The 144,179-nt window shown below is 37.3% G+C and overlaps 7 protein-coding genes, 10 long non-coding RNA genes and 4 pseudogenes across 32 annotated transcripts; 7 read left to right on the forward strand and 14 right to left on the reverse strand.

The window, feature by feature from the left end:
* Positions 1-16,444: 16,444 nt before the first annotated feature.
* Positions 16,445-17,227, reverse strand: LOC147489374 (uncharacterized). The gene has a single exon (XM_086574626.1). It carries the CDS (start codon positions 17,225-17,227, stop codon positions 16,445-16,447), a length of 783 nt encoding a protein of 260 aa, XP_086430752.1.
* Positions 17,228-28,235: 11,008 nt separating this feature from the next.
* LOC147489375 (uncharacterized) lies at positions 28,236-29,714 on the reverse strand. The gene is made up of 3 exons (XR_015202144.1): positions 29,479-29,714; positions 28,677-28,786; positions 28,236-28,605 (listed from the first exon to the last, which is right to left on the reverse strand). It is a non-coding gene; the product is annotated as an uncharacterized LOC147489375 (long non-coding RNA).
* A 597-nt stretch (positions 29,715-30,311) lies between these two features.
* On the forward strand, positions 30,312-33,443 carry LOC147489376 (uncharacterized). The gene is made up of 3 exons (XR_015202553.1): positions 30,312-30,591; positions 30,712-30,882; positions 33,205-33,443. It is a non-coding gene; the product is annotated as an uncharacterized LOC147489376 (long non-coding RNA).
* Positions 33,444-35,676: 2,233 nt separating this feature from the next.
* On the reverse strand, positions 35,677-37,276 carry LOC147489377 (uncharacterized). The gene has a single exon (XM_086572984.1). It carries the CDS (start codon positions 37,195-37,197, stop codon positions 35,809-35,811), a length of 1,389 nt encoding a protein of 462 aa, XP_086429110.1. The 5' UTR covers positions 37,198-37,276; the 3' UTR covers positions 35,677-35,808.
* Positions 37,277-39,023: 1,747 nt separating this feature from the next.
* On the forward strand, positions 39,024-40,364 carry LOC147489378 (casparian strip membrane protein 2 pseudogene; annotated as a pseudogene). Its single transcript, XR_015202856.1, has 3 exons — positions 39,024-39,280; positions 39,423-39,546; positions 39,700-40,364. The product of XR_015202856.1 is annotated as a casparian strip membrane protein 2 pseudogene (transcript).
* On the reverse strand, positions 40,086-47,022 carry LOC147489379 (SWR1 complex subunit 2-like). 3 transcript variants are annotated; one of them, XM_086570707.1, is made up of 13 exons: positions 46,883-47,022; positions 46,746-46,815; positions 45,818-45,886; positions 45,638-45,681; positions 45,304-45,565; positions 44,763-44,838; positions 44,547-44,666; positions 44,291-44,359; positions 44,166-44,208; positions 43,480-43,545; positions 42,126-42,333; positions 40,724-40,790; positions 40,086-40,510 (listed from the first exon to the last, which is right to left on the reverse strand). In XM_086570707.1, exons 1-11 carry the CDS (start codon positions 46,969-46,971, stop codon positions 42,141-42,143), a joined length of 1,101 nt encoding a protein of 366 aa, XP_086426833.1. In that variant the 5' UTR covers positions 46,972-47,022; the 3' UTR covers positions 40,086-40,510; positions 40,724-40,790; positions 42,126-42,140. The 3 variants fall into 3 exon arrangements, with proteins under 3 accessions (XP_086426833.1, XP_086426831.1, XP_086426832.1); XM_086570705.1 differs by having other exon boundaries at positions 45,818-45,890; XM_086570706.1 differs by having other exon boundaries at positions 40,724-40,818; positions 45,818-45,890.
* Positions 47,023-47,191: 169 nt separating this feature from the next.
* Positions 47,192-67,672, forward strand: WTF9 (Ubiquitin carboxyl-terminal hydrolase family protein). 7 transcript variants are annotated; one of them, XM_086570704.1, is made up of 4 exons: positions 47,192-48,377; positions 50,199-50,261; positions 50,379-50,457; positions 67,553-67,672. In XM_086570704.1, exons 1-3 carry the CDS (start codon positions 47,192-47,194, stop codon positions 50,420-50,422), a joined length of 1,293 nt encoding a protein of 430 aa, XP_086426830.1. In that variant the 3' UTR covers positions 50,423-50,457; positions 67,553-67,672. The 7 variants fall into 7 exon arrangements, 4 of the variants coding, with proteins under 4 accessions (XP_086426830.1, XP_086426827.1, XP_086426829.1 ...); XM_086570701.1 differs by lacking the exon at positions 67,553-67,672 and adding an exon at positions 54,516-55,147; XM_086570703.1 differs by lacking the exon at positions 67,553-67,672 and adding an exon at positions 50,570-50,660.
* A 3,153-nt stretch (positions 67,673-70,825) lies between these two features.
* Positions 70,826-76,155, reverse strand: LOC147489381 (putative receptor-like protein kinase At1g30570; annotated as a pseudogene).
* Positions 76,156-78,743: 2,588 nt separating this feature from the next.
* LOC147489382 (small ribosomal subunit protein eS19z-like) lies at positions 78,744-79,894 on the forward strand (annotated as a pseudogene).
* Positions 79,895-88,449: 8,555 nt separating this feature from the next.
* LOC147489383 (uncharacterized) lies at positions 88,450-89,198 on the reverse strand. The gene is made up of 3 exons (XR_015203159.1): positions 89,135-89,198; positions 88,924-89,042; positions 88,450-88,755 (listed from the first exon to the last, which is right to left on the reverse strand). It is a non-coding gene; the product is annotated as an uncharacterized LOC147489383 (long non-coding RNA).
* An 82-nt stretch (positions 89,199-89,280) lies between these two features.
* Positions 89,281-90,217, reverse strand: LOC147489384 (uncharacterized). Its single transcript, XR_015203160.1, has 3 exons — positions 90,138-90,217; positions 89,751-90,056; positions 89,281-89,414 (listed from the first exon to the last, which is right to left on the reverse strand). It is a non-coding gene; the product is annotated as an uncharacterized LOC147489384 (long non-coding RNA).
* Positions 90,218-90,946: 729 nt separating this feature from the next.
* Positions 90,947-91,874, reverse strand: LOC147489385 (uncharacterized). The gene is made up of 2 exons (XR_015203161.1): positions 91,305-91,874; positions 90,947-91,217 (listed from the first exon to the last, which is right to left on the reverse strand). It is a non-coding gene; the product is annotated as an uncharacterized LOC147489385 (long non-coding RNA).
* Positions 91,875-92,013: 139 nt separating this feature from the next.
* Positions 92,014-93,229, forward strand: LOC147489386 (uncharacterized). Its single transcript, XR_015201842.1, has 2 exons — positions 92,014-92,439; positions 92,711-93,229. It is a non-coding gene; the product is annotated as an uncharacterized LOC147489386 (long non-coding RNA).
* A 424-nt stretch (positions 93,230-93,653) lies between these two features.
* LOC147489387 (uncharacterized) lies at positions 93,654-95,432 on the reverse strand. The gene is made up of 3 exons (XR_015201844.1): positions 95,298-95,432; positions 95,058-95,195; positions 93,654-94,407 (listed from the first exon to the last, which is right to left on the reverse strand). It is a non-coding gene; the product is annotated as an uncharacterized LOC147489387 (long non-coding RNA).
* A 75-nt stretch (positions 95,433-95,507) lies between these two features.
* LOC147489388 (uncharacterized) lies at positions 95,508-96,445 on the reverse strand. The gene is made up of 2 exons (XR_015201843.1): positions 96,300-96,445; positions 95,508-96,028 (listed from the first exon to the last, which is right to left on the reverse strand). It is a non-coding gene; the product is annotated as an uncharacterized LOC147489388 (long non-coding RNA).
* Positions 96,446-97,008: 563 nt separating this feature from the next.
* Positions 97,009-99,393, forward strand: LOC147489389 (putative purple acid phosphatase 20). Of its 6 annotated transcripts, none has more exons than XM_086571780.1 (6): positions 97,009-97,290; positions 97,370-97,578; positions 97,660-97,723; positions 97,861-98,223; positions 98,889-98,977; positions 99,055-99,393. In XM_086571780.1, the coding sequence occupies exons 4-6, from the start codon at positions 98,140-98,142 to the stop codon at positions 99,152-99,154; spliced, it is 273 nt and encodes a 90-aa protein (XP_086427906.1). In that variant the 5' UTR covers positions 97,009-97,290; positions 97,370-97,578; positions 97,660-97,723; positions 97,861-98,139; the 3' UTR covers positions 99,155-99,393. The 6 variants fall into 6 exon arrangements, with proteins under 6 accessions (XP_086427906.1, XP_086427907.1, XP_086427902.1 ...); XM_086571781.1 differs by having other exon boundaries at positions 97,046-97,290; positions 97,853-98,223; XM_086571776.1 differs by having other exon boundaries at positions 97,099-97,290; positions 97,879-98,223.
* A 404-nt stretch (positions 99,394-99,797) lies between these two features.
* LOC147489390 (uncharacterized) lies at positions 99,798-101,547 on the reverse strand. Of its 2 annotated transcripts, none has more exons than XR_015201569.1 (3): positions 101,438-101,547; positions 100,373-100,518; positions 99,798-100,288 (listed from the first exon to the last, which is right to left on the reverse strand). It is a non-coding gene; the product is annotated as an uncharacterized LOC147489390 (long non-coding RNA). The 2 variants fall into 2 exon arrangements; XR_015201570.1 differs by lacking the exon at positions 101,438-101,547 and adding an exon at positions 100,625-100,652.
* Positions 101,548-121,732: 20,185 nt separating this feature from the next.
* On the forward strand, positions 121,733-128,970 carry LOC147489391 (putative N-acetyltransferase HLS1 pseudogene; annotated as a pseudogene).
* A 2,249-nt stretch (positions 128,971-131,219) lies between these two features.
* LOC147489392 (uncharacterized) lies at positions 131,220-131,912 on the reverse strand. Its single transcript, XR_015202385.1, has 3 exons — positions 131,779-131,912; positions 131,636-131,668; positions 131,220-131,527 (listed from the first exon to the last, which is right to left on the reverse strand). It is a non-coding gene; the product is annotated as an uncharacterized LOC147489392 (long non-coding RNA).
* A 381-nt stretch (positions 131,913-132,293) lies between these two features.
* Positions 132,294-134,348, reverse strand: LOC147489393 (uncharacterized). The gene is made up of 2 exons (XM_086574627.1): positions 134,175-134,348; positions 132,294-133,061 (listed from the first exon to the last, which is right to left on the reverse strand). Exons 1-2 carry the CDS (start codon positions 134,346-134,348, stop codon positions 132,294-132,296), a joined length of 942 nt encoding a protein of 313 aa, XP_086430753.1.
* A 912-nt stretch (positions 134,349-135,260) lies between these two features.
* LOC147489394 (uncharacterized) lies at positions 135,261-135,812 on the reverse strand. The gene has a single exon (XM_086574628.1). It carries the CDS (start codon positions 135,810-135,812, stop codon positions 135,261-135,263), a length of 552 nt encoding a protein of 183 aa, XP_086430754.1.
* Positions 135,813-144,179: the final 8,367 nt, after the last annotated feature.

Genomic DNA, 144,179 nt, shown 5'->3' on the forward strand with positions numbered 1-144,179 from the left:
GGATACATGGCATTGGCTTTAAACCATTCTGTAAATTTGGTTTTTGAAGCTTTCTCGCGTTTGATGACTTCTTCTGGTAAATCATTGTCACTGTAGTAGACAATTTGTTCTCCTTCAAGATGAAATGGCAACCTCTCTATGCTTGGGTCTCTATATTGAATTTCAAAATTTAATAATCTCCAACATGCTTCAGAAGCAGAAAGATAACGACAATCAAGAAAACGTCCAACTTCGTCCACATCTCGAATGATTTGCTTCCCGCGGTGTCTACATCCATTTGCGACATTCTCAACAATAAAAGCATGGCTCTATCTTTGCCCTTGTTAATATATTTGAAAAGATACTTTATCGACCTTGCCTTATTACAATGCTCAACATTTATGTGTGCTTGAAATTTAACACACAAATCGACATTATGTGGTATTACCCACCTATTGTCCAGTTCCTCGATCTTATCAAACACTTTAACCGTTATTTTCGACCATTCTTTCTTCTCATATAAGCGGTGAAGTCATTGTGATCAATTGTAGTATGATCTGTTAAAAGCCTTCGGATAGTGTTTAGAACATTTATTTTCCAACATACATGGCGAGCTTGGATTTTTATCTCCATTGTGGTCCGTATATCATAAAAGCGTGTAACTTAATGATACTTAACTTTATCTTCCGGGTCGAAGCTTCTTTTGATATTAACTTATTTATCCGAAAGCAGGGAGTTTTGGGCTTGGAACTATTATCCAAGAAAAGCAATATATGAGCATGAGGTAATCCTCTCTTACGAAACTCTATTGTGTATATTGCTGCAAAAACAAAGAAAAAGACAATAAAAGAATTTAAGGTAAGCTTTTCATATAAGAAAAGATCATTAAATCAACAGGGCATTAACGCCAAATTATGCAAAAAGTTTTTTTTTTGGAAACTATAGGAAAGTATGGATTTTAGCGTAGCATCTATTTTGAGTATGATCTTGCAAAGTAAGTCCTAGGCAAAATGGACAACTCTCGATCACGGAAATCCGGCTTTGTAAATAGTTAACATGTGGCTGTAATCGGCCAAGGTGCAATAGAAACCTGGATTCTATAGGTCATCTACCTTATCAATAATGTCTAAACAGTTAACACAAAAAGTTTTTAGATGCAATAGCAACCTATCGTCGAGATGAGCATTGGCATCCCAAACCAATTGGATGCTTCCTAAACTCCCCCGCCATAGGCTTTTGCTAGTATTCCTACACACACATTCATCAGATACTTTCTCATCTATTTCTTGAGTAGTTCGAAACTCCTTTTACCCTGAAAGCAAAATGAACAATATCGATACTTTTTAATTGCTCTTAGGCCAACCAGATCTGTCCAACCCGTTTTTGTTGTATTTGCCTAAATGAATATGCAGCTCATGGAGCATGTCCTCGAGATTTATATCTTGTTTGTTTTAACTATTGCAGGCCTATCTATCTTGAAGGTGATACTTTCTTGGCCTTGGAGGAAGCCAATGCAGCTGAAAATTCATACACGGTAGCGCGATTGATCCATCTATTAGACGATCTAAATCATTCAAGGTTATAGTCAATTTTTGGCGATGGAGATAAGTTCAGTTCAAGTGCATTTGTTGCTTAAGACATCTATCCAACAATATAGTTTGTATAATGGATAATCTGATTTTGGGAATTGATTATAATATGAAGTGATAAACTTGTAGGGTGAATCCACCCACATACTTTGCATCTTGCAAATACAATTTGTCTATTTGACAGCTGGCTTTTACCATTCTTTAATAAAAAAACTTAAAAAAGGGACTAAGATGGGTATTGCTCTATGAAATATGTTGATCACAGGAATTGTTCCTTGAGCTAAAATGCATGTAAAGATATGGTTTATTGTTTACATTAACATTTTTTATGTGGAAATAATAAGACCTATAAATGAAATTGGGGAAAAAGGCTGAAAGCCAAAAATAAGGATACTATTTACTTGAGTAGTTAACTTTTAAAATATAATATATTTTCTGGTTTTGGTACTCCTCGTTGCAATTATAAGTGATAATGGTACTCATTTTAACACCAGAGCATTTGAATCTTTAATGAAAAAGTACTCTTTTTTACTCATAAGCTTGCTACCCCATATCATCCTCAAACTAGTGGCCAAGTTGAATTATCTAATAGGGAGATTAAGCGGATTTTAGAAAAGCATGCGACGACCGTAAGGATTGGTCTCAAGCGTCTTAATGATTCTCTTTGGGCTTATAGAAGCTGCTTATAAAACTCCTATTGGTATGTCTCTTATAGGCTTGTGTTTGGAAAGGCATGTCATTTGCCTATAGAATTGGAACATCGTGCTTTTTGGGCCATTAAAACGTTTAACGATATCGCGTAAAAGTAAGGCAGTTCCAACGTAAACTTGAGTTGAATGAGTTAGGCGAGTTAAGGAATGAGGCATATGAGAATGCCAAGATTTACAAAGAGCGGACTAAGATTTTTCATGATAAATCTATTCTTGAAAAGTCTTTTGAACCTAATAAAAGTATTGCTATATAATTTCGTTTCGCGTCTTTTTCACAGTAAGATTCACGTTCTAGGTGGATTGGTCCTTTCATTGTTAAAACTGTTTTTTCCTCATGGTCTTTGTTGAGATAGAAGATCCTACGGATGGTGCGTGTGTTTAAGGTAAATGGTCGCGTTTGAAACCATACCTTGGACGGTTTGGCGGGCAGGATGTGGAAGAGGTAAGCTGCTTTTGATCCCTATTTATCATGGTGATTGAGTATCCGGCTTGTTGATAAGCCCACATGCAATCCGTTATTGTGAAGCATTCGTGCGCTAGAGACGTTAATCGTAGCGCTTGTGGGAGGCAACCCATGTTTTAGTATTTCGAAAATTGCGTAAAAGCTTTTTGGCAACTTCGATCGTTTAGCAACTTAAAACCTCTAAAACTTCATTCATTCTACACTCACAACCCACGCTACACCTAACTTCCATCTCTCACCTTTCACTCCCACATTTCCGTTGTTCTTCACCATTTTAGCACCTCGGCAACTCTGGCGCCCTTGCCCCCAAAGTGGGGCACTGCCGCCCTAAGCTGCATCGGAAGAATTCAACTCGGACGGCACTTGTGCCCAAAAACACCGCAACTTTCTGAAGAAAAAATCGAAAGACCCGCCGCCTTCGACTCCGTGTGGACGAAAATTTCGGTTTTCGAGGGATTGGTCGTGAACCCCATTGAACTAGCTTAAGACAACCAAAAAAAGAGTTGATTGAAGCGGGATGGAGCAATGAATATGGCCATAATAGTTGGGAATTTATTTTCCATTTTATTGTTCGCATTTGCTTATTCTATATGCATGTTTTTATTTGTGGATGGTTGCGACACTGCCCAACAGATTGTGTGAAGCATTCGATGCGCTAGAGACGTTAACTGTAGGCTTGTGGAGGCAACCCATGTTTTATTTTTGAGTCATGTGTACCTTTCGCATATCTCATGCATTCCATTTTAGCACCTTTTCTCCTGTTTTTGGAGGCGTGTAACTCTATGGAATGAGATATGTGCCACATGTTAGTCGTCATAGTAAATTGGTTCCTTTTCTATTTTATCGATATTATATCTTTAGTGAGGTACTAATTTCTCTGGTGACTCGAGTTTTATTTTTTCGTTCATGGAGCTATTGGTAACTTCTTTCCTTATTCTTTTACTTGTCCATGTTATTAATTTTGGAATTAAGCATATCTGTCAACATTGAGGACAATGTCTAAACTAAGTTTGGGGGGTGGGAACAAAATGTTACGTTTGAAAAAATAAAACTTATGTATACTATGTACTTAGGGGGTAGTGGTATTGTTTCCTTTTCTATGATGATTATAGTCTAGAAATCTCAGTTAGCATTAGAATTAAGAGTAGTTATTAAGAAACTTAGGTTAAGATATAGGTAATAGTCTCGCATCTTTTCATAAATGTCTTGCATGAGCGTTATATTTGTACTTGGCAGTACTTTTCTGAGACCTAGGTTAGAGTGCTTAATTTTACATATCCGGTGAGAATCTAGCCTAAAAGCCTCATATGAGTTGATATCTGAGTGATGACACAAGGGAGAAGTTAATTCCGAGTAGAGAAAACACACGTCCACTTGCTTGATCACCATACCATATCCTAAAAGAGAATTTAGGCCATCTTTGGATCGATATAGCCAAAAATTCAAACCTAAAGAATATTTTTTCCGCTAGTCAAACCACTGAGCCTTTTATTAGCCTTTTCATAAACCGCAAATTCCTTACCCTATATAAAAAAAAATTAATAATAAATAAATAAAAATAGCCTACCCATTTGATAAGTTTGAGAAATAGGATGAAATGAAGAAAAGAAATGAGAAAGACCTGTGGAAAATCAAGAATTTGTTAGTTGCTTCAAAAGAAAAATAAAGAAAAGAAAGTTTCCATCCAAAGAAAAGAAAAATGAATAGAAATAAAATAAAAAGTTAGAACTCCAAAAATAGAATCAAAGGAGTCAAAAAGCCAAAACAAAAGGGCTAAGGATGGAAACAAAGTGTAGAAGCAAAGTAAGAACAAGACTTTTCTAGTTCACGAATTTGAAGACCTTATTTTCTCGGACTTGTCTATTTTGTTTATCCATTCCATTTATTCTTAAACTATCACCTAAGCCATACATAACACCTAATAAAGACCTTTAGCTCAATTAGGAATAGGTTGGTGTGATAGTAAAGTGGCGGATGTGTTTGATCGACCTCGGCTCCTTTGGATGTCATTGAGATTAAGAGGAAAAGTGTGCCTTGCACGCACACTGGAGTGAGCTTAAACACGAGTGGACAAATAAAGTATTTTTGTCTTGACATATTTGTGAGGACCTACTTAGGGGCGCTATTCCAAAGTTTAAAACGGACACCTTGCTTTGCATTTCATAGTTTTGTTCATTGCATGTATGTTTATTTTTAGATGATTTGATTATTATGCATGTATTAACTTAGGTTTTAAAATGAGTATTCTTTATTCTTTACTAGTGAGATGCATAAATACCGAGATTAAATTAAGGAAACATTATGTTATTTCTTAGTCATTATAGTATAGAACTATAGATGAAGTTTGTGAGTATCTTCTCACGAAAAACTCTCCACGAGACTAAACTTCGTCCACTAGGGTAAACCTAGGGGTTTAAAAGGCTTGTTGCACATGCTAAGTGTAATCGTGATTCCCTCTGAAAATGAGTTAGGATTTTTAATTTTTGTTATTAGTTTAGATTTAGTTTTTGCTTGAGGACTAGCAAAATGTAAGTTTGGGGTATTTGATAAGTTTATAAATATTACATTATTCAGCTCAATTTTATATTAGTTAGTTAAGTTTAATTTATTAGTTTGATTTAGTTAGTGTATTTTTGGTGGTTCTACAGAATTGGACTTAACATGATTAAAAGTGTTGAAACTATCGAGATTCGAAGATATTAGTGTGTGTATGTTGATCTAGTTCAGTGGAGCTGCAGAATATATAAAGTCAGTTTGAAGGAGGTAGCTATAAAAGCCTATGTGCTAAAGACCGGTAATTAGCCATGAAGTTCGAGTGGGCATGTGACCAACAAAAGGCCCAAGAATTGCAAACCAATCCGTATTCAAGACTAAAGCCCACACAACCAACTAATGGCCATCTTGGTTCATGTCCACCCGAGCACCGAATCGGACCTTAGTTTCCACCTTCATCTCTCCTAACGAAACATAAAATTTCCCTCCATTGAAGCTTTACAAATTCAAACCAATAAATTAAAAGCCCACATCGCTACCACCGAATCAAGATCTTTAGTTTCCTTCTCCATTCATTCTTGCGAAGAGGAAAGAAAAACGAAAAACAGAACCTTTCCAAATAAAAAAACCAAAAACTGCCGATCCCATACCGGAACCAAAGGAGTTTCCTTTTCAAGAGGATTCTCGCGAATAAGGAGAGAGGGAGAAGGAGAGAAAACACAGCAGTGAAGGAAGGCTCTCTTGGCTGGAAAAACACAAAACAAAAGCAAGAAGCAGAGTTACTGCAGTCATTTGGAACTCTCCAAAATGGAGAGAGAGAAGGAGAAGACCTCACGTGGGCTGAACCAGGAGATATCTTGCAAGGCCGTGACTTTGAGCTATGAGCACAACTGTTGGAATAGGCGAGCAAGAGGAGAGGACTTCACAGCAGGCTATGGTTTTGTTAAGGGAGTTTTATTTCTTCTGTTTTATGGTTCCAGTTATTATGTGTAGCTAAACTATAAGCTAGAGATTAGATGAAGCCCTAGACTTGCGTAGGTTTATACTGTTTAGTTGATTCATTGTTCTCGGAACGTAAAGATTCAGTGATCGTTTTCGTATCGATATTAGTGGTATACTTTCATTAATTATATCTTGCATGACTTGACTAGTTAATCGTTAGATACATATTCCGTTCTTATCAAAGCATCGTTTTTACCGTTTCACGTAAACTTTGAGAAGTCGTCTTTGTAAGAAGACGATTTTTGCTAGGAGTTTATATTCCCGTTTGTTGAAATTCGATCAAACCAATATATAGATTTATATAAGAGCTCAACGTTCACATCTTCGAGAAAGCTAGGGTTTCCTTTCCCTCGTGCTACTCGTAATTAAAAGAGAACTTTGAATTAATTGAATTAGGATACTTACAACAGTCTAGGGTGGATTCGAATGCCTTAGTAGTCTCTCCATTGATAATTTAATATAAGTTCTATAGTTTTCATAATTAAGTTAAATAAGACTAGTTATTAGTTAATCAAAACTTCATAAACCAATATAGTTCAGATTAGGTTAAGTTGTATTTTAATATTCAATTGTTCCTAAACAGCAATCCCTGTGGGATAGACTTCGTTCTTGCGCACCTATTACGATAGACCTATAGATTAAACTGCATGAAGTATTAGTATAAGTAAAGTGGGGTTTAATTAGCCTGTTTATTTAGGCCGGTTAATTCTCTATCAGGCTCCTTTACTAAGGAAACTACCCTCATTCATTATATCAAGAACCTCCTTATGATGATGTGAAAGCCCCTTGAAAAAGGCATGAACAAGCGTGTCTTTCACAAGGTTATGATGTGGACACTCTATAAGAAAATTAGTGTACTGGTTCCAGGCCTCTGAAAAGGATTCATGAGGGTTTTGGTGGATGAAATGAATCTTTTGAATCATTTCATCTATCTTCAGTGGTGGCTAACACTGTTCCATGAACAATTGAACAAGTTTGGTCCATGAGTCTACGGAATTAGGCGTTTGGGCAGTTAACCATGACGCCACCTTATCAGCTAGGGTGAAAGAAAACACCCTTAGTTTAATTTGTTCAGAACCTACGTTAGGATGATGGAATGTAGTGAGAACTTGTTCTATCCTATGCATATGTTGATAAGGCTTTTCGTGGTCTAAACCATGAAAAATGGGTAACAAATTAAAAATATTCGGGGGAATTCGAAAATCCCCCACTGGGTCTGCAAGAACAATGCATTACTTCGGGCCATCATTTAAGGCTTTATAAAAATCAAAGAGAGGAGTTTCTGCTTCTTCAGTCATTGATACAGGTGTAGTGTGTGATATTCTAGATTGGCGTGTGTGTTGACGTTTATGATAGATAACGTTAGATGGTTTTCTCTTACCAGACCTTAATCTCATGCAAGGCTAAGTATAATATGAAAGAACAATAACAGCAGTCAAACAACAACCTGACATACTAGAATTAAACTCCTTTGACAGAAGAGACGAGGAGTGAAAGAAGAAGAACCTGAGTGCCTCCTTGCTACGCTTATGAATAACGTCTTTATTACGAACCTCAGTGTCCTATGGAAGCTTGGAACACTGAATCAACAATTATTTCAAATGAAATAATGATCTGTAACTAACCTGTGTATATCAGGCTTTCTTCAGAGGGGCGCGGGTGCGTTTAAATATAAAAGCAACAAGGGCGCGTGCGCGCTCTGTGATTTTTTTAAAAACAGAACTTCGCGCGATTTCTTAATGGGCTGGGCCTTAATAATGGAAATAAAACACGAAATAAGCTTACTAGAAGGAAGGGAGCGGGCGCGCTCAGAAATAGTGTAAATAGGGCGCGGGCATGCTCCGAGTGTACAACTTCGAAAATTTCATGGATACTTCCAAGAGCAAAATCCTGTTTTCGGCTGAAAACAGAAAACGCAGTTAGAAACACAAACAATAGGGTGGGTGGGTGAATTGGGCTATTCGTAGAATTGAAAAAACTAAGAGAATTAAATTCTAAAGACAACTAAGATAGCAGCGGCGCCATTTGATAAAATATAAATTAAACTTTTACTCCTATCTTAACTAATTATGCTAAGAAGAAGTAAATGATAATTTTCAGTTATTTTATATCAACTTTCTACTCTCAATTATCATGCAATAAAACTAAAGTAAGAATTCGTTCCACTCCTAGTTGCTTAGAACATACTAATTCAATTCGTGATTAACAATTAAACAATACGAGAGTAATGATTCTAAATATAACTAATATGGTGAAAACTATGATTTAATATATTCTAAATTAAACTATGACAATTAAATAATAAGATGTGAATATGAAGAAGGAATTAGGGAGATTTGAAATCCACCTTGATTAATCCCTAACATGCTAGTATAGAGTTTGTTGCAACCCTAATCTTTATGTTTTCATACAAGGTTCAACATAAAGGTTAGGTCTTTTATCCCTAATTATTTATGCATGTCTCTAACCAACTAATAATTAGCATGAGAGGAAGTTGAAACCTATTCTCATGGTGAATGAACTACCCTCTAGTCTAGGTTTATTTTACTTATTGCTAAATGGAAAACCCTATATTTGAAGCTCTTTAATATAACTATTCTATACTAACACATCAAGTTTTCATCAAAGTTTCAATCAAACCCCTTTAATGAGGGTTTAGATATAGTTCATTAGACTATCATGGAATAAATCATAAGAAGAAGAAGACATAGTTAAAGTACTACTTGATTAAAAATAACTTGAATTGTATAAATGGTGACTAGACTAATAAAACATAAACTAGGTTAAACTAAAGAGAATAGGTAGGAGATCTAAATTACTCTAATTAATTGGGAGAGTGTAAGAGTTTTACCTTAGTCCTCTTTATATAGGAGAGGGCTAGGTTTACAATTTCGTGCATAGGCTTTGGAGCTATGTTTTGGGTCACTAAATCAAACCTAAAACATAATTACTTAAGTCCAAAAAGGGTTTCTCTGCTAGAAATTATTGCAACAGCCTTTTCGTTCACTTTTACTCCTTTTATTGGATCAATTCCTAGACCATTAGAAATCTCTTTCCGAGACGGTCGTTTTGACATATAATAGGCCCAATTCCGAGGTCTGAGTCCAAAGATACGACTTGCGGAAGTTCTATTGAGTTTTATGCTCTATTTCTGCTCGCGTTGACTTTGACTGGGCTTTAAAAAAGCTTTTTCTTCTTGAAACGTGGGCTTTAACCATAGAACTTCTTAGCAACCAACCTTTGCTCCTTTCTATTGCAAAAATGACGTATTTCTTCACATAATTGACTCCAAGACCTAAAATACACAAAAGTACGTAAACAGTACTAACTCTTATTTATTATAAACATAATTGGTCTATATGTAATATTATTAAGGGGTTAAAACTACAGTTTTGGCTCTTATCACTAAATGTGATTCATAGTTACTCTTTATATCAAGTTTGTCCATATTACAGTGTTGTGTCTATGTGTGGTCCTTTGACCAAGGTTGTGCCACATATATATCATCTATTGTTGTTTTCGTGGTATTCTTTTCTTTCTCAATGATTTAGTCAAACAACTTTTTCAAAATAATTTATGGAAATATCTCCAGAATCTCACAATAATGATAGTATTTCAATCCAGTCTAGATTCTAGAAAAGTCGGTGCTTAGGTATTATTATAGAAGTGTGTAGGTTAAATTCAAAATTTTCTTTTATGCTTAATAATCTTTCTAATTGAAGTCTGTCTTGATGCATGATCATTAGTCTTTCCAATTACTCAAAGTGTGACGTAAGCTCTAATCTCTATGAACTCCACTCACTTGAGTATAAAATCAATTTTACTTGCAGGTGGAAGAGCTGAGGATTGACATGAAATCTAAAATTGAGAAAAACCGCAAGTGGAAATACAATTTGGTTGGAAGTATCTGAGATGCAAGTGGAAATGTTCAAAATGGATACAAGTGCTCTTTGTTATTTTCTTAAGAAACTATTGATGGAATAAAAAAGCAAATGTATTCTCTTAATTTCATTTTCTAGCAAATATTGAGTATAGTTTTCTTAGCCTATAGATTTTCAATCGCAGTAACAAGGATTAGTATTAGCTAGTTGTCTGCATGGCATTGTAATTAGCAATTATAATTTTAATCCCATTTTTTTCTTAGAAATGGATGAAACTTATTGGCAGTAAGGTCATTGATTGGAGCTCATTTTCTATAATATATAGCAAGGTTGAGTAGGATAGCTCTGACTTCAAATCCCCAAGAGATTGTGAGGGACATAGATTCCAAGCTACTCCAACTGCTGTAGGAAATTTTGTGAAGGTCAGTTGTTGCTGTTAGAAGTAAAAGATTTCATATATGCTAGCTGTTTTTGACAATGCAATAGAGGATGCAGTTGACTTCATAGCAGTATCGTTGTGTTTTATGAAGGAACCATAGCAATAGGTTTTTGCCATGTAATGAGTATGATTTCCTTACTTTTCATTTGTGATAGGAAGTCTGAGACACTTGTCAATCATATATTTTCATTCAAATAAACATCTTCCCTTTAATATATTTCAGTAATTGAATAATTTTTTCCAAGTTATCATTCACAACATAGTAGTTGCATAATTGCATCATTGATTGGCACAACGCCCTAGCCAACATAGACAATAGAAGAACTACATGTTATTTAATCTGAGTGAAGATATTGCAACAACGTTTGATTCCATGTCCAATCGACAAGTGTTAAGGGTAGACTTAATGCACTTTAATTACGCTATTATTAATTAAACATTAGTTTTCATTACAAAAACTAATTTGTATGAAGCTAAGTACCCTGGCTATAGCGTAGTCTAGCATAAATTTTCTTGCTAAAGTGCTCCAAATTATACAAGTATATATATGCAGTAAATATAACGCCCCAATCATACACTTCAATCTTTAGAAACTTGAATCTTTAAGTTACAATCTATCGAAAACTACCTATTATTTTATCAAACTTGCATGTCTATTGCGATACTCAAACTATTGCGAGAATTTGTTAGGTTCATCAATAATCCTCGCAAGAGCAGACACCATCCTTGAAACTGTGAAACCTGTTGTTATCCCTCACAATTATTTTCCTTTTAGTCAGCTTTTAAATCACCTTAATAGTAGCATGGCAATTTACACACACCCTGAGGTTCTTCACCACCTTGATAACTAACTCTGCTCCACTCATAATTAGCTCCAAGTTCTATAAATCGTATGCCTTCTTTAATAATAATCTCCAAACTACTTTCACTCAAGGTACATGTATTTGATCTGCTTCTCAGTTTCTGATCAAAATATGTATCTGCAAGCATTCATAGAAACATAAAAAATCAATATAGAATTAAAGGGGAAATTGAAAACTATATGCAAATGCATCGAACTAACCTTAAAGAACAACTAACAAGAAATCAAAAACAGGATGCAAATGCATTGAACTAACCTCAATGAATAATTAACGGAAAATCAGAAACTGGATACAACTACTGTTACAACCCAGTCACTATTTGCGAGCACTATTCACTAACTCTCACTGTTGGAAGTGTTACCACTCACTTCCTCCTACCAGTCTCCTCCTCTCTTTGGACCCTCTTTTTTTTTTTTTTTTCTCTTTCTCTTCTCCTCCTTTCTCTTTTATCTCTCCCCTCTTCTTCATCTCAACCCTCCACCTGTCACCTATCTCCCGGCCCCCTTCTTTCCATGTGTAGGGTTTATTATCGCCCGACCATTACGCTGTTGTCCCGATCCGATGGATCGTGGCCTTATAATGTTATGCTGACCGGCCCATCTCACCATTGATATCCGGTCTTTTGCATCCGCCACTACAGATGCCCCCTCTCGAAGTCGCGATAGTTTCGATCGGGAGTCGAGTTCGCCACATTAAACTTTCCAACCATAGTCTTCCGTCTTCCTTTCACCGCTAGATTCACACGAGTTTCCGCGTTGAGTACAATTAAAAGCCCTCGTTTTCTTGTGCATCCACGTGTCCTTCATCTGGCTGGTTCCTTTTTGTGTCCCCCTCGATTTTAGCTCCCCTCAAATTACTCTTTTACCCCCTCCTCTTATAAAAAGCCCGCTCGATTTTTCCTCTCTCACTTAGCTTTTCTTTTGCCTTTCAGTTCCTCTCAACCTTTCCCTCTACCCTTCTTCTTGTTTTCCAGCACCGGTCGCTCGCACAGTCGTCTTCTCCGGTTTCTTCTGTAGAAATTCTTGCTCCGGTTGCTTTCCTTCTACCTCAGGTTGGTCTCCTCTTCTCTCTAGCCCCATTTAATTGCTATATTGTGCATTTCTCCTTTGTCCTTTGTGTTAGAATCTGTTCGTCTCCCCTTCTTTCTCCGCCTTGTCGTGGCTGTGTGTCTTCCACCCTGACCACGATGTCGGCTCCGAGATCTGCCACCTCTTCCTCTTCCCCGTCCCGTAGCCTTGCTTCCCCACCTCTCCCCGACCAGACCGAGGCCCCTTCAATCTCTGGGCAAGCTTTTGCCCTCCCTCCCCGCCGCACGCTTGGCAATAGACCTAACCTTGAGGCTGTTAAAGCGGCTTACGGGATACCCGCTGATGTCATCTTAGAACATGTGCCTCCCGCATCTGGTTCCCTACAGGTCAGGGTGCCTCGTAGCCACGGTAGGACAGATTGTTGCCGGCCTGTGTTTTCCCCTCACCCGTCTTGATGTCGAGGTGTGTAATCACTTTAACATCCCCCCTTGCCAAGGCATTGGCAATTTCTGGAGGGTCATGTATGCCGCGAACCACTACAACCATTCCGAAGTACCCAAGATAACGGTTCGCGACATGACCGCTCACTTCTTCATAAAAAAAAAGCACCAAGGATGTCAGTGTGGGCTATCACTCTTTTTGTGTCCGCCCTAGAAAACGACATTTTATTATTCGTGTCACTTCCTCAGACAAAGTGTGGCATCACTACCCTCTTTATATCTCAGGCAATTTCCTCTCCGCAGATTTTCCACCCGAACTGAATCTTAACCACTTGGCTTTTCTTCCCAGTGGTGAGTCTCCCTCTTTATCTACCCCCATTGATGTATATCTTTTGGTTTCTCATCTGACTTGACAGCTCTCTATTTCAGGTTGGCGCCCCGACTCAAAGTCGCGACCCTACGACCACATTTCTTCCACCACTTTCCAGAAGATTCGCGACCTGGGACCTGCTCAAGCCGTGATACTTGGGATTGACCTCGCGAACCGCTACTCCCCATCTTGTCGATCGAATTGAAATCCATAGGAAAATATTGCTCCCCATTTTTTCGTCCTCCTCCCCCCAAAGAAAGAAAGCCACGTGACACACCACCACCTCCTAAGAAAAAGCGCCATACCGCGAAACCCCCACTCCGCCCTAAGCCTGTTCGCGAAGACCACTCCTCCCTCCGCAGCCCTACCCATACCCGATCCCCGACCACTTGGGAAGATCAATACTCATCCTCTCATTCCCTTCCACCACTTCTCAAACTTCAGACATGGGCGCTAACAAACGTAAACTCTTCTTCGACGATGATTCGGATGAGGATGTCGTCCCCCATTGCCCCTCGCCGCTACTCATTCCTCCCTCCCCCCGCCTCCAAACGTCCCGCGACCCTCGGCCCCTGAAGGGTCCCCCACTAGGACCACATCCCAACCCCGCGCCTCCTCATGCGGAACGGCCGCCGGGAAGGAGATGGCACCACGGGATCGATAAGGGGCGGCTGGACCCATTCCTCTTTTTTGCCCCGCTTTCAAGCTTTCAAACCGCGATTCTAAATGTCAATGACTACGCCTTGGAAAATCCGGCGGTGGCTTCCTCCTGTTTTTTCGGTCTCATCTCCCCAACGATATGGCGTACGCTGAGGGGGGCTCCTTTGAGTCTCACCGGACTTCATTCTACACCGGCTGGGAGAAGGTAACCTTTTCTTTGCATTCAAGTATCTTTCTTCCATCTCTCTGAGTATTCTAATTTTTGCTCCTTCTTCCAGATGAGTTTGGATATCTCCTTCATGATCCGCGGCCTCTTTGGTGCAGGGCACGGATCGATGAGCTGGATAAGGAAGTCGCCCATCTAGAAAAGAAGAATGTGGCCGCGGACCTAGACAAGCTCAGGGCCCAAGACGAGCTTAAAACTACGGAGGCCGCCCACCTTGCTTATATGGACAAGGTTAATGACCGCTTGAGTAATCAGCGCGAGACCCTTCAAGAGAAGCACGCCCGCCTCTCGACTCTCTCGAAGCACCCGGGAGGATGATATCGCTCTCCTTACACAACATGAGGCCGATATGGACGAGCTCCGGGGCGACTTCGGGCCAAGCCGAGAAGAGGGTGGCCAAGAAGGTCAAGGAGGAGTTTGACCGCTCACCAAAGAAGGTCGTCTCCTTCACGAAGCCCCCGCCGCTGCTCTAATATCTGAGGTCATTTGTGCCAATCCGGACTCCACTCGAAGGGAAAGAGGCCGCTGCGTTGGTAGGAGGCGATAGGCGTGGCTCGCGGATGAAGTCCTAGAAGAAGCCGCCGAGTCCCGTGATCCCGCAAAAGTACCGTGGTCTTGAAAATAGCTTGTTTATGCCCGGCTAGGCTTCTTTTGATGTTACTTTGTCATACTCTTTATGCTATATTTTGTCATATTTTCACCCCCACCAGTTGGGATGTTCATATTATGTTTTGCCTGTTTGCCCGATTGTTTTATCGACACTCTTACTTCGTGATATGGATCCAAAGAATAAGCGGCCCCTATTAGTGTATTCACCCCCATTGGTTGGGAATATTTGATTTGCTTGCCCCACGCCCAACCCGGCCTCCGCCACTCTCTCTCTACCTCGGCGGGCACTCTGCGGGCGCGCGGAAGCCTCTTTGCTTCCGTTTGCCCCTATCTCACATAGGTCCAGGGCAACTCCTCTCGCCCCGGCCATATGAGACCTCATCTCCGTGTGGCAACTCTTTTTGCCCCACTAAAGTTTGGACCTCTCGTCCTTGGAGGGCTCAGCCCCTCCCTTCCCTTCACTCTAATGGGTAATGAAAACTCATGCAATAATACTTAACTCAAAAGTACTACGGTTTTATATATGTACAAATAGCTCATGCCGTTTTTCAGTTTCTCTCATTACATTTACTCGTGAAATTTTTTCAGCAACCTTACATTCCATGGCCTATCCCACGGTGCCTCCCCACGGTTTGTAACCTGTAGGTGCTTGTTCCCCCCACCTCGACCACCACGTAAGGCCCCTCCCATGTCGGACCCAACTTCCCCTCGCTTGCTTTCTTGGTGCTGGGGTCACCCGCCGAAGCACCTTGTCTCCCACCTTAAATCTCTTCACTCTCCGCCTTCTTGTTTCTTCGCGCCTTTGCGGTGGCGGTGATATTCTTCCAGTTTGATGCGCGTTGTGTCTCTCCTTTCTTCTGCTAGGTTCATGTCTCTAGCTAGAATGCCCCAGTTTGACCCATCCTTGACAGCCGAGGTCCTAGTGGTTGCCACCACCATTTCTGTCGGTATCACGACCTCTACTCCATACGCCAATGAAAAAGGGGTCTCCTTGGTCGAGGTTCGTGGGGTTGTCCGATAGGCCCAAAACACCCGATTTAGTTCGTCGGCCCAGGACCCCTTCTTGCCCTCCAGTTTCCTCTTGAGATTGTTAAGTATGGTTTTGTTAGAGGACTCCGCCTATCCATTTCCCTCGGGGTTGTATGGGGCCGAGAATCCCTGTTTGATGTGATACGCTTGCAAAAAACTCCTAACCTTTGATCCCGTGAACTGGGTTCCATTATCCACAATGATAGAATAGGGCAACCCGAAACGGCATATGATGTTTTCCCACAAGAACTTGATCACTTGCACCTCTTTTCACCGGCTGAATGGTGCGGCCGATCCACTTTGTAAAATAGTCCGCCGCGGCCAATAAGAATCTCCTTTTACCGAGGGCCATGGGCGTGGTCCCATTATGTCAAGGGCCCACATCGCTGAATGGCCATGGGCTAGACCACTTGCGGCGGCGGCTCTGGCTGGGGCCAATATCAACCGAGAAAACCTCGACACTTCTCACATTTTTGGCGAATTCCACGGCGTCTCTTTTCATGTGAGGCCGAAGTAACCTTGTGTTAACAACCCGCGGTATCTTTGTCCCGCCTGCCGAAAGTGGCTCCCACAATCCCTTTGTGCAACTTCATCGAGCACCTCTTGAGCGGTTTAGGCCCCAAGCATCTTAACAAAGGCCCATTGAAATTCCTCCGATATAATTCACCTCCCACCAACGTGTACCTTCGAGATGTCTGTTCCAACCTTCGTCTTTCTCTGGGACAAATCCCCTCCCCCCCCTGTCAAAAACTGCTTGATAGGCATCACCCATCCTTCGTCACCCTCCGCGGTATTCATTACTCCCAATGCTTCCTCGGTACTTGGCTTGTCCAACTTCCTCACTTCGAGGGTCCTTTCTTCGGACCCTGGCATGGCAGCGGCTACATAAGCCAGAGCATCTGCGTGGCGATTCTCCCCACGGTTCAAATGTACAAAGCGGATTTGCACGAACTTCGACGCCCAACTTCGCAGGACTACCAAATATCTTGCCATCCTAGGACATCTCGCCACGAACCCTCCATTTGCCTGGCACACTACCAAATTGGAGTCGGAGTATACAGTGAGTTCCTTCACCCCCAGGCCTTCTGCCATTCTCATGCCGGCGATTACCGCCTCATACTCCGCTTCGTTGTTGGATGCTGCGAACCCCAATTTCATTGTCAGCTCTAGCCTGTTGTTGTCTGGCGTGACTAATACTACACCAATTCCTCTGCCAGCATCTGTTGCTGACCCATCAGCAAACACTCTCCAACCGTTTCTTTCGTCCCATGGGTTCAAGCTATCCAGTTCCTCTTCCCTCTCCGGTTCCAAAACCATCTCCTCCCCCCATGTAGGGTCCTCTGCGGGGAACTCCGCCAAGAACTCCGCCACTGCCTGAGCCTTCTCCGCTGTCCTAACCTGATATTGGATCTCATACGAACTTAGCATCACGGCCCATTTCAACATTTTTCCTGACTTCTCTACTCTCAAAGCCTGCTTAAGAGGCAAGTTCGTGACCACGATCACTGCGTGGGCTTCAAAATAGGGCTTCAACTTCAGAGCAGAAAATATCAAGGCGAAGGCGTACTTCTCCACCCGATCAGATCGGTTTTACGTGATCCAACAACGTCTTACTCTAAAAGTACACTGGTTTTTCTATCTTATCCACTACTCGAACGAGGACCGAGCTGATTGCATAATCTGTGACCTCCAGGTACAAATACAACTTTTCTCCCTCTTCGGGTCGCGACAACAATGGTGTACCCTCTAAATACCTTTTAAGCCCCTAGAATGCCTGTTCACATTCTGCCGTCCATGTGAAATCTGTGGTGTTTCTCAATAGTCTGTACAGCGGCCTACATTTGTCGGATGATTTCAAGATGAACCTGTTAAGAGCCGCGACCCTTCTAGCCAACTGCTACACCTCCTTCACTATCTTTGGTGATGGCATCTCCACCAATGATCTTATCTGCTCTGGGTTGGCCTCTATTCCTCGCTGTGTCACAATATACCCCAGAAATTTCCCTGTGGTGACTCCAAATGTGCACTTCTCGGGATTGAGTTTCAAATTGTGCGTTTAGCAGATATCTGAAATGTCTCCTCCAACCCTTCCAAGTGCTCTGTTTCGACATACTCTTCTCCACCATATCATCGATGTATATCTCAATGCCTTTTCGGATTTTGCCCTCGAACATCTTCTCTCCTGCTACCGGAAGGTGGCTCCTGATTTTTAATCCAAATGGCATTCTAGTATAGCAGTATGTGCCCCCTTCCACTACGAAGGAGGTTTTTTCCTGATCCGATCCATACATTGCCACCTGATTGTACCCCATAGACGCATCCATAAATGACAACATGCTGAACCCCGCAGTCATGTCTACCAACTCATTTACTCGCGGCATCGGATAACTGTCCTTCGGACACAATAGATTTACGTCCGTGAAGTCCACACACATCCGGACCTTTCCATTTTTCTTCGGGACCGCGACCACGTTGGACAACCAGTCTGTGAATTCCACCTCTCTTATTATCCCCGCACCCTTTAGCCTAGCAACCTCTTCTCGGATTCCTTCTGCATATTTGGGTCTCATGCCTCTCATCTTCTGTCTCACTGGCTTCGCGTCCTCCCTCATGTGCAGGCGATGACATGCAAACTCCGGATCTAAACCAGTGACATCCTCTATCCCCCACGCAAAGACGTCTCTGTTCTTCACCAAGCATTGCACCAACTTATCCTTCCATTCTTCTGTAAGACTCGACCCTATCGATGTGAACTTCTCCTCTTCGCCCTCTCCCAAGTTTACTATTTCTATCTCGGCCAAAGTCTTTGGAACCACGGCGACCTCCTCCCCCTCCTCCACGGCCCCATTAATAGTTGCTATGTCGGCCCTCTTCCTAGAGCTCGTCGACTCCTCTTCAGTCGCGGGACATCCTTTTGATTGTATTACGGTGGATCGTTCTTGGATGCCACCTGATCTCTGCCGGACCTCATATGTTCCCGTTGAGGTAGGGAATCGGATAACTTGATAGTAAGTCGACGGCACCGCCCTCATCTCATGTATCCATCTCCTCCCCAGGATCGCGTTGTATTGGGAGTTGGAGTCGACCACCATGAACCTTGAGAACATTGTCACGGGCCCCGTTGTTACTGGCAGCAGAAGTTCCCCCATAGGCTCTGTAACACTTCCATTGAATCCATACAAACTTGTCCGCGGAGGTCTCAGTTGCCCCGGGTTGATCCCCATCTCCTTAAGAGCTCCTTTGAATAGCAAATCCACGGCGCTACCACAGTCTATCAGGACCCTTTTGACCACATAATTGCCCATCGCTACTGTAATAACCAACGCATCCTCGTGTGGCGTATCCACGCCTCGGAAGTTTGCCTTGGAGAATGTAATTTTCTCCTCCCCGCTCATTAACTCTGCTCTGTATCTCTGCCCTCTGTGGAACTCATTGACCTGCTGAATACTCGCCGTCCTCCTGACCTTATCCCGGTGGGCATTGTGACTCAACGCTTCCCCGCTGAAAATCACATTTATGGTTCCCAATATTCGTCCCGCGGCAGGCCCAGGCTCCCGGTCGGGAGTTTCCCCTACGAATTCCCTCAGCATCCCCTTCTCTATTAATCTCTGGACTAACCATTTCAAGGCATAACAATCATTGGTTTCGTGATTGCGCACCTGGTGATACTCACAGTATGGCTTGTTGGGCATTTCGGCCGGAATGGTTCATGACCCTTCATATCCTTGCACATTTTAATCGCGATTATCTCACTCAACGGTCTCGCCAACGGGACATGTTCCACCTCGCGGTATGGCTTCCGCTCCCTTTGCTCTCTCCGCGCTATCTCCCTTCCTCTTTCCGGCCTTGAGGACTGTCCGCGGTACCTCTCCCGCTTCGGTCACTTCCTCTCTCTTTCTGCGTTCACCCCTTTCTCACCACCGAGCATCGTCTTTGGCCCTCTTCAACTCTTTCTGCATGGTGTCTCCATATCTAATATACTTCTCTACCCGCGGATATAACTCGTGCAATGTTGCGATCTCGTTCTTCGCCACGGACTGATGGACCGCCATTCCAGGTCGCAGCCCCCTTTCGAATGCTATTACCGTTGTCCTCTCATCCAAATTCTCTACCTTTAGGGTCTCAGCCTTGAACCGACATAGATACTCTCTGATCGATTCCGCGGATCTCTGTCTAACGTTAAATAAGGCCGCGATGTCCACAACCCTCCTCTTCTGATGTATAAAGTGGTCAACAAACGCCTGCTCTAACTCTTGGAAATTGGTTATGCTCTTTGAAGGCAACCGATAGTACCAGTCGAAAGCGCCCCCCCCCCCCCCCCCCTTAAGACTGGCCGGGAACATCATGCACCGCAGACCATCATACCTCGCCTCTTGCCAGAGAGGCATCTGCTGTCTAAAGTGATGGATGTGATCTGCCGGGTCACCCGTTCCGTCATATCTCTCGAATCTCTGCTGATTGAAGCGTTTTGGTACCTCCGAAGTCCATATCGCATCTGCAAGCGGGTTGCGGTTCAGCCCCACCACCACTTGACTAGCCGCGCCCGTTTGGACCCTTATTTGTTGAAGATTCGCCACTCGGTCACTGTTAATCATTTGTTGGACTTGTTCAACCGTTAACCCGGTCACCGGATTGTCCACTAGGGTCGGTCCCTGTTCCTTTTCGTCCTCCACCTTTTCATTCTCCGCTTCCTCCTCTGTTTCTTCCCCGGTCTCCTCCTCCATCCTCTCCCTCTCTCATCTCAGCTCCTCATTTTCCTCCCTCAGCCTTCCAATCTCTTCCCGCATAAGCCGCGCTTCTTCTTCTGCTCTTCCCTCCTCTCGTCCTTCCCCTTCTTCTACCACGGCTTTCCTAAGATCTGCGGGACCCTTATCTTTCGGGGCCTACCCGCCACCTTCTTTGGTGCCATTTCTACTTCGTTTTCCCCACAGACGGCGCCAAATGTTACAACCCAGTCACTATTTGCGAGCACTATTCACTAACTCTCACTGTTGGAAGTGTTACTACTCACTTCCTCCTACCAGTCTCCTCCTCTCTTTGGACCCTTTTTTTTTTTTTTTTTTTCTCTTTCTCTTCTCCTCCTTTCTCTTTTATCTCTCCCCTCTTCTTCATCTCAACCCTCCACCTGTCCCCTATCTCGCGGTCCCCTTCTTTCCATGTGTAGGGTTTCCATACCGCGACCACACGCTGTCACCCCGATCCGATGGATCGCGGCCTTATGTGTTATGCTGACCCTAGCCCATCTCACCATTGATATCCCGGTGCTGCATCCTACCACTACAACTACATTAAACTAACCTAAAAAAATTATTAACGGGAAATTGAAAAACTAGAGCTAACTTCACAGAATAATTAATGGGAAATCGGAAACTAGATGCAAATGCTAAACCTCAAAGAATAATTAATAAGAAATCATAAACTATATGCAAATGCATGGAACTAACCTCAAAGAATAATTAAAGAAGAGTGGGAAACTAGATGCAACTACATTGAACTAATCTGAAATAATAATTAACAGGAAATAAAAAACTGAATTCAAATGCATTGAACTAACCTCAAAGAATAATTAATAGGAAATTGGACACTGGATGCAACTGCATTGAATTAGAATAATTAACATGAAATCGAAAATTGGGTGCAAGTGCATGGAACTAACTTCAAAGAATAATTAACGGGAAAATGGAAACCGGATGCAACAGTATGGAACTACCCTCAAAGAATAATTAACGGAAAATCAAAAACTGAATGCAAATGCACTAAACTAACTTCACAGAATAATTGATGGGAAAGAGAAAATTGGTTGCAAATCCATTGAACTAACCTTTAAAAAAATGGAAATTGGAAACTGGATACAACTGCATTGAACTAACGTCAAATAATAATTAATGGGAAATCGAAAACTGGATGCAAATACATTGATCTAACCTCAAAGAGTAATTAACGGGAAATCAGAAACTGGAAAAAGAATAATTAATGGGAAATTGGAAATTAACCTCAAAGAACAATTAACAGGAAATTTTTTTGGTACAAATGCATGGAACTAACCTCAAAGAATAATTAACAGGAAATCAGAAACTCAATAATTTTTAGATGATCCCACGAGCCATGTATATATATATTTTAAATGTCATGTTTGCAAGGACACTACAAAAGGATAAATAGAAGTTGGTATTACACACCACCTCGGATAATTAATTAGAAATTGGAAACTTGATGCAAATGCATTAAACTAACGTCAAAGAATACTTAACGGGAAATCGAAAACTGGATCCAACTGCAAGGAACTAACCTTAACTAATAACTAACGGGAAATAAGAAACTAGATGCATCGAACTAACCTCAAAGAATTATTAATGAGAAATCGGCAACTGGATGCAATTGCATTGAACTAACTTTAAAAGATAATTAACGAGAAATCGGAAACTAGATGCAACCGAAACATGATGCAAATGAATGGAACTAACCTCAGAGAATAATCAATAGAAAATTGAAAATTAATTGGATGCAAATGCATTGAACCAACCTCAAAGAATAATTAACGGGAAATAGAAAACAGGATGCAATGAATAGAACTAACATCAAAGAATAATTAACGGGAAATCAGAAACTGGATGCAAATGCATTGAGTTAATCTCAGAGAATAATTAACAGAAACTCGAAAACTGGATGCAAAATAAATTGAACTAACCTCAAAGAATATTAACAGGAAATATGAAACTGAGTACAAATGCATGGAACTAACCTCAAAAAATATTAAATGCAAATACATCGAACTAACTTTAAATAATATTTAATAGGAAATCGTTGGCTGCAAATGCATTGAAATAACCTCAAAGAATAATTAATAGGAAATTTAATCAAAACATAATTAATAGAAAATTATAAATTAGATGCAACTGCAAAGAATTAACCTCAAAGAATAATTAACGGGAAATTAGAAACTGGATAATCTATGATAATCCCACATAGTGAATCATGTATATATTTTTTATGTCATGTTTGTAAGGACACTACAGAAGGATCAATAGAAGCAGGGCCGGCTCAAGCTTAGATGTGGCCTTAGGCGAGCCATGTGAGGCTTTTTTTCATAGAAAATTGACCAAATAAACCAAATAATAAATTAATAGATTCATATTAAAAATGAAAACCCTCAATTTCACATACAAGAGTGAAAAGTATATTGATTTCAATCAAAATACAAAAATAATAGATACCAATTTGCGAACTTGAGATGATCATTGAACAAATAGTTAAGAACTTAATGAGTAAAATAATGAAACATAAAAGGGGGGCGGTGTGTGTGGGAGAGAGACCTTGAGAAAGAGAGAAAATCTGTTCATATGTGTTTAAAATGTCTTTAATTAAGTGGAGAATAACTGGGAAAGGCGTCATAGAATATGGAGATTCTAGCATATAACCTGGGATTTTCTATTCTCTTTTGTTATTTCCAATTTAGAAATCTAACTAAATGAGGACTCTACCACAAAAATTAAGATAAATACGCCACTTATAACCATTGGATTTGTCATGTAATTTCGATATGCAAATTTTGTAGTGGACTATAAGAATAAGTTTTCTTAAAACAAATTCACTCCCAAAATTTAGTGCATGGGGAGAACCCAAATTAACTCCTAGTATCCTTTTTTGAGTTCTTTTTCTTCAAAACATATAGTAATACCAAATATATATAAAGATAAATAAGGGAATTTTGAAGCCTTCTAAATTTCTAAATTTGAGGCCTTAGGCGGCCGCCTAAGCGGCCTAATGGATGAGTCGGCACTGAATAGAAGTTGGTATTACACACTACCTTAGATAATTAACAAAAAATTGGAAATAACACTGGATGCAAATTCATCGAACTAACCTCAAAGAATAATTAACAGGAAATCGGAAACTGATGCAAATGCATCAAACTAGCATCAAAGAATTATTAATGGAAAATCAGAAACTGAATACAAATGCATCATACTAACCTCAAAACATAGTTGTATGGTATGTAGTGAGAAAGTCTCAACAAATATAATTTTGCATTTAAAATGGTGTTTATCATATATTTTTTTGTATAATTGGGATTGTCTTGCTATTCAAGTGGCTTCATTATGATATTTGCCTCATTCGACATTCTCACAAAACTTTAATCAAACTTCTATTATTAAACAACAAAAAGAAGTCAAAGGGTTTTATCAGGGTGGGGTCCCCGTTCTACTATAAAAAAAAATCAATTATATGGTTTTGTGAAGGGTGTCGTTTTATGTAATTTAAGTAAATAATTTAAAAATATAAATAATTCCATTTTCACAAAATGTGAACTGAACATGTTATACCTATGAATTAAAGTGTAAATTAGGGGAAATGACTAGTTGTCAAAATATAATCAATTCAAAAGTGTCAACAGTTAAATTTTGAGTTCAATGACTTTTCCAATTTGAATTTGTGCATGAAAGAAAGACAGATTCTACTTTTAAATTTTAGGATTTGTCAGTGGTTTGTTCATAAAACAAATTAATTATGTTTGTTGAACTATTTTTTTCTTTTATTAATACTATATTATTATGCCTCAATGCCCTTTCTATGAATCATTACAGTATTCTATAGTTAAAACTTTTTTATACATAATAATTCAAAAAAATTAAAAAAAAATCAAATAAATTTTATGAAAACGGCCCCCGTTTACAAACGGACTAAAAACTAGTCTATTTAATAGTGGGACCCATTTTCATTTTGAAATTTTTGAAATATTTTTGGGTGATCTTGGACACACCCATAAAAACATTCCCCTTCCCCATAACTAAGTTAAGTTTTTGTCATACCCCAATAACAACCTCAATTCAATAATATCTCCCAAATTAATTTGGGGTATTTCCAATAAGAGCAAAATGATTAAAAAAAATAATAATAACAACACGGCTTTTAGGTATTCGTTCTTGTGAAAGAAGAAATCAATAACATTTTTTTCTTTTGAAAGAAGAAACAGATGGACACATTCTTACAAGTGAAGAACGTAGAGTATCTAGAATTTAGTATGGGGTGATGTGTATTAAATAAATGACTTGTTTTGTCTTAGGTACATCTAATAAAAAAAAGTAATTTAGGAATCTAAATGCGTCTAAAATAATTTTATTTATTTATTTTAAAATTAGGGTAAAGGAGTGTTTTTATGGGTGTGTCCAAGATCACCCATATTTTTTTTGTTAAAAGTGAGTCCCAAGTTAGTTTTTTTAATTATTAAAATTTTCTTTTGCCTAAAAAAAAGTGGCGATGGTTTGTTAAGAAAAAACCCCACGCCGACACTCCCACTGTCGCCCCAAATTGAAAAATAAAGTAAGAAAAAACCCACGACGAAACTTCCCTGTCACGCCGATCTGCAAACGAAATCGCAAATTTGCGAATACAGATGCAAATAGACAATTGATGCTACCATGTTTGAGTCCACTTAGAGATGGATTCTCACGAAATTCCGAATGGTGGTAACAAATTGACAGTTGATGCTACCACCTAGAGATTCTCTCTGGGGGATTGTCAATATATGTAACTTGTAAGTCTAAAAATTCACCTCTTTTCTCTCTCCGAAATCAACTGTTAGTTGGTCCTTGTTGTACCTGTCTTTCACTTCATTACTTTGTTTCAAGAAATTGTTAACTATAGTACTTTATTGGATTACTTAGCATATCCAAATCTATACTCCGCTAGCCTTTTAGCAGCCATAGCAAGACTACCGCTTAGCAATTCTTTATCATCCAAGATATGATGTTGCAAGGTAAACTCGTTGGCCAAGACCAAGCAAAAGGATTTCACGATAAACCCATCTAAATCCACTTCCTTGAGTCCACCTCTCCAAATTTATTCCCCTAAATAGATACAAGAAAGGTCTCAAAGTTTTCTATTTCCAAGTTGTTAAAGGCCTTTTCGAAGTGACACGCTCTCTCCAAATAATCCGCTATCAAGGTTTTCTTATTTCATGTCAAGCTATAATTGTCACCAAATTGCTCCTAAAGTGAGGTGTCCCCAGCCATACATCATCCCAAAATGAAATGGTCTCCTCGGTTCCGGGCAGAAAAATCACGCATTTCTTAAACTTGTCCCATACACGTACTTGCAATACTCTTCCCAAAAGGATTTCTCGGCACCTTCAATTCAACGACCATTTGTTTACCCTTTCTCCATGCTTATCTACCACTCTTCGCCATAGGTGTTCATTCTCCTCACCATATCTCATACTCTGTTTCGCTAGTAAAGCTTTGTTCATGAGCAAAAGGTCTTTGCAACCCAACCCTCCTTGTTCCTTGGGTAGACAAAGCTTATCCCATTTAACCATATGCATCTTAGTCTTTCCTTCCTCCCTTTCGTTCCCATATGAATCTTCTAGATAGCTTCACTAAGAGCTTAGCGACACCTTTAGGAATCAGAAACAAAGAATTACTTGAAAGATAGTAATTTGAGATACTAGTATAGCTAGGTAAAGTGGAGTTCAACAATGTACATTTTCCCCTAATATAAAGACACTTCGTAATCATGATAAATGGGAAAGGTGATAAAGGGTCACCTTGTCTCAATCCTCTAGAAGTCCATGAGAAGCCATGTGGAACTCCATTGATGAGAGTGGAAAATTGAACCCTAGAAATGCATACACGAACCCATCTTCTCCATAACAAAATCCAAGAAATTCCATGACACATGATCCTAAGCTTTCTTGATATCCACCTTAAGAACCATACCTCCACCACCCAATTTTTCTTTCGAATTGAATAAATTATTTCATTTGCAACCAATTCAGGAACAATCAACTATTTGTCTTTTTCTAACAAATGCATTTTGGAAATTCAAAATAATACCTCCATTATCGCTTTCAACCTTGTATAGTAGCAAGAACGTTAGTGATTATTTTGCACAAAGATCAAAGAAGACTAATAGGCATATAATCTTTCAACTCATCTGCTCCTTTTTTCTTCGAGATTAGGGTAATAAAGGTGGTAGTGAGGCTCTAATCTAGGTCATATATTATCTTCATCAGTTAATTGGTAATTTTATTATTCTCATATAAAGGATATATACTTACCAAGAAATGGGCCTCAGCCCCCTCAATCAAATCCGGTTATATATAAACTCCTCAGTCACGAAGGTATATGTAAAACCTCCCTATTATTTAGGCCTTGCCAAATAAACTCCTCGCTTTTGAAATTGTAAGCAATTTACGGTCTAATTTTTATCCCCTTAAATTTTTGGTTTCCTATTATACCCTTTTCAATAAATCAAGATCATTCAGAGACAAACTACCTTTTCCAATAAAGCAGCGAAGATTCTTCGTTACACTAAAAAAATAACATTGATTTCTTGTGATATAAAATGGGTTCATGGATAACCATATTTTATAGGTACAAATTTGAGTGGTATATATTCAAGGTGGGGGAGAAGTTGAATATGCTCACTACGTATTTGTGGAAATGCCCGAGGGAAATAAAATGAATGAAAGCAGTAGTGTTGCAAGAGGAAAATAAAAAAGCGCAAGCCGCAATTAAACTAGCAATTGGCACTGTACCAAATTTTTAAATTTGAACAAACATGACTTCTGATTTTTCCTGTGAAAATTTATATTTACATAGTTGGTTAACATGATTTATTTTTTTTTACATATGAAAACTGTCATTTGCATAGTAGTTATTGAAACTGAACATGTCTGTAAATTTGAGATAGCATATGAAAGTTTATATTTTCATAGTAGTTAACATATGCAATTTTATATTTACATATGCAAACATATATTGTCATACTAGTTAAACTATGTAAAATTATATTTACATATGAAAATTTATATTTTCATACTAGTTTAAACTATGCAAATTTGTATGTACATGTGAATATTTTGTTCTAGAAAATGGCTACTGAAAAGATGAGAAGATTAACAATTACACTTTCTTCCTATTTTATAATTTTTTTTCGACATTTGACTGCATTTATTTTCATACACGAAGATGAATAACGGATACCATTCATGCATTACCATTGTAATCAACTAAACTAATCATACAACATTAGCTAGATTGGTACTATGCAAACGTAAAAATGTATAGTAGTAGTACTATACAAACTTAAAATTACATAATACCACTATGAAAATTTTAATTTGCATAGTTTAACTCTCCAATCTTTGTGAAAGCTAGAACCAAAAGAAAAAGGTCAACTAGTAGATGTTTAAGCTAGCTTTGCTATCCAATTTAGCGATAGAGGATGAAATGGTGATCGGTTGTTTGGAGATTATGTGTTTGCGACGACAATAAATAGCTTCTTAATAACTACCATAATGAAGCATGTTATTATGACAAAAAGTGATTTTCAAGTAATCTTGGATTCACAAATATAGATAATTATATTGGTGCTTAACCTGATAGAGAAAGGGACTATGTACACATAATATTTCCAGAAAAGCTATAAACATTTCATCCATCATAATAAAATGTTTTGGCAAAGTAATTATACAAAAAAGTATAATCCAGCAAAGACTGAATATGCATAACATGAATACTAAACAACTCCAACACATTAACAGTAATAGTACATCATAATCGAACACTCCCAAGTTAGAATGGTTCCAATATTTTACCACAAATAAACACAACGTAATCAACTATAAATACGGAAAATCAGCTCTTCATTTCTTGCATTCTTCTTTTGGATCCCATTTTTCTTGTTGGCTTGATACAATCTCATATGTCAGGTCAACCCTCAATTGTCTCGCGTCTTCTACCGTTATATCTTGCATAACTTTTCCACATATTATAGCATTCACGAACATAATGATGAATAATCTACAATCTGAACTGAAAATGCTAAAAAAGAAGTTTCAAATAAGAGATAAGAGATTAAAAAGACATTTAAGTTCGGGAAGTGAAGTTCTTACGATGCTCCTTGTTGTGGGCATGCTCCAACTTTGATATCTTTCATCAAATCCACATCTGGCAACCTTAGCTCCTGACGCCTACATCTAATAGATCCCACCACCCTCTCTTGCTGCATTCAATTGAACAAAAAAATACCAAAACTATGTAAATGTATAAGAATGCAGAGTAACCACATACTACATCTTCAGAAATTTTGTAAATTTAGTCTGCAAATATAAGAATGCAGACTAACCACAGACTACACATTCAACTTCAAGACTAAAACTACTATGCAAATATAAAAATGCAGAGTAACCACAGACTACACATTCAACTTCAAGACTAAAACTACTACGCAAATATAAGAATGCAGAGTAACCACAGACTACATCTTCAGAGATTTTGTGAATTTAGTTTGCAAATATAAGAATGCAGACTAACCACAGACTACCCATTCAACTTCAAGACTAAAACTACTATGCAAATATAAGAATGCAGAGTAACCACAGACTACACATTCAACTTCAAGACTAAAACTACTACGCAAATATAAGAATGCAGAGTAACCACAGACTACATCTTCAGAGATTTTGTGAATTTAGTTTGCAAATATAAGAATGCAGACTAACCACAGACTACCCATTCAACTTCAGTAACTACTACACAAACATAAAAATGCATAATGAAATTGCAAAACTATGAAAACTAGAAAATACATAGTAAAATCACTAAACAAACGTAAATTTGTATTTACAATCATATGAAAATTTAATTTTTTCATACAAATTTATAGAAATATGATTAAAGGTTGAAGATTCTCACCGGATTTGGTTTGTTCGCCGAAGTTTTTGGAGCAGTCATCTTCTCAATTTCATCTCCATCTCTTCTAGAACTTGAAAGTTTGATTTTTTTTTTTTTTTTTTTTTTTTCGAGATTGTAGAGTTCTTCATTTTCTCTTTTGTTGCTTTCATAGTTTTTGTTGGTGATTCAACCATTTTTTTCTTTTGTTTTGCCATCTTAACTATGTGAATTTAGATTTGTAGGAGAAGAAATTTTAGATCTAAAAAGCTAAAAAGAGAAAGAAGAGAGAAAATAGAAGGATTCATCAGGTTCACATTAAGTAGGAGGGTATTTTTTGTCAGCTTATTATTTTAAAAAAAAACAGGGAGGTTTTGTGAGTGGTTAGGATTTGAGGGGGTTTTAATGTACCGGTTTTTTAAGCAAGGAGATTAAACGCAGTCTCTGATATACTTACATCATCGACAGACAAAATGCAGGGTCCAGATAAAGAACACGTCCTTGAAAATATAAAAAGTTAGGTATCTGTTGATAGAGATAAGGAGAAAGATGAAAATCTTATAAGATTGAGTTGTTATGCGGGAGACTTCTGGCTAGGTACTTAATATGCAAGTATGGACTTTCATGTCGATTTTGTGGGTTCAATTTGTTATTGTTATTGTTATTGTCATAGTCCTTTCTTTTCTCTGTTTTCCTTGTTCTTTTTTCTTGGAGTACGTAGGCGATGTTAACACTTTTATACATTATTTTTGTTATTGGGGTGATCAAGGTTATGTAAAGCAAAGTGGAATCACTAAAATTCATGTCGTGTGAAAAGATTCGAAGATGGTGCCCTATTTATTTGCAATCCTCAAATCTTTTGCATCTCGTCAAGTAACTCCTTATACATATGCTTCATAGTTATTTGTTGCATGACCAAGACCACTGACGAATGTACAATGTACTTCTCCATTACTGTCTCTATATATATAGCTCCCCACCCTGCAGTTCCTGGGTTGCATGTTGATCACGAGGCTTCATCCGTGTTAGCTTTAATGAATCCAGTAAGAGGGAGTGTCCAATTTAGTATTTACCCATCTACTTTTCTTGGCAGGGGATCATGCAGCAAATAAGTTATCTTTCCATGAAATGTTTTAGGTAAGATTTTAGATTTGTGTGCTGAAGCTGTTTCTTGCACACATTATCAAGCCATAAGGAACACATTATCAAGCCATAAGGAATGCCACTCACTTCTTATGTGGTGCTTTAATCTTCAAGGCATGTCTCGTGCAAGAACCAAGAGCTTGACTAATCCTGGGGCATATTAGTCTTCTTTGATAATGGATGCCCTGTATTCTACCATACAACTAAACCAAGAGATCAGCCATGCATTATTCCAAAGCTCAAGATGTGTTGTAGCTGAAAATTTCACAAGATGCAACGGAGAAGGTATTCTCTTAGAATTATGTAGTGTGTCTTCCAACAGCCTGCGTGCATATGCACGAGGTTGGTCAAATGGTCTCTATGCATAATATAATGATTGCCCCCCACTTTGATTGCATTGCTTAAAATTTTGATTTCTTTAGTCACTCCCTCAACCTGGAAAAATTGAAAATTAGGTACCCTTAAATATTTTCTTCCATTGAGTCTTTGCACTTTTTTTTTTTTTTCTTTTAGATCTATGGGTAGCAAGGTTACTCCGGTGACCTAGGGTTTTTTTTTTTTTTGCCATCTTCGGTAGCTGGGAAGCGTTTTGTTTTGATATTGCCCTAAAACCACATTGAAAAACCGGGCAAATAAATGCACTTATTTATTTATTTTTTTGCTCTCAGTTATTTGAGGAAGCGTTAAGCGATTACCCCAAATGGTATATTTGTGGAATTTGGAAAACGGAAAGAAAATATCAAACTTGCAAATATGGAGAAATTTTTTTTTCTAGAGGAAAAAGATGCGACTAGGGGTGGGCAATGGGCCGGGTTGGGCTAGCCCGGCCCTAAACATTTAAAACCCCTTCAGATATTAGGGCGGGTTGGGCGGGTCACAAGTCTAAATCTCAAGCCTCGACCCGAAGCCCTCTTTAAGGGCTTTAGGGTCGGGGCTTTAGGGGCCTATATATTTTTTTTTTTACTACATCATGGTTTTAAAACTCATTTATATTTGTATAATAATCTACAAACTCAAAGTCCAACCAATCTAGTAATAATCCTGTATAAGTCCAAAAATTTAAAATGCACATCCACAATCTAATGAACTGAAGTACATCGAGAGTTCGGAATTTGTTCTTCCTTGTACTCAAATCTTACTAAAATTACATTTAACATTGAAATACATAGACAAATAATTATATTATCATTTTAAAGGAAGAAGTAATAGATATAAAGAAGAAACATAATAGTTTTGGTTAAGGGTCATGGAAGTTGTTAAACTATTTGTAATATCATAAATTATTTCTATAATAGATTCAAACAAATATAATATTACCTTTCTTATAATTTAAAAGTTATTCAAGCTTTGTATATGGAAATGAAAATATTGGCTTTTGAACAAGTGATGGAGAAAAGTTTGAGATTATAAATGTCATTTTTTCGACAAAGGATGTTTTTGGTTTCTATGTTACAAATGTCCGCTTTGTATTTTGCTTTAATGGTGTGGAAGGAAACCTTTAGTTTTAGATTTGGATGATGAATAAAAATATAATTTATAAGAAATAAGTGAGAAAAAGAAATTGAGAATAATAAGTTATGGACTTTGACTTGATGATCAAAGGAATAAAGTCTTATTTTTATTAGGCTAGTGCTTTCATTGTTCTTCATGGTCGCTAAGTTGACAAGTTTTTGTTATATAAAACAAGTTATTGGAAGTACCCTTGGGTGTAAGTGATAAATTACAAAGGACAATATTATTTTAATTTAAAATATTTAACAAAGAGTTGGACAATTATGGTATATGTATTTATAGTGAAAGTATGAAACAGGGCCGGTTAGGGCTTGGTTAGGGCTTGGTTAGGGTCGGGCCTATGTTTTAGAATCTTAGCCCTAGCCCTGCCCTAGAAAGCATTAGGGCGGGCGGCCCTACCCTAAACTCTGTGAGGGCTTTAGTTGTGAGGGCTTTATAGGGCTTAGGGTCGGGTCGGTCAGGGCCGGGTTAGGGTCGTTAGGGCCAAATTCCCACCCCTAGATGCGACTAGATAATATATATTTTTTTCAAGTATATGATGGTGTCAAAAAATAATTCATATTTTTTTTAAAATTTCAATAGTAAAATTGAAATCATGGTTTTGGGGGAGGGGGCAAAATTTACTGATGGGTTTTATTGTCACATCAAAACATCGGCTTCAAAATTTTCACTTTGTCGGCTTCATTGATTCACACCACCTCTCGATACCATGTTAGAATGCACAAGAGGAAGCTAATTTAATATGGTACCCACTAAAAAAATTGTGCACGTATTAAGCTAGAAAATACGCCACACATGAGAAAGTGTGTTGAAATTGTTAATCCTACATTTGGAGTCTAAAGCCTAGCCAATTAATATATAAATTTTAGAGTCGCTCCACTTATTACCAATTGGTCTATGTTGGAAGTCCATCTTCTACATCTTTAACATGAGAATTCTTCATCAGTGACTAATTTAGAGGATTCGTTTGTGACTTCCACGTTTTAGACATCCAAAAAGGTAAAGGTCATCTTTAGCATGGGAGGTAGTTTTTTATTTACTATCATTTGGGTATTATATTCTCACAAAAAAAAATTATTCTTATATTGTCGACAGGCGAAATGCAGGATGATGGAGATTATTTTCTCGACCAAGATGATGCCATGTATTTTCTATTTTTTATTTTCTCTTTAAATATTGGGATTTGGATTAGTTAGAGAAGGGTATACCATTATCAACTTGTACATTACAACAAGCCACAAAAGCTTTTGGTGAGACATGTAGACATCTGTTTAGCCACATAAGCATTTCTTTTCGTAATGGGAACCTTACAATGTCATACATTTTAAGTCGTTCATGGCCCAAAGTGATAAAACAAACAAAGTTTGTGGTACTAAACAATAACTTTTTCAATGATTGATGATTGTTAGAGAAGAGAATGAATTGAAATTGGAGGTGTTTAGTTTTAAATATTTCAATAATGTGAGAAGTGCGTAATTTAAACCTACCTGATTTGGTAAAAAATTGGTGGTTCCTATGAATCATGATGTTACACAGATTTAACAACTCAGCATTTTGGTGCCTGAAACCCATTAAGGCATTAACAGATATTTTAATTTTTTTTTAGCGCCAAAAGAAGAAAAATAAATTGAGGATCTAAGTGAAAAACTGGACAAGTTCTGTGGTCATTTAGCTACTATTAGGCATTTTATGATCCATGAACAATTTCCTTTATTTTAATTATTGGTTTGTTTAATTCACAAATATAGCCGAATGACCCAAAAAAGATGAATCTAGGAAATATTCGATATATCCAACAATGCCAATCGACATTACAGGCCTTGCACCAATTACCTACGATACCTCAAGTCCCGTAAGGCTTTATCCATCTAGACAAAAACAAATGTGTGCGCCATTACACTTATGGTTGAAAACTAGGAACTAGATTGATGATTGTTCTGGCTAATTTGGAAACTACATGCCCTAGTACAATTTTTCATAAGTAGCCTTCATTACACTAGTTGCAATGATCTTACATGTTGTACGTAAGTAGTTATTACTAGGTGAATAAACGGTTATTCTATTAAAGAGAACTTCTCTAAAAGCAAATACTAAGATATCTAGAAACAATCAAACAACAGACGGGGCACATTTGGGAACATATATATATATATATATATATATATATATTTCTATGTTTCTGAGAAAAGGTTGAGATCCGGATTTACATTTAGACGAGATACTGGTGGAACTAATTGCTTCTTTAGCATAATGGAGAGGTCTTGGTCCATAATAGTGAAGTAGAGCGGAAACATGCATACTTAGATATTGTTGTCTTGTGGTTGATAAGTAGGGGGTGGGTATTTAATAGGTCGAGAATCCCTAGGTGCTGCTCAAAGTGGTTAATAAGTAAGGGGAGGGGCTTTAATAGGTCGAGAAGGCCTAGGCACTGCTCGAAGTGGTTGATAAGTACGGGGAGGGGTAGGTCTTCTCGGCGGCCTAGGTAGTATTATAATTTTAAGTGGTTGATAAGTGGAGGGAGGGGGTTTAATAGGTCGAGAAGGCCTAGGTATTGCTCGAAGTGGTCCATAAGTAGGGGTAGGAGGTCCATATGTTGGGGGATTTTGTGGAGGTTTTGGAAAAGGTGGACTTTGTGGTGGTTTGTAAAATGGTGAAGGTGACTTTTGAATTGGGGTTAGTGGACTCACAGGTGGTTTGGGCTTATATGTTGGAGATGGAGGCCTTTGAATAGGGGTTGGGCTTTGAGGGGGTCTGTATGTCGGTGACGGAGGTCTGTGTACTAGGGTTGGACTTCGTGGTGCTGAATAAGTTGGTGTAGGAGGTGGTTTGGGCTTGTAAGTTGGTGATGGTGAGCTTTGTGGGGATCTATAAGGAGGCGATTGAGGTCTTCCTACTTTTGGTGGACTTTTAGGTGGTAAAGAAGTTGGCGTAGTTGGCGGCTTGGGATTGTATATTGGTGTAGGAGGCATTTGCATAGATGGTGGGCTTCGTGGGGGTGAATAAGTTGGTGGTTTTTGTGGGGTTTTGTAAGTCGGTGATGGAGGTTTTGTTTAGGCGTTGGACTATGTGGAGGTGAATAAGTAGGTGTACGAGGCGGCTTGGGCTTGTATGTTGGTGATGGAGGCCTTTTAATAGGTGTTGGATTTTGTGGCGGTGAATAAGTTGGTGTAGGAGGTGGCTTAGGCTTGTATGTTGGTGTTGGTGGTCTTGATATATATGGTGGACTTTGTGGAGGTGAATAAGTTAGTGTGGGAGGGGGCTTGGGCTTGTATGTTGGTGATGGAGGCCTTTGCACAGGTGTTGGACTTTGTGGAGGTTTGTATGTGGGTGTTGGAGGTCTTCTCACTGGTGGACTTTGTGGGGGTGAATAAGTTGGTGTAGGAGGCCTTTGCAGAGGTGTTGGGCTTTGTGGAGGTTTGTATGTGGGTGTTGGAGGTTTTCTCACTGGTGGACTTTGTGGAGGTGAATAAGTTGGTGTGGGAGGGGGCTTGGGCTTGTATATTGGTGATGGAGGCCTTTGCACGAGTGTTGGGCTTTGTGGAGGTTTGTATGTGGGTGTTGGAGGTTTTCTCAATGGTGGGCTTCCTGGAGGTGAATAAGTTAGTGTGGGAGGGGGCTTAGGCTTGTATGTTGGTGATGGAGGTCTTTGCATAGGTGTTGGGCTTTGTGGAGGTTTGTATGTGGGTGTTGGAGGTCTTCTCACTGGTGGACTTTGTGGAGGTGAATAAGTTGGTGTGGGAGGGGGCTTGGGCTTGTATGTTGGTGATGGAGGTTTTGCACAGGTGTTGGGCTTTGTGGAGGTTTGTATGTGGGTGTTGGAGGTTTTCTCACTGGTGGACTTTGTGAAGGTGAATAAGTTGGTGTAGAAAGGGGCTTGGGCTTGTATGTTGGTGATGGAGGTCTTTGCACAGGTGTTGGGCTTTGTGGAGGTTTGCATGTGGGTGTTGGAGGTCTTCTCACTGGTGGACTTTGTGGAGGTGAATAAGTTGGTGTGGGAGGGGGCTTGGACTTGTATGTTGGTGATGGAGGCCTTTGCAAAGGTGTTGGGCTTTGTGGAGGTTTGTATGTGGGTGTTGGAGGTCTTCTCACTGGTGGACTTTGTGGAGGTGAATAAGTTGGTGTAGGAGGGGGTTTGGGTTTGTATGTTGGTGATGGAGGCCTTTGCACAAGTGTTGGACTTTGTGGTGATCTGTAAATTGTTGGGGATGGTGGTGGACTTTGTGGGGGTGAATAAGTTGGTGTGGGAGGGGGCTTGGGCTTATAAGTTGGAGATGGAGGCCTGTGCACAGGAGTTGGGCTTTGCGGGGGTCTATAAGTCGGTGACGGAGGTTTTGATACTGGCAGACTCTGTGGAGGTGAATAAGATGGCGTAGGCGGCGGCTTGGGCTTGAATATTGGTGATGGGGGGCTTTGTGGTGGTGTGTAAATTGGTGACGGAGGTGAATAAGTTGGAGTAGGTGGTGGGCTTTGTGGAGGCGAATATGTTGGTGTAGGTGGTGGGCTTTGAACTGGTGCTGGTGGAGTAACGTAAGTTGGTGATGGAGGCCTTTGTACTGGTACAGGTGATGATGGTGGTGGGAGCTTTATTGGAGGCTGGTAAACAGGTGGAGTAGGTCCATATATTGGTGGTGAACCAGTGACTGGTGGTGACTTGTACATTGGTGGAGAAACAGCCGGAGGGGACCTAAAAACAGTTGGAGGCGGGTGAGTAGCATACGGAGGTGATAATGATGGACTCGGCGGAGTAACACGTAAGGGCGGACTCGGCGGAGATAGTGATGGGACCGGTGGAGAGACATAAGTGGGCGGAGTTGGATGATGTACGAAAGGAGGTGATCGATGTGGAGAAAAAGGTGTTCCATAAATTGGCGGAGGCGTGGAAGATAGGGGTGTTGGTGGAGATGGTTGAGTAGTGTAGATTGCCGAAGACGACGTAGAAGCACCGTAAGTAGATTTAGAGGACGAATCCTTGTTGTATACCTCGTTGTCACTTGCTCCATGAACACAGTGACCATAAAGTATAACACTAACAAACACAACTATACAGAGAATACTACATTCTTTCCCTGGCTTTACAGAAACTCTCATTGTAAAAGCACTAGCTAAAACTGGACCAAAACTAGAATCTATTCAATAGCCATCACTTGAATGAACTGGCCATGGTTTCTCATTTTACATTTCAATCAAATTATATAGCAGAGTTTGGTGAAGCCGTTACACTATGTGTCAAGAGCAAAGTTGGATCTCTCAACTAGTGTAAGTTTTAGAGTTGAGAGAGAACGTGGCATCTGAGATAAACAATTACTGACTGCTGGAAAAAAAAACGGCTTTGATCTCTTGATAGATGGGAACTGATAATCCAGTAGGTGAAACTGTTTGTCTTTTTGTTATGGAAAAGACATACTTGCTTCTGTATGTATGTCTTTTGCTATGGAACTACACTTTCTACCCTCGACTTGATGATGATTTCTACCAATATTATCAATTCCATCTACTGGATTTGCATGAATTTTCTGTAAGTAGTAAATGTTCCATGATTGGCATTGAGATTATTAAGATGATTACCCCAGAGTACTTGGACTTAAAAAATAAGTATCAAATTCCATAAAGTTTTTAGTCGGTGATATTTGGGATTCATCCAGTGCCAATTAATTACGACTCTGTATATTAAATGGTCCCCGAGGGAAATTATAGTGTGTTCGTATGATAAAATTGAATCGGGTAACAAATGCTGGAGAAATGACCCTATTCTACCTTTTTTTTTGTTGATAAAGATAGTTATTACCCTATTCTAGCTTAATTTGCATCAATAAGTCGCATGTTAATATAACACGTATGCAGCAGAGAACAACTTCCTTCCTTAGCGGCATGTTTGTCAGCTAGCTGTGAAGTGTGAACCATACTTTAACTATGTTACCATATTTGTGGATTGCCATATAATTTTGCACCTATCTACCATATTGTAAGTTTGTAACATGTTTATTTGGCTAGCTGTGAATTACCTTATTTAGTTTGTAATCATTCTAAATAATCGTGAACATGAGAAGAATACAGAACAAATCGAAATTAATCTCTTACAATTAACCTGTTGAGGAAGTAAGAAATGTTCAGATATGCCAGTAACTTGAGTTCGATTTGTCCTAGCTTATGTTTCATTGGCTGAGATACTATGTATTGGATTACGTACTTGACCACTTGTACCACAAATCGCTTGATGATCAATTATACTTGGAGCTTAAATCAAGGAACCATCCAATATATTAATTCTCAACAATGGAGTAGTTAAAAATAGCATCTTCCCTTAGCCTTTCATTAACAGCGAAGTACCTAAACTTCCTATTACAAAACTATAATATGATTACAAGTGAACAACACTAATGTAATTAAGAGCATTAATTAAGAGATTTGACATAGATACCTGACATGTCAAATCGGTGTATACTTGTATGTAAAAGAACCAAAACCAACTATTCCTGCTTTCGAGAATTGGAGAAATAAAGTTCAAATTGTAACCTCCAATCAAGGTTACTGAATGAAAATATGAAATACATTTGCACACTTAAAATATGATAACCACCACATTATAAATTTTGCAAGGGATGTTAATATTTCTTAAATGTAATAATGACAATTAATTGGAAAACTTGGTAACTTGTGAGATACTTCCTTGTAGGAAAAAAAAAACTTCTAACAGTACTTCCTTCCTGCATGTTGTACCAAAAACGCCAAACAGTACCAAGAAACTAATTAAATCAGATACTATCCTTTTCCTATGATTTTCTATATAAATCCCACTCCCCAAGTCGTTTCAACAAGTTTTGATAAATTTCCCTGAAGACCAACTCCTCTCCTCCATTACCAATATACTACAATTCAGTTTTTATTACAAAACTTGTAAACTCTAAAGGTGTTAAATGAGTGGGGATGCAATTGTAATTAGTGTTGCAGAAAGCAGCACAGAAGGCAAAGGAGAAGGGATTGCAGCTACTACTATTCCCATCGCAGATGCTACCACTAAAGCTATTAAACATAACAAAGGAGGGAGACGGGAAAGAGGAATCGCCACATTCGATCTCATTTTAAGGGTGGGTGGCCTTGCAGCTGCAGTTGTTGCCACTATTGTAATGGGAACTTTTGAGTTTCCTAGCCATGATGATATAGCTGCTTTCACGTACGTATACACAATAAACGATTTTATTCTGTGATCGATGCCAGTAATTCTGGTCCTTTTAACCGTTTTAACAAACGATATGTTAGGATTGTTAGCCTATCCAGGATTATCACTATCACAGTATATACTTCCACATTTGCAGGGTTTTTTTCATTGCAAATGGGATAGCTAGTGTATATCTTTTCCTCTCCTTGCCCTTCTCTATATTCAACATTGTTCGGCCACATGCCAAGGGAGTACGGTTGCTTTTGCTCGTCTTTGACACGGTATGTTTTGCGTATTTTCTTGCTTGTTATTTTGCAAAAATGACCCTATGGCTTATATTGATCATCCACTCCAAAATTTTCAAAATGATCGCACATTTGTACGGTTGTACCGTCCAACGAGGCAATGAATTAAGAAAACCTTTGAATTTGCAGATATCAGTTGGCCTGACAGCAGCTGGTGCTGCAGCGGCTGAAGCAATGGTTCACGTAGTTCAGAATGGGATCTCCACTGCTAATCCAAACAGACCAAACTGGATTGCCATTGCTGAACAATTGGGTTCCAGTGAGCGTCTCATTGACGCTGTGGTGGCCTCTTTTATTGCCACATTCATATTCATGTTTCTGGTTGTGTTGGCTCCTTTTGCCATCCGCAAACATTGAAAAAAGACTTTGATTCTGATTTTATTGGTCGAGAAGTTTCTCAGTGGCTTAGTTGCAGGAGTAACAGTTGAGAACTGTACGGGTATGGAGAAGCATAATAATTGTGTTAGCCTTATCAACTGATTCATTGCCACAAAAGCAGCACATATTAGTCTAGATTGGCTTGCAAAAATTGAAAACAATATACTAAAAGCATCTTTGAGACCCACAGATACAGGAATACACTTTACACTTCAGCTTCTCTGCTTGACAGTTGAGGTAAACGTATCTTGTTTATCTCAACAAACTCAATAGTATTTGGTCATAATTTACACAAAATCCTTGTTAAGTTGCACATAATAAAATAATAATCATAGAGATTGCACCAATGAAGTATATGTCACTTCACGTTCTTAATTTTCTGCTTTGCTTTGTGGACACTTGACAAGGCCAAGTGATTCCAGTAAGTCTTTCGGTGATCTGAGCAAGTAGGGCAGCATTGATATACAAACTTTAAACTTCATGTCATTCATAGGCCGTCCACTCTTGTATCTTTCCTCCCTAGGTTTTGGGCCAAAAAGCTTTGTACATTTACTGGCTAAAGCTGAAAATTAACACGAACAGCAGTACAGTGAATATAAAGGAATAAACACCACTGAATATACTGAAAATAAGTAGGGTAATGTACTAGTTAGCAAAGCCCCTGACCATTTTCCACTTAATGAAAAACACCACCGAAGCAACGATATAGACTGTCCTAAAGTTGCTCCAACTTATTACCAAGGAATCAATTTTTCTTGAGCATAAGAATGGGTACCTTTTGAATCTCTGCCCTGGAAGTTATCGGATCAGAAAGCAAGGATCAGCCCAATGAATGCAAACTCCTTCAAACAAAGAGAGAGAAACATCAATCTGAGGATCAAGAGCGGTGATGTCAATGTAAGCTGTAGCCGACTGGATGGGGAATTTAGCTTTAGAATGTTTAGTTCCTTCAAGAATTTGGTGGTGTTGTTATATGTTGTTACTCAAAGAGCCTATACGGCTCCATATGTCTTAAGTTAAAAGACGTTTAGCTGAAGCAGTAAAGGCTGTAAAGCACATGATAGCGATCCTGGGGAAGCCAAACTTAGTTGGGATGTCAAATGTGCTTTTTGTATCGGAAAATGTTTTTTGACCTTCTGTGTTATCTGGATCAACGATTTACAAAATTACAATTGAAATGCTTAAAACCAATTTAATCAAAGAGTATGTTAAGGAACGTGGGACTAATGTTCGCTACTTTGGGAGCCCGAATTGGATGGAGTCACGCTCACAACCACTCAAGTTTCTAGGAAATCCCAAATTTCAAAGGGCACAAGAAAGTTGTGTTACCAAAGGACACAAAGACTTTTTGCTCTCGCCATTAATTTTTTCATCTTGTCATCCTTCCCCAAACTCTTCTTGTCCTAAAAAGAGCAACGCTCATCCTTATGTAGTTACATAAAATATGTAATTAATCTCCTCTCTGCTCTCAAGTGTGAACACTTCCCTGTGCAACTTTCTTAGCACTCATTCATCGTCAGAAGGCCAAACAAATTTTTCTGTGGGGTGCATTACGATTCGAAATTATCTTCTACATCTTCCCGGGAAAAACTATTCTGGATTAAATCTCAGTTTCAACCCACCCAAATCTCTACTTGAAAGGTTGTATTTGGTGTAGTGGTTTTGATCAGTGATAATAGATTTAAGAAGTGAATTGTTTTATGTTTGAAAGATGAAATATGTACTGACTGGCTGACTGCTAGAATCTCAAAAAAATTTAAACTGTGGTTTATAAAAAAGCTACTAAACTACCAAGAGGAGCTTTCATCCATTCATAACCATTAGGCTGAGCACTTTCTATAGCACCACAATATCGAGCTTCAGGATATCTAAGTATGAAGAAAGCAAATCTTCCATACTGTTCGAGGATTGAGATTTATTTGATCAAATAGATAAAAAAGAAATTGTTGTTATGTTGTATCCCACACTTAAAATAATGAAATCCATTTTAAAATTTTGTAATAGAGTAAAACGAAAGAAAACCTATTTTCTTAAATTTTGATACCAAGAAATCACATGTTATGCGTATGGATTTATATCTTCAATTCTAAATCCGGCATTTAAACAGATCCAAAAATTCAAAGTCGAACATAGAAATGCTACATATATTAGACAGATGTGACAAGATTTAGTCTTACCTGAGACCTAGATAGCTAATCAACTGCTTCGTTTTCAAGAGCAGGAATACTTCGGAAGCGGGCCCAGTACCGCAAATATGATGTTTCATCTCTGTTTACAGTTTCTGATCTCTTCCGCTTGGCTAAAAATCCTTGCCCTGAGATTGAATCCACCATAAATCCTATTTCCCTTTTTTCATTCTTTTGCCTTTTACTTTCCAGTGAAAAACTACAAAAAACAAGAATCTTGTGCGGTTAAGGAAATTTAAAAGTTCTTAAAATTACAAAAACAAAACTTAAAATACACATAAACAAATAAAACAATACAATTTATTTTTGAAATGACCATACTGCCCTGTCCAAAACTCATATATGAGCATATCGTACTTGTGCAGTACACCAATAAGGCAATAACAGCATCCAAATATCTGGCTCCCAGTTTTAGTTTCAAAGTACTAAAAGATTTTTTATTATATGTTGTCACATAAGAATATACGTTAAAAATAAGAATATTCTTTATTTTATTGCAAAAGAAAAATCAAATGTATCTAATCAATTATTCAGAAAGTCCAAACAGTAGTATTAACTACATAAAAAAGATATCACAACTTCACGAAAATTCTAAGGCAAAAGAAACATTACCTTTCTAAATAAGCCTATAAATAACATGCTGCGAATACTGAATTTTCTTAATTTGACGACAAAAGAAGAGTCAGACGTGTCTAATTAGCTATTCGGAAAGACCACAGAGAACTCTTATCTATATCTAAGAATATGGAAGCTTCGGTCCTGGATACAATAGGGGCTCAACTAAAGGGATACTAGGTCAATGAGGTGGTGGTTTCATATCCACATGAAAGACACGCACTACTGCAAAAGGGTTAGTTAATTTAAATTTATGTAACATATTGCACATATATAAAGTTATAAATTCACGTAGAACGAAAAACTGCAAAAGTATTGGAAAATATAATAAGACTTGAAAACTGGCAGAAGATAAGGAAACACGTATATAATATAAACTCTTTATTTTGGTAGTAAGTCCGTAACTACCAAAATGTTCAAAAATTAAAAAAATCAGTTTTGGTGAAATCAAATATTTTGGTCCAATATGACATTTGTTCTATTGTATCTAGATAAAAGATCAGACAAAAGTAATGCGGTGAAGTAAACGTGTACAACTGCTCATTCTCAAGATAATGACATGTATGATCAAATGATAGTTGGTTGTAAGGGAAGGTGGGAAGTAAGCCTACCAGGCTACTACAATTGAGACATACCCAAAAGTATAATTGCACTGCTTGACGATAACATTGCTACAATATTCCATCTAAATAAAGATGCGTCTACAAAGGAGCAACTGAAGAAGATTTACCGTTGCCTAATAATCTTGAAAGCTTCTTTTGTAGCATATGGTAGACCTGTCTTTGGATCACGGTACCTGCAGCACCAACCAAGAATGTCTATATTCAGGGGGGGAAACAGTTTGAACTTTCAACTTTCAACAGACAAAGTTGACCCCATACCATACAACTAATATACTGCATCTATCATATGACCCCAAAATCTAATGTCCTAAGCTAATTGCAACTCCACAAATACCAAACCTGACTTTGTGGCTCGCTTTACTCTTAAAATAGTGTTAAGCCTTTTTCAAGTTGCCACCCTATCAAGTGCCAAATGGATTAAGAATTAACAAAGTACACGTTACAACATGAATCCATATACAGACACAGCTAAATTGTATTTCATTTTTGCTGAACTAGGATCTTAAAGACTAAAAACGGCAGCTTTTAATTATAGAAGAATTTCAAATTGACTTAATTTCTCATTTCTATTTGATTATCATCTTTTAAAATCCAACTACAGCTTAGTCTGGAAAGGAATGGATAAACCCCTTTGACAAGACAAACAAAAACCACCTACTCCAGAGTGCATAACAGGAATACCACACAAATCCAACCTAATACTACTTACATAATGAATCAAGGTAACTACAGATGGTAAATAAAATGGCAACAAACCTAATTTATGATTTCTTAATTCTTATAAAGGTCTTACTTGGCAGGTAATCCAGTAATTGCACATACTGCTTTTTCAGGATCTGCAAAACAATACAGACATACACATCAGTTACAAATGATAGACAAAGAGGCACATGATGCAAAGGGCTCATGACTTCTTACAAGGCAGGCATGTTGTACATATCTCAGTTTGAAATGAGAAATCTCGACTGAACTCCAAAAAGTTTTGACCTGCAAATTATGTCCAAGTCAACATGAAATTGAAAACAGAATAAATTAGATCAAAGCTTAGAGTGGGCTTATTCACATAATAACTGCACTGCAAGAAATAATATAGTCATCAGGAAGTGCAGAACAAACGCAAGTGATCTGTAAAATTTCTGAAGAGCATGAGCTTAGATAAAAGGAGAAAACTTGCCATCTTTTGAGGAATATCGCGTTTGAGGGCCACTATAAACCATTTTATGCACAATTGCTCTTTTTTTAACTTCTTCCTCCCTTGCCAACACGCGCTCCAAGTTCCTCAAGTTCATGATTTCTGCATTATCACTTAATCAAATTAGTGAGAATAATCCCCCAAAATTAAAGTGAAACAAAAAGATAATTTCAAAAAAGAAATCACATGGGGAGAAACCTGTTTGTGCAGCTTCTAGAAGCATCTCTTCTTGGGTCATTCTTTTCTCTTCGCCTTCCTTCCTCTTTTTTATTGGCTAATTTAGAAAATCAAAAAGAACCAATCAATTTTTTATACAGATACGCAACAATCGTTGCACAATACTCCCTCAGAAAAGTAGATCACCATGCAGAACATCAGATGACTAAAAATTTCTCTAGGTCAAGTCATGTTAATAGAAAGAGAACTCTAATTTAAGGTGTTCGGTATGTTTAGTTTGGGGTGGCTTAAGATGATAGGGGATCATCATTCCATAGTATATCTAATTCCGATTCGCAAGGGTGACATAAAAAGAGTTAGCTAAACATCTACTTGCCTGGCGAAATCGTGTTATGGCATCTTAAAACTTGTAGCTGGCTGGTTTCTCACTTGGGTAGTCAGGTGAGCTTCTTCATGCAGACGGTGTGTTAAAAAGGATACTCACAAAGAACAACTTATTCAAGATAGGATAGGTAAGTTAAGGTAATGCATTGTACATATATCCTGTTCAACCAAACCTAACCTTTGTAGTTGCTTGCATGGCTGCACGTATAGCTTCTCTTTCAGCTTGCCTAACTACAACTGAAGTTCTTGTAGACTTCCTCACACTTCTTTCACCTTCCAACTCATCAGGGACGTCATGTTGTTCAGAGGGGCTAGATTCTTGTGTAGGAGATGACATTTCGTCTTTTGAAGATTTCACCAACTTCGAGAGGACCTTCTTCTTGTTTTTCTTCTTTGTTGGCTGCTTTCCTGGATACACCAATCGCTTCCTCTTTCGCTCCCTGAGACATAACTCGAGATCTTAATAAACACTCTAAATAAAAATTCTCCAAACACAATTGAAGAAGCCAAACCTGTCTTCAACTCCGTTATCCACATCTTCATCTGGCTCAGGTTCCTGATCAAGTCAATATACCAAGAGGTTATATATCCAAACAAGATTTTTCAGAAACTCAGACTCAGTACATACTGAAAGCAAACTCCGAATATTGATCCTTCAATAGAAAAACACAGCCTTAAGAGCGCGTACTCACATCTTCGTCAAAATCACTATCAAAAACATCAACAGCATCGCCTTCTTCTTGATAATTTACATCGTCCTGCTTCCTGAAAAACAAATTTCACATTCTATTATTATAGGTACAGAACAACACTACAAATCAACATATACCACAATCACTTAAAAGAACCCAGACTAAATGTGACAGTGTTTTACTTGTATTGACCAACTCCTAACTCGGCTTAATTCATACATACATTTCCACAAGAGTGGCTTTTCATAAGTGTCAGTTAAAGGGCATTGGACACAGAATCATGCCCCAAAAGGTCTAAACAATTACACAAGTAACAACTCCCTTAGAGCATTCCCAATGCAAGCCACTATTATTCACCTCTACGTAGGCAGTATTTTCCCTCTTTTCCACCATTTTGGTGAAAAGCAAGGTGAGGCTGCCCAATCCAAAGGTGAAAAATAATCTCGGACGGGATATTGGATTCCCTCTGGAGGCTTTTTGATCGAGATGGAATGTAACATCCCGTCTGGTATTTTATAACGAGACGGAATGAAACATCCCGTCTGGTGAGTCTAATATCAACAAAACACTTTCAACAGACAGGATGTTTGATTCCGTCTGGAAAAAAAAAATATAGCGAGACAGGATGTTGGATTCCGTCCAATGAGTTTTGTAATCCAGACGGAATCCAACATCCTGTCCAAGTTCACAACTCAGCCACTATCTCAGTTGAAAGTTTCACCGTCGTTTTGATTTGGGAAAATAGTCACCACCATATTCACCTTTGCATTGGGCAAAGGTTAGTCACCACCATACTCACCTTTGCATTGGGCAAAGGTTTTGAACCATAAAGAGGTGAATATTGTCACATTCATTGGGAATGCTCTTAGACATGTGGTGGTGGTGGTGGTGGGGGTGGGGCTTGATTGATTGGAAAAGAAATATATACCTCTTTAAGAGCATCTTGATTCCAAAACACCTCATCTTCTTCAAGCTCATCGTCAAGCAACTTAGTCATCCTTAAAACAACAACAACAACATATTAATCACAAAACAACAAGCTCAAAACTACTAGGGGTCTATTACCTCTTTCCTCGGGTTCTACGTGAAGAACGGTCAAGGATAGAACCTGACAACGACATTTCTTCCTCATTCTTGTCCGACGTACTCGCCATCGCTGCTTTCTAATTCCCTCTTTCTTCTGCGTCGAAACCCGTATGTATATATTGCCTTGGCACCATAGTTTCCGATATATCGATATAATATTATTTCAACGCTCAACAGAAAAGAAGCCCAGCCCTCTGTTGACCACTATTAAACTGCCCACACCCCATAAGGCCGAGTCAAGGTCAGTTTCCTAAAACCAACTCTTTACATTTCTAATAATCTCAAACCATGTTCATAACTAAACCCAATCTTAAATCACTAAAAAAATTAATACAACAACTTATTTTTCCCAACTACACACAGAAAGCAACTTATGTAGATGTGAAAATGAAATGGAAAAAAGATTCATTTTTTGATAATATTGAAACCATATATAAATCCCAAGAATTAAAACCAATTATTGCTTTAAAAAACTGCATTGTTAAAGAAGCAGATAAATGTATACCCATTTCTGCTGTTTCGAAACGGGGGCTAGAGTTAGATGTACCTATAAAAGTTGCCAAGTTTTTAAGACAATACCCTTCGATTTTCCAAGAGTTTGTAGGACCTGAGTATAATTTGCCTTGGTTTAGATTGACTAAAGAAGCTGTTGAGCTTCATAATGAGGAGGAACTTGTTTATAGAGAGCGGAGAGAGGATATAGTTGATGGACTTAAGAGGTTGATATTGATGTCTGAAGGGAGGAAGCTTCCTTTGAAGATTGTTAAAGGAATGCAATGGTATTTAGGATTACCAGATGAATATTTGAAAGACCCGGAAGGGAATTTGGACTCTTCGTTTAGTTTGGTTGATATGGGAGACGGGTTACGAGGATTGAGTGTTGATAGTGGTGAGAAGGTATTGTCTACATTGCAGAGAAATGCTGTGAAGAGAGGAGTGTGTTTGGATGATTCGTGGATGCCACTTGCGTTTCCTCTTTATCCATCAAAGGGGTTGAGATTGAAAGTGAAGATTTCAAACTGGTTAGACGAGTTTCAAAAGCTTCCTTATGTATCGCCGTATGAAGACTGTTCGAATTTGAATCGAAGTTGTGAAGTTTTTGAGAAACGGGTTTTAGGCGTTCTTCATGAATTGCTTAGTCTTTTTGTTGATCACTCTGCGGAGAGGAAGAAAATTTTGTGTCTTCGTACTTATTTGGATTTGCCTCAGAAGTTCTACAAGGCATTTGATCGCCACCCGCACATATTTTATCTTTCATTAAGGAACAAGACCTGCACTGCGATTCTTAAAGAAGCATATGATCATGATTCAGCAATTGATGCCCATCCGGTTTTGAATGTGAGGGAAAAGTACATTAGATTGATGAAGAAATCAGATGCTATACTGAAAACAAGGCGACAAAAGAATTCCCTGTCAGCTGAACTTGGTAAATTAAATACAGATGTGGATAAGGACTGTGCTGCTGGAAACATAGGTGAAGCTCTTGTATTTGATTTGTAATTATAACATAGATATGAAATTATTTTTGCTGTTTCTTATCAAGTTGGAACATACCGCAGTGCAATTCTTCGTATTCTATAACATCTAGTGAAACTGTCGATCTCATCGCTAAACTTTAGCAACTTCTAGTACTATGTACTTGTTTAATCTATTTGTGAGATCTTGTTTAACAGTAAGAACAATCCTTAAGGTTAGAACAATCTTTTTTTTTATTCATACGTTTATATCATTTTCAGAATTGTTTCTATATTTAAGAAATGACTGCTTTTAATCCCTGCTTGCTTTGTGAAATTTGTGTAATTATCTTGAATGCATAAATAGTAACTAGAAATTTGAGTAGTATTTCATTGGGAATAGTTAGGGGAGGATTTCTGTGGAATTCCTTGGCAAGCGCTCAGTATTTAGGTGGATTCTCTTTACCTTGTCGAAGGGGTTGATTCTATTAGGGTGTCCAAAGGAGAAAATGCACAAAAACTGTCTTCAGGAAGGCTGATGTAACTGCACCTTCCTTGGAACATTCCAGATGAATTAGGCAGTATCTTTCTACTTATACAGTTAGACTTACAACAAAGGGTGGGGTGAGGGGGATTAAATCGCCACCTAGATGGTTCCCCATGAAAGAACTGCATACTTACTTGATAGGGCATTGATGAGATTCTTGCGGTCGAAAGAGTGGTCACCTTCGAGTCCTCAATCCTCTGAGCTGCTTCTTCAGGGTCACCTTGCTCTGTCTTAGTAAAAATACTAGACCATACCAATAGCTGATGCCTGCATAAGCATTTCCATTAGTTGTCATGCCAACAGATAACTTACGCACTTCTAGTCAAGTGGAGGCCAATTGCTCGGCTATATAAGAGGATGGTTTTAGATTGGGATGTGATATGTTCGGAGGGGCATTTTTAAGAGTGGCCGAGATGCAGGGTTAATTTTGTCTCGAGTATGTCCTGATTTAAAAGTGAAAGACTAGTTTTTTTCTTAGAGCCAACATTGATGTGATTAACGATAGTTTTGGCTAGGGAAAGAGACCAAATAAGCTGATTTGGGCGCTTACATTTGTCAGAATTCATGACCCTTTCTCAAAGTGATTGTAAGAGAAGTAAAGTTTTCCAAAAACTTAAATTGCTCAGTCTGAAAAGTGTTATAAGTGGCGTCTTCAGGCGTGCTTGATAACCAATTTTCCCACTGGCAAATCAATATTTTATTTTCCCACTTAACAGGCTATTTGCCACTGCTTGATACCAATTAGGATTTGGCAAACTCTTTTCTCGTTAGCCGGCAAACTCAGCACCTGACCTGGTTTTCCCACTTGATCCGGATGGATATATTTTGCTAGACGAAAATCACGAAAGATTTTCCCACTCTGGCAAATCGATCAGTATTTGTCTATTCTCTTTCCCTCTCTCACTCAAGCGCCGCAAGTGTTTTTTAGCTCGCTCTCTATTCTCTACTCTGGCAGATCGATCGGTATTTAGCTCGCTCTCTCTGCCTCTCTCCAACACCGCAAGTAAGCAATTCAACCTAAAGCTCGCCTCCAAAAAAAATATTTTTTTTTGATGAAGCGAAAGAATGAAAATCCGGAGGGGAGAATTAAATCACTTCTTGTTCAGCTCAAATCTGAGGCAGCTACTCTTGATAGAATTGCATACAAGAGAAAGAATCAGCATCGACGAGCTTTCTATTTCCAATATCTTTTAAAGGTCTTATATCATTACTAAATATTTTGTTGTTGTACGAATTTATTATTATTACTGTTTTTTGTTTAGTCAAATGAAAAGAAATATTTTCATGTTGTTAGGTGAGAAGGGATGTGAAACTTTTGAAGTCAGCCGGGTTGGAGGAGATTTTGAATTACTTTCAGGTTATGAAAAATAAAACCCCTACCGTACTAATATAACTTATTTTTGTTTTTTCTTTTGTGGAATTATATGATGACATTTAAGTTAAGTTAGTTGTGTTTTAATGTTGTATGTTTCAGTTCAAAGAAGAGAAAGGTCGATATTGATAAGCATTACCTTTTGAGGCGACTTTTAGGGGTTGCGCGTTTACTATCACAGGTGCTATTCTGATTTCGTTTTGTTTTTTTTGGCCTACAATTTTTGGTTTCTTTGTTCTACTTGTGTCTATTTATAGAACCACTGCATGATGGACTTTTGATGTTTGATATAGGTTTTTGTGTGCCCTCGTGATACACACCTATACGATGAACAATGATTGCGAAGTACTATTGTTATATTTGATATCATGTGAATGTACCTAACATAACGGTCCATAATAATGGTGTCTACAAATGATTGTTCTAAAAGTCAGAACACGAGAAAACGTTTCGTTACTTAGGGCATCTCTAATGGGGGGTGTAAAATTACACCTCCACCTAGGCTCTACGTAGGTGCCATTTAGATTTTTTACACAATTCTAATCAGATAAGATTGTATAGTTTATAAATATCCACACTCTATACTCTCCAATGGAAGAGTGTAAAAAAAAATAGATTTTAAAATCCTATACTCCAAGTGACGTCCCTCTTTAATTTAAATTGGGACGTCGCTTCAAGTGACGTCCGAGTTAAAAAATTACTTTGGAATTAGAAATGGACGATACTCCAAAAAACGTCCGAAAATTATTTCACTCAGACGTCAGTTCGAGTGTCGCCCGGGTTTTTTATTAACTAATAGCGAGAGGGGGAATTCCCCACCCTCTCTATTAGCTAATACACTATTACCTACGGTATAGCACCCCTATTGGAGAGAGTTTTTTTTATATTTGGAGTGTAAAATTTCCACTCTATACAGTTTACACCCCCCATTGGAGATGCCCTTAAGTGATTATGAGTATGTGTCCAGTGGCTTGCTTAGTCAAGACTTGGGTGGTTGCCAGGTTGGTCTACATTCCCACTTTGACTGGGGGAGAGGGGGTTTAAGAGGATTGTGGAATAAACATTATATCAAAAAAAAAAGGGGGGTTATATTGACATACCCCCCCACCACTAGTTGCAATTAGGATTACATAAAACTGGGGTAAAAACCCTGATTTGAGTCTTTATTAGTTTAAAACCCATTGACTTTTTGAATTACGGCTAAAGCCCACCCTTTTTTTTAAGTTGTGAATTAAAAGTTTCCGCACGTTAAAATTATGGAATAAGGTCATTGACCCAATTAGATCACCTCCTTTAGCTTCTTCTAATACCAAATTTACCCTTTTCTTCTCTGTTTAGTTCTTATTGTAGTTTGTCTTGAAAAAATCTCTTTTATTGAGTTTGAGATCGTGATATGTGATTTCATCAATTGAAAAAGTTTGGGTAACATAAATTTGTTATCCATGTTTGGGGTAATGAAGAAAGGAATCACTAGTGGCTTAGCAAGAAAAAGGTTAGATTTTTATGATGTTGGGCTTTTGATTTAATGTGTAAATGAGAATTGGTGTTCTTCATTTTTAAGTTTTAAGCTTGGTTTTGTTAAGGTAGTTAATGCGTTTGGCTTTAAGCTTCAAATACTTAAGAAACAAAATTTTTCTTGTTTGTTATGATGTGAATAAGATCTAGATAGGGAGAGCTTTGCAACACAAGATCAATTAGAGATGGTTCAAGACTTGGGATTGTATAAAATGGTGTATGATGACTTGCACTTTTAGCCAAGATATGGTAAGCATTGGAACATTCTATATCAAAAAGAAAAACTTCTTTTCGATGGATTTCACCAAATTAAGGAAGCTTTTTTGGCTAATATGCAGGGGTATAAAATGGTGTATGATGGAATAAACAATTAGTTATCAAAAAAAAAAGCTTCTTTGAACAAATTGCAATTGTGATTTATGTGGATTGATTTGGAGGATTATGGAATAAATACCCCACCCACTAGTATTATGCGAGACATTGTTTGCGAAGGATCCATAATTATTATCCCCCAAATTGTCATTTTAGAATGTGAAATACGCAATTGATTGCCACCGTTTTAATCCATATCTCTCGCGACAAACTTTCTACTAAGTATGTCCATTAGTGTGAGTATAATAAAATGACTTGTATGCTCAAACCGGAAGAATGAAGTGAGGGTGATGGTTGAATCCATATGGATCAATAATAAAATGACTGGTATCTCTAATGGAACCATTAAGTGTGAGGGTGATGGTTGAATCCATATTCGCCTTGATGGTAGTATAATTTCGATAGTATTTGTATGTGTTATGATGAAATTTGTATCACAAATAAATGTAGGCAATAGAATCTATGTTGTTTTTGTGTATTTTTAGTCATTGATATAATATGGTTAATAAACTTGAAGAACATTGTATTGTTTATGTGACAAAAGACCTCGACATCAAAGTGTAATGTAGGCGACCTTATCTAAATACAATGGGAGTTCATAGTGGTTGTTGCAATAGTAATAGACAATGCAACATCTATGTTGCGATTGAGTTGACATTGTAACATTCATGTTGTAGTTGTGGCAACATGTTTAGAAGCCCAAATTTAGAGTTACAACATCCATGGTGTTGTAGAAGAGTTAATAGTGCAACATCTATATCACGGTGGGGAATTGATAATGGTTAAGCCATTCGAAATTCAAAATGCAACACTCAAATCATCGCATTAGACCGATAACATTCATGTTGAATAATATTAGTTGTAATAAATGTATATGTCGATTGAGGTTAATGGTGCAACATCGTTGCGAATAATAGTTACATAGTTAACATTATTTTTATATATTAAAGCCCAAACTTCATTGTAACAATATTAAAAATTAGACATTGTTCAAAATTTTTGAGAGAAATCAATAGGAAATTTTAAGGACAAAATTACCAATTCTACGATAAAGTTTTCATATTTGCAACATTTGTTTTGTCTTAAAGATAAAAGTGGTAATTAGACAACGGATTGTACATCCCTTTTATCCATAATTAAAAGAACTGCGTGGGCTTTACACCCAAAACCTGTTAGGATTATCCCCACAATAAGCATTTAGATCGTAAGAATGTCGTTCATGTAGTATCACGATTTATCTGCTGTTGTTACTAAATGAAATCGATTAACATTGATCATTCTGATGCCTCAAGCATTCGGCATTAAGCTATGTCGATGTCTACGTCCCATGTTTATTAGTCGAATATGAATGCTAAAACTACTTTAAATCGAATCAGTGTCCTTACTCCTCGGGGGCAGGTTGGATCGGCATTTGAAAATGAACCAACAACTACTTCAATTGGTGGAAGAACCGCATGTAGCCCATGCGCCATTACTGTCTTGGCAGTTCCTTGCTTTCTTGAGATGGCAATCCCGCCAATCTCACGGTCAACAGCTCCAAGCAATAGTGCTGTTTTAATTGCATCCTATATATAACATAAAAACACTAGTTCTTCTTACACAATTCATACATTGCCTAAATATTCAAAGATGCACCAACAAAAACAAGCCAAGCATTCACATATTTCACAAAATATCAATAATTGCAGTACGTATAAACAAGCCAAAAAGTTAAAAAAAAAAAAACTCACTTGGCCAACAGCAGCCAGGGGGAAATACTGCCTACCATATTGAGTCTGCTCTTCATTCTTCGGTTCCGAGACAACAGAAGCAGCTCCATTGACTGACCCAATAGTTGCAGATGAAGCATAAACAAGAAAAGGACGAACAAGAGGAGTGGGTCTAAGAAAATGGTTGTGTGGGCTTTGAACAGTGTCAATGGCTAATTTCGTAATTTCCACAGAAAAAGGGTATTTAGGACAATTCATGATCCTTGACCAGTCAACTGACGGAAACTGTTGGTTGACTTCTATTGACTGTCAAATTGGAGGGGAAATCCTAATTTCAATTATTATGGGGGTAATCCTAATTGCAACTAGTGGTGGGGTATGTCAATATAACCCAAAAAAAAACATACCTGTGTTTCATTAGTTATATATGCATTTCATAGAGTATTGTTGTACCTGGTATGGTCTAATCTTAATGAGCTGCAACAGTCGTTCATTGCATCTGCAGCCATGTTGCTAAATAGATGAGCCATCCAGTTAATTTATCGTTCAGTGTATATCAGATGAGTTCAAGCTGTAGGCTCAAGGAACTGATAACAAATTAAAATTGTTACATACTTAAATGACTACAAACCATTTTTTTCAGAATGCTTCAACAAAACTGAAAGTGCCGAAAAGCACCCAAACAAATACCGAAAGATTGTCGGCTACGGTGATAGTTGAGGTTCAGTTTGTTGAACTTGAACTATTCAACTTTGAATGGTTATGGAACTTTTGTCTACGGCTGCAAAATGGAATACACGGCTGATAGTTTCACTGCAACCGACTAAACTAGAAAGCTCTACAGGCTACAGATCAAAGAAAGTAAAATATCTGTGGTTATGCTGCATATGCAAGTTTGTATATATGTGCCACCATTAGCTACCTAAGGACTGAACGAAATAACAGAAATAACAGAAGATTCAATGGAAAACAAGACAATCCTAGAGCAATCAGTAACATGACTCTTAGAGATATGAAACATTATTTGGAAGTTGAGGTTGAGGAGATCAAAGACTCAGTCCAAATGAGAGTGTTGGCTGACAGAATAGGTCTATCGCTTAAATATAGGACAAAACTCAAAAAGGTCAGATGGTTACTACCTCCTACTGGGTGCATAAGTTAAACTGTGATGGGTCTATGAATTTTGAATATGTTGGATATGGTGGTATTGCTCGAAATGAACATGGGCAAGTCATTTTTGCTTATACTGGTGGTGGCTATGTGTATTCTATCTTGTGTTAGAATAGTTGTATGAACACAAAGAACTAAAAAGTAGAAACGTAGGAATAAAGAACAATGAAGAAACAAGGGACGTAGTAGCGGGAATAACCAAGGCGGATTTAGTCGTTCTTAAGGAAAGATTTAAGCCCCTTCCAATGGTGCGCAGAAAGGCAACGATGGCGTCTTCCTCACAAGATTCAATGGTTATGGCTGACCGACTTTGCACTAGAAACGGACTACCCTCTAGTAACGTGAATATAACTCTCGGGGGCGACATGAAGAAGAGAAGAAGAAAAGGACCTGGTTTGAGTTTTTCTTTTTCTCCGAAGTTGAGTTTCGATCAAGTCTATTTTCTCTATGGACTCACAGGTCCTATTTATAGAGGTTAGGAGAAAGAGAGACCAACCCTAATAGAACACTAAAACTTTTGCTTCAAGAAAAAGGCAAAACAAGTTTAGGCTATTGGTCAAACCACTACCCACAACAAGAAGCCCAAGCCGGGCCCGAACCCTACCGATGTGTGGTGGATAACCAATGTGGGACTATCTACTATGCACTAAAGTGGCGAGAATACTATTTGTTCATCTCCTCCACTTTTGCACACACACTCTAGTATTTAGAAATACACAAGAGATTCCAACAATCCCCCACTATTTCAAAATACTAATAGTCCCCCACTATTTTGGAATAGGATATTACAAAAAGAAATGGGTTAACGAAATGCCGGAGAGAATCGAAAAACAATGCATAAGATCTTGGTGTTTTTACTGGGCTTGAACCGGTCATAGGGTAATATGTCTTATAATACGTGAAAGTGGTGGATTAAAAAATCTTTGAACCAACATTCCCTTGTAATAAAATAGAGGACATGCACCCACATTGCTCTTTCATTATATGCCTGTTCTGCGGTGTTGCGCTTTTTGGCCCTTGCGCTGCCTGTGTTATGTGAATACTCATAAGAACCGACCCAGTTCTACATTCACGTAGGTGGATATCCATCAAGTGTACATAGCAGTTAGAATACACTATCTCATAAAAAATAATGGACTATGGATTCCATTAAGAGTAAAATAACTCAGCCTTTTCTCATTGCTATTCAAGTTATACAAAGTATACAATAATGCTATCTAGTCATAGGGGACGCGTCAAAGAAAGACAATAGCATACCGAGGCGACGAGGTGACTTGTTTTTCCCTTTGAATCTAATTCATGGGATCTCCAATCATATAAAGGGGGTTGCCGTCGATTGTAAGCCCTCTATCTAAGGCAAAAAGTCTCATCCCCTCGACGATAACCACTTGCCTCCAAAGAAGTGGTGCAGTTAGACATGTGGCCAAACTAAGTCCAACCTAACATAATCTCTAACCGCTTAATTAAGTTATATCTCAACTTACATGTATTCTTTTCCCATTGCATTACATAAGATAACATGTCTTAGCTATCAGAATGAGAAAGTTGCAAAACATATACATATCAGAGAGGATTTTGTTTTAGAGCTAATGGGAAGATTTGCCAAGAGGTTGCTAACCCACTCAAAGATCATCACATGCCTTTTCTAAAGGCGATTAGCTTGGATGATATCCAAGACACTCAATTACCACCAAAGGTAAACACATAAACATTCTCTGGATCCGGTTTATAACATATTACCCTTCTAACAATGATGGAAATCTACTAAATATCATCCATAATCAATGGCTCTGCTATAAGACTTGGATAATCGACAATATACATCAAAGTTCCTTATAAGGACACAATGGGTTATCATTTCAAGATGCCATTAATGTAGGCAATGTCATGTCTCACATACATTATCCATCAAGTACAATTGGCTACCAATGATATTGACATATTTAGTATGAGAAAACACAAAGAGATTATTTTTCATAAGATGGATATTTGCCACAAAATGTGTTAACACATGCTTACTATCATAATACCCATACTTTTCAATGAAAAATATTTTTACTAAGTGCTATAACAATATAATGAGACCAACATGAGTTTTAATTCCTATATTCACCTGACCATTCAATTCTCAGAAGTGCCGAAATTCCCCTATACCATCCCGGCCGGTCCGGTTTAAGGTATTGTGTGGCTTCAACCATATTCAAACGTCAACATCTTGACAACTGAATATAGCGATTCTGAAATGAGTTTAACAACATAATAAACTATCATTTTCAATGACGGTTTATGACGTGTTTCAAATAGAAATTTCTCTGTCTCATACACATTCTCAATGCTAGCACTCATGATATGAAATCATCTAAACAAAAGAGATTAACACATATGTCTTGCTTTGTTCTAAAGAAAGTACACATTTTTTTTTTTATCAACAACGGTACTTTGACATCCATATGACACTAATATGTTGTTGAATTGCTCATGCCATTTATAGTTTTTTGAATCAACTCATACAAAGATTTAACTAAATTGTATACCTTCACTCATCACCGGTACTACTTGGTATTGTAGTTCCAAGACAACTACTCAACTAGAGTCTTTAGAATTCGTAGAAGAAATTCTAGTTATATGAGCAAGGTTTCAAAATAGTATAAATTTTGTCTCTGATTGAAACCCCTTGGCTATTATTATTAACATTGTATTTTGCAATACAACTATCACGTTTTAGTTTTCTCTTGAAGATCCAATTCAACATAGATCCCCCAATAAATCAAGAGTCCAGTTTATAGGAGTTGTATCCTTCAAAAAAGACACTTCTCATAGACAGACAACTTCCTTATAGGTTAATGAATCTTCCTTAAGAAACATATAAACATCTTCACCGTTAATGGTGGAAATACTCATTGATAGTCTTCCAAATTTCTTGTGCAGAAATAATGGGATTATCTTATGTAGTTCATTATGAACATTCAACCACTCTATGCCAATTTCTCGAGAAAGCACAACCTCAAATAAAATTAGCATATAAGACATTCAATAATAGTGTGGTATCTACAAAATTGTTATCACTCATGACAACCGAAAACAAACATCACTATTATGAGTTTCACCAATGAACATCTACTTGATAATTCTAGGTCTCAAAAAAAAATAATAATAATAATAATATATATATATATATATATATATATATATATATATATATATATAGGGATGGTTATATGAACTCCACTAAAACTTAACTCCAAATGAACTCCACCACTTAACTCAATGAACTAGAAGCTGATTTTTGGTGGAGATGTTTTCCCACAATAAGAGATCATCCTCACAAAAATCAGCTCATTTGAAGATGTACAACCTCATCAAAAATCATTTAGAAAGTTATGAAATTATCCAACCGGGCCAGATTTTTTTTAATTTCGATACAATTTTTGACAAGGTTAGACATATTCAATTGAGCTGATTTTTGGTGGGGTGTTCTCCATCATGAGATGTACACATCCACAAAAAAAAATTAGTCCCCTCAGTTCATTTTGTAAGTTCATTTTTATGAGTGGAGTAACTTTGGAGTCGCTATAAGGTGGAGTTCATATAACCATCCTATATATATATATATATATATATATATATATATATATATTTCTTTTTAGATTTATTCACAATAGCCTTGGCAAGACACCCCCACATTTTGAAACATTTTTGGATAGGCCCAAGACCTTTCCATACTTTGTAGTTCGATTGTCTTTCCAATTATCTTGTGAGATGAACTATGGTAAAACATTGTCATGCATATGGGTCACTACCCCCACAGTTCAATGGTTACTCAACCTAATCAAACTTACATGCAAAACACATTATACCGCTACAAACACTAAAAAAGAAACAACAACAATAAAATGCACTCTTATGACAAGAATATACTTTACTCAAGTCTATGATTCTAGATCATATTAAACATAGTCATATTATGTTCATGTTATCTATATGAAAGGAAATCCACAAGTGATTCAAATGAATTTTAAAGAATAGAAGAATTAGATGAAAAAGGTTTTACCCAAGATAATATCAAGATCATCCTTCTTTTCATCATTCAACATTCCAACTGCCATAGGGAGACAATCCACGACTTGTACATCACCTTGGCTATTTATCCATAGTCATAGGAGGATAATGCCTAATAAGACAATCTACAAGCATTACATCTCCTTGTCTAAAATAGTCAATCGGAGGATATTGTCTAAGAAGACAAACCATTACCTTACATCTCCTTGACTAAATTAGGTTTAAGAGGATATTGATTGTTTCATATTATATTGTTTCCTCGTAGACAACGATGCTCATTACTTTATAATATATGACATGGTTAAACTTCATGTCAATGTTAAATAATGCATTCATGCCAAACATGGTAAATATCATATCATAGGTTCGGAAAAGTAAACTTTAATTGTACCCTCACAACAAAAAGTATACAATATTTAAGCAAATCTAGCCATTGAATATGCAAAACAACCGAGGACTCCACCTCCTCTTTTATATGAGCTCAAGTAAGATAGAATACCCTATCAACAAGACCTCAAGTACTACCACAACATCTAATGGCTCAATCCATTAATGTCTTCAACTAGAAAAATTTACCAATAAACTATTATCAAGTTTAAAGTAAATCCACGATGATTAATATCCAAAAATAGCATGCTACACAACTTTAACATATGCTATATTAGATATAAGCTACAAGTTACTTCATCTAACATGTATTTTCACAGCGGTAAAGATAATTATAACCATCGTCTAACAACACGTTCACTCAATAAAGATAAACAATTATGCATTGAATACATTATAATTACTATCCAAGATTTGAGTGTGGTTGATATTAACTATCTTAAGGTCTCTCTTAGACTATCTACATACATCTACATATGTACAAAGAAAATTAATATCAAACTACTTCTAGTCAAACCAATTAATTCCTCGATTGATAAACACGATAATTTGTTGACTAGGTTATTAAAGAAGTTTAAGCTTAGGGATTTCCTCCTAAGAAAAACTAGCATGCAACTCAAGGCAAGAATATCACCATATAATCAAACCAAAAGAATTGCAAAGAGTGAAAGAATACGATACCTAACCGATTGAAAAAATCGGATTACCATATTTTCCTCCTAGAAAAACAGTTCAAAAGAACTGTAATTCTGAACTAGCTCATGAAGAATTGGGTATCAAGCCTTATACCACTGGAAAGCTCTTTGAATCAGCTTTTCAACCCAAAAAGCGGATTGCAAAACCGAGTTCTGAGCTGAAAGTTATAGCAGTTTCGTGAACGAGTGACGCAAAGAGTCAAAAAAGACGAACTTTGACGTTTTTCTTGATAGAAATCTCATATTTGACTCCTACAAACGTAGGAGAAAGGTCTACAACCATATAGGGTTTGATAAACCACAAAAGATCAATAAATATTGAATATTTAATTGGTTTCCCTAACAAAAACGAAATTATTAGAAAATTTCTAAAGTCATAACACAATAACACAAAAATAATTCAAAGTAAAAGACTTATCTTTTGATTGCCATATTAAAAGCACTCTCCTTTGTTCTACTACAAAACTCTTTCCTTAAGATTGTTAGAATAGTTGTATGAACACAAAGAACCAAAGTATAAATGGAATGAACAAAGAACAATGAAGAAACAAGGACGAAGAATCGGGAATAACCAAGGCGCGGATTAGTCCGTCCTTAAGGAAAGATTTCGCCCCTTCCAATAGTGCGAAAGGCAAAGGGCGCCTTTCCTCATTGTGGTTCAATGGTTAACAATGACTGACTTTGCACTAGAACGGACTACCCTCTGTAACAAAGAATATAACTCTCTCTCTAGGCCGACCGAAAAAAAGAAGAAAGAAATTTGGTTTGAGTTTTTCGTTTTTCTAAGTTGAGTTTCGATCAAGTCTATTTTTTCTATGGACTCACAAGTCCTATTTATAGAGGTTAGGAGAAAGAGAGACCAACTCCTAATAGAACACCTAAAACTTGTTTGCCAAGAAAAAGGCAAAACAAGTTTAGGCTATTGGGTCAAACCACTACCCACAACAAGAAGCCCAAGCCCAGTCCAACCCTACCCGATGTGGTGGATAACCAATGTGGGACTATCTACTATGCACTAAAGTGGCGAGAATACCATTTGTTCATCTCCTCCACTTTGCACACACACACTAGTATTTAGAAATACACAAGAGATTCCAACATCTTGTACTAGGAACTAAAGGCAATTGAAGTTGGTATCTTAGGGGAATTGAGACAACGCCATGGACATGCTGGAATCTGGTGGCATCAATTAAGAAACTTGTGCTTAGTGTAAACCCGATTGCCTTCCTTCATGTCTATTGTGAAGAGCATAGAGTTGCAGATCACCTTGCAAAGCTCTCTTTAGGTGCTAATATGGAATCTTTTGTTTTTTCAAATCCTTTATGTATTGTAAATGTCTAAATTTACACCAAAGATTAAGACTTGGCTCTTAGCTCTTAGCTCTTAAGTTAGAATAATAAATAAGGTTTTGTTTGGTGTTAATAGCTGTTTTTTATGAGTAAGAAGATGTCTATGTATCCAGCACTGTGTAACTGAGATTGGAATCAAGCCACACGTAACTCTAGAGGGTGATTTTTATAGTCATTAGGAGTGAGCATCAGATGCAACACGTGTACTGATGGGTACAGATGTGCGGTCGTGATGAATGACATATGTATATAAGAGGCACGTGGATAGCAGTTATAGGTATTTTAGGTCTATCTGAGTTGGCATAAAATATAATAATAGTGTTTTCGGTAATGATAGTTGATGATTGTAATGATGCATATATTACGGAAAAAGGGTTTAAAGATAAAGTTGGTAATAATGACAGTAATAGATAATAATGTCACAAGATGGGGTCGAGTCACTGGCTGTTGAATATGCGAGTGTTCTGATATAGCGAGAGTTTGGAGTTGTTTGTGAGTGTAATGTGCACTCATATATTTGGGAGTCGCATTATACTAGAGGAGTTATTGGATCTGAGTCTCATGCACATCACATAACTGATGGGATGTCTCTTAGAAGTACTATAATACACGATGATGTAACTAAGGATTACGAAAGATAATAAAAACATATGGGAATATGCAAAATCCCAGCCATCTTTAAAAAAAAAATGAAGAGATAAATGATCAAGCTGCAAAAAAAATATTTTCCAAAAATTGCCTCACGAACTACATCGGCCAATCCCCTACACTCTAGTCCATACTGGTTTTGGATTCTCAAGTGGTGGGGCAAATCCACGAAAACGAAAGCAGCTGTCTCAGCAGGCAAAAAGATCTTTCTAAAATTCAGACATGAATGGTGACAATCTTGTCTCCAACTTTTCCTTGTGAATGAGACACTTGGCATCTAAACCCTGTAAAAAGGCTAGAGGACCACATCACTTTGAAGTTTGAACATTGTATTTATTAAATTAACAAACTTTTGTCATAAGATAATGGAGAGATGATTTTTGTTTGAATGCAGTTGTGATGTATGTATGGTTGGTTTGTTATGAAGATGGCGTGGCATGGCTCAAGCTCGGCTCGCTAATTATACGAGTTTTAAATTGAGCTCGAGCTCGGCTCATATAGTTAAACTAGTAAGTTCGAGCCGAGCTTAAACGAGCCAAGCCCAACCCGAGCTCCGAGCCCTCGGTTATTTTATACTATAAATATGCTATTTGAACTAAATGAGCCGAGCTTCATCAAGCTCATTTGTTACACGAGCTTTTATTTGAAATTCTAATTCGCTCATATAAGTAAATGAAATGAACTCGAGAACCGAACTTAAACGAGCCAAATCCAAGCGGAATTCTGAGCCCTCGACTCAAATTCCACCCTTAGGCATGGCTTTTGAAATTGTATCCAGAATTGACGAGGTACCCATGCTTTCTGTTTCAGTACCTTTTGTCTTGTCTTCTAAATTGTAATACCTTCCTCGAAGAATATATATTTGGCATTTTCTATACTTTCGGAAGCCTCCAAGATGAAAAACTAATTAGCGAGACGCAAAAGTCCTATCACTAACTAATACTATGAATGTATCTACTTATATCATTATATGGTTGTATAGGAATGGTATTTCAGGAACTAAGATATAAGTTTATAACATATAACTACAAATGTTCAGATTCAAGTGGCTTAAAACGAAATTGGAAAGGGAAAGAAAAAAAAAAACAGGCATTTTCATAATGTCATCTACATGATACGAAATATGTTTATGGAAATAAAAAATCTACATGATACGAAATGTGTTATGTAAAGTCATTGTCAGAATATTTAGTGGAAAGATATAAAATTGAGACTGGATCAATCGGCAGTTCCCAATACGCAACGTAACTTTAACCTTTTTTTTTAGCGGCCATCTAACTTCCAAACTAATATGCAACGAGGTCCTTCATCAATACACTCAATTTGTGAACAAGACATCCTTGATGGAGGTCGTACTGGTGCAACTATTTAGGCTGAGTGGAATGGTACTCTGTATTTCTATCTTTCTGAAAAACAGTGTTATCCGGATAGAGAGAAAAGTTTCGCTGAATCAATGGTCTAAACAATCCTATGCCATTAGAATTGGTGCAGTTTGAAATCTACCTGTTTTTCAATGCCACTTCGACCAGTGCCGTATGAAATTGTATTTTAAAATCGGTTTGGTGGAAACACTTTACAAACCACTCTATTTCAAATAGCACTGTATGAAATTGTTTTTACAAATCACGCAACTTCAAATGGCGCTATTTGGGTTTTTACAAATCATGCCATTTCATTTCGCTTTGAATACACTCTCCATTTCTCGATAATACTCTATATAGAAAACCACCGCAATTTTGAGTGAATGCAAAGCACCAAGCCTTATAAAAAGGTTTGGAATGTGTTCCATAAAAAGTTTGTTCTGTATTCATTATTCCATGAGGTTTGCCAACGTTCTATATTCATTGTTCTGTATTCATCTAAACTATCTTAAAAATCGCAATTTTTATCTACAGTCCTGCAACCGTAGAATAATAGTTTTTTATGTACCTCTAGGTCTCTTCGTCACTTTTTTCTTGAGACTGTTTTGTCTCCATTAAAAAAATTAAACTCTAACCAACACATTAGTTTAGAAATGAGTAAATATCTAAATTTTTGAGGATACAAATGTAATTATAAAATATTCTATATTAAACATTACTCAACATCTTAATATATAGAAAAATATAGGGTATGATGAATAGTGTTTTCACGTACGTCACATAGAGCAGTTTGGTAATTTCACATTCTCTATTATTTTTATTTTTTTTTGTCATTTTGTAGGGGTAAAATTGTAGTATTATAGTTTTTTAAATTAATTTCTAATCATAATGGGCCTTAGGGCATCTCCAATGGAGGGTGTAAAATTACACCTCCACATAGGCGTCACTTAGGTGCCATTAGGATTTTATAACTCCAATTGTAAATTATTATAGAGTCCATAAAATTCACTCTCTATTGTTCCCAATGGAAAAATGTAAAAAAGTTCAATTTTCTTAAAGTGGCGTCAACTTTTATCTACAGTCCTCGCAACCGTTTAAATTTTTCAAATAGTTTTAGAAATAAATACCTCTAGGTTTCTTCGTCGATTTTTCTTTTAGACTGTTTTGACTGACTTTTTATTACCGATAAAAGGGGGAATTTCCTACCCTCTCTATCAACTAATACTCTATTTATTACCTACGGTATAACACCCCCATTGGAAAGAGTTTTTTGACATTTGGGTTGTAAAATTTCCACTCTATATGATTTACACTCCCCATTGGAGATGCCCTTATGTTTGGAAAAGTCAAACAAATAGGGGTAAAATAGTCTTTTTCACATATGTTATAAGGGTATAATTGTAACTTTCCTTTCTTTTTAAATATCAAAACTTTGCCATGTGTCTTCATTGGTGGGTCTCCTCATCACGTGAGAAAGTTAAACAACGGCTGCCCACAATTGAATACGTGCGCAGTACGTGCCTTTTGCTAGTTCAACAATAACGGCTTTAGTGTTCCCACCATTTCGTTTCTTTGTCAAGTCCTTAGAACACACGTGCATGAGCACGTGCCACATACTAGTTATTCCATAAAAAGTGATCCATCAAAAGAGTTGACCAGTGTTACTTTGTCTCTTTGTCACCAATTATCATCTTCATTCAGAGACAAAACTGCAACGTGGTCGTCTGGTAGATTGGTAATGGTAGTGACCCATCATTTTGTACAGGGTCCCACTTTGAGACATCACTAGGACAAAAAAACCAGTGATATATTAGCCTACGTGTCAGAGGATATCATCCACAGCATGTAAGCCAAGTGGAGGTATCATCAAGATAATGGAAGGGACGCTGGAGTTGAGATTATCAGAGGGAATGGGGCTATGGATGAGCTCGATTCAATTAGGAGAGACCGAGAGAAGCGAGATGGTGCATAGTTCTGGAGATTAGGCTGAGCCAGGGGCCGCGCCCTTGTGTCGGACACTTAGCCTACAAGGGCTTACAAATGGAAAGAAATTGCAAAACAACACACAATGACAGCTCTTCACAGATTCACTACTACAAATGCGTCCCCCCTTGAAAGTACACCAAATCCATGGCAGTAGTACTCGATCTTTACCTTGTCCCCCCCCTTTGTTCTCTCTGCAAATCTTCAAAGCTGTACTCCAAGAATAACCAAACAATGGGTATCTTAGATTCTTAGGTGGATAAGTACACGAAAATTTAGTATTTTTTTTTATGATATTTTGTCGATTTCTTAGAGAATGGTGTTGTAATTATCGTGTGTGCATTTTGTATGTGGATACTCCATTCGCATGGAAACCCAGTCATCGATATATTGACAGCATAGTACAAAATATCCCGATATATCTTGATATTTGGGATATCTATTTCTATATTCTAGAAAAAAATATATAAATATCACAATATGTTCAGAGATATATACGACTGCAAATATCGGTGATATTTTAACGATATTTGTGATATTTGCGATATATTGCGATATTTGGAGATATTTTGTGTATATAATAATTTTATTTAATATTTACCATTATATTTCAAATAAATATAAATAATGTATCATGATATATCAAGAAATATCTACAATATCTACGATATTTTTCGATATTTTGGATATATCCACGATATTTGCATGTGAAACAATGCCAAATATCCTCAAAGAGAGGAATATATCCACGATACATATCCATAAATTGAATATCGATAAATACTCATATCCTGATATTTTGTACTATAATTGGTAGTATATGTCGAGATTTTAAAGTGTAATTTGACATCATGATTACGATTGAGATTATGAATGAACCAAGTCTTCTTTAAAAACAAAACGAAACCAAACGAAACATATCCAAGTGGCGCAAAAAATCTAAACTGGAGTTACTAAGTATAGAATTTCGGGTGCCTTTAACTTGAGTACTTGACCATGTATAAGAAGCCTGTTTTTTTGGGTAATGTAAAGACCAAGTGGTCATTAGAATATGTTTAACTAGATTTTTAGACCCGTTCAACAAACGGGGATCTTTTTATATAATTTTTTTTCATTTTATTATTGTGTATCAAAAATCTTATTTCCAAACTACATTAAAACTCATACAAAAAATTAATTGATCAAAGTTTCCAGCGCTAATTGTTTGCCAAATTTTGTTCTAGACTTCAAACAATAAAAAAAAAAAAAAAAAAAAAAACAATAAATAATTATGTAAGACATTTATGCTTTAAAAGAGGAAGCTCTTAAGTCCACACTAACAGTTGCTAATGATAAGCAATATAACAGTAATTACTAAATAATTAAGCTCAATGTAAACCAAGAAAATGCTCTAACTGATCTATCCATATTCTCCTTGTCTTGAACTTAGCCATAATTCCTGCAGTTAAATGAAATAATTTCTTTTGCTAAATATTTTGAATTTACTTAAAATTTTCTACATAACATGAATTAAAAAAATTCAAACAACAAAAATTTAAACAATTTCATTCGTGGGAGTAAGATTACCCTTTTATGGCAATGAATCTCTTCTTAATAATAAAAAAAATATTTCTTTTCTCGATTGAACATACTCAAAAATAAATAATCAACATGAAGCCATGATAATACAATCATGGTTGCTGAATGTTCCGAAGTATTTCATTTTAATTAACGTTTGCAAAAAATTACCCATTAATAAACAATAATTTGGAACGTGGTCGGCCGGGTATACTTTCAAAATTTAGTAAACAAATTATATCATAGACTGTAAATAAACTTTAGTTTATGTATCTACTCCAAACTATTACTTTGTAACATCCAAGAATTGCGTTTTTTGTGCATGGTCACTTGGCCTTGAACTTTAGTTGGCTATTGCTTTTAAGAGTTCTATGTGCGTCGTATTTATACATCAATTATAGTTGGCAAAATCTTAGCACTATTGATGAAAGTCAACATATGGATATGTGTTTACATTTGGTGGTGGAGCAGTTAGTTGGAGAAGTGTAAAACAACAATGTATTGCAGATTCGACTACAAAGGCAGAGCATGTTGCTGCTAGTGAAGCAAGCAAAAGAGATAGTCTGGTTTAAGAAGTTTTTTTTATGGAATTAGAAGTAGTGCCTCAAGCACAGACTCCTGTAACATTATTTTGTGACAATAGTGGTGTAGTATAGTAGTTCAATCCAAAGAGCCTAAGTATCATAAGAGGTCAAAGCATATGTAACGTAATTATCATTTGATACGACATTGTGTAGCGTGGTGATATTGCAGTTACGAAAATTCCTACAACTGAGAATTTTGCATACCCTTTTACTAAAGTTTTGCCTATCAATTCTTTTGAGAGTCACATGGGTAATATGGGTCTTAGAATAGTTGCTAAATGTGGTTTTAAAGGCTAGTGAGAAATTGTTGGGATATTTGGCTTTTACAAAACAAATAAACATTTATTAATTATACATGATGATGTTTTTATTTATACATAAATCTTATTATTACATGAGGAAAATGTTAATCTTTTTTGTATTTTTTTTTTACGTAATGAAATAAAAGAAAACATAAAATTTGGTACTTTTCCTAACCACAACTGTGAAATAACACTACCTAGATAGGACTTTTATATTGCTCATATTCACTCTAAACTTCTATCGTTCAATCTGGTAATTTACTAATGACCATAGCCATGAAACACTACCTAAACAGGATTTTTATACATGAACATAGTTTTGTAAGTTATACGTCTTCCGATTTTCTATTTATCGATCATAAAGACCGATTTTCTATTTATCGATCATAAAGAAACACGGATTTTGCATCCATAGAATAAAATGAATATGCAACACTCAACTAATATAAATGCAACTTTCTGTTTCTGTCATATATTACAACATTTGCGACACTTAAGGTAACATAATTACAGGAAATTTATAGCATCAAAAGAAATAGAAGTTTATAGCATCAAAAGAAACGGAGAGGATGTGAAGTCATTATGAACTCAGGTTCTCCTCCCCATGTACAACCATGTTGTGCATCTATTACTCACCTAAACAAAAAATACATGTTGATTAAGATATTGTTATCTTCTGAGAAGATGTCAAGTAAGTAGATTAAGAGATAAAAGAATATGGTATATAAACATATATGATCTCCCAAGTCTATGCAAAGGGTAAGGACATGTTTATGAGAATTTTATAAGTAAACGGCGTGCATGTGTCCCGTGCATTGGTAGAAAAAATAGTACTAAATGAGAATGTGAGATTAGTTTGTAAATATATGACTTGCAGGTGCAAAGTACCTTTGTCTGAGGCTATTTGTGTTCCAATAACAAAATGTCTTTTAGAATCTAGATGTACTAATATATAGCTAACACTTTAATATGACATTATAATAGACATGCTCAAAACCTATTTCCAGTGACGTAAGTAAATGCCACACGAAAGCAATAAAAAATGGAAGAAATAATGTATATGATGATTGCAAACCAAGACAATGGAACATGGTAAATTATCAGTACTATTATATAGAACTCAACCGCATGTTGGGACATCTATGTTCATGCAATCTTACTATCTGACCTCATGTCCCGTTATATTTTACCAACACTTAAAAATAATTAGTAATTAACTCTAAAGGAGATGGAGTGGAAATGAAATGGTAACAACTATTAAAATAAACTGAAGAAATATTACCTTAATGAGTATCCAATAACTGTTGCATCCCATATTTGTTTTTCAATAGAAGAAGCCAAATCCTAAACTCCGATCCCCCACCTCTTTCATGTAACTCAATCGTTACCCCTGAGGAACATCATTTGAAAATTTCGAAAGCGGTAAGAAACTAAGTAGCCTGAATGGATTGCTTAAAAATATTATACTACCTTGATTATCCAGAAAACTAAGAAGCATATTTACCCAGGGCTACTCAGATCTACTTAACAACCAACTATTGTGACTAAATATAGAGTTGAACAAAATTGGATGGCCTTCGGCCATCCTTGAAATGTCACTCTTAAACTACAAAAAGACCTTAGAATGACTAATTATGGATACTGAGGTTTCTTTTTATTTATGAATGATGACTGCTTCAGCAATTTTGAATAGAATATAAATATACAATTCATACATTCCATGTGAGACGACATGGAGTAGCTCCATATATTACGTACACCCCAAATTCAAGAGTCATTGAATGATTAATTAAATGAATAATTATATTTGTTCCATGATGTGTAGTAAAAGCGCTGGGTAGTACGTGACCAATGACACAATCTTATTAATCGTGTCAAAGAACCTGGCCAATTCATTGCCAAAAATAAAACACTATTTCGGTGGTTAAATATTCTACATGCATACTGAGAGCCCCAACTTGTATTAACGCATATAAAGGCAGTGGAATAGATTACCTTAAACCCGCATATAAAGGTAGTGGAATAGATTCTCTTAGACCTCAAAAGTCATAGGTAATAAAAGAATTAAAGAAGATGATGAATAGAAAACCTGCTCCTTCATCCTGTAACAACAACAGGTGCTGCTTCATAGTAGTAACTTAGGAATTAAGTGTCGGTCTTCAGCAACTCAACTATGGAAAGAGAGAATCAACACTAATATTGGTAAAAATGGCTTCTAATTAGCAATAAAGATGACACTTAAACTTATTCAAAAATAATCAAAATTTATTAGCACATGTAATTTTAAAGAAGGCAGTGGCTACTGTATTGCATTAATTTGGAATATAATCAAAACACTGATACATTAAACCACTGGAAAAACAAAAAATGGAAATACAAAGAATATAAAAACCTATGAAAATTGAAGAATGGAAATCAAAACCCAAATCCATTGATTGAAAACTATCTAATACCTAAGTTGTAACTTTTTGCTCCAAGATATTCTATGTTGTGGCAACCCATAATGTATTCTTCTGAAATTTCAAAATAGAAAACACAATTGGAACAATCAATACTATGACGGTTCTGTCTGGCTAAAACCAGCCACTAACAAAACTAAATGTCAAATGGGAGAAAATGCAAAAAAGAAAAACAAATTATAGCTAGATGCTTTAAGCCCGCATAGTTAGCTCAGGCGCAAACCATGGTTTGAGTAACATAGCCCAAACACATCTAATACATATAACGTGTTAAGATGACGAACCTTTATGCCATTATAATTTCTATGCTCAGAAACATAAATAACTTCCAACGCGCCGTGCAATCTTGCAACTAGCATGTCTGAAGGCCTGTAGGTAGAATAATGTGTTCTTTATGTTTCACAACTTTTCAGGCTTCTTCCCCCAACCACCACGTTTCCCAAGTGGTCTATGAAGAATACATATAGCAACCGACACCTTTAAAATAGGCAAATAACTGTCAGCGAATCGAGTATTTGAAAAGATTTACACGAACATGAAGTCAAAGTATCATCTTCACTAATTAGGTACAGTTTACTGTCTGCAACTTTTGATATAATGCTCATTTTAGCGTTGCAATGTGATAAGTTGTTGAATTGAAGCTACCTTTGAGACGGGTTTTTCCCTGTTGATTGTTCTTTGCTCTTCTCTTTCTTTTTTGGTTGCCAAGCTAGATCCTGGTTTTGTATTTCCTGGTTTTGTATTTAGCATCAACAAACCCTGGCATTTTAGGACACATCCAACCAAAAGAAGGGGAGCAACTCCAAACTGCCAAAAAAAAACCTTCGTTAGCCCAAAAAGCTATCTCACACGCAAAACCATTGGTTGAATACCATAGAAGTAGAGTTATTATGATAAAGATGATGGCCCTCCATGCTGGATCAGAAGTTGTAGTTCTATGCTTAGAAACATAAGAAGCTATGCAATCTTGCAGCATGTCCGAAAGCTTGTTGGTAGCATCTTGCGTGCTTTGTGCTCCATACTTTTCCAGCAGTAACATGACAATACGGATTCCTTATATCCAAAGACTCTAGCTAGCTCCTTACATGTGAAATACTAAATCAAAGACAACTCATTAAAAGCTTCAAAGTTCACAACACTTTACATATAATGCCTTAGTCATCACCCTACTCTTTTCATATTTAAAAATATGAAGATTCCAAACAGTTCAAATCCCAAAGTGGAAGCTTAAAATGCTACAAACCAACGAATATTTCATTGATAACGTCAATGAATGTTAGACGTACTCTTGCCCGGTAAGAAACCAACTAACATGTGATTAAACCATGACTTAGTCATCATGTACTTATATTTAAAATCTAATAGTAGCCTAATTATTTATCATATTTGTAACAAAATTCCGTGCTCAAAGCATGCAAGGACTTCCAATGTTAATACTTATTAGTAGTGGGATTTGGTCTTACTGTTAATTCATTATTAGTTGTAAACTATTAATCTTTTTTTGCATTTCAGTGAAGGGAGTCATCTAAATTAAAGGATTACTGGGCATCAGAACTCGGTCCACGTACAAATTCTACGCAACAAAGGAGGTCATTTTTCTCAGTGACCATATTAAATCTATATCAATGACACAACGCAACTTAATTAATGAATGCATGTGATAAAAGACTCAAACAGTATTAAAATTAGCTCAATTGATATCATTTTGCATACCAGCACATAAAACAAAGTTTAAGATGGTAAAGGGAGTCATACATCCTTTGAACATTTAGTTTCAATGTTGATGTCCAGCCTTCATTCGTAGCAGCCAATGTCGAAGAGCGAAATATCTGCAAGACAGATACCAATATGCACTTAGTAAAGAAAAAATCAAGCCAAGTTAAGTTTTAATGAGATGAGTATGGTAATGAATAGTTTGAGTGTTATATCAACTAAACCATCTTAAACCCCTGCAATAAGAAACTCCCTTTTCTCTTAGAAAGTTCTTCCAGTGCAAGTCTGAGACATTCAAATCATCTTTCATTGTTTACATTCCCTGTAGGTCATCAGTAAGTTTTAGTAGTACCCTAGCATTAAAATGAATTAACATAATGTGAAAGAGTTACCTCAAATTATCACAAAAAAAGTGAGAACCTTTCCAATTCTCAATGAGCGCATCACTACAAATACAAAATATAAATACCTCAATATCAAAATATCGTTCGATCAGTGAAACTGCATAAATTCAAGAATACTACAAAGAGCAAGTTGCAGTACTTTTAGTTTGAATCCCATTTCTCTGATTAGCTTAATTTCCTTGGTGGACAGAGGCTAAGTGAAGAGTTGCCCAATTATAAGAACAAAGAAGAAAGGTCATCATTCTTGGTATGACTATGCCACAAAGCTATTAGTGTGTTTAACTGTTCAAGCAATAATAACAATATCGACAAAATAGTAGGTCGGCCAATAAGTAGTGCATGATAAGAAGTTTGTTCAAGTCTCTATTGTATGTCATTGGATGTCTTCCCTAAATCTGATTGGTTTACAACTTAGTCTCTTAAAAAAATATATCTAAGAGAGCTATTCTTCTATATATAGGTCATCTACATAAGAATAATATGAAAAACATAGTAACAAAATTTGATCCTTTAATTTATCGACTTCGTATAGCTTAACGTGAAAATGTTAAGATCATTCACTTCACTTAAAGATCGACATAATGCTCTTTGAATGGTTTCTACATCTATTTGCTATTTACAATTCACAATCTATCTATATATTACCTTGAACATATACTTTATAAAAAAATTTACAATAAGTTCATTCACTAAGTAGTAGGACATTCTTTCACTTATTATTATTTTTTTTTTTCTAAAAAAACACTTATAGAAGACTAACTTGAGACCACCCAAAAGAAAAATGAGATATCCATTTGAAATCAACAAAAATTGTGGAAATTCTACTCATATTATACCACAATAAATCATATTATATCAAAAGTTCTGAAAAACATAAGTTTGTAAAATATATTATACCAAAAATAAATATTCAACAATCTTAATGATAATATCTTTGATAAGGATTATGTCAAGTTGACTGAAATTGTTTAATTACTTACCCTTCAAGACGTCGATCCACAATATTTTCTAGTTCTCCCTGTCGTTGTCATCGGAATGCCCATTCTGCAAGGTTTATCTGATATTTCGGTAGGCTTGGATTGATAACAGGTCGAGCACACATAACTTCAACCAGCACCACACCAAATGAATACACATCAGACTTCTCGGTCAATTGTTTCGTACGGAAGTATTCTGGATCAAGATATCCAAAGCTTCCCTTTACTGCAGTACTCACATGAGTATGATCAAGTGCAGGACCATCATTTGACAACCCGAAATCTGCCATCTTTGCAACAAAACTCTCATCTAATAGAATATTTGTCGTCTTAACATTCCTGTGAATTATACCCCCGCCTCTTTGCCCCTGTAGATGAAGGTAATAGAGACCCCCGAAGCAAAGACCTATACATGCATCTAATATTTGCCTCCACGACAAAGGAGGAAGATCACTACCAAACAGGTGAGCCCTGAGGGTTCCATTGGCCATGTACTCGTACACCAAGATCGTCTCGTTTTGTTCCTCACATAACCTAATCATTGAGACCAAATGGCGGTGTCTAGTTGAGTTTTGATAGCATCTCAATTTCAGTCTCAAATTCTCTCAGGCCTTGCTGCGATTATGGGTGAGCCCGCTTGGATGACTGACCGAGGAGCCATCGTCAATCTCTCCCTTGTAAACTTTACCAAAACCTCCAACTCCGATCACTAAAGAGTTGTCGAAGTTATTTGTAGCAAGTCGAAATTCTGCTAATGTGAAATGTTTGCCAACTTTATTATTAGTCATAGACCTAGTAAAGTTTAAAGTTCCAACAGGGAATTTGGATCCTTGAGCACTTGTAGTGCCATTTCCAATGGTGAAAAAAGGGCCATCTAGGTGGATTGTTTTTGGCGGAGCTGTTTTTCCCTTTGGCCCAAGAATGTGAGAAAAAACATAGTACACAAAAATGCAAGAAGAGCAATGGAAGCAATCCCGATCCAATTCCCACCCAAAGAGCCCGACCGCTTCACACTGATGCATTTCCACCGTAAACTCGACGGCTTTGATGGATAAGAAAGATCCCCTCTTTGACTGAGCTTAAATATCTCCAATCCATTCAATAATGCATCAGTTCCAGAAGCACCAGCAGATGTATCAGTCCCTAACTGAATCCAAAGAGTGTCAATCTTAGAAGACACCATATCGAGGTAATCCGATTTCAGTATGCATGGGAGTGACCATCTTCATCAAGTTCTCTTATCAATACTTCGTTCAGTTCGTTGACTATGCTACTATATTACTTACAGAGATTTCAAGTGACTAAGCTTCCCAAGCTCAGGCGATAATGTTCCTCCCAAAGACAGCCCACTTAGATCCCTATAGAACATAAGATTGAAGCACCTAAGTGTAACATAACACTAAACACACATATCGTTCAATAGAAATCCTTATACGAACTATATTATCTAAAATAATAAATTTTCCTACTGAAAGTAGTGAACTACAATTAACTTGAAAAAACACCATATGGATCACTATCCACGTGTTCCTAAAAATCCAACAATGTTGATCCTGCAATTCCATTGAATCGTGAATTGTATTCATTAAAACAAAGCCATAAGGTTCTAATACTAGTAAAAGTATAAAAACATAACAAAGACTCATACCTTCAAGATTGAGGGACCAACACTCGTGGATTTTGAAGAGAAAAATCAAAACAACGAAACAAAACATCTTGTGGAGCTGGAATCCGAATGAATTCCATTGGCTCCTCATTGTTTGATATTACAAATGCCGTAGTAACAATTAGTACCAAGAATAGCAATACTCACAAAAATCGCCAGGGTTATTATTACACAAAACACTCCTTCGATCTTCTTTTACCCGTAAAAAATCAAGGACCTCGTTTGTATTACCCAAAAATAAAAAATAAAAAACTTAAATCTATAATCTCTTGGAGGATGAGATTTAGTGCTGGTGAGGTTTGTTAGCAGCCGGCTGACAGACGGAACTTTTTGGTTTCTTACTTGTGGGGGGTTTTGTTTTTTTTTTACTCGTGGGTTTAAGACTTTAATTTTAAGTTCGAGACGCCCCAAATATAAAATTTGAGGAGTTCAGAGTAATACAAAATTAAATGTAGGAGATTTAAACAAATCTAAGGAGGTATTTCTAATTATTAGAGCCTCCTCTTTTTAAAGACCACTAATATTGCTCCGTGTGCAAAATAGAGCGATATGGTGAGGAGAGAGAATGTCTTGAAGCTTTTTATATATATATATATATATATATATATATATATATATATATATATATATATATATATATAGATGGGTCAATTGAAGGTCTCGATGACTGAAGAAACGTGGTGGATGTAGCAATGGGTCAATTGATGGGCTCGATGACAGAAGAAACCTGGTGGATGAAGCCAGGAATGTTATAGACTTATAGGTCAAGAGCAAAGGAAAAAAGATGTTCGCCCAACTAGTAGTCCTCGAGCCTCCAATTTAATAAATAATTGGAGGCTGGTCAACTTGCTGAAATCCCATTAGTCTAGTTGGGCTTAAATATCATATTATGGCCTAATTAATATGGTCATTTTCAACTAACCAGACAATAACCGAGAAAATTGTGAACATGTTTGCATAGTTGCCCATTACTTATATTCTGTCCTATATGTTGTTGGGCATATATAATGGAGGGTATAAATTTTTGGGTTAACTAGTATTACCCCCCCCACTAGATGAGCCAATTAGGATTTTCCCCCCACTAGATGGGAAATTAGGGTCTCCCCCTTAAACACACGGTCAACTTGGTTTGACTGTTAACTTTTAAGTCAAATAATTGAAAATTACACAAATGCCCTCATTGTTTTCAAAAAGAAAATATTCAATTTTAATTAGGTGGGGGCATTTATGTCATTTTCAGTTGTTTGACTTGAAAGTTAACGGTCAAACCAAGTTGACTGTGTGTTTAGGGGGGATAATTTCCCATCTAGTGGGGGGGAAATCATAATTGGCTCATCTAGTAGGGGGTAACACTAGTTCACCCTAAATTTTTTAAAGTGTAAAATTTATATTCTAAATGGTAAAAATATGTTTTCAATGGGGGATGTAAATCTCTGATGATAAGCTAATAGTTAATAGAGGGGGTGGAGAATTTTCCATCCGGCTATTAGTTAATAAACATCTCTCGGGCGTCACTTGAAGTAACGTCCCAACTAAAAAAAAAATCGGATGTCACATAAACTCACTTCTGTTTTAATTTTTTTTAGAATTATAACGTTTGCAACGGACAAAGACCGTCATTTATTGGTTGGGTCAGTTTTAGTTAATACAGACGTTACTCAAAGTGACATGAGTTTTATCTCTTTTTTACTTAAACCATTTGCGACGGACTTTGACCGTCGTTTTTTCCCAATTTTTTTATTTTACAAACTGTTAAGCTTTGTTGCATTGGATACTATTTTGGGTGTGGAAACTATTAGTGTGTAAGAGGCATAGGTCGAGATTTCGAAATTCTCGGAATTCGACAAATCCAAAAATGAAATTCATCAAATTTCGACCACTATCATATTCGGAATTTCGATTGATTTTGGAATAATCAATATTTCGACTCTATATTTGAAATTCCATTTTTTAAAAACTGAAATATTGGAATTCCGAAATTTTGTTTGGAATCACGAACACTGGTAAGAGGGGTTATAAAATCCTAGTGGCACTTATGTGGATGTGTATATATACACTCTCCATTGGAGATGCTCTTACAATCGATTGCATTATAGGCTGGCTAGGCCGACATACAGAAGTGACATACAATTCTACCTATCTACACAATGAATTAAAAACTGGTTTTCTGAGGATGATATCTCCACAATATAGAGATCATCTCTACAAAAACAGCTCCTTAAAACATGTCAATTCATAAATTTATCTGACGGTTCAGAATTTAAATATTTTTTTTACAAGCCTAGAGATATCCAATTGAGCTGATTTTTGTGGAGATGATATCCATAGTAGGTAAGTCATCTTTACTAAAAATCAGCTCTTAGTTCAATGTAAAAGCCTACTTTTGGAATGTGTATGTCATTTCCGTATGTCAATTTTATATAGAGCCACCCCATCGATTTACAAATTAAATTAAGACCTCATTTTTTGTAGATATGATCTTCTCACAATGGATAGCATATCCACAAAATTTCATCCTATTTGGATATGTCCAACATTGCGAAAACTAATATTCAATTTTGAACATTTATCATTTTGAACATTTATCTAACAGTCCAAAATTTTCCGATTCCATAATAACATTTGATTAGGTTAGACATATTTAAATGAGCCAAAATTTGATAGGCATGTTATTCATAGTGGGAAGATTATATCTACAAAATATCAGCTTGTAATTCAACTTGTAGGATGAAATATGGTTTTATACGTTTAGATGTTGTTTCTTGAATTTGTTTAATCAAAGAACAAAGACATTGGCTGATCAAGGGAAAGTTTTTGTTTTGAACTGGGCCAACAATATTAGTTGTGTTTCCTGATCATTAGTCATAAATATTAGTTGGGTTTCCTGATCACGTAAGAAAAGAATAGATTGGGCTAGAAAGGCGCCTACGGACTACTTTTGTCTCAAATTGTTTCTCTTATATGGAGATGCTACGTGTCGAGGACCCATGTTCTTCTTCTTGACCATGACAATATATATTTCTTGTGTGCATAAATATTGTCCAACGTGTTGGTCCTCAACTCCTAATACTTATTTCGAACTTGAAATGTCCTTCGAGGCAATTTTTATTTTGTTTGGAATGCATAATATGCTTTGCTCATGTTGATTGGGTGATTTCAAATAATTAACCCTAATATTAACTTTAACCGATTGATAAAATGATTTGTAAACCTAAGAAAATGTGGTATAGTCATTAGAAAAGAACCCAAAATAATGCAATAACCATGTGATCGCTATTATCATTGGTATTGTTGTTGTTGTAGTCACAGTCGTCATCGCATTTGTCATCTTCATTTTTGTTAAACTAAATCTTACTGGAATTTACTTGCTAGGAAAAAAATAATAATAATAATAATAATAAATAAATAAATAAATAAATAAATATAATATATATATATATATATATATATATATATATATATATATATATATAGTTCGATCTTAAAAAAATGTGATTTAACTTAGTAATTAACGGACTAAACCTTACAGAATATCCACGAGATTTAGTCATCCAAAAACACTGAAAAAACCCCACCGTAATCTCTCTTTCTTATTTCTCGAGATCTCCTCTTATTTCTCTCTTTCCAAAATTTCTCTCACATACTTTTCTCTCTCCATTAACTATTCTCACTCTCAACCAAATTTAAATAAACAATAAAAAAATGTCTCGTTATCCTCTCTCACTTCAATACCTCTTGTTACTATTTACCTCACTTCTGTTTTTTTTTTCTCTCTCCTTGAAGTAGAAACAACCTCTGAGTTGAGTAACAATGGAGATTGCGCGAACAGTAAAAAACGTGTCACCTCATGAGTTCATCAAAGCTTATTCTTCTCACCTCAAGAGATCCGGCAAGGTATCTATCTATATACTATTTTCTTTTAATTTTATACTCAAGTAGCTTCCGAAAGATCTATGGTGGACGCAAGAGGAATGGAAGCCGTCCACCACATTTCTGCAAGAGCAGCAGTGGGATTGCTCGTCACATCCTGCAAGAGCTTGAGAAGATGAAAATTGTTGATGTTGATCCTAAGGGGTGAGTTATTTGATCACACCTTCCTTTTATTTTTTTTTTTTATTTTTTCTGTTTATTCAGGGTAAAAGGGAAAAGTATGTTAGGAAGGATTCTCTTCACAAATTTGATGGGCCCTACATGGAATGTAGTTCCCTCAAATATACACTTAAAATTTGAGTGACTATGATCTTGGCCTCGTTCTAAGGTTACTAAATCATTTAAGATCAAACTAAATTGTTGAGATAAAGAGCTATCTTCATTGGTAAGGAGCTACTCCTGCATTAGGAAGCATTTACCGACTTGTAAACAAGGTTTGCATTGCCTTTTTAAGAAATTCAAGAACCCATGTATGTTGAGAGGATGGCTTGTACCTCTTTAACTCCTTAGCATTTGATTGCAGCTCGTATTTTATGTTTTCCTTTTAATGGTCATGGTTTGGAATACGCATCAGACTTAGAAGCGTTCAAAGCAAAGTGTATATTTAAGTAGACATCCTATGCCAATTGAACCTTTTAGACTTTTAGCACTATTGAAAAACTAATATTGGTCATTGATTTTTTTTTTGGTAACAAATGGGAGGAGAATCACTTCTAGCGGACGCCGTGATCTTGACCAAGTTGCAGCGGGGAGGATTGTTGTTGCTCCGGCTCCTTGAGCAATTCATCTCGATTACTATCATCAAGAATGGTGTTTTAATACTTTGAGTTTCAGATTTTATTGTCGAATGAAAATGTGAGTCTAGAAACTTGATTGCTTTCTCTTGTAGTAAACACACTAGAAGAAATTGTTTTTTTGGCTTGACATAATTGATTTAAAGTGATGAAAATAGAGGTAAATGTAAGAAAATAGGTATAGTTTGAAGAGGGGGTACACTATGATCTATTTTGCTGTCATAAACAGATCATAGTCCTTGCACGAGGACAAGGTCAACTTATGCACCAGTTAGATAATCTCAGCAATTTTGTTCACGAGAGCTGGGGTGAAAGAAACCAGGAAGTAAGAACAGATAGGAGAAGCAGAATAGCTGATTTTGAATTCATTGGAATTCCTTTTATTCTAACATTAGCAGTTGGTGGGGTGGGAATGTTACTATATAAGAGTTGAGCTCTCTTGCAATAGCAGTTGAATATCTCTTCACTTGTAATGAAGAATGTATTCAATTGCATTTTTGTAGTTTTTGTATTTCATTTTAGATATTTTTTCCCAAGTCAAAATCTGCTTGGGAACTATATCGATTGTTTATGATTTTGAAAGGCAAATCACATCTCTTGCAACCATTGCAACCCTGTAAATTCATCCATTAAAGAAAGCAAGTTACATACCATCTTTTCAACAAGTCACAGACCATCTTTTTAGCAAGTCACATGATTGACCACTTCAAATTACAACCCTTGAATGAAATAAATGTACAAGACTAGTTACATTGGCTTCTCAAAATAAAATTGCAGTTGCAATCATCCATTACTAAAAAAAAGATAACAATATCTATTACGACTAGCGCGGTTTTCTTGAAATCTGATACTAACTTCTGGTGTCATTAAAGTTCCTCGTATGAAATATCCACCACCACCAGCTGCCATCGTGAGTACTTCATGCATATCAATGCAAAGCTCCATCACCTAATATCAAACAAAAATTCAACAGCTAAGATATACAACACTAAAAGGTAAAAAAATAATTCAAAAAATCGGTGTTTACCCGAGCCAGAATAAGAACCATCGTCACTATTAGAATTTGTATTAGTTTCATCCTCGTCGTCACATGAAGAAGTTTGCGAAGTTTTTTCGCTGCAAGGCAATTAACATTACAAAGAATATGTGAAATGCACTTTTAGAATTAAAAATAAAGGAAAAATAAAGTGCACAATTACTTACCCATTATTAAGCATTGGACAATTCCTTTTGTCATGAGACACTCCAACCTTATTGCAACCATTGCATCACCTACCTTTATTATGTTTTCCCTTCCTAAGTGCTTTCTCTTTTCCCCTCTTAATCCTTTTTCCGCACCCTTTTGCCCTTGCTTGACTCGGTTCTTTGTAATTGTTTTCCAAATTCGAACTCTTATTTTCATAAAGACTACATTTATCACGTGTTGCTGCTACACTTGTGCCACAATCAACTAACTTCTTAATCTCTTCGAAAGTGCACCATCTAAAGCATCAGTATATACTTTAATTGCTTCTTTACTTCTAAGAGCTTTATCAACTACAACGGTAGACATTTGAATAAGTTCATTCCTCTTCATGAGGTATAGTTTATCATCTTGTATCTCCATTCCACCATCATCAATGACTGTCTCTGATTTTCCAACTTTACACCATCTCTTTAAAATGTATTGGTTCGGCAATTTATCAAAATCATGCATTTTGTTCAAATATCCCAATACGTGTCTACAAATGACCCCCGAGCTTTCAAACATCTTGCAACCTGCATGAAGCAAAATCCAAATTTTTTTATAACAAATTTCCAAAGACTCTATACTTTTCCACCATTTTCTTCCCCAAGATTTTCCTTTCAACTTTATAAATACAACAACCTGTCATTGTCACCAAGAAGCTCAAATCTATAATTCAAGCTCTCCCACAACTCATCTTGAAATTTAAAAAATATCTCAAGTGTATAAACATCAGCCATGTGTACCAAAAAATTATGGGGCATTTTCAATTTAGGTTTCTCAATCATATCTTTGTTATATGCCATTAATTCTTCATGGCGTTGGTGCATAAGTCCCCTACCAAACTGAATCATAAAATCTACTAAAGAATTTTCCTTGGAAACATACCTCTTGTAGAATGAATGAGCGCTTTCCGCTCATTGACTACTTGACATACCAGCAGAGAAAATATGATTCACATATGCAGGCACCCATTGTGAACGAATATCGTACAATGACTATAACCATTTCTTTTCATGTAAACCACTCCTCTCAACAAGATCAGTCCATTTGGAGTCAAACTCGTCCTTTGTCTCACATCTCCATATGCAACTTGAGAACTCACTGTAGTACTCAATATACTTAATTGTATCTAATCTCTCCGAGAATTTTGTCAATATGTGCCAACTGCAGTACCTGTGACACAATACCCATATTTAATATGCCAAAAGAAAGAAAAATAAAACAAAACAAAAATTATAATACCTGTGATAAGTATTTGGAAGAGCTAGAGAAATGGCTTTTGTCATTCTTTGGATCCCCGACTGTTATAATCATCTTCGCGTTTTTTCGGCATAGCTTTTAAAATTGGTCGAATAACCAACCAAACGTAACTGCAGTCTCATCACATAAAAATGTACAAGCAAATAAAACGGTCTGGCCATGATTATTAACCCCATATAATGGTGCGAAAATCAATCCATATCGATTGGTTTTATACGTAGTATCAAAAATAACCACGTCTCCAAAAAACTTGTATGCTCGCCTAGAGGTTGCATCTGTCCAAAAACAATGAGTAATCTTTTGTCCAACATCTGCCTCAATTTTAAAAGTGAAAGAAGGATTCTTTGCTTGTTCCAATTTTAAGTACTCGTGAAACATATCTCCATCGTGGCCCCTCACCACATTACGCTTGTTCTTTTTCTGGTTATATAAATCCCTCTGTATAAAACCAATGTTTTCTATCCCACCTGACTGCACACCAAGCAAGTTGAATTGTTGATGTTGTGGTATATTAACCATGGCAAGTTGTTGCGTTAAACATTTTTGGGCAGTAGAAAAGCCACGGTGAGATCTTAGAAAGTGTACTCTACTCGGTGTTGACAACGAGTGAGTATGCCCCTCAATAAATACACTAACTACAAATGCACCAGATTTTGTCTTTGTTAATGCTATTTTTGCCTTACAATCTTCTTTTGTATTACCCCGACGCCTTTTTTTCCCAACATCCGCTACTAGTGAATTTTTTCCTTGTTTATAACAAACATATTCCTTTCTTATTGTTGCACCATCCTTCTTCTGCTGAGACCAACTACGTACACTAAACCCAGCTATTTTTGCATATTCATTGTAAAAGTTGTAAACATTATCCAATGATTCAAACTCCTGACCTACTTTTGGCTTCACGCCGTTTAATACTTGAGGAGTGTAAATCTCAATATTTTCAGCACCTAAGCTCCCACTCTCTACATCGACTTCCGGATTCTCCATTTCACTATAACCTGACACAAAAAAAAATTAAACTCATTACCAAAAAGCACTATATATGCAATAATAATTAATTATTATTTTAGCACGTACAGTACCTACTAATAAGTATAATAAACAAATGGAGATAATGCGTAAATAGTGTAGTGTGTGTAGTTAGTGGCATCTGTAAAGTATTGTTTATACTATGCATTTACATCCAAGTAAGGACAAGTCCCCTCTCCCATCTCTATAGAGTGCAATTACCACTCTTCCTGCACTATCTTTGATGGTTCCTCCATGCCCATTCCCTGCATGCATGTATCATTTAAAGCGTCATTCAATTTAAAACTTCCTTCTATGGGTGTAATCTAACAGCACATCTTGTCAACTGATGGCCCACTTGAAGACCATCTGAATGCCAATAAGCTTACCAAGATTGCTTGATTCGTCACCCAACTAAGCATTTTTATTTTTTGTTTGCACGGTCACCCAACTTAGTGCTCACACATATAGACAATTTCAACATGCATGACCGTTGCGGTTTATTCTCGTAGCATGGTCTTTTATGCACTGTGGTACTATGGTAGTATGTGATAATTGAAAATGAAGAATCAAAGAGTGTGACATTCATTTTTATTTTAATTTCAGAGTTTCTTAAACAACACCAACGCCAAAGTAGTACCGATTTATTTTTTGAACTATACATTGTAATTCTTTGAGTTATATAATCGTAAGTAATAAACACTTCAACTCCAAACCACTCTCTTAAATTTAAAATTATTTAAAATCAATATAATGTTAAACTGGAAGCTAATGTGTCATACTACAACTACTAGAAATACAATATATTCCATCGGGGAAAAAAAAAAGACTATATGCAAAATATTCTAGTTCTACTTCAATATGATATTGTTAAAAAAACATAAGTAGCACCAAATACCTTCAAACAATAGTGAAATTGTCCTTATTTACCGAAGAAAAAGTACTAGAAGGAGAATATGAATGGTTTTTTTTTTTTTTTTTTGGTGGAAGAGAGAAAAGAAAAAGATTTAAGTCGTGAGAAAAGAGAGCGAATCGTGAGGGAGAGGAAGAGGGAGAGAGAGAGAGTCACGTAATGGGGGAGAGAAAATAGGGAGGGAAAGAGAGAAATAAGAGAGAGAGATTACGGTGGGGTTTTTTTAGTGTTTTTGGATTACTAAATCTCGTTGATATTCTGTAAGGTTTAGTCCGTTAATTAATAAGTTAAGTACGTACTTCTAAGATCGGATCAGATATATATATATATATATATATATATATATATATATATATATATATATATATATATATATATATATATATATATATATATATACGGTTTGTCTAGGGTGCCACTCTTATAGTGACACCCTTATCTCACACTTCTTCTAGTCTCTCGGATCTGTTCATCAGATCACCAGATCTAGTTCGAAATAAAAATTGTGAAATTTCAAAATTTCGAACTAATTCAAAAACTGAAAAACGAAAAACACGAAATTCTCACTAAAACCCAATTCCATCGCTCCAGAGAGAGTTCTCTTGACGCCATTAACGACCACCTGAGCTCTCTTGACAGCACTCAACCAACGACCAAACCCCACCGAAATCAGTCGGTTTTAATCCCAAAAAAAAACCCAACGCTATGGTATAGCCAAAACTCGATTTCCCCACTCTTCACAAATCGCGATTTGACTCCATTACTGCCTTTCAAAGCTTCGCATGCAGAACGTATCCATGCATTATGGGCATCGTATATATTCGTATACGGTGGACTTGCTTTATGGACTACTTATAGATGGAGAAAACTTCGTAACACTGAAAACAGAGTCAGACTTCTTCAACAACGTCTTCGTTAACTTGTTGAAGCTGAAGAGCTTTCTTCTTCTTCTTCTTCAGCCACAATTGATAAACCCAAGGAATAGTTATTAGGTAATGTGTTTGAAGAAAATGTTAACCCCTCATTATATTTAGTTTTGTTTTTGGAATGTGGTTATGATTGTTTTTGGTGTTTTTTAGGTTGCCCGGCAAGGAAATGTGGAATTGGATCAGAATGGATAAATGGGTAGGAGTTATTTTTTGGCTTTTGAATTGATATTTTGGGAGTATTGATAAATTGATTAGGGTTTAGGGTTTTGGTGAATGAAGGGTATTTTGGTTATTGTGATGAGTTTTAATTGTAATGTGTTACGGTTTAAGATGTAGGTAGTGTGATACATTTGGTAGTTCACAAATGAATTCACATGTTTTATGGAATTCAGAAAAATGTATAAATGATAGTGTTTGTGATTTTTTGTAAAAGTTATATAATGTCTTTGAATGAATGCAGTTTCGAATAAGAATAAAAATTATTGCATTATGAACCATAGTTTTAGTATAGTTATTGAGGCCGTGACACAATAACTTCATATTTGATCCCTATGGTTTTACTTGTCTTGCTTTCCTGCCTATGTGTTTCCATTCTTAAGCAGTCATACACATAGGTATTTAAGATTGTTTGGCTATGTATGACAGTATGAGGCCTTCTTGTCGAGTAAGCTGTCGCCTCTAGCAAGGTATATGATCATTTATATAGTTCATATCATATATTCTACTACATTTTAGGGTTAGTGCATATTCATGACTCGAGTGCTGGTACCAAGTCCTTTAGAATTGCTCACTAAAATTAGACTTTTATCGAGCAAAACCACTCAAATATGCATTGTGTTAGTAAAGTGAGATATGGGATTTTTATAAAAGTGTAAATGAAAAACTGTTGCCACTTAGAAGTATGTTGTGGGCTATGAAACTTTTTATGACTTTATATTTCTAGTGTTCTTACCTTCCATTTTTCTAGGAGCCGTAACTAAAACATTTCTTGAAGCTTTAAGCTGACATATTCGTGCTGTGGTGTTGTACTTTTGCTGTCTTTGTCATGTTTTAGTTCCACTAAGATTTCGTTTTATTGCAATTATCTTGCACTTATCCTTTAGTGACTTTATAAAGATTGAAATTCATTCAGTAAATCTTCAAACTTTTGGAGCTTGATCATCAAATTGAAAAGAAAAGAAACACTATGAGTTTTTGGAGGGCGCGAATTGTATTCTTAAAAGGTAGTTTCTCGTTGTGGCCTTGCTATCTTATCAATTAATCTAGGTAGAAAACACGCATACATTGGGTTGGGAGCACGTATGGTGATCAATCTTGAAGAATTTGGTGGAAACCGTGACTTTGATGTGGATGATGCAGTCCAAAAGTTAGAGAAGATGGGTGTTGTTGCTCGGGTAAGCTTTTCATATATATTATTTTCATATCACTTTTCGTGAGGACGACTCCAAGGAATGCAGGTCTGCCTAACTAGAGGTAGGCATCCTTCGTCCCAACCGGCTCGACGGTGCAAACTATCTTGGATAGAAATATGTTAATGGCTTCCATCGCTATGTATGGGAGAAGTGGCATGGTCTCATGAGATGTTAGATAGTACCTAATGTATGGGAGAAATGGCTTCCATTGCATGATCCTTGTTGGCATGGTCTGCGAGATGTTAGATAGTAGGATTCTTGTTTTACATCAAGATTGAAAATAGTTGTTTGTTGGAAATAACTAGTGATTTCCATAGGTTGTATCAATTTTTTTTTTTATGAAAATGACCCGTATTGTCTAATTTAACTCAATGTATCATAATATTTTGGCAAAGTACCAACTCGTGTGATAATAGTAATTTAACTTTGAATCAGGTTGAGGCTCTTTCAAATTGAAAAGGCAACAATGTTTGCTTTTTAGAATAGAGGTATGTAGCGCTTAATTAGCTACACGGATAATGTAAAACTAGCAACCCCTTTTAATACTCTTATCTCGATGTCATTTTTTTGCAGAGGCCGCGATTATCAAGGCTTACGGAAGAACACAAGTTGGCACCCCCTGTGTCGATATAGCGTGTCCTTCATCAAGTGAGGATCTAGAAGCGGGGACATGGGAGGTGTCCAAAGCAAAATTAAGGCCCTTGTTTACTTAACAATATTCAACTGGGAGTCGGCACTTAGGATCATTGCTTCGACAATTGGATGTTATTTTTCTGTCGGTGCTTTCTTAAGAAGGAACTCCTCGGCAAAAATTTTTGCTCTTGTTTACCTTGTATGCCTTCATTTTGGGTTTCATATATATTCATGTCACATTCTCAAGCATCCGATTCCAGATCCGGTGCTATCATCTCCCTGGAAAGCATCAATAAGACAAGTGGACCGACGAGCTTGTTGCACTATAGCTTGTCGGAGGTCGTCATTCCATGTATAGAGTGATTCTTGTCTTCGCATAACCTTTTTAAAAATGTGAATATCGAGTCCAAGTTAAGTGAGTTTTCCAAAAAATAAACTTGGGGGATGTCCTAATGTGGCAATTTGAGGTTTTGAAACAACGTGAAAATAAACAAGCACTAGTTATTGCACAGAGCTCCCACTCAATAGTCAATACCCAATATAAGTCGTAATGCACAAAACTTTGTACTTTGCTAGCGTCAACTCATGGAGAGGATGAAAGTTTCTGATTTAGCCATTGGTCAATTCAAGAAACTCGTCTGAGTTTCGACAAACGCTACCTTACTCTGGTAGAATGGTACGTTACTATGCTTTGCAGCTCCTATTCAAAAATTTATTTTCTTTCGGCTTTGAAATTTTTTGAAAGACCAAGCAAGATGGTCATGTAAATCAACACTTTAGGTAGTACAGATATTTTTTTGTTGTGAACCTAGTACAGATTTACAGTGTAATTTTTTGCATTGTATTCTACTCACAAATTGTTGGAGTGCCTACACAAGGCTCTCACGTGTAAACAGCAAATTTTTCTTTTTTCTCAATACAATTACCCTTTAGCAAAAAGAAAATGATGGTCATGTTGAGAACTCCAATAATAGATGCTTTAACAATTAATTCTGAAAATTGACCACCATCTATTGAATTACACAGGGTGTTTAATTATCCATCGCCTATAGCTTCCATCTATTACTCAATGATACTGTCTAGAGTCTAGACACAACGCTTGTGTTACCAACTGAAAACAGCAGTTAGAAGTGCAGCATAACAGCACTAAACAGGATGGTGGGCATAGAATGCTTTGAAATCCCATTAATGATATAGCCAATTGTTATCGAAAAGCTTGAGTTGAACTCGGACAATCAATCGCCAACATCTGTAATCTTCTTATCATACGAATAATACATAAATATACAACAAAGCTATGAGAACAAAATTATTTCAAAATCTTCAGAAACTTGCAATTTGAATTTTGAAAGGAGTTGCGATATGTAGAACTTAAATGGTCAGCAGTGAAACCGTAGCTGGATTTTCAAATCATCATCCCATCTTCAATTCCTTGCTTGCTTGTCTCTGGTCTTTTCTATACCTTGCAAACATGAAAATAATCTTGAGAATTACCAAGGAAATGCCATACTGGAAAACACCTCAAATTGTTGTATATATAATATATGAAAATCGGTTATGTTTAAGTTGAGTGTTGTGCATCTGTGTCCAAGCCAAAATGAAGTTTGTTTTTCCCAAAGCAAAAGCTTACCAATTCAACATTTCACCTTGATGAAGATACGACTATAAATGGGGAACTCGAAAAGGAAAACAACTTTGAACCAAGCTGGCAGCTTGTCATACACAAATGGAGGCAGTGGAATTAGTGGACTGCAGAAAACACGAAATAACAAAATATAGTACTTGACATTTCTTCTTGACTGGACACTTAACTTGGAAGGTATTAAGGCAAAATGACTGACCTCGTTGTTCTTTTATAGAACACATATTCTGGTCTATTGCTAAACTTCTGATCGGCTGATTTTTGCACCAACAAATTTTTGCAAGAACATTAGAAAATTTTCCATCTTTTGCTGTTACATCATATGAGATTTAAAACCAGGGAATACTAACCTCAAGCAATGGAATGCCACTGACAAAAAGTAACAAAAGAGTAAGAAATACTGGTCCATGGATTACAAGCCATTCTGCACCTTCCAGTACTGAAGTGGAAGCCACAAAAACTCCCCACCATAGGAAAATCTGCATCACTCCCAAAAAACCAATGATAATTTAAACTTTGTAATGCTCTTTGCATGTTCACATTGTACATCCGTACATGTCTGTGCTTCCAGATATTGGTAATAGCACTATTTTAAGGAGATAAAAACAAAGGAAATTTGGAAAGTGAACTTAATATCAATTTGAAGTATAGGTTGTATAAGCAAGTGCTCCATTTCGCCAGATAACCAAACAAGAAAGCTACTCATCAGAAATTATAATGTTTGTGTGTAGGTAGAAGATGCACCTATCACTGCTCAAGTTAAAGAGAATTAACTGTTCACAAGATTAAAAGAAAATAAGGAAAGATCAACTAACCTCGCCAAAATAATTTGGATGTCGAGAATATTTCCAGAGCCCAACATTGCACCACCTTCCTCTATTGTCTGCAGAGTTCTTGAATGCCAGCTTTTGTTGATCCGCAGTTGCTTCTATAAACTTCTATAAACAACTCATGATTTACTGTAGGAGGATCACTGGTGAATACCATCTTCTGTTGAGAAAAGAAGTCATCCAAAGTTGGAATGAATGTCTCCAGGGAGAGCCTAATTTCACTCCCGTCAAAATCAACAACCTTTATACCCGTGAACATATCCTCAATCAATCTGACCCACAGCTTCAATCCTATAATGCATCGAAAATCATAAAAAGACAGTTAAACACAAACATGGATACTTGACCTACAAGGCCACAACGAGAAACTACCTTTTAAGAATACAATTGCGGCCCTCCAAAAAACTCATAGTGTTTCTTTTCTTTTCAATTTGATGATCAAGCTCCAAAAGTGAAAGATTTTACAAAGAATCTGAATTTCAATCTTTATAAAGTCACTAAAGGATAAGTGCAAGATAATTGCAATAAAACGAAATCTTAGTGGAACTAAAACATGACAAAGACAAAGCAAAAGTACAACACCACAAAGATTTAATATGTCACCTTTTAAAGCTTCAAGAAATGTTTTAGTTACGGCTCCTAGAAAAATGGAAGGTAAGAACACTAGAAATATAAAGTCATAAAAGTTTCATAGCCCACAACATACTTCTAAGTGGCAACAGTTTTTCATTTACACTTTTATAAAAATCCCATATCTCACTTTACTAACACAATGCATATTTGAGTGGTTTTGTTTCGATAAAAGTCTAATTTTAGTGAGCAATTCTAAAGGACTTGGTACCAAAGACTCGAGTCATGAATATGCACTAACCCTAAAATGTAGTAGAATATATGATATGAACTATATAAATGATCATATACCTTGCTAGAGTGACGACTTTACTCGACAAGAAGGCCTCATCTTCATACATAGCCAAACAATCTTAAATACCTATGTGTATGATCGCTTAAGAATGGAAACACATAGGCAGAAACAAGACAAGTAAAACCATAGGGATCAAATATGAAGTTATTGTGTCACGGCCTCAATAACTATACTAAAACTATGGTTCATAATGCAATAATTTTTATTCTTATTCGAAACTGCATTCATTCAAAGACATTATATAACTTTTACAAAAAATCACAAACACTATCATTTGCGCATTTTCTGAATTCCATAAAACATGTGAATTCATTTGTGAACTACCAAATGTATCACACTACCTACATCTTAAACCGTAACACATTACAGTAAAACTCATCACAATAACCAAAATACCCTTCATTCACCAAAAACCCTAAACCCTAATCAATTTATCAATACTCCCAAAATATCAATTCAAAAGCCAAAAAATAACTCCTACCCATTTATCCATTCTGATCCAATTCCACATTTCCTCGCCGGGCAACCTAAAAAACACCAAAAACAATCATAACCACATTCCAAAAACAAAACTAAATATAATGAGGGGTTAACATTTTCTTCAAACACATTACCTAATAACTATTCCTTGGGTTTATCAATTGTGGCTGAAGAAGAAGAAGAAGAAAGCTCTTCAGCTTCAACAAGTTAACGAAGACGTTGTTGAAGAAGTCTGACTCTGTTTTCAGTGTTACGAAGTTTTCTCCATCTATAAGTAGTCCATAAAGCAAGTCCACCGTATACGAATATATACGATGCCCATACGTATGGATACGTTCTGCATGCGAAGCTTTGAAAGGCAGTAATGGAGTCAAATCGCGATTTGTGAAGAGTGGGGAAATCGAGTTTTGGCTATACCATAGCGTTGGTTTTTTTTTTGGGATTAAAAACCCGATTTCGGTGGGGTTTGGTCGTTGGTTGAGTGCTGTCAAGAGAGCTCAGGTGGTCGTTAATGGCGTCAAGAGAACTCTCTCTGGAGCGATGGAATTGGGTTTTAGTGAGAATTTCGTGTTTTTCGTTTTTCAGTTTTTGAATTAGTTCGAAATTTTGAAATTTCACAATTTTTATTTCGAACTAGATCTGGTGATCTGATGAACAGATCTGAGAGACCAGAAGAAGTGTGAGATAAGGGTGTCACTATAAGAGTGGCATTTATATATAGACAAACATATATATATATATATATCGGGTTTGTCTAGAGTGCCACTCTTATAGTGACACCCTTATCTCACACTTCTCTTGGTCCGTCAGATCTGTTCTTTAGATTATCAGATCTAATTCACTAAAAAATCGCGAAATTTCAAAATTTCACACTATTTCAAAAAAAAAAAACTGAAACCGAAACCCAATTTTCTCTCTCCTATTACGAAGGTTTTCTCTCTCCTATTTCTATTCTCCAATTTTCCCAAATCCAAACCCAACAATTTTCGGTAAATCAAAAATGGAAAATTGAAACCAACTCAGTTCCATCTTCAAAACAGCCCCTTTACTAGAATCAGTTGCATTTCAACTAGGCCAAAGAGGAAAGCAGGTGTGAAAATCGACAAGTCAGAAACTGAAGAGTTGGTTAAGACTCTTTTAAGGAATTTTAATGATAAGAAACCTTTGGTTAATGTATTGGATAAGTATGTTAAGTTGATTAGAACCGAACATTGTTTTCATTTGTTTGAAGAACTTGGGAAGAGAGATAAGTGGCTTCAATGCCTCGAGGTTTGTTTTGTTTTTTTGTTTTTTGTTTTTTTTTTTTCACATTTTGATTGATATGGGGTTTGTTTATTAGACTATACTAGATTTGACATTTTGATTGAACTTGTGTAAGTACCATTTTTGGTTTAATCATCAAAATCAATAGTAGCTTTGAACTCATGGAAATGTTAGCACAATTTCCATCAATTTCAGTGTTGATGGAATTGCATCCGTCAATTTCAGTGTTGTTTCATGTCAGCACAATTTGATTATGTATGGGTTTTGTGCCTTGCAGGTCTAAGACAATCCCTCGGACAAACTTCGCCGACGCGGCCTCAACCATTTTTGTTCATATACAATGGAAAGCAAGGCAGCAACAAGGCAACAAGTACATGTGTTGTATTTGATTATGTTTGCTTAAGCTGTCAGTGACCGCCTTTTATCACTAAAAGCCTATCCTTTTTTGAATGTACAGTTTACATCAATCCAGCTAGGCTGGTTTAAGTCTCTGAAGGGGTAAGCTAGATTGAATGACTTGGTATGACTTCCAAGTCGTTGAGTACAAGCGAGTGAGTAGAGAGGATTTGCGTCGAGTTAGTTTTGGTAGTGTTGACCGAAGAGGACATTGCAATTGGAAGCTATAGTGGCATTTGGCCTTTTATATGTCGGTGTTTTACTGTGAACATATATATATATACTTATGTTGATTGGCCTTTTATGTTATGTGAAGTATCATCGACAAATTAGAAATGGAGAATTCTATCATTGTATATGCTTCAAAGTATTAAGTAAAAGAAAATTTTCCTTCTGTTGATATTATGGATTTTTTTTTTGCTTTACTAAGATGATTCTTCTGACAGATCAATGGAAAAGACCAGCATTACTTGTAACTGTCTTGGTCCTCCACTTGAGAATGTTGAAGGGGTATTCTCAAATACTGGATGGTATGCAACCGAATGAAACAGTATGAATGTCTGACAAAAGATTCTTCACTGACGTCTATGTACCTCTGTTGTTAGTATTTAGTATTGTTGTTGTTGTAGTAGTTGGAGAGAGTACTCTTTGCAGGCTTGCTGCTATATATATAGTGCATTATTCCTTAAATTTGTCTCTTTTTAGTAAACCTTTGATGTCGGAAACATGGTTTCTGTTGCTTCTAGCTTAGATGGCTGTTTAACTTATATTGATGATGATTATACTACCTACTTACGGGAAGCTTTGTGTTCTGCAAGCCAAGGTAATTAACCTCATCTCTCTCTTACTAGTCTCTAAAGGTCTTAGTACTTGCTAGGACCGATATTTGCAGCATCTGAGTTTCTGAATCAAACGAAACATATAAAATCATTACAATCCTTGGAAATATCAGTTTCATTGGGATCCACGGCCAGGGAGTTCGTGTTCCTGTACGACTCCATGGAAGTGATGATATACCGTTGAGGAACCTCACATTCCGGGATATGTCAGTGGGTACAACGTACAAGAAGAAACATATCTTCCAGTGTGCTTTTGTTCAGGGACGTGTGATTGGGACAATCTTCCCTGCTCCATGTGATAACCTTGATCTTTACAATGAGCAAGAACAGTTGGTTAAGCGTTCAAGTTCCCAGAATATTACTGACATAGATTACGATTTTTAAATGCAACGAAGGATCGTCCGTAAAGGCTTACAAGGCCTGCAATGGAAGATAAGAATGGTGCCAAATGTATTATAGTACTGAGCAAATGGCAGCATCGCCGCATGGAACATTTTGATAGGGTTTGCTTGCACCTTTTGTTTGATCTATTTGCTGTCCTGATTTCTGAATGATCATTTAAAGATCTGCAGTAGCTTCCTGCTTCCTCCAACGATCGCAGCTGGAGACGCTTGTACCTGTATTTAGCAAAGAACTTCATGGTGGATGGATTGCCAGATCGACCAAAAGGCAGGGACAGGGACGGGCACCTGGCTCTGTATCATTCTTTCAAGCCATCAATAGCCTTTGGCACAATCCTCTGTAATAGGAGGCCTTTTTCAGTTTCACAATTTTATTCATTTGAACTTTCTGTTTTATAAATTTTAATCCGGATTAGAAATGCATGCATGTGTGCAAAAAGGTTGTATATATTATTCCACAAATGTATCAAACCATCGCTTATAATTTGAATACACGACACACTCAATTCATTTTCTGCACACCAAGTAATCTGATCATCGTAAGCTTTTATAATTCACATGAAGAGTCACATGTGGCTGAGTGGCTCCACAAGGAGAGGAAACTATCAATGATGGGAAGAAAATGGAGTTAAAATAGGTGGCGTGGGTTAAAGTTTGGAATATCAATTGGCGTGTGTTTTTCAGTTTTGGAGATACTCAAAACCAATTGATGTGTGTTAGTGTTACTCGTTTTCCCGCGTTATCTTCCTTACTTACTTGATGGCTAAAACACTTGTTCTCTCTCTTACTCTCTCTTGCTCTGTTTTCCAGGTACCATTTCCTTTCTTCACTTGTTTACTCTCAATTTTTCTTATTAAATATCTGTCATTGATTCAAATTAAATGCTTAATGGAAAGTTTGTTTCATACTTTATGGTAAAATTCCCTTGTGCAATGTATTCTACCTGCAGTGCTTGTTCTACTTCTATGTTCTATGAAAAATAAATTACCTTCCTTTAGCAGTGTAATGTCCTTTCTTGCATCGCCATTACCTTCCTTTAGCAGTGTTATCATTAAGGAAAGAAAAATTGAATACTGGTGCTACTCCTTTCAATGTCAATGTCTACTTTTTGAAAGATCTCACTGAACTGCAATTTTGATTGGAATGTAGATCAGGAAGTTATGCAAGTACTGAAAAAGAAAAGACACTGGCAATGATAAAGCCAGATGGTTTAAATTACACAGGATACATTAAAAGAGTTATAGATGAGTCTGGTTTTAGCATCCTCAAGGCGACAATGGTTCAGCTTGATGAAAGCAATGCAGCACTCTTTTATGCTGAGCATTCTGAGCGGACCTTCTTTCCTAGCCTTGTCAAATACATTACGAGGTATTAATGATTTTTATTTTTGATCTGTCAGAAGAATCATCTTAGTAAAGCAAAAAAAAAATCCATAATATCAACAGAAGGAAAATTTTCTTTTACTTAATACTTTGAAGCATATACAATGATAGAATTCTCCATTTCTAATTTGTCGATGATACTTCACATAACATAAAAGGCCAATCAACATAAGTATATATATATATATGTTCACAGTAAAACACCGACATATAAAAGGCCAAATGCCACTATAGCTTCCAATTGCAATGTCCTCTTCGGTCAACACTACCAAAACTAACTCGACGCAAATCCTCTCTACTCACTCGCTTGTACTCAACGACTTGGAAGTCATACCAAGTCATTCAATCTAGCTTACCCCTTCAGAGACTTAAACCAGCCTAGCTGGATTGATGTAAACTGTACATTCAAAAAAGGATAGGCTTTTAGTGATAAAAGGCGGTCACTGACAGCTTAAGCAAACATAATCAAATACAACACATGTACTTGTTGCCTTGTTGCTGCCTTGCTTTCCATTGTATATGAACAAAAATGGTTGAGGCCGCGTCGGCGAAGTTTGTCCGAGGGATTGTCTTAGACCTGCAAGGCACAAAACCCATACATAATCAAATTGTGCTGACATGAAACAACACTGAAATTGACGGATGCAATTCCATCAACACTGAAATTGATGGAAATTGTGCTAACATTTCCATGAGTTCAAAGCTACTATTGATTTTGATGATTAAACCAAAAATGGTACTTACACAAGTTCAATCAAAATGTCAAATCTAGTATAGTCTAATAAACAAACCCCATATCAATCAAAATGTGAAAAAAAAAAAAAAAAAAACAAAAAAACAAAACAAACCTCGAGGCATTGAAGCCACTTATCTCTCTTCCCAAGTTCTTCAAACAAATGAAAACAATGTTCGGTTCTAATCAACTTAACATACTTATCCAATACATTAACCAAAGGTTTCTTATCATTAAAATTCCTTAAAAGAGTCTTAACCAACTCTTTCAGTTTTGACTTGTCGATTTTCACACCTGCTTTCCTCTTTGGCCTAGTTGAAATGCAACTGATTCTAGTAAAGGGGCTGTTTTGAAGATGGAACTGAGTTGGTTTCAATTTTCCATTTTTGATTTACCGAAAATTGTTGGGTTTGGATTTGGGAAAATTGGAGAATAGAAATAGGAGAGAGAAAACCTTCGTAATAGGAGAGAGAAAATTGGGTTTCGGTTTCAGTTTTTTTGTTTTTGAAATAGTGTGAAATTTTGAAATTTCGCGATTTTTTAGTGAATTAGATCTGATAATCTAAAGAACAGATCTGACGGACCAAGAGAAGTGTGAGATAAGGGTGTCACTATAAGAGTGGCACTCTAGACAAACCGTATATATATATATATATATATATATCGGTTTGGCTATACTGCCACTCTTATACTGCCACTCTAATCTCACACTTCTCTTCAGCCGTCCGATCTCGCCTCAAGATCTGATGATCTAATTCACTGATAAAACCGATATTTTAAAATTTCGCATTATTTCAAAATAAAAAAAAACGAAAAAATGCGAAATGTTTGATCATCTCTCACGGTCGTCTTCTTCTCCACTCCAGAAATTTTCGAATCTAGAAAAACTGTTTACCAAACAATTAATCAAGTCTTAACAAAAAAAAAAAAAACAATTAATCAATTTTATGATCAACAAGAACATTATTCAGTCTCTGAGAACATTATTCAGTCTGAGAAAGTTTCTCAATTTTCGATCTAAGCTTCTTATAACTAGATCTCTTCGATGAAGCATACGGTTTGACATACAAGAGAAGCTCACCAGGCTCAAAGTCCAATCTCAAGATGTAAGCAATAAAAACCTCAAATCTATTTTATAATATTTATTCATCCTTTTTTATTTTTTTATAATGTTTTCTGGTTTAGGATAACATCTGTAAGTTTGCTAAGAAGAGGTTACCACCATCTCAAATCGGTGTGCTTCTTCGTGATTATCACGGTATCGCTCAGGTCAAAAGTGTTACTCGTATTCGTTCACGTTGCCACCCAAGGAAGACATCGATGCCTTACTTTTGAGTAGGCATAATGGGTTATTCAGAAGAGAACACGTAAAAGAATACTCCTTCAACAATCGGGTAAATCACCTCATCTGAAAATCCTTACTTCAGATTAATTAATTATGTTCTCAAAAGATTTAGCGACTTTTCGTTCTACAGGATAGTTGGAATTCTAATATATCCAAAGAATCTGAAGACCATGGCTGAAACGATATTAGTGCAGGTTCGTGACCCATCTCGCCTAAGTGTGGAATTAGAAAATGCCATTGTAAAATGCATGGAAGTTATACCAACAGTATAAGGAGATGGAAGGATTTCCTAGAAAATCCATACTAAATAATCTTCTTGCTAGTCTTGCAGAAAGCTCACAGTTTGCAGAAAGATCACAGTTTGCAGAAGTTATCAGTGCAGACTGATGTTTTTTTGGGTTGCCAATTCATGCGTGTGACATGAATACTTGCATTTCTTGAAATAAAGCCACTGGTGTACTTGAAATGCTTGTCAGAGTCAGAGTTTGAAATGTGTATTTGAAGGTGATCGACGGTTGCAAACATCGAGTCTGGTGGAGAGTTCACCGTCTCAGGTGCTGATGAGATTATTAAAGCTCTGTGATTTAATTACTGGAAGAAATCTGATGGTATGAAGAAATCCATGGAAGGATTGCTGTACGGGGCTCGTGTTGATGTTGTTTTTGCTGGTCATGTTCATGCATATGAACGCTTTGTAAGTTTCGTAGACAATCTTCCTTCTACTTTTATTTTTGCTGCTCTGCTAATAGGAAAACCAGTAACAATAAGAACAACGACCACAATAACAATAATAGGAAAACAAAATTATCTGAATCTTTTGTACGTAACTCGAGTCACTGAGTCAGTAAGAGGATTGAGGGAACCAGATCAATAATTTACGCCTAGAATTATATAGTTATTTACTGATATGATCCTATATGATTATGTCAATAGTACTCTTATATCTTGAAACAACTTCTATTTGACAATTTTCTATCTTTTGACATTTTTTTTCCTGCCGCAGTGCACCTTTTGACATCATTATACATGTAGAACTTATAAAGGGGTGTACACATACCAGTTAAATCTTAAAATAAAATAAACTTCTTGATCTCATATTACTGAAGTTCTGGGTTAAACCAATATCTTTACTTGTCAACTAGGTTGCCTTGCTGGATTGTTTATTGTCTGATGTTGTTGTGACTATGAAGAGTTCAAACGGGCATAAGACAGTCCTGCTAGAAATCCTATAATAATCCGGTGATGATAAGACTTTATTGACGTTGGTCCAGTTAGCACAAAGTGCAAAGATATTTTGGTTTATTTACATGAGTGCTTTAATTTCTACTGACTAAGTTTTCTCTCAAAATGCAATACCAGGCACGCGTTTACAGTGACAAAGCTGACAGTTGCGGCCCAGTTCATATCACCATTGGTGATGGGGGAAACCGTGAAGGCCTTGCTAGCAAGTAAGTTAATTGTTGATGTTACTATTGCACTTCCTTTTGGGTGAAGAGTAAGTAACTAAGTATATTTGTCTGTGTAGGTATATTGATCCCAAACCAGAAATATCACTTTTTAGGGAAGCAAGTTTCGAGCATGGAAGGTTCAAGGTTGTGAACACTAGTCATGCGCTGTGGGAGTGACATAGGAATGATGATGTTCAGTCCATCGTGGCTGACACTGTTTGGTTAAGAAGCCATGTGTCCGATCCGGCTTGCAAAGTGTAGACTGATCGATTAGTTGTTTCTCTGTTATACAAATATGAACACAAAAAATCCTTGTAGAGGAGAAACCAAGTGTTGTAACTTGTATTTGTAAAATACATTGTCACAGTTACTTTTAAACACATACAATAGTTTAAATGCCAATTTTTTCTCCTACAGCCTCACCTGCTTTCTTTACCTCAATGAATGAATTGGGACTTGGCCTTAGGTGGTGAAGCCACAGTATGGAGATTCAGTAAGAAAAGCAGAACAATGAAAAGAGAGGAGACTAGAATACTTGACAGATATAAGGAGAGGTGTCAATAGATGAGCGAAAAATTGATAGGTAATTTATGTACACGAGATGAAGATAGATTTGTAACAGGACAGCCTGAACTCTGAATGATAGATAACTACTTTAAGGTATATCAATGTAGCAGAAAACGGGTTCTGGTATTATCGAAAAAAAATGCAGCAGAAGACGTAATTGAATTAGAAATTTCCCCAACATTAATTGTTAGGGACAGAGGTTGAAAGGTAATACTACAATTAACAATCAACAGATATTTTGAACAAGTTGCTCTGAATAAGTTGCTGCAAAGCTTTATATTATTGACTGTCATAATCACCTCCTGTGAGGCTGTGATCAAATGGCAAGAAAAGCTTACATGACCAACCTCATAAAGTGTACGTACTCTATTATCATTACATTAGGAGTAGAGATGAGGCAAAACAAAGAATAGAAATATATGTAACGAAGACCATAAATAATCTTGAGACAAACCTACAGATTCATCTGATACAGTGTAGATAGATTCCCTAGAAGAGAAAGAGCTGAACGTAAAAACCTCCAAGTTAGATAAGCAAGAGAGTCATGGATCATTACTTGTCTCTCTAAAAGTTCACTTGAAATTATTGAGAATCTCGAATGAGTAACCACAAATACATCCTTTTACAATTATCCTTGCATGTGATAATATTCTAGTCGGCCATATGTGTCTGAAGGGGAAGAGAAGTTTCAATTTCTTTAGCACCTTCATTCTTCTCTGAGACAATCTTTGACATTCGAAACATCTGGTATGAAAAACATGAACACATAATGTCATAAATATGTTCAATTCTGCAGTTTAGAAAAGGAAAAAAAAAATAGTAACCAACCTTCTGGATAGTGAATTAGATCATCAGCACCTGAGACGGTGAACTCTCCACCAGACTCGATGTTTGCGTGTCTTGAACAGGGCCTTTAGTAGACGAAGACCCAACTACGTCTTCTTCAATATTGATTGATGTCTTTGTCTCCATTTCTATAAATCGAAAAAATTAAAAATATAAATAACTTAAACAGACAAAAATCCCAATGTACATAAACAGTGTAGATAACTTAAACATCAAAACTCTGACAGAGTTCACCGAATATGCTAGTTCAAAACTCTGACAGAGTTCACCGAACTCTGACTGAGTTCAAAACTCTGAAAGAATTCACAACTCTGACAGAGTTCACCGAATATACTAGTTAAAACTCTGACAGAGTTCACCGAATATGCTACTTTGCCGAACTCTGACAGAATTTAAAACTCTGATAGAGTTCATCGAATATGCTACTTAACGAACTTCGGTAATTTAAAACTCGACAGAGTTCTTACAACTCGGAATTACAAGTTCACGAGTTCACGAATATGCTAGTTAAAACTCTGACAGAGTTCACCGAATATGCTATTTCACCGAACTCTGACAGAATTTAAAACTCTGACAGAGTTCACCGAACTTTGACAGAGTTCAAAACTCTAATACTGCCACTCTAATTCCCATTCTGCAATAGAAGAAAAAAAAAAAAACATCAAGCAATGAAAACCTAGTCTTCGGCTGCCTTTTGATATCCAAAACATCAAGCAATGAGTAACAATCACAGTGCTGTAAATACTTCCCAAGTTAATACAAAAACACCATTCTTGTACATAAGAACAACCTTTTAGGTAAAAATGTGACACTGCATATTGATCCCCACAAACATGAATAGCACAAATAATTAAGGAAAATGTCAAATTAAAACTGAACCACAACGTAGAACAAGCACCTCACAAATAGCACGCCATTACAAAAACAGAACCAAGCTAATTAAACAACAAATCCAATATACCAAACGAATTAAAAGTGAAAAATCCCATTTCAAACGAATCCAAGCTAATTAAACAACAAATCAAACGAATTAAAAGTGAAAAATACCTTAATCTAGAAGCACGGTTTGGAGAAAAAGAAGCCGAGAGAGAGAGAGAACTCAATTTCGCGTTTTTGGTGATTTTCGTTTTTTTATATTTTGAAATAACGCGAAATTTTGAAATATCGGTTTTATCAATGAATTAGATCATCAGATCTTGAGGCGAGATCGGACGGCTGAGGAGAAGTGTGAGATTAGAGTGGCAGTATAAGAGTGGCAGTATAGCCAAACCTATATATATATATATATATATATATATATATATATATATATATATATATATATATAGTTTAATTAACATTATATTTTACTATTTCATGGTATTTCTCATAGGATTGCTAAACTAATATTAATGTCACGAAAATAGATATATGCTACCTAGCTAGGCAAATTTGAGGCATGGTGTGTGCAATCACTTGTAACGGAGTAACTGGAAGTACTATTGCAGCCTGTAATCCCTGTATGAAGAAAGAGAGAGGACATATGTTATAAAAACACGTTAACAAACTCAAAATCGTTAGGACATTTATATATTTTAGATTAATTAGGTTAATTTTTTGTAGATATGATTTTCTAATTATTCTAAATATTGTCACAAATAATAAAAAATCTCTAAAATTACCAAATATAGTATAAAAATTTGTGAAAATGAATAGTCCACAACTAACCAAAATTCTTAATTTGTTGACTACATTCGATGGGGTTACAAGTTTCAGATTTGAATAATTTTTTGTGACAATATTTAAAGTAGTTAGAAGATTATATGTGTAAAAAATTAGTCGAATCTAAAACTTAAACATAATGTAACAACCATGAGTTTGTATGTGTGTTTTCGTAATATATGTCCCTAGAACCCCTCCCCCATCAAGAAATCAGAGAAATAATATATTAAGGCTGAGTCCAATGGCTCCCTATCCCCATAAAATGAGAGTCGTCAAAACCGGTTTCTATCTGTAATTTACTCTGTACTCTATATATAGAGAGTAATATTGAGATACATAGTAGATATTGCATAAGTTTTTTTTTTTTTTTTGTTAAGAATAAACCTTTATTATACCAAACGTAATTTACATAACCCTAATACATCATAAAGGACTTGCATATTTACAACCATTGGGGGATCATGCCACCACACCGACGAGAACGGCGGAAGGAAAGAAAGATCTCGAAATGTCCGGATGAAAATGTATTTTTATTAAAGTTGTTTTTTGAAATGTACCATTTGCTTCGATAAACCTTGAGTGCACTTCATGGAATTTGCAGAAAGCACTAACTTAAAATAGTAATTGAGCTTGATTTTGACAATCAATGATTTCATCCTTTAAAACTTTATAAAGTTGTTTCAATCCAATTCCATATTGCTTCTTGAGTCCATAAACCGACAAATTGACATTGGCCGGGTTAAGAAAATTGGAATTTTAATGAAACGAACCCGGCAAAGATCCCTAATTTGCAGACTGATTAAATAGAAGTGAATAGCTTTAATGTGATTTGGTGGAAACCATTTAATATATACAAGCATTTGTTCTTTATGCTTTTGCAATGTGTTCAATCAATGGATGTAAGTGGAAAAACCTTGAAACCTTGTTTCATTTCTCGATCCAAATTTTTCAAATATGCCTTCGTCCTTATATATTTCAATAAACATAAAAGGTCCTTAAAACTACCAACATTCATACTACAAAATGCCACACCAAATCTCTAAAACAAAAGAAAACATGATTTAAAGTTTGAGGAAAAATCACACAAAGTGCAACGGGATAAACTTGAAAATGATGAGATGCCAAAAAACCGACATGCAAGCATTGCCATATAAAAATCTTTGTTTGAAATACTTTATAAACCTCGCAAAAAAAATTATTATCCCGACCAATGTAATCAATGGATGCAACATCGCGGAACCGCGTATCCATATCAAAGTATCATTTGGTTTAAAAAAACAATTTTTCAACATATTCTGGTGCCAAAATTCATTTAATATATACAAGTGTCCATGTTTGTTTAAACGAAAAGGAGTTACCAAGTGGCTTGCAAAACAAAAATGAATCCATTTTTCCTCCCCGTTAAAAAGTACCATTAACCAAATATATATGAATGTTTTTATAATATATATATTTGATAATGGATGATCCCATCCTAGTAACTCTTTGATGAACCATTATTCTTTGACATACATGCTACCCCTCCATTGGTTTTCATAAAAGAAATCTTCGGATTTCCATTCGATCCGAGGTAAAATTGTACAAGCATATAGTAGGCAAAGTGAAGATAAAACTGAAAAAAGTCGGCCACCTTTTTCGCTTTCCAACCCTCAGCTTTGAGGATAAAACCTTTGAACTCTAATTTTTGTTAAAATGGTACTTAACCAAGGATGGCATTCAAGAAGTAAACAAACCTTCCCCAATTTTGATGAATTATTTGATGTATAATAGTTCACTGAAACTTGAAAAAAATTTGTTCAAATGAGGTTCAAAACTACACTTATATAAAACATACATTTGAGAAACCATCATGAATCCGCCCAATTTCAAAAGCCCTTTCTCTTTCAGTTTCAAGAAATTCATAGTAATTTCAACATATAAAATTTGGACATGATTTAGTCCTTAGATGGAAAAATGCCATTTTTGAGTAAAATCAATAAGAAACATTGAACAACAAAATAGTATCTTGTTAATCCATCCATGGAAAGTTTAAAGCTAGCATGAAAAAACCCATTAGGAAATATAAATTTTGAGCAAAATTTTCCACTTTCTTTGGTTTTGACTGGTACAAAATTATATGCCAAATATCAATTTCAATTGCCATAAAAAATCTTTGTTTTGATCATTGGTTTCTTTTCATATACACGCATTCATTAAAACCATTCACCAAGTTTTTTTTTCAGCATGATTCTCCCATCCCCACTACCTTAAACATTGGTATATAAATTTTCCAACCGTGGTTTATGACTTTATGCCAAAAGTCAAATAAAAAAAAAAAAAAAATCGATCTAAACTCATTCAAATTGGATTTATTCTCTCGGTCTCTCCCCACAACAACGACTCTTGGGATTCCCCAACAATTATGCGTCACTACACCATAACGATGCAAGGAATTGGATTTCTTCTTGACCTCAACTCAAGAACACAACAAAGAGAAACCCTTCCCTCTTAACTCCCATGATGTTTTCTCCATGTTTCTTGATCTATTCAATTCCATCTCATTTTTGTTCATCTTCCCCAAATTTCGATGGAATTGAACTAAAGGAAGCGATTTTTGTTCATCTCAATTTCTTCATCTCGGACAAAGGTACCATTTTTCCGATTTTTAGGGTATTCATACTACTACTTTTCGATGAAGTTCAATTTTGTCTTTTCGCTATTTTGGTTTTGTAATTCTTGAATTCGTTTTATAGGGTTTATAAATTTCTTGTTGATTGAGTTTTAAATTTAATTATTTTTACCCGGCTATATCGGCCCGTCATGGGGACTAAGAGATTACCGTATCGTGGTCTTTGATCTTGGGCAATCGTGTTGTAGGGTACCGTGGCACATTGAAGGTATTTCTATCTTGCAATCACTACACCATAATAGAATATTTGCAACACGCACCTTTTTGCTTTGCAACGGTTATTTACCGTTAGTAAGTTGTCAAGCTATATAAACCAATAAAAGCGTTACTTAATTTTGGTGAATTTCCGGAATTAATTGCTATTTGAAAATCGCTTTGAGAAGTGTTACAAATCAAAACCAAAACATCATCGAAATTTCGAAAAGAGGGAAACAAAAAAGAAATCACGCTCTCTCTTTCTCTCTCAATCTTTATTTAATTAGGCTTGTTTTATTTATTATTATTAGGGTTTAATTAGTTTTTTTTTGTTCAAATTAGATTGTTGGATGTTAAACAAGCACAGAATAAAGAAGGGAAAATTGTTTTGTATGTATCTTGTTTTTGAATACATGGACACTGATTTGAAGAAGTTTATGCGGAGTTTTGGTAATAAGGGGGAGATTATTCCGCCTCAGACAATTAAGAATCTCATGTACCAACTTTGCAAAGGAGTTTCTTTTTGCCATGGTCATGGAGTGTTGCATAGGGATCTGAAGCCTCACAATCTTCTCATGGACCCAAAGACAATGATGCTTAAGATAGCCGATCGGTCTTGCTTTCGGCGTTCACTTTGCCAATGAAGAAGTATACCCTTACTACATATAGTCCTGTGACTATAATGTTAAAATTTGTTAGTTAGATAGTAATGTTGAATTTGAGCGATGGTTTCAGATCCTTACTATGTGGTATCGAGCTTTGAAGTGCTTCTTGGAGCCTCTGTGATACTCGATTGATGAACATCCGACATCCCATCTGTATTTTTGGTAATAAATCACTCTTACTTGTAAAAATTGTTTTAATGTGGCTCGTTTGTATGTATGAAATTATTAATGGGTGATACTTTATGTTCTCAATAAATAGCTGAACTCATCATCTTTGGTAAAGCAATTTTCCTTAGAGATTTTGAATGTGACTCATCCACATTTTCAGTTCCTTTTGAGTGCCTTTTTCGTTTTTTTTTCGAGATTTGTTCTTGGTAATGTGTCTAATTCTTACGCATGTTGATTCAGGCTACTTGGTACTGATTTTTCTGTTGCACTATCTAGAGGTATGTTTTCCAATATATCAGTTAATACTCACATGCAAATGTATGCCTGAAATGACTACTTATGTTCTTTCTTTCTTTTTTTGCTATTTTTTGTATTTTTGTTTACGTAGAATTTGCAAGATTGAGCCAGTTTTGGGATGAGGCTGAAAAAAAACAAAGACATACTTGAAGTTGTGCGGAGTAAATATACAAGTTTTTCTCATATCCATAAATTCAATTGGATGCGCTTTCATGTTAAATGCCCATTTCTTATATCGACTTTGGAATATAGGATGACAATTTACCACTCTCTTGATATGGGTTTTTGTTACCATATCGGTTGATATGGCTCTTTTTCCGATATGTCAGAAGGTGAAGGGGAAAGAGAATTAATTTTGAGACCACGTGTCTTGGATTATTTCAAGTATAAGCAATGCTATTTACATAACCTTGGAGCTATGATTGGTTTCTTATTAGATGCTAGAGTTTAAAGGTGTGAAGAATTAGGTGATCTTTATCTTGAGTTGTAATGATCAATAGAAAGATTGAAAATGAAATCTAAAGTTTAACACCTCTATGAAGAAAGTTACCGTTTAGGATTTGTATATAAAGAAGAAGAAAGGTGAGATCAATAAAGCAGATATGTTTCTTTAAGAACTTTAAATACTGAATTGAGTTTCTTATTAATGATAAACTCCTTAGGAAAAGCAAATTTAAGTTTGAAGCAATCCTAGTGCTAGATCCCTATGCTAATGGTATGATATGTTCATTTGTTACTTTGTGTGGCATTTTACTCTCCTCTATAGTTAAATAGGTTCTTAGTATCGGGAATGAAGTAAAAGACAGAATATCGAAACATCGTCTTGATATACCGAATATTAGGAGCTCTATCAAATACATAGAATTTTTCTTATATTGGAATAAGTGCGGTGGCTTTGTTGAGGGATTGGGCTAAAGGACCTTTATATATGTTGTCGATGATTTCTAATCTGCTCACTTTTTAATCCATTTACACATTTCATTTCAACGTCCAAGGCCCATTTCCTTAATTTTTCCCTAAGTGATCGTTTCCACATCATTTCATCTTTGTTGTTGTTTTTTTATATATTTACTTGATGACATTGATTCTCTTAAAAGGATATGCTTTTATATTGTAGTGACTGACGTTCATGGAAGAACATTTGGAGTGGACACTTCTGACTTGCACCCTTTGCTTTCTTTGCGCATTCAACCTTGAGAACAAGCTGTTGTATGCCGTGACCTTCCTATCATTCATCTATGCCTTGGGCCACTTCTTGAGTGAATTTCTAATCTACCATACAATGGCCATTGCTAATCTAACAACAATTGGCTTCTTTGCAGGTATGAAAATTCCTACTATACCCTGAGGTCATTTTCTTATAACTTGGCTATTCTAATTATGAAACCTACGTCTCATTAGCCTTTCACCAAGTTGCTGTCTATGGCATTCCATTTGGTCCGACTCTCACCACCCCTGCTTCTTAATCTCATGGCGGGTCATTTATGATTCAAGATCAATTAGTGCTAGGTCAATGGGGGTTCAACACGGGTCCATTTCGATCTCCAACAATTTGCCATGGGTCTCCATCTCAAATCTCGAGATGTATCTCGCACCTTTGGTGCGGATATCCCCCGCCAGTGAATCGTTCTCGAGTTGTGGGGATGTGGTGAAACCCGGGCGAGGGACTAAATGTTACCTTTAGATCCATAACCCGTTATCGATCGCGAGATGTATGAAAGCAGCAGGATCTCCGCTTCATTTTTACTTCATAAACTAGCTCTATCATTGCTTTCCTCCGCTACTATACTACTATTGGGTTCTCGACCGGATCGGGTAAACAACTCGCACAATCGCTAGATCAACCACCCCCAAAATCGATTCCCTCGCCTATCTTTGGTGGCTCTGCCACTCCGGATGGATCCATCGCTATTGATGCCGCTAGGTCTCTATCTCGATCCGAAGGTATGATGATCGCGGTTATGCATCCGCCCTCGCTACCGATGGATGGATCAACATATGCGGCCTATAATGCCACATTGTGGTGGATATGCCACATCGATGGCTAGCTCTTCACCGGGTGCTTGGATATGCAAAAGGTATGGATCAATATATGATACACCCGGCTTAGATCGGTCTCGATATCCAATCGGATAGGCAACTAGGTATAGGTCTTGGGTATTACGATTGTTAGTTGAAATGAATCAATCGGTTATGCGGTCCTATACCTCTAGGCGTAGATCTTTAATAACATGGGTGCCCCGGATCACATTAATCAACGGAATCAACGGGCTTCTTATAGTAATGCTTTCGTAGGATCTAATGCTGGTGGTCCCCGATAATGAGATTTGATCGACTAGCTCAATTTGCTTATTCAACAAAATCTACTACTTAGTGAAATGGAATGCCGTCAAGTTTAGGATCTCTTTCAGGATGGGGAGTAGTGGAGGAACGTTCCGCGATTCCAGATTTTGAAAACTCTAGCTATTCTTACGGTTCACTATCTCCCGCTTCACTATTTTCTTGCTAAGATGGAGTTAGAATAGCCACATCTTGATACCAACATAGATCTAATTTCTACTGCCCTAGCCCAACCTAACATGCCAAACAAACCTTGGTGGAGCACTAAATCATTCGTTCTCTTTATTTCCTCCCTTTACTCATAAAGGAAAGAAAAAGGTTTTGAGCAAGCAACAGGTGGGGCACTTCCACACAATTAATTCCTTTTGAGCTTCCACTTATTGGGAAGTAATATATTGTGCATATTTAACTAAGGCACATAAGGTTTGTTTCATTCATAACTTGCACTAGTACATACATAGCTAGTCATGGAATGAATACTTTATATATATTTTGAGCAATGGAGCACATGACCCTCATTGTTTTTTATAACCCGTTATACTAACTCTACAAGAACCATTTGACCGCGTGTCAATGTCTTCACAATTTATCATTATTTGTTGACTTTTTAGGTTTGGTTTTCCCATTGGTGGACTACTTTCGTATCGAGTTTGCATTGTGCTTAAGGAATATAAAGCAGGTTAAACAAATCTTTCGTACAACTCTTTCTTACCTTTTTTTTTTATCTACAATTTCTCTGCCCCCATTTATCTCTGTGTTTGAAAATAATGTCTTGATGACTAGATGCTTCTAGTTGGGTTTGCTCTATATATTATCATTGGACACAAGTGTTAGTTTGAAAATTTGAATTTCACTTGGTACAAAGTAGGTCGACCTACTCTATACATTATTATGTTTCGACCCCTTCTTTTTAGAGTTATTTTGGGTTCATGGCTTGCTAGTACATGTTGATGCATGACAATATTTTTGGACACAGTCCTAGGTTTATAGAAGTGGTGCTTTTGTTTATATATAAAGTGTTTCAAAGCCTTTTAGAATATCATTTTGTTGTCGTTCAATGTGTTGTTCAGTGTGTTGTGTAGGGTATCAATTTGATGGAGGGAAAAGCTAGACCAAAATAATTGCTCCCCAATCAAATGACCATGCTCACCTCAAGCTCCTCGTCAAGGTAAAAGCTTAAAATTCCACCCTCCATTTTCTCATTTATTCAACTTCTTACTTCTTTTAGGTGGATTTTCAAATATTTAATTAATTGCATGAGTTTAATTAGTAATATTGTATTTCTAAGTTCATTATTTGTTTTGTGAATTTTTAGGAATTAGATGGACTTTGTGGAGACTAGGATTTATAGTGAGTGAAGCCATCACCAATACTTGGGTATTGCAATGATTCGAGATTGTTTGGAAAGTCGTATTGAATATGTTACTCTTATTTGTAAATATGAATTTGTAACTCTTAGAAAATATTTTGAAGTTATATTGCATATATGGTTTAACAAATATTTTATTTTATTTTTTTTCAGTCTTTTGCTTGTGTTTGCTATTATTTACTTGTCAAATGGTATGAAAATTCAATGCGGACTTTATCATGGAATTGAGATGTTTGTTTTAATATAGAAATGAGATGTTTGTTTCAATATTGAACAAATAGTTTCAATATTATATATATATATATATATATATATATATATATATATATACTAACGGTTTGGCATAAACCGTAGTGTTTAGTATAACTATATACCACAGTATTATAACACATACACTAATATAAACCACGGTTTCAATAGCTTATATGCCATGGTTATGTTGACAACTGTGGTATATAATGGGCATTACAAACCACGGTTCTTTGAAAACCGTGATATCCAATTAAACATATATACCACGTTTTGCTATTATTATATACCACACCACCTATTGTCACGGTTGTATAACAGTGGTAAATATTTTTATACCACACTTAAAAACAGTGGTATAAGTGTCATTCTGTAGTAGTGCGATCTCTAATTTATGGATATGTATAGTGGGATTTTTTTATATTGGGGCGTCTGTAAATATCATGGATATATCTACAAATATCAACAAACTCTGTGTGGGTATTTTTACTGCAAATATCGTGGATATATCACCATATATCACGATACATCCACCAATATATATCCACAGATATCATCAATATTTTAATTAAATGTGAAGATATTTTTAATATGAGCAACTCTAGTGTTCAAAAATGCTAACTAATTTATTTACACATATTTAGGATTGTTATATATCTCATGAAATCATGTTTTGAATTCTGAATACAAGTTCAAATATAAGCTCAAGATTCATGGTGCTCTTAGAACCGGGAGAAAAAAGATTTAATGTCTTTGTCTTTGCAAGAATTTGAGTTTGGAACATTGATGTTTGTCTTTGCAAGAATTTGAGTTTGGAACATTGGTGTTTCTCTTTGTAATGTAATTAGACCCAGCGCAGACCTCAACCCGGCAAAGAGATAGGGTTACCAGGTTGAATTGTACAAATTAATATATATATAATAATAGATTGGTCCATGAATATTAATGTTGCTCATCTCTAGTAGTTAGTGGGTCTACCATTTTCGGAAGAAACTTAGGTTTAATCCCTCCCACAAAATTTAATGGTTATTAAAAATTCCATTTTGTTAAGTTTAACTTCCATACACTTTATGAATAATTTGAGAGTCAAAATTTACATAACAAGTTAGTTGCACTAATGGTAGGCATGGGAGCAAAAAAAGTTTATATTTAGAAAAGGTGTAGAATAGGTTCAATTGATATTTTGTTGATATATCAATGATATATTGCGAGAAACTCAACTATTTGGTGATATATTGACATATCTTTCATATGGTTGATATATCAACGGTAAATATTGGCGATATTTACTGTTGAATATGTTGATGACACTATATCGTGATATGTATATATCTTTGCTTGATTTTTCAATATTTATCGCAAAATATCGCGATAGTTTGTACTATGCCTGATCTATAAGAATTTAGTGACTGCAAGTATATATTGTGAGGCAATACAGTTAACCTGTTTGTGTGTTTGCTGCGGACGTGATTTAAGTTACAAGTATCGATGTACGTGCAGTCACACTCGTAGTTCAAGCAATTGATCATATGTTGGATTTTAGAGCCACCCGAGAACAACTAATCATGTAAGATTGCAAGTCCTCATGGATGAAGCTCACAAGCAGATCGTGTAAATACTTCTACATTAGGTAAAAAACAACTATATTTGCTAGCGTTAACTTAAACAATACAGAGCCTCAGCTCCAAATAATCAAATCATATGTTTAGTTTATTAAGTTGTCATAAACCAACCATGAAGGGCCACAACCAGACGTGAACAGTAACGACTTAAGAAAAACAAACAAATAAGTCTCGAAATTATTTGTATTCCCTGCAATATATTTATAAATGTCTTCAAAATGTATCACGAACTTTTATAAAAGAGATGAAAATACCAAAAAATTGGTGCCAAATTAATATATGGCATGGATTTCAGTTCTCAATTAGTCACTTTCATGATGATAGAAATACATCTCTATTCCCTAGATGTTGAACTCCTTCAATTAAGGGTGGAATTTGACCCGAGTAGTTCGAGCTCAGCTCGTTAAACTTGGCTCGAGCTTGGTCATTTAGTTAAATGAGCCAAATTTGAACTTGAGTCTATATTATAACTCGTGTAACAAACAAATTTTATGAAACTCAACTTAATAAGCTCAAATAACATATTTGTAGTGTAAAATAACCGAGCTATTTAGGCTCGTTCATATAATATATTAGCCAAGTTTGAGTTTATTTAAAATCTTGCTAAATAAACGAGCCGAGTTTGAGCATAGTAAAGCTTGGCTTGATTAGCTCGAATTCCACCCTTACCTTCAATGGCCGACATATAGTAGATAGTAGTATATATATTCTTTCTACGATTTTTATTGATCAAATTAAGTAAAATCTATATAACAAAGAAGATAATTGTGGAGGCCGTGGGGCCTTCGTCCTACGGCTCTAATAGTCTAATCCTGCTTTTTGGGCTTATGACGTAGATGAATGTGGGGTTATCTGGTGGTATACTGTTTTAGTAATCTCAAACAAGTCCATAGGATCTATCTCCTCTTTTGTTTTCTTCTTGAAACAAACCACTTCTTTTGTTTTCTTCTCCAAACACCGCCTTTATCACTCCTCGCCTTAGCGTCGAAAATGCGCGTATCTGTGTCATATGGCATGGGCAAATACTATTCTATCTAATAAAACAGAAATGAGTAAGGAAACAAATTCCATATCATAAGGTGAGACTTGGTCGGAACACCCCTAATCATAGCCACTAAAAAATTGTGAGGGATTAGTTAAAAAGGTTTTTTGGGGTGAGTTACAAAGTCTTTCTCACCTCATCCACCCCACACAAAAAATTCAACAATTAATTGAACTTTTATAGGCTGGAAACATGAGCATGAACTCATTTTTAAAAAAAAATAGTAATATAGGGGGGTGGGGGGTGGTATTCTAAATTAATATAAAATAACGTAAAGTAAAAAAAATAAAATTTTGTGAAAATAAATAAATAAAAAGATAGGGGATTGAGAATGCAGAGGGGAATTTTTTGGGGCGCCTAATTTTCTTTTTGGGTCTTGATTTTTTTTTTTTAAAAATTTGTTTGTGGAAATATAATTAAGTTTTTTGTTATTTATTTATTATTATTTTGAGATTTAGTTATTTAATTAGATAAATTTATTATTTGTTTATATATTTTTATTTTTATTTTTTATTTTTTGGAAAAAAATATATAATTTGGATGCCACTTGAGATATGAGATATGAGATATGAGATATAGAGACTATAGAGAGTTATTAAGGAGTCTCTAAATAGATTTTTTTTGTTACATCCAAATGTGATGGCTCCAGACGTCGAGTTCAAATTTCTTCAAATTATTAAGAAGGAATCCAATCATTTTTTGGAAACGTTTTTAAGAGTTTTAACGGTGATTAGATTCCACTTCGTTACTAAAAATAAAAATCCACTTCGTCCAAAAAAAAATCTGTTATCAAGTCCCCCACCACTAGTAGTCCACTTCTCTCTCATTTTTCAGCCGCTAAACCGTTATTCACTTCATTAAACCAGCTAAACCAGCTAAGCTAGATTTCGTAACCTACTAACATACACCAATTTGAACTTATCTAATTAACGACAAAAATTGTAGGACATAATGTCCGTTGATCTAGATAGTCTATCTGCATTAAATTTGGATTGTTTGACGTAGCACTAGCCAGTTTGACTAGCCACGCGTTAAAAATTCAATGGTTATGTAGACCTTCCGCCACGTTCCAGTTACGGCGGCGGATAAAAAGTTGATAACGGCAAGTGATTTATTAGCACGATGGATGCGTGAAATGGGTAATGTGGTGGGTCATGCACATGCATAATTAACACTAGCATGATGCACGTGCATACACACGTGTTTATGATACTTGGTTCTTTAGGCCAAGCTAATTGTATAAGTATTAGCATATTTAAAAGGTGCAAGTATGTATATGTTCATGATTTTGGTAACTGTCAGTCTATGTTTAAATTGATCTTGGTGAAAATTGTAAATCAAGATATGTTAGGGGAGTTGAAAAACCATATATACCAATGCAAAAGAACCAAGTATCAGATAAATATACAGATGCAAAATATCACATACACAGTAGTCAGTAAAGAATGCATAAGAAAATAAAAATTGCCCCATAGCATGTAACATAGTTGATAGCAAAAATTGTCCCATAGAACGCATAAGAAAATAAAAATTGCCCCATAGCATGTCTTGAGATTGCCAAGTTTCTGCTGAGGTTACTCCAAAAAACTTATAAGTCTATTACAACTCCAAACAAAAATTTGAAAAAGGAAGTCCAATGCTTGGGACTTTATCTTTTTGTTGCTAATCCAGCTTATCTGATTCATTTCTCAGCTTTCTCATCAGTACCAAATTATTTTATATAATAATTATCTTGTCTAGCTACAACTTTCCAACAGAACTACAAGTATCTTTGCTTCTAACCTCTTAGGTACTCAGCTTCAAAGGTACCTTCTCACTCACCATTTTATCTGAAGTATCCATAATCCTTAATGTAGTTGCAACAGTTCTATTGCATGCTTTCCTATGAAAAGCACCACTGCACCAACATGATTTTTAGACCAATCATGATGATAATATGACCTTATATATTTATTGCAACACTAAGTTGAAAGTATCTCAAGACTTGAACAAAAGCTAAAAAAATATGCATTGGGGAGAGAGAACTAATATTGAAAAAAGGCCGCTACTCCTCACCCTCATGAATATAATCTTTTACTGAAACAGAATCCATAAATTTTTACTATTGAAATTAAACAAAATTGAAAGTAATTTTTTATTTTGTAAATTTTTCCTTTGACTTTTTTAAATTGGTGCTAAGTATGTACTAATACCATCAAAACATTATTAATGTCTCTATGAGTATCATGGTTCTCATATATAGCAGTAAGCTAAAGCTTTCATAACTAAGAAAGGAGGAACTCAGGCTGATTTTAAGAAACTATTCCCACCGCTATAAGGAGTTTGAAAGGCTTACAAATGACCATTGTATATAGTCGTTGTAGAAGGATCAAGTTGTGTCATACCTTGTGACAATGAATTCAACATACAGACATTTGGGAAATTAGATATGAGCACAAATAATCAAGATGTTTTGTTTAACCAATGCATGGTTACAATCCTGATCGAGAAACTGAAAGTTGATAACAAAAAAATGATACAATGGCACAATACCCCCATTTCTACCTCTTTGCGCAATATAAATGGTTCTTCTCTATATCATGTAATAACTGTTTTTATCTATCCCATTTATTCCTCAAATTTTTATGTGATAAAACCCTACCATCTCCTTCTCTAGACTTTACCATCGATCGCGACTTCACCCCCCATTTCTTCTATACCAGTTGAAATGCTTAATTTATTCAAACCACCCTCTACATCTGTTTTATCTTTTATCAATAGTATTTGAAATGCTCCACTATCCAACTCAGTATTATATGACTCACGCGGATAAGTAACCCTCTTTCTAGACCTCCTCTTATAATCATTCCTTCCATTCCCCCTCAGTTCCATTCTCTAAATTCTCATTCTGTCCAAGCCCATAAGGTTTAACATTATGACCAACGCTTTCGGAAAAAACCTCGCCAAAGGTAAACCATTTTCGGTCTGAAACAATTAAGGACTATCTCTATCAGACCATCTTACTATATTAGAAAAATATGGGGTATGAGGAATAGTGATTTGGTGTCACGTTTGTGTTCGTCACAGGGGCAAAACCATAAACCATAAACCATAACCACCATGCTTATGAAACCTATCAACTAAAACCTTCAACTGTTCATCAGCACTAACTGAAAACAGATTAGGTGCTCGTTCGACAACTTCCCGTGATGTGCACTTACATGAAACCTCATCACACGCTCTCTTTCAGTGGCAATTTGCTCATCACTCATATTTTGTTTATATTCTCTATATTGCAAATGCCAACATTCTTTTTGAATCTCTAGTTGTTCCTCAGTCATCATCTGGCGACGCTCTCTATACCGATTTCGCTTTCGCTCCAACCGATTATTATTACTATTAGATAATTGATTTGCAGCTGAATTATCATCCATTTTAAATCAAATGCCAGTTGCTACCAAAATTAAATGAGGCAGGAGAGATAAACAATTAGTATACTAACATTCTCACAGGAAGATTAACGTGTTTTAACATATATAAGTTTCGTAATTATTCAAAGTCAATTACTTTTAAACTGCATTAAAATTTGTCATGCATGCTAATTACTTACAAAGAATTACTATCTTCATGCTGTTCAAAATGAAAGAAAGAAGGTATCGACTTCTTCTATCTCATCCATTTGTTTCATTTGAAACTAAAATTAAAGCAAGAAGGTATCGACTTCTTCTACCTCACCAAAGGATTTTTTATTGGCAAAATTGATTATATAGAGCTTGTTAGAGTTATTGATAAAGCTTTACCTTTAGATGATGATGATGCTGATGATGATGATGATGATATCAGTTCGTGAGCATCCCCAACTATCTTCCTATTTTCTGATCTGGTTGAAGCATTAGAGAAATCAAAAGTGTTTATTAATCTGTAATCCCATTTAGTTGCCCCTTATAACCTTTTGATCTTCAAAGTGATTAAGAATGGCTGTAAATATTGATTTTGAAATGATTTTGGACATGATTCTTGGATGAAATTAGGAATGAAGGAGATTCGGTGGAGCCGTGGAGCAAGAAAATGAGATATCTAAAAGTTGCAAATAGGCGAAATGGGGAGAGAGAGAGAGAGAGCGATTAGAGAGAGGAAAAATCAAGAATTAGATAGAAGCTGATAAAATTACAATTTTGCCCCTGTGACGAATACAAACGTGACACCAAATCACTATTCCTCATATCCCATATTTTTCTAATATAGTAAGATGGTCATCATACACACGACCAAATGATGTCAAACACCGAAAAACAAGAAGTTTCCACCTCAAATATGAGATTGATGTATGTGGGTATGTATGGATAGATGAGATGGTGTGGGGAGGAGAAGATCAGGTAATGGGGTCACTGGGTTAGTGAATAATAATGAGTAATGATTAAGATAGAAAGAATGTTGGGGGTAATTAATGGCCAGCACCCCATCCAACCCGTAGAGTGGAGAAAAAATGATTAAAAATGAAAAAAATTAGGAGTGTAGTGAAGAGACTGCGCAACCATAGCCGCCATTTATATCTACTACTACTCTTTACTCTTTAGAGACTATAAAGTGAAAGAGAGAATAAGGTGGGGCATAATGAATGCCATTAATTAAGTATTGAGAAACCATTTCTCCTTCCAATGATAATCTACTCTCAGTTAGTCACTTTTTAGCCTCCTTTATATCTTCTATAAAGGTGGGTTTTGGTTTTCCTTTACATACAATGGAGGATAGGAAGATCGGTTTGGGTTTTGGAGAGACCGAGTTCGCTAATGAGCGAGCTGCCTACGTATCCTCTCTTGATTTTTAGGGGAGAGAAGAATCAAGTCTCACGTAGTTCAAGTAGGTGGTATTTATAAGCCTAAGGGAGTGTTGATCCTTGAGACACGTGTACTCTCTTGTATATATGTAGGGTGGAGATTATAAATGTGTGTTAGGTTGGTTTTAGTAGGAATTGTGTGCTGATTGGGAGTTGGTGCGGTAGTCCATATTTCCCGGTGATGGGATGTAAAGGTAAGATTTTGGTGATGATTACATCTGGTGGTGTTTTTTATCCGAGGTTGCCTCGTCTCCGATCATTTATTCGTCTTGAGATATTCTTGAACGAGCTTAAGCGTACCACCTACATGAAGGGAGCTGCTCACAGATCGGTCTTGGAGGTCGATGTCCTGAGTTCGCTTATGCTTCGCGCATGTGCAATATTCCTTAATGAGGATATTACTCCCCTACACAGCCCCCTCTCAGTAGATTGTTTATGTCCATGGAAGCGATCTGCTGAGGAAAAACGAAAGTACATGTGGAGCATGAGCGAGCTATGGTGAACGATCTGACTGAGATGCCGTAAAGTTTGAATCGTGTGGCATGATAATTTGGCGGGAAAGGGAAGTTGGCACGTGATTGGCGCGTGACAGAATCGTAGCAGTTGGTAAAGAAACGTATCGCCGCGTTATTCGGAACTTTGAAAAGATAGGTCCTTGGAACACGTGTGCGGGCTAGGGCATAGGCTGTAATAATAACTTCTTGGTAACTGAACGGGCGGTTGCACAAAATCAAATTTGGGGCACTCGAAAAAGTATTTCCTGTTTCCTTCTCCAGCAAAAACGCAAGCTAGGGTTTCTCAGGTGAGTGCTTCTGCTGCTGTTGCCTTTTCATTTTCAATTTGCTTTCCTCTTGTTCAAGTGCGATTTGTTGAGTGGGTAGGTCAGTGTTAGGCTGTAGGGTTTAAGCTTGGGTAGTTGATAAGAAGGAGACGTTGTAATGTCTGATTCTGATGATACTCGATCTGAAGAGGTTCGGGAGGTCTCATTAAGTTGTGGTGAGTATGAGGATGATAAGGAAGAATCGGTGAATCTTGGCATTCAGGTTGGGTGGGATGAGGAAGTTAGGGTAGACGAGGGTAATACACGATCTGGGTCGGAAGGTGCTGTGGCCAACACGTCAGGTCAAGGGGAGGGTTCGTCGTCAAGTGGGTTGCTCCCTAGGACGGTGGATCATCATGCTGCGAGGTCGTTCCCCGAACTGAGGGCGGCTTATGGGATCAACGTTCCCGATCTGGAGATATACGAACCACGGTTGAGTGAAAATGTACATAGTGAGGAGTACAACCCGCCGAATGGTGGGGTAATCATCTGTGAGGGCCAGCTGAGAGCGTATATGCAAATACCGTTCTCGAAACTGGTTTGTGACTTCTTGGCTCATTGTTGGAAGTCTCCCTGTCGTTTTTGTTGGTAACACGATTTGTTTAGGGTGTTCGACCTGTTGAATGCGAGTGGGGAATACCGCATAGGGGTATCCGACATAATTGAGCATTATGTTGTGAGGCGATCTGGTAGTCTGAACTTTAGTTTGCAAACTATGACGACGTGTTCTGCTGTGATTGACGGTGTAAGCAACGAGGCCTGGACAAAGAGGCCGTTGCTGCTAGTTGGCAACTACTATACTAGCGGATGTAGGTTGCAAACTAGGAATTGTAACATATCTGGTGGGTAGGAATGTCTTTCTTTTTTCGCTTTATTTGGTGATTTACTATTGTTCTAACGGGACCATGTCTTTGCTTTGTTTGTAGATTTTTCTGTGAAAATGGGAACTGATTGTGGGGAGATAGAGAGGTTCACACGGCTGACTCGAGCACAAAAACAAGCGAAGCTGCCCGAATTTGCTCATTTCTTTGTGGAAAAGGGTGGGCCTGCAATCCGGGAAAAAAGAAAGGCTCAAAAGGACTGAGCTCGAGGTCAGACTAGGAGAGGGGTGATGGAGATGCGTGCAAGTGACTTGGTAACGCGGGAAGATAGGAACCAGGGCTCGTGGCGGCCTGAGACGACCCTCTGGAGGTGGTGCTTCAGGGGCTGATGGGTCGAGCTCCCGACCTAAAGGGGGGTCGATTGATGCTCTTTGTAGAGCTGGAGACGGTTGTCTTCAATCCTCGTGTAAGGAGCAGGTTGGAGAAGAGAAGAAATGACGCCTCTAAGCAAGATGCTGCCCGAGTTGCCAAAGTTGTGCGACATGCTCTTGGTGAAAGCTCCGGTAGCGGGGCGGTGGTGGTGGTCGGTGGTGCTACTGATTTACTCATTTGGAGTCGGGTGCGACCGGAGCAGGTCTTAGATTTGGCCAGCTTTGGGGCGGGTTCTAGTCCGTCTCCTGCGGTGTGAGAACCTAGTCCACTGGTGAAAGCGAAGGGTCCCCGCAAAGCTAGTGGAAAGTCAGTTATGGTTGCGGATGACTTAGAGTCACAGTTTGTGTATTTAGACGACAACGGGGTTCAACGAACTGTGAGGCGAACTGATTGTAGCTTCAAGTCGAGTAAGGTATCGGCTTGTTTGCTAGAACAGATAGCTCTGGACGGCAACCGTAAGGAGCTAGATGACAAAGGGCTGGCTGATAACCTAAAGCGGATGGAAATCGCGCAATGTCCGAATACGATGGATTTGTCCCCTTTGATGTATCCGCGGCTTATGTCGCCATCCGTGTGACTGGTTATTAACATATGTGTGCAATTGCAGCTTGTGAGTGGGTTTCAGAAGTTGAAAGAGATTGCTTAGTTTGCGGATGCAGATAGAGAAACTGTGGTGAAGCTGTCAGACGAGCTGAAAAACATTCAAGACGCCGCTAAGATGGAACGTGAGGAGCTTGAGGACCTGAAGAAAGCACATGAAGCTCTGAGTCTGGCAAAGATGTTGAAGGATACCAAGGCAGAAGATCTGAGGCTAAAACTCTGTGGAGTCAAGAGAACGCGTCATCGCAATCGTGGAATTGGTAGGTTGAACGAGTATGCCTTACACTGCAAGAAGGTTGCTCAAGACACTACGAAGGCCTATGACGACCTGGATGCTGACTTTGTTGAGTTGGAAGCGGACTATAAAGCTTTGAAAGAGGAGCATGTACATGGGATGTCTCGTACCGCACTGGAACAGGTGCAGGGAGATGTCGGTAGTGTTTTCGCTTCTTCAGTGGTTGTGCCAGAGGCCGTGGTACCTTATTTGAAATGGCTGCTTTGCGTCGATGTGCTTATGAGTTTGGATTTGGATGGAGTGTCCGTTGTGGTTGAAGGGAGGGATGCTGAAATTGACGAGTCACTTGTGGCTGGAGAGCTAGTTGTTGCGCCTGGAGATGGCGAGTTGTAACTTCATTTTGCTAATATGTATGCTTGTAAGCTGTGATACAATAGAGCTGGTTTCCTGGGGTAACTTGGGTAGTTTGCTTTTCTTGCTTTTATGTGCTACCACTTTGAACGATCTGGTATCCCGTACTGGTTTGGGGTAACCATGTGATGATGAGTATTTGTTAGCCGGGTTGGATTTCCTGAGTAGGCTCAAAGAACTTCGGCTAAGGAACTAAGCGTGGTTGGGGCTGCCCAAAGCAAGTCGTTTTGCTTTATATGTTATGCTTGTTGCTTGTTTCCTTGTTGTGTGTGTCGTTTGGTTGATTGAATGTATGAACGGTGATACTGCTATAACTATGCATGTCGGATGTACTGTGGTGATAACTGACTTTCAAGTAAGTTGTAGGCTTAAATGAATGTCTTGTCGTTAAATTGTCTTTAGTTTTAGGTGTCGCTCGTAATGAGGTTACTAGATCGCTGTGACCTGCACATAGAGTAGGACATATGGTGTTCTGTTCATTGTCAAGAATGGTAGTATTTCCTCACGTGTGTGACACGTGTAGGAAAATGAGCGGTTCAAGGAGCGTAATGATGGCGGGCAGATGGCCTGACGTTTGGCGTCTAAAGGTAATTATGATGTGCTTAGGGAAAAGACGTTACATAATAAGTAAACTGCTCGTAGAATACCAAAGGTATTTGCTTGTCTTCTTGTCTTAGCTCCTCTTTGCCTTAACGCTGTACACTATCTTCGTCGCTGCTTCTACAGGTACGTTTGTTTCCATTTTTGGATGTATCTTTTTGAGAAGGAGTTGATGGATAGTTCTTTGACTCATGCGGTATTATCTCTCGTTCAGAGGGTTTGATTATGGCAAGGTGCCATGAACTATGTGAGAGGAGAAGTGGAGTCCGAGAGAGACTTAGCCTCACGGTAATGGAGGAGATGGAGTTCGACCCTCATGTGCACGGTGATCGTGGTAAGAGGAAGGTTGTTTCTGTAGGGGCCAAAGGCAACAAGCGACCTAGGAGATCTGGTCGTCCGGCTGGTGGCATTGTATTTAGGTCGCCATAGCGGGGTAGGTGGCACACCGATCGTCATCGCGAGAGCGACTCGAGCAAAGGTCACCAAGTCGGCTGGTGAGAATTCGCCCCCGCGATTCGGGATGTGGGGAGCGAATTCTACTACCTGGGGAAGACGGGGAAGAAGCGCACGGTGAAACGCTCTGACTGCAGCTTCCACTCGGCACCCATAGCGACCAGCCTTCTGAAGGGGATCGTATTGGATGGTGACAAGGCAGAGGTGAAAGATGAAGATATGGAGACGCTGTTGGGGACGATGGACATGGCCGCTTGTTTGGTAAGCTCGTTATGCGCTAAGTTGTTGTGTCTATTTCCAGGGCAATTTTGATCTTTAACTTTGTACTCGCAGTTTCTTGCAGGGTATGATAAACTAAAAGATGCTATGCAAAATGTTGAGACTGATGTTAACCCGCACGTCGAGCTGGGATGTATGCGAGCTGCGTGGGGAGTTGACAAGAGGAAGCTAGAGGTGATGACAAATAAGTATCGAATCGTTCTGACGAAGAAACTGCGTTGGTTCTGACTACTATGACTGATCTAGAGGGGAGTTAGCTAAGGTGACTGCATAGATATGCCAAACAATGTCAAGGGGTAACGCGCAAAGCGCAGAAGGCATATACCATGGCTGTGCCGAATATGCCGCACTGGATGAGAAGTATCACCCTCAAGAAAGTTTAATCGAGGGGCGAGGGTGAGGTATCGTGTGATCTTTGAGATGTCGAGATCTTTCGCACATCGCTTCTACTAGTGCGGCCCCGAAAGATAAGCATGTCTTGACTGATGTTTGATGGTGCAATCTATCCTTGTCTATTTCAGCTATGGAAAAAAAAATCGTGAGTGTTCTTTACTTCTCCTCTCTTATATGAGAGTTAACAATAAAGCTGTATCTTCAGGCTTGCCTGAGCAGTTCGTCACTTTGGTACAGAGAACTGGTTTCCACGGAAGTGGCAGTTCAATGTCTTGTTAAATTTGTAATAAACACCGATATGGATTTCCTGGGTAGACCCAGCAGATCGGTGGATCTAGTTGTTCTGGCGTTGGCCGAGTATTGCTACTGATTGGGTTTGGAATGCATGTTTCTGCTTAATTGCTTGTAGTTAGCATCCTGCTTATTATTCATGTGGCTTGAAATAACTGAGGAGCTTGAGACTTTGATTAAAGAAACGGTTTGCCTATGATTATTGCTTTCTTTCGTGGTCATTATGTTATAAGAGAAGAAACGCTGGGAGCATTCTAGATGATCTAAGTCTAGAATTAATACTCGAGAGAGTGTTTTGCTCAGGCAGAGTGTGTTGGCTTATAGAAGCGTAATGCTCACGGAGAGCGTTCTCGTATAGTCGATCCTAGAAGTATAGGTTCTCGACGAGCGAGGTTGAGGAGAGAGGTTGTGGAGCCACGTGAAGCTCCGAGAGAGTCGTGCGCTCACTCGAGGAGCATTCTCGTTTGGTCGATCCTAGAAATATAGGACCTCGACTTAACAAGACTTGGAGAGGCTGTGGAGCCTATAAGCTCCAGAGTCGCGCTCCGGAGGAGCGTTTCGTTTGGTCGATCCTAAAATATAGGACCTTGACTTAACAAGACTTGGAGAGGCTATGGAGCCCTGTAAGCTCCGGAGAGTCGTCGCTCCGCGGAGAGCATTCTCGTTTGGTCGATCCTAGAAATATAGGTCCCTCAACTTAACAAGACTTGGAGAGGTTGTGGGCCTGTAAAGAGAGTCGTCGCTCACTCAGGAGAGGCGTTCTCGTTTGGTCGATCCTAGAAATATAGGTCCTCGACTTAACAAGACTTGGAGAGGCTATGGGAACTCGTGAAGCTCCAGAGAGTCGCTCCGGAGAGCATTCTCGTTTGGTTGATCCTAGAAATATAGGTCCTCGACTTAACAAGACTTGGAGAGGCTATGGAGCCTGTAAGCTCCAGAGAGCTGTCTGCTCACGGAGAGCGTTCTCGTTTGGTCGATCCTAGAAATATAGGTCCTCGACTTAATAAGACTTGGAGAGGCTGTGGAGCCTGTAAGCTCCAGAGAGTCATGTCCGCTCCGCGGAGGCGTGTTAGCTTATGACAGTGTATTGCTCGCTGAGAGCGTTGGACCATGTAAGTGTACTGGTCGTTCTTCCAGTGCGAATTGTATGACTTTTTGATGCAAGTAAATGGAGAAGATTGTAATAGGCAACATAAGAAATTTAACCTTGAGTTTATAATAAATGAAAAACGGAATATACAACATCAGTGGTTTTACTGATAAAATTTTTTCAGCAGATAAGTATTCCAAGGGCGAGGCAACAATTTCCCCTCTTGGGTTTTTATCTAGTATGCTCCATTGCCTACAACGCGTTCCACGATGTATGGGCCTTCCCACGTAGGTGGTAATTTGGAGTCGTCTTGGTCTTTTTTAGCACTAGATCGCCATGTTGAAAAGATCTAGGATGCACTCGTTTATTGTAGGAGTTCTTCAGAGTTTGTTGAAAAGATGTGACTTTGATGGCGGCTAAGTCATGCCATTCTTCTAACAAGTCGACCTCTCGTGCTAGAACGGAGTCATTGTGTCCCATCTCTATGAGCTCTGACCGAGTCGTAGTGACTGTCAGTTCGGTGGGAATTACGGTTTCTGTGCCATAACACAAGGAGAATGGAGATTCGCCTGTATTGGACCGAGCTGTGGTGCGATGAGCCCACAAAATGTTCTCCAACTGATTTGGCCATTGGCTCTTGTTCTTTTCAATCTTCTTCTTCAAATTTTCTAAGATTGCCTTGTTGCTGGCTTCTGCTTGACCATTACTTTGGGCGTATTGTGGAGTAGAAAATGCATGAACGATCTTCCACTTGGCTAGAAATTCTTTAACTGTTCTGCCTTTGAATTGGGAGCCATTGTCCATCACTAGTGTATGTGGCAAACCAAATCTGGTGATGATGTGAGTCCAGATGAAGTTTCTGACATGTGATTCTTTGACATGCGCTAAAGGAATGATTTCGACCCACTTAGTGAAATAGTCGGTTGCAGCTAAGACGAAACGGAAACCAGTGCTTTTCTGTGGGATGAATGGTCCCATGATGTCCATGCCCCACATGTGAAATGGCCATGGGCTCGCTATATTGATCAGCTCGCGAGCGGGTTGGATAATGTTGTGGCCAAATGTTTGGCATTTTATACACTTGAGGACGTATGCTTTGGCGTCGATCTGCATACGGGGCCAAAAGTATCCTTGAGAAATTGCTTTGTGGGATAAAGAGAGACCTCCGACATGATTTCCACATTCTCTTTTGTGGATTTTCGCAAAAATCAATTGACCCTATTATGGAGTAATGCACCGCAAGTGTGGTCCACCAGCAAATTTCCTGAATAACTTGTTATGAAGTAAGCAATAACGACGTGCCTAATATGGGATTTGCCTGGCCTTGGTACGCTCTACAGGGAGCGCGCCATGCTGGATGTAGTCTATGATGGGCTACATCCATGTTTGACTTAACGGATTGCCAGAGAGAGGGAATAGATCGCTTATTGCTAGGGCGTGCTCGACTTGGTACGCAGGTCGGTCGACTACTTCAATGAGTAGTTGTCTTGGGACTTGATTTGGTGTTTGAGTGGCTAAGTAAGCTAAAGCATCTGCGGGCGGTTCTCGTCACAAAAAAATGATGTATGGTAGCTTTCTTAAAAGAAGGCAGTAAATGATGAACGACTTGAAGATATTTGAAGGTTACCTTCATGGGCGATTGTACTCTTTTGTAACCCGGGCTAAGCGACCGATTCGCGAGTCACTAAAGACTTGGAGTTCTTTACACACCGGCTGTAGCGCCATACACTAAGTCCTATGATCAATGCTTCAGACTCCGCCTCGTTGTTGGAAGTTGCGAAGTCGTCGAACCCGACTTATCTACCATAGTTCCATTGGGTGACACTAAAGGCGACCCGATACCACTCCCCGCCGGGGGTTGCTGAAAGCCATATACAAAGAGAGACCAGACTGATTTGATATGTTCCTTTGTGTCTGCGAGCTCCGTTTCTGGTTCCCAATTTGGGTCATCGACAGGGAAATCTGCTAGGAAATCTGCTACGACTTGACCTTTCTGAGAAGTTCAAGGTACGAACTCCATGTGGTATTCGCCGAGCTCTTCGGCCCATACTGCCATACGAGTTGTCTTGTTTTCTTTGTGGAAGATTTTCTTCAAGGGGAGGTCGGTAAGTAATTTGATCGGATGTGCTTGAAAGTACGGTCTGAATTTTCTTGCCTAATACAACAAAGCAAGTACGGCTCTTTCAATGAAAGAATAATTCTTTTCAGCTGGCGTGAGCGTCTTACTTGTAAAGTAGATCGGTTTTTCTAAGTTGTTCTCCTCTTTGAAGAGAACTGAGCTGGTGGCGAAGTCTGATATTGCCAGATAGAGCCCTAGTGTTTCTCCGTCTGTTGGTTTGGCTAAGACTGGAGGCGTGGTGAGGTACTCTTTGAGAGTGGTGAATGCTTGGTGACATTGATCGTTCCATGAGAACTGCTCGCCTTTTTTGAGGAGTTGTAGGAACGGTCGGCACTTGTCTGACGCCCTGGATATGAATCGGTTGAGTGCAGCGACCATGCCTAACAGCTTCTGTATCTGTTTCTTTATTGTCAGTAAAACCTATCCATAAGGGAAATATTGTCACAGCTTGAACCTCTTGGTGGTTATGGCGAAGTGGAGATCGACTGCGTACTCGGCGAGCCATAAGTTTATGGCGCAAGTCTCCGTCAGGAATGTTGGTGTACTGTTTTATATGACTAGCTTCCACGAGGTCCTGGAGATAGTGCTTAAGCCCCCAGCACGCATTGGTTTCGTGGCATTTTGCTTTGTGGAATGCGCAGTAGGGCTTGTCAGGTCGATCTATTGATTGCCTCACATTTGGTTGGAAATATGAGGCTCGCTAGATCTTGTCCAGTATGTAACTGGGGGAGCGTGCCAAAACAACGAACTCTCTGCTATTGTCCGGTCGGTTACCTGCCTTTGGTGCAAGTGACCTGGATCGCTTTTTGGCACGGGGGTGTGATCAGAGATCGCTACCACCTCCTAGTCCTCGGCTAAGCCATGGAGCTTCAAACTTTCTTGCAATTTAATATACTTGTCTACCCAAGCGTACTGTTCGGACAGCGTTTCTGGGAGTTCTTTCATCAATGATGATCGGGAGAGGTCGATACGACTCGACAGGCGTTAGAAAATGCCAGTGTGGCAAAAGACTCTTTCAGGCCGCTTTCCATACATAACAGTTCGGCCTTGAACCATCCTAAGAATTGGTGAATGGTTTCATCTTCCCTGAATGATAGCTGGAACAGTGAGTCAAGATCCGCTTTCTTTCATCTGTTGTGCACGTATTGACTGGCAAACAGATCAGTAAGCTGTTCAAAGGTTTTGATAGAATCAGACTCAAGTGAGAAGAACCAATCAAGTGCGCCATCCTTGAGACTGGCGGGAAATAATCGACAGTGAAGGTGATCAAACTCGGGTGAACTGTAGAGCGCCAGACTTTGAATGTAGTGAGCCACGTGCTGACCGGGGCACATGCTGCCATCGTACATTAGGAAACGTGGCTGGACAAAAATCTTGAGGAGAGGGTTTATTGAGTACCTCGGCATTGAACGGAGACGCGCGGTATGTCTTGAGCATTTTTTGAACAATCTGGGTCATCCTTTCCTACTGCACTCTAGCCGATCCTTTGCGATAATTCGTTAATCGGTTGATTAACTTCGTTGATGCCGTTCTCAGCGACGTTACCGACTAGTTATTGTTGGTAAGCATCTACTTGTGCTCGTAAAGCAGCATTTTCTTGCCTGAGCAAGGAAATGCTCTCGTTTGTTAATCCCAGTTGGTTTGCGAGGTTTTGAACTTGAGCTTCGAGGCTTTCCATGCTTTGTGGGCTTGAGAATTGTTGGTTTTTGAGTGTTTGAGTTTTTGAGTTGTGTGAAAGTGGTTTCTCAAGTAATCGAGACCACAGACGGTGCCAATGTAAAGGTGGGTTTTGGTTTTCCTTTACATACAATGGAGGAGAGGAAGATGGGTTTGGGTTTTGGAGAGACCGAGTTCGCTAATGAGCGAGCTGCCTACGTATCCTCTCTTGATTTTTAGGGGAGAGAAGAATTAGGTCTCACGTAGTTCAAGTAGGTGGTATTTATAGGCCTAAGGGAGTGTTGATCCTTGAGACACGTGTACTCTCTTGTACATATGTAGGGTGGAGATTATGAATGTGTGTTAGGTTGGTTTTAGTAGGAATTGTGTGCTGATTGGGGGTTAGTGCGGTAGTCCATATTTCTTGGTGATGGGATGTAAAGGTAAGATTTTGGTGATGATTACATTTGGTGGTGTTTTTATCTGAGGCGTTCTGTCTCCAGTCATTTATTTGTCTTGAGATATTCTTGAACGAGCTTAAGCGTACCACCTACATGAAGGGAGCTGCTCACAGATTGGTCTTGGAGGTCGATGTCCTGAGTTCGCTTATGCTTCGCGCGTGTGCAATATTCCTTAATGAGGATATTACTCCCCTACATCTTCTATAAATTGAATTCGAACAGTGAAGAGTTTATCACTCTTACTATCTAGTCCATCTCATCTCCTATGCTATTTCTAACCGAACCACCGGAGTCATTGGCGGTTTTCAGTATATGGAACTGTAAGGATGTTTTTACATTGGAAGTTTGTGGTGCGTCACGATTTCGTAGAGGACTCGCCAAAACGACCCGAATCGTGGATCGGGCGTTTCCATGGCTCGGTATTCCTTGATTACACTGGAAGTATTTCGACCATTTGGATTACATTTTTTGTACGGTTTAGGAGTGTGTGGGACTCAATCGGTGAAATTAATGAAGGCATTATGTGGGTTTGCACATAATTTTGCTATGGACCATGGTTGTGGTGTAGTGGCAACTAAAGTGGCTAGTGGTGAACCACTTAGATTAGGAATTCCTCATTGGAAGAAATTGTCTTGTGACGAAGATTTGTGGTGTATAAAACGTTTCGGTGAAGATTATAGTGGCGGGTCACTCGATGATTGGACGAAATCGGTACCTGGAATTTCAATTTTTGTTGATCCTAGAGAGTTTTAAAAGAAAAAGGAAATATAGTTTTTTGTTGTTGTTGGGATTACTTACAATATAATGCTCTTGTTGAGTTTTTTATTGTTAGTAAATCAGTTTTGAGGGTGTAAGGGACAAAAAAAATTGATGAAGGTTTTATAAGTTTATAAATCAGCCATTTTTCGTGAGAGTAGTAGTATTTGCCCGTGCCGTACGACACAGATACACGCGCCTTTGGCGCTCCGACGAAATATCGCCCCCGTGCGGCGCACAGATCTGGCGTGCTTTTGGCGCCCGGCGTGCATCCGCCTCCAGACGTACTCTGATATCTGCTGGGCGCCCGGTGCCCGACGACATTTGCATCCCCAGATGGTACGAGATATCGCGCGCCTTTGTCGCCCTCGACGCGCATTCGCCCCCCCTCGTAATTTCACGTGCCGTACGACACAAATACGCGTGCCTTTGGTGCCCCGACGCACATATGCCCCCGTGATGGCACAGATCGATACGCCTTCACGGGCCCCGGCGATGCATTCCCCCGTTACTACGATCTGGCGTGCCTTCGACGCCCGGCGATCCAAGATCCGCCCCCATACGGCGCAGATACGCGCACCTTTGGCGCCCCCGGCGCGCATCCGCCCCCCGTATTAAAAAAACTCCAATTGAAGCCCATTAGAAGCCCGATAAAAAAGCCCAACTGAAGTCCACTAAAAGTCCAGCCGCATTTGTTGACTTCAAGAATGATGCAGCACTTTTGTTCCACACTATTAAACAACTAACATCTCATAAACCCTAGGATTCGCCACCTCATAAGCTAGATCCAAAGGTTAAGGAGTGGTGTTGGATGTCCAGCACCACCCTTCTTTGTTATATAGACTAGGGTATGCTCATGCCTACTGAGACCTCGGCGTGCTGAGACCTCGGCGTGCTTGTGGCGAAGGCATACACGCGCGCTTCAGCGCAAAACTTTCGTCATGCCTTTTGCGCGGCGCATTTACACCTTCGGGCGAAACAAAATATAAAGGCGCCAAAAATGGAAGGTCAACCCCCTTTGGGACATAAAATGGATGGGACCCTTTGGGCCCCCTGCCTACCTCCACTATTACAATTTTTTTTTTACTTGAGTCCATGCTTATGTTTCCAAGCCCATAAAAAATTCAACCCATCAAAATTTTGTCCAATGTTGACTTTTTTGTGTGGGGTGGGTGAGGTGAGAAAAACTATTTAACTCACCCCATAAAAATTTTTAATTCACCCTCTATAATTTTTTAGTGGCTATGGTTAGGGGGTGTGTCGACCACGTCTCACCTTATGACGTGTAATCTCTCCTCCCACTCTTTTCTATTTTGTTAGATAAACTAGGGTATGCCCGTGCCGTACGACACTGATAGAGTCGCCTGCGACGCTAACTTTGTGGAAGCAGCTTGAACTTGAACACACCCCCCCTCCCCTGTTTTGATTCTATTATACTGGCTATTGTTCCATTTATGGTCAAGAATGATTATTAGGTTGAGAAACTCGACATCACACTAACTTGAACCACCTGAGGGGTAATTTGGATAGAACCTCCCCATTATTTTATGGCTTTCCAATGTTTTGGATCATGTTAAAAGGCTGCAAAGACAATTCTCATTCAATAAATCCGGTAGTGATTTGCACAGATGCTCTAAACTCATTCATCTAAATGGACTTAAACATAGAAGAACACCAATTAAACCAAATGAAATAAGAACAATATGAGAAACAGATACATAATCGGACTCCCATAAGTGGTTTGAATGAGGACATCAAAACAGTACCAAAAAGAGCACCCACAAAAGTACGCCAAGTACAAAAAAAGTTCTTGAAAAGTAGGATAACATTGTTGACAATCATAACTCTTCCAGAAACCCCATCCTCATTTGCTAATGTCAAGGTCATTATCATAAATCCCAAGCCTTAAGGAAACTTCATTGAAGAAGTATGTAATTATCTGTTTTAAATTCGTTAAATAGAGTGAGTAGGAAATACTATATATACTGAAGGGAAGAAGAAATTGACAATTTAGAAGTGAAACAATGAACGATTGTATTCACCTCTAGACTCTTTTTTAGTTTTGGAACAGGCAAATATGTAACGCCCCAAAACTCAAACAATTACAAACCTATGACACGTGGTTTTTATAGTAAAATTTTGGCAAAGATCTCCCTCGTATTTTTTGACATTTCATAAATATAAACCTGTCATAACCTGAAAATCACAATCATATATTTCTCATTGGTTAATCCGGTTATTTAACCGTCTCGGCCGGATGCGAGCAGTCAAATAATTGGGTTACAAAAATGAGAGCACTTCAACATTATGACTTAGTACGCCAAAGTATTTAAATGTCTTGACTAATGCCAGATCATCAAAGCACCTCGTACAAAGTCATTACCGAAAACACAAGTAAAATACATACATTCGAGTCCCATAACTATCAAAAGGTCTACACCCTTAACAAATGATATTTACAATGTGTACATATACCATATTTCCTAAAGTTTCCATTGGGGTAGTTCCATAAACGCGACTTTCTGTAACAACACTAATAAATCAAAGAACAAACAATAGCCACCGAAATGCTACCTGCACTAAAATACCTATAAAAGTAGCAGAGCCAAATCAAAGCTCAAATCAATCAAAATTAATACTTTTCGACAAACCCAAAACCAAAAAATAAAACCCTTAATAAATAAGCAAATAAATACCTGTAACAACACAAGAAGAAGCTCAGACTAAACCTTTACATAGAAGAAAACAAATAATTCATCTTTGGCTAAATGATTTTAAAACGAACTGAATTTTTACATGGAAAATCAAAGAGATTGAGTTATAAGAAAAGAGATGTTACCTGTTTCACTTGACTTGAGAATCAGCAGAGATCACTAAGTTATAGTGATTGGCCAAGGTCCCATCACCACGTTCATGGATGAAAAAATTAAACAACACAATAAGTAGAGAAAGACCAGGGAAGGAAAAATGAAAAAATGAAAAGGAACATACCTGAGAATCAGCAGAGATCACTAAGTTTGAAGATATGAGAATTGAAATTTCCTCGTTCAGCTAAATACCATATAAACAGACGTCACCATTTAGTAGGAATTGAAATAGATTTGTATAGAACTATATATTCAGGTGCTGTAAGATCAAAAAGTAGAAATTAGGGGAAAAAAAAACTAACCAAGGTTCGCAAAAAGTTCTTCAATGCAATACTAACAAAATGTAATTACACACCAATTCGCAAAACCTACATAATTTGAACAAAGCAAATTAACCAAGTAAGAGCAAATACAAAAGTATCAATTTGATGACTATAAATTCAATGAGTAACTACTCAACACGTGACTATAAATGAGAACTTACAAATTATAGTAAGACTTCTGGGTAAACAAAGTTTGGGGTGTGACTTTCCGAATTTGGAGGGAGGAGAATACTGATTATGTCTGAAGAAGTGAACCTTGATAGTGCGACATATAATTGACCGTGGCTGAAAACTTCAATGCGAAGGTCAATCCCCACATACTTCACCGATTGTCCTTGTGACTTATTTATAGTCATTGCATAAGCAACACACACATGAAACTGTCTTCTTGTCATATGAAAAGGAAAATCAGAAGACGACGGTGACAAAGATATTCTTGGAATAAATGCATGATTACCCGCTTTTTCACCAGTCAAAATTCTTGCGAAAAGAACGTGAGGTCGACAGTGGACCACCATCAATCGGGTTCCATTGCATAATCCATCTTTGGGAGCAATATTTCGCAACAACATTATAGGACAACCAAATTTTAGGTTGAGACGAAACGGTGGTAGACCAGTTGGATCAAGTGAGTTTAGGTACTCATTTGGGTATTGATTAATATTGGCTGGATTCGTTGCATCCTCGTCTGCCATCTTGTATGCAGCTAGAAAGAGAGTACTTTCCCCTGGGAACATATTTAAAGTTGTTGCATTAATATCATTGACATCATCATTGCGTGCAGATAGAATTGTGCGCTCAGTTAAATATTCCGGTGTAATTGTGGTAGGTTGATTTAGCTGAAGATATGTAGTAGAAATGAGATCCTGAAGATTTGCACATCGATGAATTGCTGATGGTAGTTCAACTGTCTCGCTTGGGTCACTTCCTATCTAATTAACCAGAAAATAGTAATGAATATTAGTATGAATAAAAATAGTACAAAGAATGATGTAAATGAATATCAATATTAAGCAAAATAGTACAAAGAAAAATACATAGTTTGGTACCTCCATTAAGAAATTTGCGAACGCAATATTTGCAGAGTTTCCATTTTCCAATTACATGTTTTGAGCAAGAGTTAGAACATGAATGTGACTCCAGAGGAAGAAAGACCGCAAGGAAGCACGCACAATCTGTTCTCGAACCCCTTTGGGTATAACTGGAAGGCATTGACGGAAGTCACCACCAAGTACAACTGTTTTTCCACCAAAAGGTTTATTATTGTCATGAGTATCCCGAAGTGTGTGATCAACTGCCTCCACACAAAACTTATTTTGCATTGGGACTTCATCCCAAATAATAAGTTTAGCTTCCCTAAATAATTCAGCATGTATTGAATTCTTACTAAACCCACAAACAGAGGTATCAAGAATATCTAGTGGGATGCGAAAGGTCGAGTGAAGCAAATCGAACCGCCGACCCAATAGTAATGAAGCTATTCCAGATGAAGCGACCATAATAACAATATGCCCCTCAGCACGACACGTAGCAGCGATTGTGTTGTAAACAAAAGTTTTGCCTGTTCCTGCTGCTCCATTCAAAAAGAAGAGTTTCCCTAGATTTTGGGAAACGGAATCTATCACGGTTTGATATGAAAAGCGTTGCTCTGCATTTAGGAGAACCCTGTTGCCATGTGCTTTTGCATTTTGAGGATCAAACTAATATTGTCGCTGGTCCCATATGAGGCGGTTTGCAACAACTAAGTTCCATCTTGTAGTTAACAGAGGCAGCGACATTAGAGGGAAATTAGCCAGTGATTTACTTGACTCTATCAAAATCTCATTTAAGAGAAATAAACCATAATCTTGCACTTCAGCAGGGGTAGGTTCTGGAATGTTGAACATTGTGCGAAGCTTATGTGGAAGGTCATCACATATATTTTCTCAAAAATCATTCCACAATGTTTGGGGTTGCAAAGGATTGCACTCTGCGAGAATAACACAAAATAGTCGGCGAAGATGATATCCAGTCTGCATGACTGAAGCTTCCTATAGACATTGCACCCATTCGCTGTCATCTTCCAAAAGTCCACGTGCAACACATGCATCTTTAAAAGTTAGAAGTGGAGGACCATTACTAATCCTTTTCAGATCATCAAATAATTGAGGTCCTTTTACAACGGTTAGAAGTAAGCGCAGGTAAAATCGCTCACCGGAATTAGGACTGGCGAAATACATTCTACCAATAGTAAATTTTCCCTCTCATATCTTTCTTGTCTAAGTCTGAGATTGTTTGTTCCAGACATAGTATTCAGGGAACTCTTGATAAGTGAGGCTTCTTGCTCTTAAATTTGATGCACACCAATCAAAGAAGGCAGTCAAAGTTGACTTTTGGCGCTCCGCCCTTGATAGTATATCATGTATTGGTTCATCAGCTTTATAAACTACGTGGTGCATTCCAGGGAGATGAAGTGCCAAGCGCACAACTGTGGGAATCTCCTCATGTAGATGGAAACTTAATAATCTCCAAACTGCTTCCGGTGGGCCAATGTATCTCGCGTCCAAGTATTGTTGGATCTCATCCAACTAATTCAACACTATTGTTGTCATGTCATGCCCTTTAAATATATACTTGTGAATGTATTTAACACAACGGATCCCTGCACAAACTTCGACATTAATATGGCAGTTGAACATCTTAGAAAGATAAGGATTATAAAGAACAACATCCCTGTTATCAACTGTATGCCCCCTCACAATATATGATCTACCATTGTCACGACGACGGTAGATAGGATATCCATCTTTATCCATGGTGGTAGCATCTGCAAAAGTCTGGGGATAGTGATGCTTGCATCTACCATTTACCATGCACGGAGAGTTAGGATTATTTAGTCCACATGGACCATGAACCATACATGTGAGGACGGTCTGAAATAACTTAGGTTCGGTTTATGGATCAGGAAACTCTGCACATACAATGCGATCAAATTGAGCAGGTATACGGATCTTGTCGGAATGTCGAAGATATATAAGTGCATTCATATGGGGCAACCCGCATTTCTAGAACTCAATGGTGTAGAAATGTGCAACGGCAGTACCAAGCACACCTTTCTTTTTAATTTCCTTCATCAAGGCCCTTCGCTTTAGTTAAAAGACACGGGCCACGACCTCTAGTCGATGAGTTGCAGTTTGGTGCTCAGACAATGCCTCAACAACTTCATCCCAGTGCGGATTTGCAGTCATTGTGAGAAATATATCAGGATGTTTATTGTAATGTGTGATGGCCATTGAATCCTGAAAATTTTTGAACATGTGCCTAGGGCAGCCGACACAAGATGCTGGTAAGACCACTCGTCTTCCAATCTGGTTTGGGTTGAAAGCTTTAGCTGCAACATCAGTGATGCCTTGATAAAGTTCAACCTGAAGCTTGTCTTGCTGTAACCTATAATATCTCACTTTGTTCTGTTTAGTCACTGCCCATCCATCCACCAAAAACTCTTGAAACAGTTTGTACCCGCGTAAGATTGCAGAATATTCTCCAGGGCGTTCAAATATCCGATAAGAGTAGAAATCCATCTGTGTCAATCGGTCATTAGTATTTGAATGCCTCATATCAGGTGACCACCCAAGCTCTCCGTAAGAAACCATTAGCACATAATGCAAAGGCAAGTAAGCTGGATGACATTCACTGATCTGCATGAATTATTGCCATCTTTTAAGATATATCACAATATCCCTCATATTATCCCGCTCGCTGCCATCCTCAGGTAAAATGACAGCAATCTCATTTGTGGTTGGCAAGTTGAAATGACGTCTATCTCTAGTAGCATTGTAATTCAAATAAGCAAGTACATTGAAGTTCTCACCATGTTGAAGAGAGGCAGATTTAAGAACATCGTATGCGTGGCAAAAAGTAGCAGAGAAACAATTATACTAGAGCATAGTTGCATGAATTATCTTCAGAACATTTGTGTTCAAATGGGGATTACGAAGTTGACGTATATCCAATGCAGCACTGGGATCATATATGTAAAGCTGAGAGTAAGTTGGCTCCCGCCCAGTGTCAAGAATTAGAGATCTAGTTCTATGACCCAACTGACCATTTATAGTAAAAGGCCTTGGACCTCGTCAAGTAAAGACACGCTCATTTCCTCTAAGGCTCGTAAATCCGAAAGCTTGGTTGTATTGTCTCATGTACTTCCGAAATAACTTTGACTTGCGATCATTTCCATCATATAAAGCTTTAAGGGCTGGAGGTAATGGCCGTAGTGGGGCAATTTGACTTTCCCTTGCAAACAACAAGTCCCGAATCGAGGACGTGATAATGATGAATATTTTAGTCGTTCATCCATCCAATGGAGTGCACTACAAAATGGACACTGAACATCCATTCTCCCCAAGGAGTGTCTTCCTTGTTCAATCAGATGGTTAGAAACAATATTGTCAACTTCGTCTTCATCATCACTTATGTCAGCATTATTAGCAGAAATTGGATGGTCAAAACCATTATTGTGAACCTCCTCACAATATTGTGCAGGATCCCCAAATGGTTGTTGTCTACAAGAGAAATAATTGTATATATTTAGACAAAGGTGCCATTTTTTTGGTATTCCAATTTCAATAAGTGTGAAGAAGTATACCACAAATTTTGGTTAGTTGATGATGATGCAGAAGCTGCATTTGTCGAATGTGATATTGGATGGACAAAGGATGAGGTAGAAGACCTGCAGTTACACGTACTGCGAAGAAACTTGTGATGTTAGGTAGGATCTTATGGTAACCAAACCACAAAGAACCAAGAGAAAGATGTAATAAACCACGTACTAACCTTGCATTTTGGTGAGATGGTGTTGGTACAAAGTTCTCATTGGTTGAATGTGGAATTGCATGAGGTAAGGATGAGGAAGGAGAAGAGATACATGTACTGCAATGAAACTTGCACAGGTGAGTTATATATAGATTTTGATTAAGGAAAACCGCTAAGTGAAGTACTCACGTGTTGTTTTGATCCGATGAATCGGCATTGGTACTTGATGTGACACGTTTTTCAGGGAGCGTAAATAGCCTTACGGGATTAAGGAATGATAAAGATTTCCGAAGAGACTCTGAAGAAGAAAGACGTCGGTATGGTGTTGCATGAGGTGTAACTGGACTATTATGTGTTTGATGCTTGTTAGCTTGAAGTGGAGTTTGTGGAAGTGAATGAGAGCCATTCAATGTTGAACCTTGTCCACCTTGGATGGTGAAGTTTGTGCTACCAATTAGTTTAGTGCTCCTTTCTCTTTTCCTTCGAGCACGCTGTCCTAGTATTCTATTTGTTATCTGCACCTAATTATAAGTATAATCAACCGAATAGATTGGGAGAAAGAGGAATGTATGGATAATAGCAAAGATGGCAGTTAGTATTAAAATTAGAAAACACGAAATGTAAAGATATGAAGAAAGTAGTGAAAGGTAATAAGTGATCGAAGACTCAAAAGCAAATTATAAATGAATAGATGGATGACCACATGCAACACAGTTGGTGGGTAAATATTATACATATAAGCAGGCATTAAATGGAAGTTATTAAATAGTAGTGAATTTACTACAATTATAGTGTACAAAAATACCTTTTGGACAATGCATGAGCAATCATAGTATTATTTTAATTAAAGCTCATCTTACATGAGAACCGGATGGCGGAAGAAGTGTTTAAAGTGGAGTCTGTGGAAGTGAAGGAGAGCCATTCAATGTTGAACCCATTAGTTGGTGGTTAATGACATGACGTGTGACTACTTGTGCACCTTGGATGGTGAAGTTTGTGTTGCCAATTAGTTTAGTGCTCCTTTCTCTTTCCCTTCGAGCACGCTGTCCTAGTATTCTATTTGTTATCTGCACCTAATTATAAGTATAATCAACCGAATAGCAAATATGGTAGTTAGTATTAGTGGAATGTAAATATATGAATAAAGTAGTCAAGGATAATAAGTGATCGAAGACCCAAAAACAAAAGCAAATTATAAATGAATAGATGGATGACCACATGCAACACAGTTAGTGGGTAAATAGTATATATATAAGCAGGCATTAAATTGCAGTGAATTTACTACAATTATAGTATACAAAAACACCTTTTGGACAATCATGAGCAATTATAGCATTACATTTTAATTAAAACTCATCTTACATGAGAATCGGATGGCGGGAGATGAGATAGAGGAACACTATCTGATGGGCGCTGCACATTTATAAAGCAAAAGAAGAAATAAGACAATGCAATATACATAAGCAACAGTGTAGAAAAATAAATAAGGCAATGCAACTTAGTATAAGACAATGCAAGCAAGAAATACTTGGAAGCCAAGAGGCGGTTGAAGATTGAGCCTATCTTGGGGGGCAACAAAGACATGTTTGTTTTGGTTTGAAGGTTCCTTAAAGGAGTCCATAGGACATTTTCCTTTGTCAAGAATTGGTTGCGTAGGAAGCTCTAAATATTTGAAAGAGAGTTCAAAAATGTGATGTGAAACCAATAAGAGTGTTAATATAATTTGGGTAACTCAAAGTATGTTAATAGAAGGTATCAATAACGTATATTGTTGATTGTAATACCTGGGAGCAAGCAGGTCATTGAGGAGTAGGTGGCTGAAGGTAAAGTCCATCTTGAACTGGAACATAATTATTGTTTTTCTTGCAAAGGTCCTTATAAGTTAAGGGTCCATTGGACGTTTACCCTTATCTATGGGATCCTGTAGAAACAAATAGAAATAGCTACACTACACCAGAATGGTCAATTTGTAACAGAGCAAAATTTTCATCTCTAACGGATATATTCGTTACCAATATTCTAACGGATATAAACGTTAGTGATCAAGTTATCCGTTACTTTATCTCAATTTATTCTTTAAATTATTTTATAAGCATTTTCTAATATAACCTAACGTTAATATCCGTTAGAAAACAGCGAGAATACCAACGAAAGCTAGTCCAGTGGTCACCTTGTTACTTTACGTAGCTTAATGTCCCATGTTCGACACTGGGCAGCTACAATTTTGTTATTTTTTGTAATAAAAAAAAAACCAAACACGCAAGAGAATTAGAGAAATTTTAAGTGGCTGCTCCGATCAAAAAGCTAGGCTCATCTTTGACCAAAAGTGTTTTCTTTTCCAAATCAAAACCGGCTAATCTTTACTATTTTCATCGCCATTCTAAATCGCCCTTTCTATACACACCCCGTGTTTTGCTTTACTTCAACCTAAAAAACTCAAATTTTCCCTTTCTGATGAAGCCACCCAATTAACCCTAAATTTCGGTGAATAACTATCCTACGCTCATGGGAATAAATTTCTGTGATATCATTTTTTTTTTTGGAGTGGTGGGGCATTCGGAGGTAGAAGAAGACGGGTTTTTGTGGCTGCAATCAAAGGTAACTTGAATCTCTCATAGTTTGTCACTTTTGATTGATTCATCCCATTTATTTGTTTCTTCATTTTTTGTGTTTACAGTTTGGTTTTTCTTCTTCTTCAAAAGAATGTGTCCTGAAGCCATCGCTACTTACCATACAGATTTTGAAATTGCTTCAAAATGTGTCTAAAGCTGGTGAGATCTATGAAGAGATTGGAAAATTGGAATCAGCGACATCATGCTTCATGAAGTTGGGGAATTATGAAAAAAGCATGTAAATCACCGGACCGACAAAGAATCTCCATTTTAATTCTTATCTTCAGGGTCCTGTTTTAGAAATTCTTTGTGGTTTTAAAGATAACCAGTTAGGATATATATGTTGCAATTAACAACCAGACATCCTGGCTAGTTGGAGCAAATGAGGAGGTTCTTCATTGTACAGACGACAAATTAAAGTTTACATGAGTGGTGGGGCCAAAACGCCTTGGGCAAATTTTTCGAGAGAAGAAATCCCTTATACCATTTGTAAACCGCTACAATTATTGAAGTAGCTTCAAGATGAATATTTGGAGAAAAGACTCCTTTTGTTGAAAGCGATTGCTTGCTCTTGATTTCTGGGGTACTAAAGTTTCATGCCAAGTATGACAGCAGTACTTCTAGGAGCTTTGGTTTATTTGAGGGCTTCTTAAACTTGGTTTTTTACCTTTTGTGTTATATGGAGTCTGATATTTAGCAAGAATGGTGTGCTAGTCTTCTGGACAAAAATACCGCAATTCAAGCAGTAGGTTTAGTTCATTATGAAAATATCACGTCCTTTTAAAGGGGGTTGACATGGCTTGGAATATTTAGAGTAAATGGCATGTCTTGTAGTTAGAAAATAATTCTTTAGTTTACAATTTTGATTCGTTATATGTTGTTTACCTTGTTGTAAATAATCAAGGCCTTTCTGTATGTAGGATTGTGGTGCAGATGGCAATGACCAAATTGGAGATGAAGAGATATTTGGAGCAATTATTAGTCACTCCCCTTTGGTTTATTCCCTGTTCATTTTGTTTTTGTCAATGAAAAGCTTAGCCACATTGAACCTTTTGGTGTTGTTGTTATGGAACATGCATGACATTCTCAGATTGATGAGAGCAACTCTTTGGAGTCCAGTTATTGTTTGGAGTTGAATTGGATTTTGTTCAAGGTAGTATGATTGATGGTTTATTTGTTTTGTTTTTGGGGTTTAGGATATCAAGGTTGTTGACCTTCCTCTAACGATCCTATTTGATTGGGGCTAGCACCGAATTACTCTGTGTGTTTACTATGAGATATGAATTCTTCCCGAGAAAGCTTGTAGCATGGCTAAAACAGTTTGCTTTTATCGCTTTTGGATTCGAGGGATATTGATTGGTTCTAATATGATGGGTTTTTAGCATTTTTATGGATTTGGTATGTCATATGTGGTAACATAATTTGTAGGTAATATAATTAAATTAAGTAATTGGATTGTAATGAAAACATGCTTAGTCAACTAACTAACACAACGTTTAATTCTTTACTTTTTTTTTGCTAGGTAATGAATGAAATTAATTCCTTGTTTGACGTCTAGATTTATACATGTCCTTCCACAAAGGATTTCTTGTGTAAGTTAATTATTGTGGTTAAAACTAAGGTATTGAGATCAAATTCGCCTTTCACCAGGGGAAGGGGAAGGGGAAGTGTCAGAAATAATCGTGCCTTATAAAAATACTTACCAAAAAGTAGAAGGAAAAGAAAAGCAGAATTACCAGCCATTTTAATGACTTGGTATTGAATCAGTAGGGAAATGATTTTCATTATGTATGTCTTCTTGATGAACTTGCTCAAGAATTATGTTTGGAGATAGTTGGCTCTGCGTTGTTGGAAGTTGGGAAGCTAGTAGTATTGCTTAGGTGAACTGAATGATTTGCAAGATTGAAGCCAATCTTAGTGAAGATAAGGATCTTCTACGCGATGCTAAAAATGCAGATCAAACAAGATCTGAAATTGTTCGGGCAACCCATTAGAGAAAAGTTGCTTCAGTTTGAACAAGAGCTCAAAGATAGGTAAAATTTGTAGGACTTGAGGTTTGCTCAATTGTTATTGGACTTTGAAATGCAACAATTTTAAGATTTTTGGTTTCAATGTAACCAGGCATGTGTTTCTTTGTTTGGACGCCAATTTTCTTAGGTGAACTATTTACTTCGGATATTTGATATCTTCTTGGTCGCAACATTGGTTAGATTCAGGGCTTACTTGTTTGTTTCTTTAAATCCATTACATTATCTTGATTTAAAAGGTCTTATTTATTGTTTATAGGAGACGGATAAAAACACTTGCCTTGCTCACTTTGTAAAATAGCGAGGGCTTCTAGGAGTTTAATTTGTTTGCGTTGTTTTAGTGAGCATTTATGTACAAATATATTTCTTGTACTTATTTCTTTTTTGGGTGTTATTGTTTTGAAGGAATGTTGATGGTAGAGATATCATGGTTCAATTTGCTAAGCACGGTCCAAATGCGAAACCAATGTAAGTTACTGATTTGTGCTTGATTATTTTAAGAATTGAATTTAAATTCATGATAACCAATCCAAAGCTAAATTATTAAGTTGAGTCATCCCGTGAATAGTGTACTTGTGTATATGGTTCGCACACCAAGGCATACCTAGGCTCACGCCATGCCCCTAAGGCTTAACCCTGGTGCCAAGTGTCGTTGTGACGGCATAGATATTTATAATCTTTACTTTTATGTCATACATAGCACTCTAAATTTTATCTATAATCTTGACTGAATGATTCCATATATATGCTTATGTGGTAACTCAAAGTTAAACATTATACTTGTAAAGTACACTAATACTACTTATATCTATTCTTAGGTTTATAGCCCAAGCTAGCTATTAGTTATTAATAATGACAACACACCTTATGGTTTTGTTTCCTTCATTTGATCAGGAGGCGTTAGATATTGTTCGACTTTGTAAAGATGATCAAGAGAGTACATTTGCTATGTTTGCTTCTGTGCTATGGCTAGGAAATATTTCTGTTCAAGTAATTGACAATGAGAACAATGTGTTTGTTAGGTTTGTCAATATATGTCTATATGTATATGGTAGAAATGAATTAAGGAAGGAAGTAGGAAAACTCATTGTGAGACTTTGTTTTTGTTTCAATGTAAATTGTGATTTGGATTGGAGGCTTTGTTTCTTTCTATGTAAATTGAGATTTGGATTGGTTTTTCTTGTTATTCATTTGTTGCTTGAGTTGTTGTATAGATATTTATGCGAGATGGAATAGTCAGATATGGAAGAATTAGATTTAGGGTGGAAAAATTTGACCCCAGGAATTTTTATTTTTCTTAGACTAAAGGTTAGTAACGGATATATCCGTTACAAACAATAGTTAAGTAAATAGTACATCCATTACTAACGGATATATCCGTTAGAAATGACAAATTTAATTGGGCCACCAATAGTTGGCTATCTGTTACAAAGAATTTTAGTAACGGATATAACCGTTACTAAAATTATTATTAGTAATGGTTATATCCGTTACTAAATTTTGCCTAAGTGAGAGTGACGCCCCAGAGCTAACGGATATAACCGTTAGTAAAAATATAAGTAACGGATATAACCGTTAGTAAATGCATATTCTGGTGTAGTGCTAGATACTCAATAAAATCTGTAGAAACAAACATAAAAAGGATGGGTAGGGATAACATACCATTGAGAGGAAAATCTGCAACAAAAAATGGTGCCTAAAAAAAAGACAAAGTAGCAGTGATTATGTACTTGATCAGCTTAATCAAAACCTAAAGGCAACTTAAAAACACACTAAATCAGTAAATTGATTAGTACATGTTCTATCCGGAACAATCATAGATAAACGAAAAGAATTTTCTTGTTCATAACCATCATCTCTTATATTGCAATCGAATAGTGTTAACACCTATGTCTCCACCATGAGACACCCCCTAAGGAGTAGAGTGGAATTACTGTGGCCCCTATCCAAACCCACGGTCACATTCCTCCACAGGGTAAGCTTCTTAACTTATATAGAACAGGCGCACCTAGACTCCACCGGTTGTAAGCTCAATTAATGTAGGCTAGTTGGCACTTGGGCTTAAGCCTGGGCAAATTTTTCAGGAAAAAGTCCATCAACATCCCATGTAAGTTACTTGCTTCATCATAACCTGACCCATCAGGAATTACTGTTTCTCTCATGCTTTTAAATTTCAACTGTCACATCCGCTTCTGGTGGAAATTTTTCCCTCCATAAGAAAGAAAGAGTTTTACTTAGATTAATTGAGTGACAGAGAAAGGAACTTCAGGAACATACAAGATTAAGACGTCAGCAGGGGAAGCGATTGAGAAACCATGGAACATCAGAATGTTGAAGAAATTCCATGAAAGAAGCAGTGTTTAAATTTCCAATGGGATAAGAAAAACCTTTATGTATATAGAGTGATAAGAAAATGTATTGTGTTTCTAATTCTAAGTCAATGAAATAAAGACGCATTTCTTCCAATCATAACATGAATCTTGGTGGATCAAAGGCATTGGGGAGGAGACCTTCGCGGACTAAACATCCAAATCAAACTGGGGGCAAATTGAGTCTTTTATCATCCGCCTCACTGCCGATCAAAAAAGATGGGGAGGGAGGAGCCCTTCATGGACTAGTG

This window comes from Coptis chinensis, chromosome 7 (genome assembly GCF_015680905.1).
Source record: "Coptis chinensis isolate HL-2020 chromosome 7, ASM1568090v1, whole genome shotgun sequence".
Taxonomy (NCBI): Eukaryota; Viridiplantae; Streptophyta; class Magnoliopsida; order Ranunculales; family Ranunculaceae; genus Coptis; species Coptis chinensis.

What these genes read in the sequence shown, in the direction of transcription:
- WTF9 (XM_086570704.1), top strand. Translation starts at nt 47,192, where the DNA reads ATGTTCATAACTAAACCCAATCTTAAATCACTAAAAAAATTAATACAA. An exon ending in CTGTGCTGCTGGAAACATAG is followed by an intron (nt 48,378 to 50,198) that starts GTGAAGCTCTTG and finishes TCATGTTGTTAG; the next exon opens with GTGAGAAGGGATGTGAAACT. An exon ending in AGATTTTGAATTACTTTCAG is followed by an intron (nt 50,262 to 50,378) that starts GTTATGAAAAAT and finishes TGTATGTTTCAG; the next exon opens with TTCAAAGAAGAGAAAGGTCG.
- LOC147489393 (XM_086574627.1), bottom strand. Translation starts at nt 134,348, where the DNA reads ATGTATTTCGCCAGTCCTAATTCCGGTGAGCGATTTTACCTGCGCTTA. An exon ending in TGGAAGATGACAGCGAATGG is followed by an intron (nt 133,062 to 134,174) that starts GTGCAATGTCTA and finishes CTGGTTAATTAG; the next exon opens with ATAGGAAGTGACCCAAGCGA.
- LOC147489394 (XM_086574628.1), bottom strand. Translation starts at nt 135,812, where the DNA reads ATGCAGATCAGTGAATGTCATCCAGCTTACTTGCCTTTGCATTATGTG.
- LOC147489379 (XM_086570707.1), bottom strand. Translation starts at nt 46,971, where the DNA reads ATGGCGAGTACGTCGGACAAGAATGAGGAAGAAATGTCGTTGTCAGGT. An exon ending in GATAACGGAGTTGAAGACAG is followed by an intron (nt 45,566 to 45,637) that starts GTTTGGCTTCTT and finishes GTTATGTCTCAG; the next exon opens with GGAGCGAAAGAGGAAGCGAT. An exon ending in TCTAGAAGCTGCACAAACAG is followed by an intron (nt 44,667 to 44,762) that starts GTTTCTCCCCAT and finishes GTGATAATGCAG; the next exon opens with AAATCATGAACTTGAGGAAC.
- LOC147489389 (XM_086571780.1), top strand. Translation starts at nt 98,140, where the DNA reads ATGAAGAAATCCATGGAAGGATTGCTGTACGGGGCTCGTGTTGATGTT. An exon ending in TTCATGCATATGAACGCTTT is followed by an intron (nt 98,224 to 98,888) that starts GTAAGTTTCGTA and finishes ATGCAATACCAG; the next exon opens with GCACGCGTTTACAGTGACAA. An exon ending in CGTGAAGGCCTTGCTAGCAA is followed by an intron (nt 98,978 to 99,054) that starts GTAAGTTAATTG and finishes TTGTCTGTGTAG; the next exon opens with GTATATTGATCCCAAACCAG.
- LOC147489377 (XM_086572984.1), bottom strand. Translation starts at nt 37,197, where the DNA reads ATGAGAGTTTCTGTAAAGCCAGGGAAAGAATGTAGTATTCTCTGTATA.
- LOC147489374 (XM_086574626.1), bottom strand. Translation starts at nt 17,227, where the DNA reads ATGTTGAAATGGGCCGTGATGCTAAGTTCGTATGAGATCCAATATCAG.